Source organism: Oncorhynchus tshawytscha, linkage group LG07, assembly GCF_018296145.1.
Source record: "Oncorhynchus tshawytscha isolate Ot180627B linkage group LG07, Otsh_v2.0, whole genome shotgun sequence".
In the NCBI taxonomy this organism is placed as follows: domain Eukaryota; kingdom Metazoa; phylum Chordata; class Actinopteri; order Salmoniformes; family Salmonidae; genus Oncorhynchus; species Oncorhynchus tshawytscha.
The window spans coordinates 33,646,668-33,790,846 of NC_056435.1; the positions used below are offsets into that span (position 1 = coordinate 33,646,668).

The window sequence follows — 144,179 nt, forward strand, 5'->3', positions numbered from 1 at the left end:
ACATGCACTCACTCACTCACTCACTCACTCACTCACTCACTCACTCACTCACTCACTCACTCACTCACTCACCACTCACTCACTCACTCACTCACTCACTCACTCACTCACTCACACACACACACACACACACACACACACACACACACACACACACACACACACACACACACACACACACAGTATATACATTCATGCTACACACATCACAACTGCTGCTACCAGACTCTTATTATTATTGCTAAATACTGCACAATTTAAACACCTCTTCCCCAAAACATGTGTAAATATTGGACTATAAGTTGTCCCTTTCTGTATTATACTTATGCTTAAATGTTTATTCTATTCCACTGAGCCATTAACTTTATGTTCGTATTCAATATTTAATTATTTCTTAAGCATTTCATTTGACGGTGTGTACAGTATGTGTCCTGTACATATGGCTAATAAAACGTAAAACTATGAACCAGACAAGTTTGAGGGATGGGCTTGATAGCCTACCACAATAACTTATCTGGACTTTATGCATGGTTGAATATATCCAATATCCACTCTACCACATGCTTCTCTGACTTTGTATTAGCCTAATACCCTGACCTTACCGCTCGCATCGCAAAATAAATTTAGGAATATATGTTATTCAATTATTGCACCCACACTGCTCGCGCCGCCAACAAGCGTCTGTGTTGCCAAGGGCTAAAATAGAAGCATTCCTATTTCTGACGCAGATCGCGCTGCAAGTCCTGCCTCTCCCATCTCCTCATTGGTTTATAGAAGCAGGTATCTACGTGCCATCTCCTCATTGGTTATACCCACGTGGGTGATTGAAAGACAAACTGTTTTGCCGGTTGTTGTGGTAATACTATGAAAGTTTTGATGCCAAACACCATATAAGTTCAAAGATGAAAAAGCCTGGGAGGAGAGATGACTAGAAACAATTCGGTTGACCGTTTTATGTGTGGATTAATTGTCGGAGTAGAGGACCTTGTGCATTTCAGGTAAAATAACAACTCAATGTTTATATCCCAGGACCAATTAGCTAGCAACAGCAAGCTAGCTAAATAGGACAAATTAGCTATAAAGTGCAAGCTAGCTAGCTAAATTGTCATACATATGTAATACCTGTCCCCAAATTAATGTCATTGGTTCAGAGTTTGTTTTGATATTTTAACCTGCGTGTCGTGATTGCATTTGGTGTAGGGGAACAAAGTACATTTGTGCACGATAGCAGCCGGTTTGGGTTCCGTGTAAGAATCCTTTATCTTTTTTTGTTGAATTTTACCCCTTTTTCGTGGTATCCAATTGTTTTTAGTAGCTACTATCTTGTCTCATCGCTACAACTCCCATATGGGCTCGGGAGAGACGAAGGTTGAAAGTCATGCGTCCTCTGATACACAACCCAACCAAGCCGCACTGCTTCTTAACACAGCGCGCATCCAACCCGGAAGCCAGCCGCACCAATGTGTCGGAGGAAACACCGTGCACCTGGCAACCTTGATTTGCGCGCACTGCGCCCGGCCCGCCACAGGAGTCGCTGGTGCGCGATGAGACAAGGACATCCCTACCGGCCAAGCCCTCCCTAACCCGGAAGACGCGAGGCCAATTGTGTGTCGCCCTACGGACCTCCCGGTCGTGGCCTCACGACCGCAGACCACATGTAACTATGTCAGCCCAGGACTTCCACATCCGGGTTCTTCACCTGCGGGATTGTCGGAGACCAGCCACCCAAACAGCTGAAGAAACTGAGGAGTGTTTGTCTGTAATAAAGCATTGTTGAAAAAAAACTAATTCTGAATGGCTGGGCCTGGCTCCCCAGTGGATGGGCCTTTGCCCTCTCAGGCCCACCCATGATTGTGCCCCTGCTCAGTCATGTGAAATCCATATATAGGGCCTAAAGAATTTATTTCAATTGGCTGATTTTCTTATATGAACTCTAACTCAGTAAAATCATTAAAATTGTTGCAGGTTGCACTTTATATTTTTGTAAAGAATACATAATTCCCTTTAAACCACATGCATGTGAGGAAATGAACAGTCCACAGCTGAACTTATTGATACATTCCTAGCTCCTGGCACTGTGGCACACACGCTCAGTACTGTAAATCAAATAAACATAATGTCTCCAGGTGTATGGCTCATTGTAGATGTTAGGGGCATATAATTGTTGAATAGACCCACAAAATTGGAATTGATTCCTCTAAATGCCTTTAATACCATACAAACTATGTACAGACCAGACTGATGGCATTTCCAGGCAGTGAACACAAATTGGAACCAACATGGTATAATAAGGACATTTATATTCAACAGAATGGTTGTGCATGAAGGCCTCTATGATTTTCAATATGTGACATATCATTGAGTTATGTCATTCAGACATAATTGGAGAGCAATCAAGTAATAAAATGGCACGCAAGTCTTTATGTGGCAGCTGTGGACAAAGTGGATGTGCAGTGGGTTCATTATGAGTTTGAGTTTTCAAACGCAGCTCATTTCCCCCAACTTATTTATTCCAAGTAGGTCTACCCAACCGATACCTTTCTCAGTGGTTACCTTCTAACTATATCTCACCATTTCAAATATTTGTTTTCAGTTTGTGTTCTCTTCATCTACCCAACTTGTAATATCTCACTTCATTCTCATCCTCCTCCACTCTAATACCCACCATAGAGTCTGGCAGCCCGCCAGGCAGCAAATAATCGGATTTCTCTCCATCCTCAACATCTCATTGTTTCTCCTTTGTTCCCTCTCCAAAGCTGCAGTGTGTGTCAAAAATGTCTTTATGAGAGATTGTGTTAATCCTGTTTATGAGGAATTAGCTGTTAGCTGGTAAGGTTAGTGACATACAGATGTAGAATCGGGATGACTGTCATCTTTTTGACAGACTATTAGAATGGCTTATGTTGTAAAAAATAAAAATAAAAAGAGATTCAGATTCTCTCACAGTGTAAGATTGTGTGTGTGTGTTATCTTTAATTGTTTTTTTGTGTGCAAATTTGATGATTTGTGTTATTCACATATCCTCTCATTTCCATATTTATATTTTCTTACCTACTGAGTAAGTTTGGTGGCAGTTCTTTAACAGAACCAAGATTCAGATCAAGTAATTGAATGAGAATGGAGAGTGGAGGCATTGCAAATGGAATTGATGGTGTTGCGATGTTTTTACTGCAATGTTAACAAACATTATGACACCAGTCATATTTTGGGATGTGTTTTGCATGGCAAATGTGGATGGTTTATTAATTACTTCAGAATTCTGCTAGTTTTGTTGTAAATCCAATGATGGTTTGGATCTCAGAATGGTGTTGTATTTAGGTTAATTTCAGCTCACAGAGGTGACAGCTGAAAGAGATTAACTGGATGGGAGGGAGAGCTATAAACTATGTTTAAAGCTGCACGTATAGCCATCTATATTTGGCTGCTCATTTAATTAAGCTTGAAATGCAGAACACATTGAAATGTTAATTGACTTGTCAGTAATTTACTATGAAAAAGGAGTGACTAGTGTGGTGCCAGCCCACAGGCAATAAAACTGTTGTTTATAATGTGAAAAGATAGAGAAAGCAAAAAAGAAAATTCACCGGCAAACACAGCATTCCGACAGCAGTCAACGGGGAAATGCTACATGAAGTACATGCTCTTTTGTCCCTTTTGTTCCTGGAATACATTTTGTCTCTCAGTTCATCACATCCCCCAGCTATGAGGAGTCAAATACCAGCCAGGCAGGGTCCCAGAGGTCAGCTACCTGGCCAATGCCCCTACCTCTAATTGCTGCTGGCTCTCTAATTTACATAGCTTAATGGAGACTGGGATCACCAACGCAGGGTCAGAGAATCAGAGATCTCCCTGTCCCTATAGTCCTCAATGTTTGTGCAGGCAGGTCATACATTCATGTGTTGGGGGAGTGGGTGTCAGTCTCCATCTCGCTTTCTGTCTCCTCAGATGTCTCTTCCTAAGGATCCATTTCTCTGCTGTTTTCTTTACCTGTCCTGTCAGTGGCACTATCAAAGACTTTCTTTGTTTGTCTGTCCTCCCTGTTTGTACATTCATTCATCTATTACTCAACAGTCGGGCTTTGTTACTGCATTTCCCTATACTATATCCAGTATAAAGATAAGAGGGGAAATGGCTCTGTCTGTTCACTCTGGTCCCATTTTTTCATCTCTACTGTACAACACATCTCAACGCACCTATCTGGTGTATGCTACAAAAACATCTTGTTTATTATTATTTTGACTGTTGACTATCCATAGAGTAAAATGTGGTAAGGCCTATGGGTTTGAGCTGACTGGGTGGGTGGGTGGCCACATAATAATGTCTCCTGGCCTAACGGAGACAAGTGAAGACCATGGTTTTGTGGGCTGTGCTCGGGTGAGCACTGAGGTCAGAGTTCAATCATCCTGTTGAAATGTTTTAGTTAGTTCTGTGTGGGTATGGGTAACCATCGAAACATAGTAGATATGTGCTGCAGAGGGTCATAACACAGAGTTTTCAAACCGGCAACGTGTTGCGAAGCAGACTCAACACACCAGACCGGATTTGGGTGTTGAGCAAGTCAATGGGAAAAGTAAAAAATTAATCTTTAGTTGTTAATTTTCTCGAGTTCTAAAGGCAAAACCAAGATTCCAGTGAATGTCTTAAGTAACTGAAGATGCATAAATAATATTTACAAATGTTCTAATGACTTTTCCATATAAACCTTTGAAATGTCTGATAAATGCAATTAAAAACAGCAATAATGACATTAACTGCTAAGAATGTGACAGTAGGGTGACTCCCCTGGCAGCTCAGAAACCCAGGTCACCAGCAACATTAACAAAGTCTCTAACCACGTTACAAATAAGGGGTGTCTCTGGGGGCATGTGCTTATTTGGCGAGTATAGTTAGGCTCTGTCCAATAGCAACCATAACCCCTCCTCCCTAGGCACTTGGGTAACTCTGAAACAACTTGATAGGTGTAAGCAATAGGATGAATGAACTTAAGTACATCTCAGCTCTGTTAAAAGTACACTCTAAGAAAATAATTAATTGATCACAGTGATTCAGGAGTATCATTACAGCAGGTTAATACAGCGGCTTGCCAAAGAATTCACCGCACTTGGCATTTTTCCTATTTTGTTGTCGTACAACCTGGAATTAAAATTTATTTTGGGGGGGTTTGTATCATTTGATTTAGACAACATACCTACCACTTTGAAGAAGAAATAAGACAAAAAAAAAACAGAAAACTTGAGCGTACATAACTATTCACCCCGCCAAAGTCAATACTTTGTAGAGCCGCCTTTTGCAGCAATTACAGCTGCAAGTCTCTTGGGGTATGTCTCTATAAGCATGGCACAGCTAGCCACTGGGATTATTGCCCATTCTTCAAGTCAAAACTGCTCCAGTACCTTCAAGTTGGATGGGTTCCGCTGGTGTACAGCAATATTTAAGTCATACCACAGATTCTCAATTGGATTGAGGTCTGGGCTTTGACTAGGCCCTTCCAAGACTTTTAAATGTTTCCCCTTAAACCACTCAAGTGTTTCTTTAGCAGTATGCTTAGGGTCATTGTCCTGCTGGAAGGTGAACCTCCATCCCAGTCTCAAATCTCTGGAAGACTGAAACAGGTTTCCCTCAAGAATTTCCCTATATTTAGCACCATCCATCATTCCTTCAATTCTGAACAGTTTCCCAGTCCCTGCCGATGAAAAATGGATGGTGCTCTCAGGGTGATGAGAGGTGTTGGGTTTGTGCCAGACATAGTGTTTTCCTTGATAGCCATAAAGCTCAATTTTATTCTCATCTGACCAAAGTACCTTCTTCCATATGTTTGGGGAGTCTTCCACATGCCTTTTGGCGAACACCAAACGTGTTTGCTTATTTGTTTCTTTAAGACATTGCTTTTTTTCTGGCCACTCTTCCGTAAAAGCCCAGCTCTGTGGAATGTACGGCTTAAAGTGGCCCTATGGACAAATACTCCAATCTCCGCTGTGGAGCTTTGCAGCTCCTTCAGGGTTATCTTTAGTCTCTTTGTTGCCTCTCTGATTAATGCCCTCCTTGCCTGGTCCATGACTTTTGGTGGGTGGCCCTCTCTTGGCAGGTTTGTTGTGGTGACATATTCTTTCAATTTTTTAATAATGGATTTAATGGTGCTCCGTGGGATGTTCAAAGTTTCTGATATTTTTTTTGTAATCCAACCCTGATCTGTACTTCTCCACAACTTTGTCCCTGACCTGTTTGGAGAGCTCCTTGGTCTTCATAATGTCGCTTGCTTGGTGGTGCCCCTTGCTTAGTGGTGTTGCAGACTCTGGGGCCTTTCAGAACAGATGTATATATACTGAGATCATGTGACACTTAGAATGCACACAGGTGGACTTTATTTAATTAATTATGTGACTTCTGAAGGTAATTGGTTGTACCAGATCTTATTTAGGGGCTTCATAGCAAAGGGGGTGAATACATATGAGAACCCACCACTTTTCAGTTTTTTTTCATTTCACTTCACCAATTTCGACTATTTTGTTCATTACATGAAATCCAAATAAAATTCCATTTAAATTACAGGTTGTAATACAACAAAATATGTAAAACGCCAAGGTGGGTAAGTACTTTGGCAAGGCACTGTATGTCCCACCAACCTTACACAACTATACAGAAAGACCTTCAATTGCTGAAATAAAATCAATGATAAGTAAATCAAATCAATGATGAGAGAATAGTCAGAGTAACTGATACCTAACATAGACACGGTGGCATAGCTGGAAAATCAGAGTATCATGATTCTTCAAAAAAAATAATTACTCTGTAAGTTTTATATCATGTGTCAAGTTGTACAGTGTTTGAAGCCTGCGAACATTTCAGGCTTCAAACATAAATGTATTTTTTGTGAAGAATCAACAACAAGGACACAATCATGAAGTGGAACGACATTTATTGGATATTTCAAACAACAAATCAAAAACTGAAAAATTGCAAAATTATTCAGCCCCTTTACTTTCATGCAAACTCTCTCCAGAAGTTCAGTGAGGATCTCTGAAATGTTGACCTAAATGACTAATGATGATAGAACATTGTAATGTATGTAAATCTGATAGTCTCAGAGGTCCGTTAAAAGCGCAGAGAGCATCATAGAAACCATGTTTGGTGGGACAAAAAGATTTGATGGAATATGAAATACCACTGCAAATCTACCAAGACCTGGCCGTCCCTCTAAACTTTCAGCTCATACAAGGAGAAGACTGATCAGAGATGCAGCCAAGAGGCCCATGATCACTCTGGATGAACTGCAGAGATATACAGCTGAGGTGGGAGACTCTGTCCATAGGACAACAATCAGTCGTATATTGCACAAATCTGGCCTTTATGGAAGAGTGGCAAGAAGAAAGCCATTTCTTAAAGATATCCATAAAAAGTGTTGTTTAAAGTTTGCCACAAGCCACCTGGGAGACACACCAAACATGTGGAAGAAGGTGCTCTGGTCAGATGAAACCAAAATCGAACTTTTTGGCAACAATGCATTGTGTTTGGCGTAAAAGCAACACAGCTCATCTGAAAACATTAATCAAACATGGTGGTGGCAGCATATTCTGCTTTTCTTCAGAACAGGGAAGATGGTTAACCATTGTGGAAATGGATCCAATTTGGAAGAAAACCTGATGGAGTCTGCAAAAGAGAGACAACATTTTTTCCAACAAGACAATGATCCAAAACATAAAGCAAAATCTACAATGGAATGGTTCAATAAACATATCCAGGTGTTAGAATCCAGTCAAAGTCCAGACCTGAACCAATCGAGAATTTGTGGAAAGAACTGAAAATCAAACCTGAAATTTCAGGCAAAACTGCATACACTTACAGCTGGTATGGCGCTACAAAGTTCTAGAAATAATTTTGCAGCCCAATTTTTCAGTTTTTGATTTGAAAGTTTGAAAATCAATAAATGTACTTCATGATTATGTTGATTCTTCACAAAAAAATACAGTTTTATATCTTTATGTTTGAAGCCTGAAATGTGGCAAAAGGTCGCAAAGTTCAAGGGGGCCGAATACTTTCGCAAGGCACTGTAAATTGAAAACACTATGTTCCCATGAAATGTGTCTAGAACATTATTGTATGTTCTGAGTACATAGAAACCATGTTTGGTGGGACATTGATGGAATATTATCCTAGCTCTCAGAAAACTGGACACAGGAATGTTATTGCAACATTATCATGAGACGTGTCTAAAACATTAATAACTTATATTCTGAGAACATGGCAACCATTGTGGAAATGGTCCAATTTCTGAGGAGCAAGAGAACAACATTTTAGTCAAATGCAAAGGCAGCATCGATCTCTTCATCCAGAAACACCACATCAAACCTGAAAAGGCACAAAGGCACAAAGCTGGTAGCCAAAGTTCTAGAAATACAGGAAAGAAAAATCTATGTACATTATGGTAATAAATAAAGATTCGTAAATTATATTTCCAACCATGTTCTGTGTATGTTTGGTGGGACGTTGATGGAATATTCTCCTAACTCACTGAAAACTGGACTCAAGGTTTTTGCTTAGTTCCCATGAAACATGTCTTAAACATGAATATCCTGTTCTGAGAACATGGTAACCACATTCCCATGAAACATGTCTTAAACATGAATATCCTGTTCTGAGAACATGGTAACCACATTCCCATGAAACATGTCTTAAACATGAATATCCTGTTCTGAGAACATGGTAACCACATTCCCATGAAACATGTCTTAAACATGAATATCCTGTTCTGAGAACATGGTAACCACATTCCCATGAAACATGTCTTAAACATGAATATCCTGTTCTGAGAACATGGTAACCACGTTATTGGTAAGTTCTATTTGACATTAAGGAATTGTCTCTTGGAAACATTCCTTGCACAACATGGGAACATTCCTATGAAAACAGTAGTTAATGGCCTAATGAGACTCTTAAGGGAACTGTCTCGAAAGTTGTGGGAACATTTCAAATTAAATCAAATCAAATCTTATTTGTCACATACACATGGTTAGCAGATGTTTATGCGTTTGTAGCGAAATGCTTGTGCTTCTAGGTCCAACCATGCAGTAATATCTAACAAGTAATCTAACAATTTCACAACAACTACCTTATACACACAAGTGTAAAGGAATTAATAAGAATATGTACATAAAAATATATATGGATGAGCGATGGCCGAACGGCATAGCCAAGATGCAGTAGATGGTATAGAGTACAGTATATACATATGAGATGAGCAGTGTAGGGTATGTAAACATGATATGAAGTGGCATTGTTTAAAGTGGCTAGTGATACATTACATCAAGATGGCAAGATGCAGTAGATGGTATAGGGTACAGTATATACATATGAGATGAGTAGTGTAGGGTATGTAAACATTATATAAAGTGGCAGCATTTGTTGTTAGCTGGGTTTCTTTTGATGGCCTGTACATTACTATTTCTGCGCATGAGCTATGCTAGCTAACGTTTCCATGGCATCGCCTACAACTACAAGTGCGATCATGGATTTCTAATGGAGAAGCAGTTTTGGCATATCTTCATACTGTATTGTCTTTGTTCTTAGAGTCATATTTTCTTGGGGTGTTAATACAGTTTTATCGGTGGTGTCACTGAAAGCCTAGGTCGGTCACTAAAGTTCATGTGCATTCATTATCATCTAGCTTATGATACTTTAAACACTGCACTATAGTGAAACCCTACACCCTGAACCAGTGGACGTCACGGCAGGCAGGGAGTTAGTTCACTGAGGTGGGCTTCACCAACAACTAGAGATAGGTTTTCTCTGCATATCTGACCCTAACATAGTGTCAGTCGGGCCTGGTTTGAAGTGGATTTGTTAAGTTTGGTTTCATTTCCAAAGTTCTAGTTCAGGTCCAATAAAAGAAGGAATTGTCATTCTTACCCATTGGGCACAGATGTCAGTTCAACGTCTATTCCACATTGGTTTAATGTAATTTCATTGAAATGACGTGGAAACAACATTGTCTCGACCAATGTGTACCCAGTGGGTCGGGTTTGTTTTATAGTGGTCCATTGTCTCCTCTTGCAAGTGCTTCCTCTGTTCCTCTGTTACGTGAAGATGCCATTTCAATGAAATGCTCTTCCCTGGGGATGCCTGCATCACATATCTGAATTCAGTGTTTGCTCGCTTACCTACAGTATGTCCACATTTATGTGTATGTCTGTTTGCATCTATCTGTGTGTGTACTCTACATATATGTTTGTCTTTACGTGTGGGTGTAATGGATGGAAATTGCAGTGAGGTTCTTTGATCTGAGAGAATGAATGACACAGATTAAGCTATCAGGCCAGTGACTGATTGAGGCCAGATGAGGCAGGATGACAGACTAGGGCCACTGTGAAACACTTAGGCATACTACCAAAGTAATACTGCACTCTCTCACTCTCTCTCTCTCTCTCTCTCTCTCTCTCTCTTTCTGTGTGGGTTTGTTTGTGAATTCATAAGAAGAAAGAATGACTGGAATTTTTAAGAGAGGTTTTGATTGAAGAGGTTTCTGTTGATTGGCAGACTTATTTTACGAATGCAGCTGAAGCACTGCTGATCTTTCCAGCCACGTTAACAAACATATACTGAACAAAAATATAAACGCAACATGTAAAGTGTTGGTCCCATGTTTCATGAGCTGAAATACAAGATCCCATAAATGTTCCATAAGCACAAGAAACGTATTTCTCGTATGTCCCTGTTAGTGAGTATTACTTCCTTTGCCAAGATAATCCATCCACCTGGCAGGTGTGGCATATCAAGAAGCTGATTAAACAGCATGATTATTACACAGGTGCACCTTGTGCTGGGGCAATAAAAGTCCACTCTACAATGTGCAGTTTTCTCACACAACACAATGCCACAGATGTCTCATGTTTTGAGGGAGCGTGCAATTGGCATTCTGACTGCAGGAATGTCCACCAGAGCTTTTGCCAGAGAATTGATTGTTCATTTCTCTACCATAAGCCACTTCCAACATAATTTTAGAGAATTTGGCAGGACGTCAAACGAGCTTCTCAACAGCCGACCACATGTAAAAACGCTAGCCCAGGACCTCCACATCTGGCTTCTGCACCTGCAGGATCTTATGAGGCCAGTCACCCGGACAGCTGTTAAGCTGTGGGTTTGCACAACCGAAGAATATATGCACAAACTGTCAGAAACCGTCTCAGGGAAGCTCATCTGTGTGCTTGTTGTCCTCACTAGGGTCTTGACAGGACTGCAGTTTGGCATCGTAACCGACTTCAGTGGGAAAATCCTCATCTTCGATGGCTACTGTCACACTGGAGAAGTGTGGTCTTCACGGATGAAACCCGACTTCAACTGTACCGGGCAGATGGCGGACAGCATGTATGGCGTTGTGTGAGCGAGCGGTTTGCTGAGTGCCCCATGATGGTGGTGAGGTTATGGAATGGGAAGGCATAAGCTACGGAATATTGAACACAATTGCATTTTATCGATGGCAACTTGAAAGCACAGAGATACTGTGATGAGATCCTGAGGTCCATTGTTGTGCCATTCATCCGCCGCCATCACCTCATGTTTCAGCATGATAATGGCCTGCATACTCACCAGATGTCACCCATTGAGCATGTTTGGGATGCGCTGGATTTACGTGTACTACAGCGTGTTACAGTTCCCGCCAATATCCAGCAACTTCGCACAGCCATTGAAGAGGAGTGCGACATTTCACAGGCCACAATCAACAGCCTGATCAACTCTATGCGAAGGAGATGTGTTGCGCTGCATGAGACAAATGGTGGTCACACCTGATACTGACTGGTTTTCTGATCCACGCCCAACTTTTTTTATGTTATCTGTGACCAACAGATGCATATCTGTATTCCCAGTCATGTGAAATCCATAGATTAGGGCCTAATGAATTTATTTCAATTGATTGATTTCCTTATATGAACTGTAATTCTTTGAAATTGTTGCATGTTGAGTTTATATTTTTGTTCAGTATACATGTCTACTACATAGTACATGCACTGACTCTCTCACACACACACATAACCATGTTTCCAAACACAAACATATTCTGAGCTGTCTATTCTGAGCCTGATTGAGCATGATTTACTTTTTCTGCCCACACATGCTAACAAACACTATGCCTACAGTGCACACATTGACTTATGCATACATTTGTACACACACACACACACATCGATTTAGATACACTCTCTTATCCTGGCCTCTCAGAGCAATGAGTTTTTGTTCCAATGACTATAGGTTATCCAGGATATGAATGATTATGCATGGTCTGGTACATTATAGTCCACTATCCGAGTTGCTACCCCCCCTGGTTAACGTCTCTGTCCCGAAGCAAGCACCAGTGAGCCTGGAACTAGCCTTGTGCTAGGCCCAGCCTACGGCTAGCTTAAGAGGTCCATCAGCCACTCCTTGGGCTACAATACATATTTTGCCAATTGGCCTGGACCCCTTTTACTGCCGACATGGATCCCCGCCGATTCCACCACGACTGGTCAACCGACGTAATCCGCCGAGGGGTGTCAACAGGCTCCTCCGTCGCGACGCCCCCTGAAGGCCCATCCGCTAGCCTGCTTGCAGCATGCCACTAGCTGTTTAGAGCATATCGGACTGCTAGCTGAAGAGGACCATCAGCCAAATTCTTGGGCTACAATACCTATTTTGCCAATTGGTCTGGAACCTTTTACTGCCTACATGGAGCCCTGCCAATCCAACATGACTGGTCTTCCCCGGCCCGCTAGCTGTCTGAATCGCCGTGTCTCCAGCTCACCTAGCCTCCCACTGGTCTCTATGATCACTCGGCTACACATGCCTCTTCCTAATGTCAATATGTCTTGTCCATTGCTGTTTTGGTTAGTGAGTATTGTCCTATTTCACTGTAGAGACTCCAGCCCTGCTCAATATGCCTTAGCTAGCCCTTTTGTTTCACCTCCCACACATGCAGTTACCTCACCTAGTCTAAATGATGTCTCTAGAGACAAAACCTCTCGCATCAGCACGCAATGCCTAGGTTTACCTCCACTGTATTCACATTAGCATACTCTGCCAACCCGGATGTCCTAGCCCTGTCTGAATCCTGGCTTAGGAAGGCCACCAAAAATCCTGAAATTTCCATCCCTAACTATAACACTTTACGACAAAATAGAACTGCCAAAGGGGGCGGAGTTGCAATCTACTGCAGAGGCAGCCTGCAGAGTTCTGTCATACTATCCAGGTCTGTGCCCAAACAATTCGAGCTTCTACTTCTAAAAATCCACCTTTCCAGAAACAAGTCTCTCACCGTTGCAGCTTGCTATAGACCACCTTCTGCCCCAAGCTGTGCCCTGGACACCATATGTGAATTGATTGCCCCCCATCTATCTTCAGAGCTTGTACTGTTAGGTGACCTAAACTGGGACATGCTTAACACCCTGGCCATCCTACAATCTAAGCTAGATGCCCTCCATCTCACACAAATTATCAATGAACGTACCAGTTACAACCCCAAATCTGTAAACGCAGGCACCCTCATAGATATCATCCTGACCAACTTGCCCTCTAAATACACCTCTGCTGTCTTCAACCAGGATTTCAGCGATCACTGCTTCATTGCCTGCGTCCGTAATGGGTCTGCGGTCAAACGACCACTCCTCATCACTGTCAAAGGCTCCCTAAAACACTTCAGCGAGCAGGCCTTTCTAATCGACCATTTAGAATCTCACTGTACCTTCTCCGCTATGCAATCTGGTTTCCGAGCTGGTCATAGGTGCACCTCAGCCACGCTCAAGGTCCTAAATGATATCATAACCGCCATCGATAAAAGACAATGCTGTGCAGCCGTATTCATTGAACTGGCTAAGGCTTTCGACTCTGTCAATCACCACATTCTTATGGGCAGACTCAACAGCCTTGGTTTCTCAAACGACTGCCTCGTCGGGTTCACCAACTACTTCTCAGCCAGAGTTCAGTGTGTCAAATCGGAGGGCCTGTTGTCCGGACCTCTGGCAGTCTCTATGGGGGTGCCACAGGGTTCAATTCTCGGGCCGACTCTTTTCTCTGTATACATCAATAATGTTTATCTTGCTGATGGTGATTCTCTGATCCACCTCTACGCAGACGACACCATTCTGTATACCTCTGGCCCTTCTTTGGACACTGTGTTAACTAACCTCCAAACGAGCTTTAATGCCGTACAACTCTCCTTCCGTGGCCTCCAACTGCTCTTAAATCCAAGTAAAACTAAATGCATGCTCTTCAACCGATCGCTGCCCACACCTGCCCGCCGGTCCAGCATCACTACTTTGGATGGTTCTGACTTAGAATATGTGGACAATTACAAATACCTAGGTGTCTGGTTAGACTGTAAACTCTCCTTCCAGACTCACGTTAAGCATCTCCAATCCAAAATTAAATCTAGAATCAGCTCCCTATTTCGCAACAAAGCATCCTTCACTCATGCTGCCAAACATACCCTCTTAAAACTGACTATCCTACCGATCCTTGACTTCGGCGATTTCATTTATTAAATAGCCTCCAACACTCTACTCAGACTGCATCCAGTTTGCTAACACAGTGCCACCCGTTTTGTCACCAAAGCCCTTATACTACCCACCACTGCGACCTGTATGCTCTCGTTGGCTGGCCTTCGCTTCATATTCATCTCCAAACACACTGGCCCAGGTCATCTATAAGTCTTTGCTAGGTAAAGCTCCGCCTTATCTCAGCTCACTGGTCACCATAGCAGCAACCACCCATAGCACGCGCTCCAGCAGGTATATTTCATTGGTCACCCCCAAAGCCTATTCCTCATTTGGCCGCCTTTCCTTCCAGTTCTCTGCTGCCAATGACTGGAATGAATTGCAAAAATCACTGAAGCTGGAGACTCATATCTCCCTAACTTTAAGCATCAGCTGTCAGAGCAGCTCACAGATCACTACATCTGTACATAGCCCATCTGTAAATAGCCCATCCAACTACTGCGGCCCCATCCAAAGTTACTCCCAAGTTGGACGGGGCCAACCGGGCAGGATATAACACTACCAACTTCGCCAAAGTGTAACCCCCCCACCAACAAAGGGAAATCAATATACCACTAACTTACTACCTGAGACAAAGCAGAGTGTAGCCCACAAAGATCTCTGTCACCGAACGAGCCCAACGGGTGCAAAACCAGACAGGTAGATCACGTCAGTGGCTCAACCCACTCAAGATGAGTATAGCGAAAAAAGCATGGCATGACGTGATGGGCCCTAGGGGCGGCATTGGAGAGTGGGAGCGCGAGCAATCCAGTGACTCAGCCATCTCTGCTGAATGCTTCTGATCTTTGAGCTTTAACGTAACTTTGGTTCCCCCTAAAAGTCACAGTGAGAAATGGGGCAAATGAAGAGGAGAAACCAGACACAGCTGTTTTCGAACTAGGTGCAAGGTTTGGGAGATGCAAGGTTTGGGAGAAGCCCCGTTGCCACCCATTAAATGCTCTGGTTACGAGCATTTCAATCGTCCACCTGTGACCTGCCCCAACCGAAGGCATCCACTTCATGCCCCCAAGAGCCACGGAGGTCACATTTCACACCCCCTCACCAACCTGCCCGTTGTCAGTACCAACACTCCGTGGGACAACCTTTCTTAAATCCCACAGCCATAAAACACTGCAGTGACATTTGCTTCCCTAACGGTGTATCAATTTAATCTATTAAGTAACATATATGACATTCAGCTAGTGCATTTGGTGTTTTTGTTGTTGTTGTGTGCATGCCTCATAAAGACAAGAAATACTTTGAGAATGATGTGTTGCAATAGTTAAGATGTTGTAAAATCCAAGGTGTGACCATTTTCTAAAGTGTTTCCAGGTGTGGTATGCTCCCCCCAAGATAAGGGATCTCTATGATTAGTACTAAAGAACCCCTCCGCATTCAGTCTGTAAGTATGGAAGGTTTTTATATGCAAATGGTGCCTACAAACTGTCCACAATGTTCCCTTGACTGGAAATACAAACAGCATCGTTTAGGTCTGAATTTAAAACAACATGCATTAAAACAACATGGATACTATGTTATAAGATTACAAGAGGAACGACACTTAGAACTGGGAAACTATGCATGCTAGCATAATGTGCATCCACACACACAAGGGTGTGTCCACAGTTGTAGTTGGCATGTAGGTTTTATAAGGAAAAGAAGGTGTGGGTATGTGTGTAACTGAGACCACTCAGTTCTTATGGTTCCCCCAACAATGTGACACTGCTGAGGGGGGAGTCGGCAGTGTTTGATCACACCAGCCAACATCTGGTCATCAGGAGGAGCTAAAGTTAGCAGCGGCACATGCTGCTCTCATTACTGTAAAATGGGAGTCACATTCATGCAGGAATGACCCTCACTACAGCCCAGCGCTGTAAAAGCAGGAGAGAGGCAGAATAAAGCAGAGCGGGTGGAAGCCAAGGAGAGAGCCTGGGCGAAAGATGCAAGAGAAGGGGGCATCGTGGTTGATGGTAAGCCAGCTGGTTAATATGGGGATGGCCGCTGCGGCGCTGGACTGCAGGGAGAGAGGGACTGGGAGAAGGGCCGCTGGGTGGATCAAAGCCATGACAAGCTTGTTAGACTTTAATCAGCTCCACACACCGAGTGCTCCTAACTACACATCTGTCAGACAAAGCCGACACAGTGGTGGATTCTAGCTTCAGCTTTGACCACAGGGCCGCCCGCCAACCCTGGCAGGCAGCCATGTTTGAGGACCACCACCCCATCAGAGACTCTGGGGCTAATATGGTTTTCTTTGGATCCCTCTGGATAATCCTTCTCATTGATCTCCTGAGCATGATCAGCATCTGCTAATGAAAGGTTGTCAACATCAAACAGCTGAGGGCTCTGATAAAGACATCAGATGTGGGTTATTCCCTCATTGAGATCATTCACGGAGATCATTCAATAGACACGTTGTAGAAGAGTCAATGCTGTCAGAAGTTACAGTATGATGATTGTCACTATATCAAATCACATTGTATTTGTCACATGCGCCGAATACAACCTTACCGTGAAACGCTTACTTACAAGCCCTTAACCAACAATTCAGTTCAAGAAAGAGTTAAGAAAATATTTACTAAATAACCTAAAGTAAAAAATAATGAAAAGTAACACAATAAAATAACAATAACTAGGCTATATACAGGGGGTACCGGTACCGAGGTAAAGTGCGGGGGTACAGGTTAGTCGAGGTAATTTGTACATGTAGGTATGGGTAAAGTGACTATGCATAGATAGATGGCGCGTAGCAGCAGTGTAAAAGAAATGGAGGGGGTGGGGTGTCAATGTAAGTAGTTCTGGTGGCCATTTGATTAATTGTTCAGCAGTCATATGGCTTGGTGGTAGAAGCTGTTAAGGAGCCTTTTGGTCCTAGACTTGGTGATCCTGTACCTTTTCTGTTGTGTTCTTGAACTTTTCTGGATTGACTGACCTTCATGTCTTAAAGTAATGATGGACTCTCATTCCTTTTTGCCATAATATGAACTTGGTATTTTACCAAATAGGGCTTTCTTCTGTATACCAGCCCTACCTTGTCACAACACAACTGATTGACTTTTAACAAGGCACACCTGTTAATTGTAATGCATTCCAGGTGACCACCTCATGAAGCTGGTTGAGAGAATGCCAAGAGTGTGCAAAGCTGTCATCAAGGCAAAGGGTGGCTACTTTGAAGAAACTCAAATATAAAATATATTTTGATTTGTTTAACACTTTTTCAGTTACTACATGATTCCATATGTGTTATTTCATAGTTTTGATGTCTTCACTATTATTCTACAATGTAGAAAATAATAAAAAGAAAGAAAAACCCTGGAATGAGTAGGTGTGTCCAAATTTCTGACTGGTACTGTATATTTGGTAGCACTAAACAGTAAAGGCTGACAGAATGTTCTGTCAAGAGCCCTGTATTAGGCCTACAATACTCTCAGAGAGTAGTAAATAATCTTGTCCCAAATTAGCATTTAGTTCTCTTTCATCTCCTTAAATAGAACAAAGAAATGCTACTGTGTTCTTTCGACTGATGACATGGATGTCGATTACTGCAGCCCCCGCATCTCTGGGGTTGGGTTAAATGCGGAAGACACATTTCAGTTGAATGCATTCGGGTAGTACAGCTGACTAGGCATCCCCCTTTCACTTGTGTTAATTTCTTCCAATGTAAATGTGAATTTATCTATGCTGTAGGCTACTCACTCCTGCAGTAAATCATAATCACACGAGCTCTGGCACCCCCAGCTGTTTGATAGGAGAACACAACTGTTGCCGCGTCCTCTAGTAGCGCAGAAACAGAGATTTCAGTACATAGGGATGGAAGTTGAAGGTGAATTTGAAGTTAACCTGGAGGCGAAAGAAACGCTCAACCTGTTTAGGCGAGGTGCTGGCGAGCAGAGTAGAACACTTGAAAAAGAAAATGAGATTTGAAGTCAACAGCAAGTTGCCAGTTTTATATCTTAAAACTCATGGTATCCCTTAGATGTAAATGTTATTGAAAATGTAAGTTACAGCCATTTAGCAAGTGTCAAACTCTATCAGTACTTATTTATCATGTAGCCTAAATTGTTTCGCCAGCCAGCAACATTAGCTAACGATGTCAATTTAGTAGCCTGTGGTCAATGGCAGGCATTCATCTTGTATTCTGCTAGCAGCAAAAATAATGACGTCACAGTGGTATGGTAATGAGGAAACCTTCAAAATAAAAGGCCACTTTTAAAAACATTAACATCTGGATAACTCATTCAAATGATATTGACTTTAAATCAATGGCCACATTTATTGTGCCAACAAGAAAATACATTGAGTAATTTATGAAAACAGATTAATACTTTTTAGGACCAATAAATGAAAAATGTAATGTTGATACGGGTATATTGAGAATATTGGTATGTTGAGAATATTGGGCTGTAGAGAAAAAACTTTTACCTGTCTCAGCTAAAGTGGGGTGGAAATACTCAGTAGGGTCTCTACTAACCAAATATGGTTAGTTTTGGAGGAGAACTGTGTCACATGGCCAGCTGCTGGCTTTTCACTCCGTCCCCTCCATAGCCCCCAATGCAATTCATTGTAATAGACTGTTCATGCCGTCCCTGGAAGGGGTGCGTCACCTGAGTGGGTTGATTCACTGATGTGGTCATCCTGTCTGGGTTGGCACCCCCCCTTGGGTTGTGCCATGGCGGATATCTTTGTGGGCTATACTCAGCCTTGTCTCAGGATGGTAAGTTGGTGGTTGAAGATATCCCTCTAGTGGTGTGGGGGCTGTGCTTTGGCAAAGTGGGTGGGGTTATATCCTTCCTGTTTGGCCCTGTCCGGGGGTGTCCTCGGATGGGGCCACAGTGTCTCCTGACACCTCCTGTCTCAGCCTCCAGTATTTATGCTGCAGTAGTTTATGTGTCGGGGGCTAGGGTCAGTTTGTTATATCTGGAGTACTTCTCCTGTCCTATTCGGTGTCCTGTGTGAATCTAAGTGTGCGTTCTCTAATTCTCTCCTTCTCTCTTTCTTTCTCTCTCTCGGAGGACCTGAGCCCTAGGACCATGCCCCAGGACTACCTGACATGATGAATCCTTGCTGTCCCCAGTCCACCTGGCCATGCTGCTGCTCCAGTTTCAACTGTTCTGCCTTATTATTATTCGACCATGCTGGTCATTTATGAACATTTGAACATCTTGGCCATGTTCTGTTATAATCTCCACCCGGCACAGCCAGAAGAGGACTGGCCACCCCACATAGCCTGGTTCCTCTCTAGGTTTCTTCCTAGGTTTTGGCCTTTCTAGGGAGTTTTTCCTAGCCACCGTGCGTCTACACCTGCATTGCTTGCTGTTTGGGGTTTTAGGCTGGGTTTCTGTACAGCACTTTGAGATATCAGCTGATGTACGAAGGGCTATATAAATACATTTGATTTGATTTGATTTGGTCAGTGGCATTCGGTGACATTTATTAGAAGAGGGAGGACAAATGTTTTTATATGCATGGCCTTATTTCTATTACAGCATATTGGATTACTTTTATCCATATTCCATTCACCCAGCTCAATGTTACATTGATAGGTTTAGGCTACTACATGATACTCAAATTTTCCATATACTCATCATGAGGATCCTATACTGAGCAAAAATATAAATGCAACATGGAACAATTTCACCAATTTTACTGAGTTACAGTTCATATATGGAAATCAGTCAATTTAAATAAATGTATTATTCCCTAATCTATGGATTTTACAAAATCAAAATCAAATCAAATTTTATTTGTCACATACACATGGTTAGCAGATGTTAATGCGAGTGTAGCGAAATGCTTGTGCTTCTAGTTCCGACAATGCAGTAATAACCAACAAGTAATCTAACTAACAATTCCAAAACTACTGTCTTATACACGGTGTAAGGGGATAAAGAATATGTACATAAGGATATATGAATGAGTGATGGTACAGAGCAGCATAGGCAAGATACAGTAGCTGATATCGAGTACAGTATATACATATGAGATGAGTATGTAAACAAAGTGGCATAGTTAAAGTGGCTAGTGATACATGTATTACATAAGGATGCAGTCGATGATATAGAGTACAGTATATACGTATGCATATGAGATGAATAATGTAGGGTATGTAAACATTATATAAGGTAGCATTGTTTAAAGTGGCTAGTGACATATTTACATAATTTCCCATCAATTCCCATTATTAAAGTGGCTGGAGTTGAGTCAGTGTCAGTGTCAGTGTGTTGGCAGCAGCCACTCAATGTTAGTGGTGGCTGTTTAACAGTCTGATGGCCTTGAGATAGAAGCTGTTTTTCAGTCTCTCGGTCCCAGCTTTGATGCACCTGTACTGACCTCACCTTCTGGATGATAGCGGGGTGAACAGGCAGTGGCTCGGGTGGTTGATGTCCTTGATGATCTTTATGGCCTTCCTGTAACATCGGGTGGTGTAGGTGTCCTGGAGGGCAGGTAGTTTGCCCCGGTGATGCGTTGTGCAGACCTCACTACCCTCTGGAGAGCCTTACGGTTGAGGGCGGAGCAGTTGCCGTACCAGGCGGTGATACAGCCCGCCAGGATGCTCTCGATTGTGCATCTGTAGAAGTTTGTGAGTGCTTTTGGTGACAAGCCGAATTTCTTCAGCCTCCTGAGGTTGAAGAGGCACTGCTGCGCCTTCTTCACGATGCTGTCTGTGTGAGTGGACCAATTCAGTTTGTCTGGGATGTGTATGCCAAGGAACTTGAAACTTGCTACCCTCTCCACTACTGTTCCATCGATGTGGATAGGGGGGTGTTCCCTCTGCTGTTTCCTGAAGTCCACAATCATCTCCTTAGTTTTGTTGACGTTGAGTGTGAGGTTATTTTCCTGACACCACACTCCGAGGGCCCTCACCTCCTCCCTGTAGGCCGTCTCGTCGTTGTTGGTAATCAAGCCTACCACTACATGACTGGGCAGTGGCGCTGACCATGGGTGGGCCTGGGAGGGCTTAGGCCCACCCACTTGGGAGCCAAGCCCACCCACTGGGGAGCAAGGCCGAGGCAATCTGAAATGTTTTTTCCCCACTAAAGGACTTTATTACAGGCAGAAGTACTTCTCAGTTTCCTCAGCTGTCCAGGTGGCTGGTCTCAGAAGATCCTGCAGGTGAAGAAGCCGGATGTGGAGGTCCTGGGTTGGCGTGGTTACACCTGGTCTGCGGTTGTGAGGCCAGTTGGACTTACTGCCAAATTCTCTAAAATGACATTGGAGGTGGCTTATGGTAGATAAATGAACATTAAATTATCTGGAAACAGCTCTAGTGGATGTTCCTGCAGTCAGCATGCCAATTGCACGCTCCCTCAACTTTTGTGGCATTGTGTTGTGTGACAAAACTGCACATTTTAGAGTGGCCTTTTATTGTCCCCAGCACAAGGTGCACCTGTGTAATGATCATGCTGTTGAATCAGCTGTCTGATTGGATGGTGGATGGATTATCTTGACAAAGGAGGAATGCTCACTAACAGGGATGTAAACAAAGTTGCGCACAAAATTTGAGAGAAATAAGCTTTTTGTGCATATGGAATGAAACATGGGACCAATACTTTACATGTTGCGTTCATATTTTTGTTTGATATATATCCTAGCTTATGAATGAAAGTTTACAACAATTTTTTTTTATTACAGATAGGGACACATTCAATACCGCCTTGCACATGTACTCTTGCCTGCATCTAGATGATCTAGGGTGTAATCATTAGTCTAACAGTTGCAAATGAGCGTTTCTATTGGATTAATTCAGCATTGGACTAATTGGACTAAGTCATCGTTTTGTTCGTTCTGTTTGCTTCCGTTTAAGAAATGTTTTTCAACAAAATCAGCAGAATGAATACCCCCCTGATCACACGCAAACACAGTTCCCTTTCATAGCAGCCACATAGAAACAGCATGATAATTTTTGCTCGTTGTAAAATTCCTTTATGCATCTACGCGCTCTCCTCCTTTTACCTTTTACCTTTGTTTGTGGACTTCAGTGCACGACACATCAGTTGTCTGTGACCAGGTGGAAACAAACGTTCCAAGCCAAACCTTCATATCATAACCGCTAACCACTACACACCGCCTACATCGTTGTCACCATATTAGCTAACATCATAGTCAACATAGCTACTAGAACTAATGTGTTAGTAAACCGCTACAATCACGAAGTACAGTGTACAGTCAGCAAGCAGTTTAGCAGTTACCCCCGGTGAACCCTGGTTGCAATACATTAATTAAAACCTAAAGCTTACCTTGACTTGGAAGAGTTCCAGTGTTGGATAGCCATATCCAGCTAGCTAACATAGCAACCCTCTCTGTTTGAGTAGGCTAAACTAGCTAGCTGCATTCGCTAGCTAAGTGAAAGTGAAAAGTATAATACAATGAAATATAGCTAGCTGTCTTTCTCTTTCTTGCTTCTCCTAATTACATTTTTTCAAAACTGTTCAACTATTTTTCTCTCTCTAATGAGTCAACTACTCACCACATTGTATGCACTGCAGTGCTAGCTAGCTGCACCTTGTGCCTTCAGTACTAGATTCATTGTCTGATCCTTTGATTGGATGGACAACATGCCAGTTCATGCTGCAAGAGCTGTGATAGGTTTGAAGACGTCCTCTGGACGTTGTCTTAATTTCTGAGTAAGTCTATGGAACGGGGTGAGAACCATGAGCCTCGTAGGTTTTGTATTGAAGTCAATGTACGTAAACTAGCTGTCCACCGGCTACAACATGGTGCTACCCTACAGAGTGCTGTTGAGGCTACTGTAGACCTTCATTGCAAACCTGTGTTTTAATCAATCATTTGGTGACGTGAATATATTTAGTATAGTTCTATCTAAAAAATTATTACTTTTTTTATTGTTTCACAATTTGTATTTGTATGAAATTCACTGACGATGGTCCTCCCCTTCCTCTGAGGAGCCTACACTGCTGTACATTAGATACATATTGGCTTGTAAAAACCTTTGTACCTGTCTCAGCTAAAGTGGGGTGGGAATACTCAGTAGGGTCTCTACTAACCAGATAGCACTTCTTTCTCCACACCCTCCAGTGCGTGCTGGAATGCTTAGCTAGCTACCTACTAACTTTGGATGCTTATTTTGTAAGGCAGATATCTACAAAGGTGTCTGAAGATGGAAGAAAAGCAAGTGCACCAAAACCATCCCCATGGGTTTGGTGTAGACTATTTTTGCCACATACCCCAAGCAAACCTGCAGAACACAAGTTACCCCCACTGCAAGAGCAGAGGAGCAAACTCCCCCCATGTCAGAAAGTACCCTGGGCCTCATTTATAGCCGTTTCCTAAGTGTAACACTAAACATCTGCATGCACCATTTCTGAAAACACAAAAATATAGATTTATAAACTTGGAGCACGCTATACATACAGTATGCTTGTTTTTCCAGTCATGCTAGAAAGGATCAAGCTTTAGTCATATTAACGTCAAAAGTTCAAATGTTTAACATTTTAACCCTAACTTTTTTCCTAACCTTGTCCTAATTCTCCTAACCTGCTGCGTAGACTGTTACCCAGGGCCTCTGTTGGATAATGAACATAACACTGAAATACATCAGCTACTTTACATTTGTGTGTGTGTAAATATGTATTGGTATAGTCGGTCAATAACAATTCCTTTATTCTGTATTCTGTTGCTCAGTTGCCACCTTCTGGACTCCGTCTGACCTGCACAACCTGGTTAATAGGGACAAGTGTAGCACATGGATGTTTGAAACTTCAGGAGGCTGGTCACGTGTGCTAGCAAGGCAGAAGTCCCAAGTTCACGCTAGGTACGGGCCGAATCGGGAGGAAGTGGTACTCGCTAAGCAAAGCAGCGCAATGTCCTTTACACAAACATGGATCCAGCACCAGCAGAAACCTGAGTTGTCTGTCCAGCAGTGTAAATCTGTGAGACTCACAGCTAAATACACACATACACACACACACACACACACACAGCATGCGTGTAGTTAACAATCTGAAATGTGTTGTTTTTCCTCTCAGGCACAGACAGGAGTGCCTGCATCTGGACATTACACAGCTTCAGACAGAGCAAGGCGTAGACTCCAATCTCCTGATGCCTCAAAACCAGAGAATCCACTCCCACCTGAGACAAACTACATGCCTCTGGAGGTGAGATCCTCAAACATCATCATAGTTAAAACGTACAATTGAAGTTGGAAGTTTATATACACTTATATACACTTATATACAGTTTATATACACTTAGGTTGTAAGTCATTAAAGCTCGTTTTTCAACCACTCCACAAATTTCTTGTTAACAAACTATGGTTTTGGCAAGTCAGTTAGGACATCTACTTTGTGCATGACACATGTAATTTTTCCAGCAATTGTTCACAGACAGATTATTTGACTTATAATTCACTGTATCACAATTCCAGTGGGTCAGAAGTTTACATACACTAAGTTGACTGTGCCTTTAAACAGCTTGGAAAATTCCAGAAAACCATGTCATAGCTTTAGCAGCTTCTGATAGGCTAATTGACATAATTTAGGTCAATTGGAGGTGTACCTGTGGATGTATTCCAAAGCTTACCTTCAAACTCAGTGCCTCTTTGCTTGACATCATGGGAAAATCAAAAGAAATCAGCCAAGACCTCAGAAAAAAATTGAAGACCTCCACAAGTCTGGTTCATCCTTGGGAGCAATTTCCAAACGCCTGAAGGCACCACGTTCATCTGTACAAACAATAGTACGCAAGTATAAACACCATGGGACCACGCAGCCGTCATACTGCTCAGGAAGAGACGAGTTCTGTCTCCTAGAGATGAATGTACTTTGGTGCGAAAAGTTCAAATCAATCCCAGAACAACAGCAAAGGACCTTGTGATGATGCTGGAGGAAACAGGTACATAGTATCTACATCCACAGTAAAACGCGTCCTATATTGACATAACCTGAAAGGCCGCTCAGCAAGGAAAAAGCCACTGCTCCAAAACCGCCATAAAAAAGGCCAGAGTAGGGTTTGCAAATGCACATGGGGACAAAGATCATACTTTTTTGGAGAAATGTCCTTAGGTCTGATGGAACAAAAAAATAACTGTTTGGCTGTAATGAACATTGTTATGTTTGGAGGAAAAAGGAGGATGCTTGCAAGCCAAAGAACACCATCCCAACTGTGAAGCGCGGGTGTGCAGCATCATGTTGTGGGGGTGCTTTGCTGCAGGAGGGACTGGTGCACTTCACAAAATAGATGGCATCATGAGGGAGGAAAATGATGTCGATATATTGAAGCAACATCTCAATACATCAGTCAGGAAGTTAAAGCTTGGTCGCAAATGGGTCTTCCAAATGGACAAAGTTGTGGCAAAATGGCTTAAGGACAACAAGGTCATCGTACTAGAGTGGCCATCACAAAGCCCTGACCTCAATCCTATAGAATATTTGTGGGCAGAACTGAAAAAGCGTGTGCGAGCAAGGAGGCCTACAAACCTGACTCAGTTACACCAGCTCTGTCAGGAGGAATGGGCCAAAATTCACCCAACTTATTGTGGGAAGCTTGTGGAAGGCAACTTGAAACGTTTGACCCAAGATAATATAGATAATATACTATAGATAATAGATAATATACTATTTAAAGGCAATGCTACCAAATACTAATTGAGTGTATGTAAACTTCTGACCCACTGGGAATGTGATGAAAGAAATAAAAGCTGAAATTAATCATTCTCTTTACTATTATTCTGATATTTCACATTCTTAAAATAAAGTGGTGATCCTAACTGACCTAGGACAGGGAATTTTTACTAGGATTAAATGTCAGGAATTGTGAAAAACTGAGTTAAAATGTATTTGGCTAAGGTGTATGTGAACTTCCGACTTCAACTGTTCATCTTCCTCAAATAAAACACTTACAATGTGGTCCTTTTTTGACTCACTCTTATTTCTTGGTTTTTACTCCCAGCTGTTTGACAGTGAGGAGTTTGACTGTCAAACTCCTCAAGACTGGCTTGCCCTAAGCTATGTGAAAGAATTAACTGATCGCAAACCCACACCTGCCAAAGCTCTGCTGGCCTCCACTGACAAGATACCAACAGGTCGGTGCTTTGAGAACAGCTCTTAATTTAAACCGGTTGTTTAAAGAGGGATGTCCCAAATATAAATTATGGTAACCTAAAGGTTGTGTTTGTTGCAATGAACAATGTGCCAGATCATTCTTCAGAAAATAAAACATTGTTTGAGACAGTTCTCTCATCATCTCTGGTTCTGTAGAGGACACAAATAGCCCCAACCTGGAAAACAGTTGGCAGTTTGTTGATGTTCTTGACTACAACCAGGAGAAAGGGCTTTATCTGGTCCAGAAGGCTGACAGGAATGGCAGAGTAAGGGAGGCCAAGTGAAAGCCAGTCCTAAACAGAGGACAGAGAACTAAAGGCATTTCATAATTTACTACCACTTCTAGTGTGTCAATGCAGTGTGTTGTTGTCCAGCATACAACATACACAAAGTCTCACTCTTGCCCAGCTCTGCAGAGAGAGCACAGAGGCCCTGCTTGTGACATGGTGAGGTTGGAACCAGGTGTAGAGAAGAGACCAGACAAGGAATCAGTGGTTAAGGATAAACATAATACTTTACTAAGAAACGGTAGCCGCAGGATCACAGAAGGTCAGCGAGGTGAACAGGGAGGTGACCAAGAACCCAATGGTCACTCTGACAGAGCTCTAGAGTTCCTCTGTGGCAATGGGAGAACCTTCCAGAAGGACAACCATCTCTGCAGCATTCCACCAATCAGGCCTTTATGATGGAGTGGCCAGATGGTATCCACTCCTCAGTAAAAGGCACATGACAGCCCGCTTGGAGTTTGCCAAAACGTTATTTATTTTATTTTATTTCACCTTTATTTAACAAGTTAGGCAAGTTGAGAACAAGTTCTCATTTACACTTGTGACCTGGCCAAGATAAATCAAAGCAGTTCGACACATACAACGACACAGAGTTACACATGGAGTAAAACAAACATAAAGTCAATAATACAGTAGAAACAAGTCTATATACGATGTGAGCAAATGAGGTGAGAAGGGAGGTAAAGGCAAAAAAAGGCCATGGTGGCAAAGTAAATCAAATATAGCAAGTAAAACACTGGAATGGTAGATTTGCAGTTGAAGAATGTGCAAAATAGAAATCAAAAAAATAATGGGGTGCAAAGGAACAAAATAAAAAAGCACCTAAAGTCTCTCAGACCCTGAGAAACAAGATTCTGTGGTATGATGAAAGCAAGATTGAACTCTTTGGCCTGAATGCCAAGCATCATGTCTGGAGGAAACCTGGCACCATCCCTACGGTGAAGCATTGGGGTGGCAGCATCATGCTGTGGGGATGTTTTTCAGCGGCAGGGACTGGGAGACTAGTCAGGATCGATGGAAAGATGAACGGAGCAAAGTATAGAGAGATCCTTGATGAAAACCTGCACCAGAGCGCTCAGGACCTCAGACTGGGGCACCATCCAACAGGACAGCAACCCTAAGCACACAGCCAAGACAACGCAGGAGTGGCTTCAGGACAAGTCTTTGAATGTCCTTGATTGGCCCAGCCAGAACTCAGACTTGAACCCGATCGAACATCTCTGGAGAGACCTGAAAATAGCTGTGCAGCAACGCTCCCCATCCAACCTGACAGAGCTTGAGAGGATCTGCAGAGAAGAATGGGAGAAACTCCCCAAATACAGGTGTGCCAAGCTTGAAGCGTCATACCCAAGAAGACTCAATGCCGTAATCGCTGCCCAAGGTGTGTCATGACTGTCCTGATCAGGTCAGGTTACAGGAGACCACAACCCTACAGATTATCTCTCAACCCCAACAGAGGAGGAGAGATCTAGGTCTGAAGATGTGGGGTTTTTATGACCTCTCACTCCCATAGTAAATCTTAGGCCACAGACAAATTCCTTTTGTCCTGTTACTATGGAGAACCAGCCTCAGAACATTAAACATGAAATAAAGGGACTTTGGAACAATGGTTTCCGTCAGCCACAATGGTGGTCATGACGATAGATGGAATATGAAAATGTATGTCATCTTTGTTTTGTTATTAAAGGTTAATAGATGATGTTATTACGAAAACATTGTAACGTCAACAGTTTACCTAGTATATGTCTGATGTTTATACATTGTACGTTGTATGGAAAATGTCCAAATCAAAGAGAATCTTTTGGTAAAGATGAAATGTGAAGTTAGTTGTCTAAAATTGGATTTGAGTCAAATCTAGACCTTGCTCTTAACTTGGTACACCCAGAGAATTGCCCTAAAGCCGGTTACGCCCACTTCAGACCCGAGGGTATAAAACCTGTGAGTGAAGAATTTACAGATAAGACTAAGTATATCTCACTGGTCACCCCCAAAGCCAATTCCTCCTTTAGTCGCCTTTCCTTCCAGTTCTCTGCTGCCACTGACTGGAACGAACTGCAAAAATCACTGAAGCTGGAGATTCCCATCTCCCTCACTAGCTTTTAGAACCAGCTGTCAGAGCAGCTCACAGATCACTGCACCTGTACATAGCCCATCTGTATACAGCCCATCTATCTATCTCATTCCCATACTGTAATTATTTATTTTGCTCCTTTTGCACCACAGTATCTCTACTTGCATATTCATCTTTTGCACATTTACCATTCCAGTGTTTAATTGCCATATTGTAATTACTTCGCCACCAACTCCCTTATTTGACCTTATTTGCACTCACTGTATATAGACTTTGTTTTCTTTTTTGACTGTATGTTTTGTTCATTCCATGTGTAACTCTGTGTTGTTGTATGTGTCGAACTGCTTTGCTTTATCTTGTCCAGGTCGCAGTTGCAAATGAGAACTTGTTCTCAACTAGTTTACCTGGTTAAATAAAGGTGAAAAAAAGTGACCCAAGCTGCAGCCGAGGTCTAAAAAGTCAACGAACCCAAACGCAACACAAGTTTGAAGACAAAGAAATCTTTTTCTACCCAAGCTACAGATGAGTAGCTGTGTCTAAGCGGGTGAATTCAAGTCGAACCACCTAGCCTCCACTCCCCATCGAATCATGGTATCTACACTGTTTCATTCCTACGTTGTGAGCTCTGAGCTACAGAGCTGTCTGTCCTCAGAAGTGCCCTTCCAGAGAAAGGGCGAGAGAACAGACTCCTAAGCCAAAAGGACACTGACATCATGTGGACAACCAAAGAGTTGCGCCGGAGAAGTGCGTAATTGAGCAGCCTGAACGGTCCACGCGGAGAATCCACGGAGACCTTCCCCACGTAATTACATCATTATATTCTGCAGTTTGGGACAAGGCTAGGGTTAGAATAAGCATAGCTGACAAATTCACCCAAATGTATATTTCTCTCGTGTACTTTCTCTTTTTCTCTCTCTTTTAAATCCACATTTTGGGTAACACGCACCATAGTGTGTTGGCCCGTTATACTAAGTTCTAATCAATAGCCTAGAATGTGTTTTTGTGTATGTCTATCTTTTATCATAATTTTAGCTTTCTAGTAAATAAATATTCAACTAAGATTGGTGTGGTACGAACTCATTGGTGAGACCCGGGTCCATGCAGATTCCCGGATTATGCAACGTTCAGAACGAGTCTGTAGAGGTAACTGATTAATTAGCGGCTGTTGTAAAATTGATATTCTGATATTCTTTGAGTTAATTTAGGAAATAGAAACTCAATAAAACAACTTTTCCCATGGTGCCCCAGGTTAATTAGTTAATAATTGCTTGATTCAGTTAATCACGCAATTAGAAACCTTTAATCATTCGATGAGCAACAGTCGTCACATTAACTAATACAACGTCACGACAAGTGCTTCAACAAAGTACTGAGTAAAGGGTCTGAATACTTATGTAAATGTGACATTTCAGTTTTTCACATTTTAATAAATTAGCAAACATTTGTAAAAACCTGTTCTTGCTTTGTCATTATAGGGTATTGTGTGTAGATTGATGAGGACTTTTAAAATCCATTTTAGAATAAATCTGTAACGTAACAAAATGTGAAAAAAGTAAAGGGGTCTGAATACTTCTGAAGGCACTGTATATCCAACGCCCTGATACACTCTTAATAACCTGCTCCCAATTGCATTGTGTTGGCCCTGTGTGTCCCTCCCAGACACGGTGGAGTAGAGGTTCATCAGCAGTGACTTCTTCAACTTAAGCCTGTACAGCAAAGCGTGCCGCTCTCTGTTTGAGAAGCGCAAGCTCATGTTTGTCTTCCTGCTGTGCACTTGATGAACAAAAACAAGAGCGACATGGTCAGAGGAGGAACTGATGGTGTTTGGTCTGTATTGTTGTGAGAACAGTGTATCTATGCTCATACTCTGTCTGTGTCCCACCCTGCCAGTCTGAGTGGCGATACGTGCTGGCAGGGGAAGGGCCCAAGCAGCAACTGGCCAACCCTGTAATGAGCAATCATACATTTCTCATAGACACAATTAGGGTTGTCACGATACCAGTATTGCGATACCTGATTTTCCATGGCAAAAATGAAAACACCAAGCAGACTAAACTTTATGGTCCTCTTAGAACTTGCTTTATGGAAAAGAAACAAATATAAATCTTAGTGACAAGATAAGGACTGTTTCCTCTGGAAATTTAGTCTGCTTCATGATTTGTTTCCCTGCCACGATACTTCTGAGAATCGTGACACTGGTGTCGTGACAACCCTAGACAACACATTCCATGTCAATGGATGATGTGTGTGTGTGTGTGTGTGTGTGTGTGTGTGTGTGTGTGTGTGTGTGTGTGTGTGTGTGTGTGTGTGTGTGTGTGTGTGTGTGTGTGTGTGTGTGTGTGTGTGTGTGTGTGTGTGTGTGTGCGTGTGCGTGTGTGTGTGTTGAGAGCAGGTCCCAGGGGAATGAATACCCAACTGAACTCTTTCCAGAAGCTGTTGATCCCGCACTGCCTGAGGGCTGATCACATGACTCACAACCTGCAGGTCTTTGTGTCTGCTCAGCTGGGTCAGCGCTTTATAAAGCCACAGGTGCTGTACCAGCACTGTTTCACGTTTGCCTTTCCGGACAGTGAAGATATCGAAGTTGCATTTTCCTCATTGCCACTGTCAATGCCATCTAAGGTTAAAATTTGGTTTGGCCTGTATCCATCTCAGTGTAAACACTTTGCTACCAGGTTTATTCTAAAGCCATTTGGTTTAAATATTTACAATCACTGCAGAGCTCATCAGATTTTCTTTCTACAATGTAGCTCACCTCATTGTTTATTTGATGTTTCTCAAACACCCTTCTGTACTGTACCTCTCTCCTCCCTCCCTCCCTACCCTCCCTCTTTCCTTCCTTCCATCTCCTCCTCAGGCTTCAGATATGTCTGCATCTCCCCTGGTACTGACCTAGCCTCTGACCTCTTAAATTTGCTGACGTCATGAAGTTCTACAAGATGAGTGCCATCTCCCTGGGCCAGGGGCAGGTCAGCCGGGCCTGGGGAATGCCTGGGAAAACTCACTATTCACACCCAAGGGACAGCCCACTATAAATCAGTCCTCCCAATGAGAACTCTCATTTGTCATGCTAAGAATAGCTTAGTCTCCCCACCTCAGTGTGAATTACCAGTCTATTTCTAACCAGAGGACTACTCTGTTCCCTGTATCCCCAACCAAAGAAATGCTAGGTTCTTCTTCCAGAATTGCCACCTGGCACCCAGCTGGTTGCCCTTCGTGGAGAAACTGATTGACAACATTGACCCAGATAAGGTGGGCTCACCTAGAAGAACACACACACACAAAGCTGAAGATATACAGCACCAGTCAAAAGTTTGGACACACCTACTCATTCAAGTGTTTGTATTTATTTTATTTTTTTCCATTTTCTACATTGTAGAATAATAGTGACGACATCAAAACTATAAAATAACACATATGGAATCATGTAGTAACCAAAAAAGTGTTAAACTAATCTAAATACATTGTATATTTGAGATTCTTCAAATAGCCACCCTTTGCCTTGATGACAGCTTTGCACACTCTTAGCATTCTCTCAACCAGCTTCATGAAGTAGTCACCTGGATGCATTTCAATTAACAGGTGTGTCTTCTTAAAAGTTCTGTAACGTTTGTCTGAAGAAGTAGGCCAAGGTGCAGCGTGGTAAGTGTTCATGATCTTTAATACTCAGAACACCAACAAAAACAACAAAAGGAATAACGAACGTCACGTTCTGCCGGCTTCACAGAGCTAACAAAAAAGAAGATCCCACAATATAGGTGGGAAAACAGGCTACCTAAGTATGATTCCCAATCGGAGACAACGATAGACAGCTGCCCCTGATTGGGAACCACACTCGGCCAAAACCAAAGAAATACAAAACATAGAATTCCCACCCCAAATCACACCCTGACCTCACCAAATAGAGAAATAAAATGTCTCTCTAAGGTCAGGGCGTGGCAGTACCCCCCCCAAAGGTGCGGACTCCCGGCCACAAACCTCAACCTATAGGGGAGGGTCCGGGTGGGCATCGACCCTTGGCGGCGGTATGATTCCCAATCAGAGACAACGATAGACAGCTACCTCTGATTGGGAACCACACTCAGACAAAACCAAAGAAATACAAAACATAGAATGCCCACCCCACATCACAACATGAAGACATGAAGGTCAGTCAATACTGAAACTTTGAAAGTTTCTTCAAGTACAGTCGCCAAAACCATCAAGCGCTGTGATGAAACTGGCTCTCATGAGGACCGCCACAGGAATGGAAGACCCAGAGTTGCCCCTGCTGCAGAGGATAAGTTCATTAGAGTTACCAGCCTCAGAAATTGCAGCCCAAATAAATGCTTCACAGAGTTCAAGTAAAAGACACATCTCAACATCAACTGTTCAGAGGAGACTTTGTGAATCAGGCCTTCATGGTCAAATTGCTGCAAAGAAACCACTACAAAAGGACACCAAAAAAGAAGAGACTTGCTTGTGCCAAAAAACACGAGCAATGGACATTAGACTGGTGTAAATTTGTCCTTTGGTCTGGAGTCCAAATTCTTTGTGAGACGTGGTGTGGGTGAACAGATGCACGGAGGAGGAGGTGTCATGGTTTGGGGTGCTTTGCTGATGACACTGTCTGTGATTTATTTGGAATTCAAGACACACTTAACCAGCATGTGTACCACAGCATTCTGCAGCGATACACCAGCCCATCTGGTTTGGGCTTAGTGGGACTATCATTTGTTTTTCAACAGGACAATGACCCAACACACCTCCGGGCTGTGTAAGGGCTATTTTACCAAGAAGGGGAGTGAGGGAGTGCTGCATCAGATGACCTGGCCTCCACAATCATCTGACCCCCACAATCCCCTGACCTCAACCAAATTGAGATGGTTTTGAATGAGTCGGACCGCGGAGTAAAGGAAAATCCTCCAACAAGTGCTCAGCATATGAGGGAACTCCTTCAAGACTGTTGGAAAAGCATTTCAGGTGAAGTTGGTTGAGAGAATGCCAAGAGTGTGCAAAGCTGTCATGAAGGCAAAGGGTGGCTATTTGAAGAATTGTAATTGTAAAATATATTTTGATTTGTTTAACACTTTTTTGGTTACTACATGATTCCATATGTGTTATTTCATAGTTTTGATGTCTCACTATTATTCCACAATGTAGAAAATATTGAAAAATAAAGAAAAACCCTTGAATGAGTTGGCGTTCTAAAACTTTTGACCGGTAGTGTATTTCATGGAAAGAACAGGTGCTCATAATGTTTTCTACACTCAGTAAAGCAAGATGTAAAACCCTTTGTCACTCTTAAACCTGCCAACACCTCTTCAGGTACACCAGGATTTTCTGGGGGGCTCACCAGCCTGCCCAGCAGCACGTTCCCAGTGTCTATCCTCCAGAATGACTATAAGATGACCATAGAACCTCCCAGAGGCATCAAGGCTAACCTGTTGAAAACCTCCCTGAGCCTGAATGATGACTTCATCACTACCTGCACCAAGGTCTGGCTCCTCCCACTTTCATACTATACTGTGCATTGTATTGTGTAATTCAAGTGGAAAACATCATATCCAGACACCTCACCTAACACTGTCCCCTGCTCCTCCTCTTCTCTCCTATCCAGGCTGCAGAGCTTAAGTCCCTGTTCGTGTTTCTGCCTGTTCCACGGTAATGCCATTGAGCTCAGCAAGTTCGGCGCACTGGGGTTGAACATCCCAGATGAGTTCATTGACGGTGACCTGTGCATCTGTATCAGCTCAAGATGTTCCTGGAGGTGTACCAGGACAAAGGTGTTGAAGTCTATCTCTTGCTCTCGCTCTCTTTTCTTCTCACTTTTCCTTTGGTATTTCTCTTTTCATCTCACCTCTCCTTCTTTCTCTTTTGTCTACTCTCATGTCTTACCCTTTTATCTCTGGTCCTTTTGTGCTAACTATTTTCCACTGTCCACTATTTATACACTTCTCTCCTGTCTACAGTTCTGTAACTTATCTCTCTTCTCTCCCTGTAACGCTTTACACATCCTTGTCCTCTGTCTGACATTCACTGCACATATTCCAAATTGGTTCCTATTGTCATTGAAATGTCATTCTTATGACATACATTTGAACTATCAGCTGAAACAAATACCTCTAGCAAGAGTATGCATTTTTCTATGGTTCAGAGACTCCTTACTTATGCTTATGTGTGTGTGTGTGTGTGTGTGTGTGTGTGTGTGTGTGTGTGTGTGTGTGTGTGTGTGTGTGTGTGTGTGTGTGTGTGTGTGTGTGTGTGTGTGTGTGTGTGTGTGTGTGTGTGTGTGTGTGTGTGTGTGCGTGTGTCCTCTCTCACTGAAACTCTACTCCAGCAAGAAACCGGTTTTGAACTTGTTTTACTTATATTTGATGCTTATTTAGCTCTTACTGTAGTCTGTTTTAGATGTTATACTTTGCAAAGACCAACAGATTTGAGTTGAAGCTTAACAGAGAATATTTGTTACATTCTTCTTGTTAACAAAAGCTCGTAGGAAATGCTCAGGATACCATTCTGTTGACATGCTAACATACCTTATTAACTAATCAGTTCGGTACATATCCCAAAACAAGGTCACGGCCCCACCAGCCGCCACGGGGGGATGGGGATTTTGAGTTATTGTGTGTTGTAAGTTTGAATTAATTAAGGCTGGGCTAGTAATGCATCTTGTTTGTCCCCTATCAGTTTTCAGGATGTGATGACCAAGTACCCAGTCCTGTATGAGGAGTCCATGAACACAGTCCTAATCCAGGAGGTCATCAGGTAACCTAGCCCTGTCATTAATCACTGCTGAAGTCCCTAATGTCTTGTCAGTGCCACATCTTCTTCTCCCACCATTAACCTCAAGCCAGTTCCAGTTACCATCCTAATCCTCTGTATCAGAGAGCGCTTCTATAGTAATATTATATTTTTTCTCATGATAGCTGTAGTGAAATGTGTTGTTTTAAGGGGTCAGACGTAGTAGTACGGCACCCCTGGAACAAATTGGGGTTAAGTGCCTTGCTCAAGGGCACATTGACACATTTTTGCTTTTCGGCTCGGTTATTCAAACGAGCGACCTTTCGGTTACTGGCCCATATTCACCATTCTCCTTAGTAGCTCTCTTTAATTCTCATCCATCCAACCTTCTCTCTCTCAGGTATAACCCGGTTGTTAGCGGTCGTGTCCCAGAGCCTCAGTGATATAGTGAAGGCTCGAAAGTGCTTAGTGGCGAGGTCATCAGAACTGCCGCTTATGGCCAACAGCTTGTTCGTCAAAAAGTACTTGACATGTGGCAGGCCAAGGTACTCACAGGAACGCATACACTACATGACCAGAATATGTGGACACGTGCTTGTCGAACATCTCGTTACAAAATCATGGGCATTAATATAGACTTGGTCCCCCCTTTGCTTCTATAACAGCCTACACTCTTCTGGCAAGGCTTTCACTAGATGTTGGAACATTGCTGCGGGGACTATCTTCCATTCAGCCACAAGAGCATTGGTGAGGTCGGGCACTGATATTGGGCGATTAGGCCTGGCTCGCAGTCGGCATTCCAATTCATCCCAAGGGTGTTCGATGGGTTTGAGGTCAGGGCTCTATGCAGGCCAGTCAAGTTCTTCCACACCGATCTCAACAAACTATTTCTGCATGGATCTCACTTTGTGCACAGGGGCATTGTCATGCTGAAACAGGAAAGGGCCTTCCCCAAACTGTTGCCACAAAGTTGGAAGCACAGAATCATCTAGAACAGGGGTACTCAAGTACTATTTGAGAAGGTCCGGTCACGCAAATTTCTGAGGTGGCAAAGGTCCGGATGGATAATGTAATTTATCGACGTAATAACAAACCCCGCAGCTCACAACCCATGCGACCCCAAACTGTTCACACCCCTCTTGTTTGCGGATATTTTTTGCTGTTTTTTGCTGTTTTAAAGCTAATTTCCTTCAATTCTATGCATTCTTCCATGTCTTGTGTGTGTTTATATGATACAAGGGGTCGAAGCCCGAAACATGTCAAATTGCAGGTCTTAGGGTGTCATCGCCGAAGTCGATGCCTCTCCTTGTTCGGGCGGTGTTCGGCGGTCGACGTCGCCGGTCTTCTAGCCATCGCCGATCCATTTTTCATTTTCCATTTATTTTGTCTCGTTTTCCCACACACCTGGCTCTCATTTCCCTCATTATGTGTTGTGTATTTAACCCTCTGTTTCCCCCATGACTTTGTGTGGTATTGTTTATCTGTTTTTATGTATGCGCACGTTAGGCTGGTTGCGCTGGGTTATGTTCAACCCGTATTTGTATTTGGTGTTAGTTTGGGCCGTGTGCTTTTGGTTGGCCAAATTAAAGGCTCCGTTTTGCTACCAAATATCTGCTCTCCTGTGCCTGACTTCCAACAGCCCTTCACACAGACCATGACATAGGGTCCTGTGGTCTAGAATGTAATTGTATGCTGTATCTTTAAGATTTCCTTTCACTAGAACTAATGGTCCTAGCCCGAACCATGAAAAACAGCCCCAGACCATTATTCCTCCTCCACCAAACTTTACAGTTGGCACTATGCATTCAGGCAGGTAGCGTTCTCCTGGCATCCGCCAAACCCAGATTCATCCATTGGACTGCCAGATGGTGAAGCATGATACGTCACTCCAGCCCACACTTGGCACACTTCACACTTGACACTTGGTTGGCCAGGGAAACCCATTTCCTGAAGCTCCATATGAACAGTTCTTGTGCTGTCGTTGCTATCAGAGTCAGTTTGGAACTCGGTAGTGAGTGTTGCAACCAAGGACAGACGATTGTTACGTGCTTTGTGCTTCAGCACTTGGAGGTCCCATTCGGTGAGCTTGTGAACTGATGAAGACAGCTTGTCTATCGAAATGTTGGATATTAGGTTATTCAATTATTGCATCTGAGTTCCTATAGAGCTCTCCTTTTCTTTTTCAAGTCTTCTACTCCGCTAGCCGGCACATCACCTAAACAGGTATGCATTTCTTTCACCTCCAGATTAGCTTGTGTGGCCTACCACTTTGCTACTGAGCCATTGTTGCTCCTAGACATTTCCACTTCACAATAACAGCACTTGCAATTGACCGGGGCAGCTCCAGCAGGGCAGAAATTTGGCGAACTGGCGATGCCTGACGGTGCCACGTTGAAAGTCACTGAGCTCTTCAGTAAGGCCATTCTACTGCCAGTGTTTGTGTATGGAGATTGCATGGCTGTGTGCTTGATTTTAATACAGCTTCCAGCAATGAGTGTGGCTGAAATAGCCAAATCCACTCATTTGAATGGGTGGAAAAACTTTTGGTCATGTACTTTTGGTCATGTAGTGTAAAGAGAGGGATGGATATCCTTGAAAACTGAAGCAGGCATCGCCTGCTTAGCTAATACTGGCAGTCATTTTAAACACGTAATCTAACATATACAGTAATCTGACATCTGTGGATAGTATGTATTGCATAGAAACCATCCTACTTGTTGTTAGTCTTCAGGGGAAACATTTTGATTTGATTCCAATTCAACTCAACCCTACCCTGACTACCAGTTATTTGTCAACTGTACTGCTCCTTTAAAAGACAGCCGCTAGAGAAATATGACTTGAGTAGAGGGTAATGTTTCCGCAAGCTCCTCAGTCAGTAGCCGGTGTGAATGTAACGAAAGGACGTTGGAAAGTGACGAGGCCAGTTTAACCGAAGTCATTCTACTATAGCCTACTCAGATGTGGACATGTTTTAGTGAAACAAATATTACACTGTGGATATACAGGATTATTGAATTAAACGTGAATAGAATAATTTAAGTTATAGAAAACTTTTAGTTTCAAACTTTTTTAATAGTGGGACTATTTAAACATCCCAAGGCACACAGGAACTGGCCGAGAGAAAGTGACTACCGAATGCGCGCCCTTTTCAGTGTCTGGGAGTCATTTCTGCTTGGTGTAAATAACGGACAAGCGCGTCATTTCACTTGCGAATCATATTAGCCTATTGAGGTCGTTTTTTTCATCCTGGGGGACCACTCACAGAGACACAGCATCTGTGGGACCATGCTACAAAATGGTATTGGTAAGGAGAAACCTTCGGAACTGCCGAAGGCTGAGCCAGAACCAGACTTCCCATCAGAACCTTCAACCCAGCCAGCCCCCATTGACAGCGCAGTGCGAACGGCACAGGACACGGATTCCACGCACTTCCCCCTGCCGGAGTTCCCCAAATTGGAGATAAAGCGTAACGCGGTGACAGACGATTATAAGATATCTAGTCAGGTCCTTGGGTTTGGGATCAATGGGAAGGTTCTGGAATGCACAAATAAGAAGACGGGGGAGAAGTGCGCACTGAAGGTAATATCACCTACCAATGGAAATAGGCTGTTGCTCACTCGGAGTGTGAGTCCTGATTCCATTTGGTCATATTGGGATCTTGCATATTCCCTAGTGAAGATCAAATCAACTAGAAAAACTAACTTAGGAACTTTGATCGGAGTTTCTTTTCAGATTTATCTCTGCCTATACACTTAGAAAAAAAGATGATGTCTATAAAAGGGTTATTCGACTGTCCCCATAGGAGAACCCTTTAAATAACACTTGTTGTTTCATGGTAGAAGCCTTTTGGGGTTATACATGGCACCCAAAAGGGTTATACCTGGAACTAAAACAGGTTCACCTATGGGGACAGCTGAAAACCATTGGAACCATGTTTTCTAACAGTATACAAACCCATTCACCATGTGCCAAGTACTAGCATGAAATTGTAAATAACTATTCTATTGAGGAAAAGCCACGGTGGTGTAATAACACGGTAATTAACATGGGCAACTAGTGTATACCGGTATCCATGTGTGTGTCATGCATATTCTATGTGTGTACGTGATGGCTGGCAGGGGCATCACCAGAGCTTCATAACATTCAGGGCTCAACTCATAGTGGATACGCTATGAGTTGGAATTATAGCCCACCAACTTTACAGTGGCACTCACTCATCTTTGTATTTATATTGCGAAAGGCCTTTTAGCTACTGCCTACTGTTCATTGACAGCCACGTCGACAGCCACAACTCAACAATCAGCTAAGTTCTGACTGTAGCCTAGGCCTATGCGCTCCTGATGTGACAAAAAACAATCGACAACGATTTTTTTTAAAGAAGCTACTGATCCTATGTGGCTAAATTATGCTCTCTGGTGTAGTATTTTCAATGATTTAATTCATTTCTATACAGACAACAGTAGGCTAATTATATCTGCAGCACTTCCAGCACCCCTTCCATGTACTGTGCTCTCCCCAAGGCCATATAATCAACACTTCTTATTATTAATTCAACGGATTGTAGTCAGTAACCCCATATGAGGTTATTGCATAGTTAGGCCTACTGTTACAATAATATTTAAAGTAATATATCAGCCAGTAGCCTGTAGAATAATTCCATTAAGTCAATGAACAAGTGTTTCGATCTAATCACGTATTTTCTCATGGTTACCCAATTTAGTTAACATTTCCCAACCTAATTGTAATCTAATATCCAAACTGAGATTCAGTGAAAACAAAAAGACAATGTACCATGCTTGGCTTAAAGCAGCGCGTTAGTGTTACATTTATTATAGGCAAACAAGTGGTGTCGTGATATATTTTGCCTACCGGAGCACAATTTTTAAAATTATTATTACATACTATTTTCTGATTTAAAGTTGGTAGACTACCTAAATGTAGGCCGATTGTATAATATAATTTTAGAATATAGGCCTACATACAATGCCTCATCCAAATTGCACGATTGCATATGCCTACACATAGGCCTAGTGGCTCAAAGAAAATGTTCTATTTTTTTCATCCTAAAACAAAAAATGGGGCCTACCTTATTATAAATTAGGCCATCATCATTGTCAATCGTGAATGAAAATTATTAACGTTTTACTGGATCCGCATCTAGTCATTTGCATGCCAACAACCTGCATGACAATAATTTGATCCCAATCCCTTTGGGAATATGCATTTTGATCTTGTTAAATGATTTAAGTAGCCTAACTAATGTTTAATCAAATGTTAGAGCAGATGGAGTTAAACAGAGCCACCTGTATTTTGTTTCAATCAAAGCATATTTAGCCTATGGCGCACGCTGTTGAGTTTTATTTTTATTTTTTTACATTTCAGCACAATCATCCTAAATTGCCATAAGAAATGACGTGGTGTTTTTGGTCTAACAGTAGCCTAACATCATATATGCTATTATATTCGCTTTGTTATCTAGAGAACGAATGAATCATTAATTGATTGTGTGAGACACAGCACCATACTGAGAAGTGGCGAAGCATCGCTCCGCTGCCCAACAGCATCACTATACCGCTGATTATAAAGTGTGGATGAGTTCAGGAGTTTCAAGTAACCACAGCTCTATGAACTAAGCGGCATATTCAGTTGATAATTTTGTTTTACACCATCCCAGCAGCTCTACATATTCGGGGATGACCCAAAATCATTCGGGGCTAAAGCTAAAGCCCCTTCTGGCTGGCTGGCTGTGTCATTGACCTTCAACTAGCCTATCAGTTAAAGGATCATTCCACCGAAAAACGTTATTTTGGTATTTGTTTCATTAGTCCATTGTCTAGATTGTCTCAAAATGTTTTTCATGTTAGCAATCAAGTTTTCAAGATATATAACTTCCGAAATATAGAAATACAGCCAACATAATACATTTTTTTTAGTTACACAGTACCAGTCAAAAGTTTGGACACACCTATTAATCAAGGGTTTTTCGTATTTTTTAAAACTATTTTCTACATTGTAGAATAATAGTGAAGACATCAGTACTATGAAATAACACATGGAATCATGTAGCAACCAAAACAGTGTTAAACAAATCCAAATATATTTAATAATTTAGATTATTCAAAGTAGCCACCCTTTGCCTCGATGACAGCTTTGCACACTCTTGGCATTCTCTCAACCAGCTTCATGAGGAATGCTTTTCCAACAGTCCTGAAGGAGTTCCCACATATGCTGAGCACTAGTTGGAGGCTTTTCCTTTGCTCTGCGGTCCAACTCATCTCAATTAGGTTAAGGTCGGGTGATTGTGGAGGCCAGGTCATCTGATGCAGCACTCCACGACTCTCCTTTGTGGTCAAATAGCCCTTACACAGCCTGGAGGTGTGTTGGGTCAATGTCCTGTTGAAAAACAAATGATAGTCCCACTAAGTGCAAACCCACTAAGTGTCACCAGCAAAGCACCCCCACACCATCACACCTCCTCCTCCATGCTTCACAGTGGGAACCACACATGTGGAGATCATCCGTTCACCTACCCTGTGTCTCACAAAGACACAGCGGTTGGAACCAAAATCTCACATTTGGACTCATTAGACCAAAGGACAGATTTCCACCGGTCTAATGTCCATTGCTCGTGTTTCTTTGCACAAGGACGTCTCTTTGCAGCAATTCAGCCATGAAGGCCTGATTCACGCAATATCCTTTGAACACTTGTGGTTGAGATGTGTCTGTTACTTGAACTCTGCGAAGCATTTATTTGGGGTGCAATTTCGGAGGCTGGTAACTCTAATGAACTTATCCTCTTCAGCAGAGAAAGCTGTGGGTCTTCCTTTCCTGTGGCGGTCCTCATGAGAGCCAGTTTCATCATAGCGCTTGATGGTTTTTGCGACTGCACTTGAAGAAATTTTCCGTATTGACTGACCTTCATGTCTTAAAGTAATGATGGACTGTGGTTTCTCTTTGCTTATTTGAGCTGTTCTTGCCATACTATGGACTTGGTCTTTAACCAAATAGGGCTGTCTTCTGTATAACACCCCTGCCTTGTCACAACTGATTGACTCAAAGAAGGAAAGAAATTCCACAAATGAACTTTTAACAAGGCACACCTGTTAATTGAAATGCATTCCAGGTTACTACATCATGAAGCTGGTTGAGAGAATGCCAAGAGTGTGCAAAGATGTCATCAAAGCAAAGGGTGGCTACTTTTGAAGAATCTCAAATATAAAATATATTTTGATTTATTTAACACATTGTTGGTTACTACATGATCCCATACAGTGGGGCAAAAAAAGTATTTAGTCAGCCACTAATTGTGCAAGTTCTCCCACTTAAAAAGATGAGAGAGGCCTGTAATTTTCATCATAGGTACACTTCAACTATGACAGACAAAATGAGAAAAAAAATCCAGAAAATCACATTGTAGGATTTTTAATGAATTTATTTGCAGATTATGGTGGAAAATAAGTATTTGGTCACCTACAAACAAGCAAGATTTCTGGCTCTCCCAGACCTGTAACTTCTTCTTTAAGAGGCTCCTCTGTCCTCCACTCGTTACCTGTATTAATGGCACCTGTTTGAACTTGTTATCAGTATAAAAGACACCTGTCCACAACCTCAAACAGTCACACTACAAACTCCACTATGGCCAAGACCAAAGAGCTGTCAAAGGACACAGAAACAAAATTGTAGACCTGCACCAGGCTGGGAAGACTGAATCTGCAATAGGCAAGCAGCTTGGTTTGAAGAAATCAACTGTGGGAGCAATTATTAGGAAATGGAAGACATACAAGACCACTGATAATCTCCCTCGATCTGGGGCTCCACGCAAGATCTCACCCCGTGGGGTCAAAATGATCACAAGAACAGTGAGCAAAAATCCCAGAACCACACAGGGGGACCTAGTGAATGACCTGCAGAGAGCTGGGACCAAAGTAACAAAGCCTACCATCAGTAACACACTACGCCGCCATGGACTCAAATCCTGCAATGCCAGACGTGTCCCCCTGCTTAAGCCAGTACATGTCCAGGCCCGTCTGAAGTTTGCTAGAGAGCATTTGGATGATCCAGAAGAAGATTGGGAGAATGTCATATGGTCAGATGAAACCAAAATATAACTTTTTGGTAAAAACTCAACTCGTCGTGTTTGGAGGACAAAGAATGCAGAGTTGCATCCAAAGAACACCATACCTACTGTGAAGCATGGGGGTGGAAACATTGTGCTTTGGGGCTGTTTTTCTGCAAAGGGACCAGGACGACTGATCCGTGTAAAGGAAAGAATGAATGGGATCATGTATCGTGAGATTTTGAGTGAAAACCTTTTTCCATCAGCAAGGGCATTGAAGATGAAACGTGGCTGGGTCTTTCAGCATGACAATGATCCCAAACACACCGCAACGAAGGAGTGGCTTCGTAAGAAGCATTTCAAGGTCCTGGAGTGGCCTAGCCCGTCTCCAGATCTCAACCCCATAGAAAATCTTTGGAGGGAGTTCTGCATGGAGGAATGGGCCAAAATACCAGCAACAGTGTGTGAAGACCTTGTGAAGACTTACAGAAAATGTTTGACCTCTGTCATTGTCAACAAAGGGTATATAACAAAGTATTGAGAAACTTTTGTTATTGACCAAATACTTATTTTCCACCATAATTTGCAAATAAATTCATTAAAATCCTACAATGTGATTTTCTGGATTTTTTTTCTCATTTTGTCTGTCATAGTTGAAGTGTACCTACGTTGAAAATTACAGGCCTCTCTCATCTTTTTAAGTGGGAGAACTGGCACAATTGGTGGCTGACTAAACTTTTTTTTAAACTTTTTTGCCCCACTGTATGTGTTATTTCATAGTTCTGATGTCTTCACTATTATTCTACATTGTAGAAAATAGTCAAATTAAAGAAAAACCCTTGAATGAGTAGCTGTCCAAACTTTTGACTGGTACTGTATATCTTGAAAACTTGATTGATGACATGGAAAACATTTTAGGACTGTATCAACAATGGACGTATGAAACAAATACCAAAACACAGGTTTTTGGTGGAGTTTTCCTTTAAGGTGCTGACTCTGCTCCTGGGGTTGGGTTCCTGGAAGACAGGCAGGGGGGATCGTGAGATAGGCTGAGGCTCAGAACAAATGTGTTACACTGGTTTTGATTTACACGTGTGCATAGGTTGGAACCAAAATTATTTTCCAATCGTTTAATTCTGATCAGAACCATTATTTTTTTAGTGTCGTTCCACTGTTCCAACCAGCAAAATAAAGTTCTGAACCGGTTCGAACAAAAAAAGTCATGATTTATATCACTCCTTTCTGTTCCATTTTAAACCTTTGAAATATATATTATTTTTTACATTAGCTCGACATTAAATTACTTCAGCAATGGATAGAGCAGCTTACTATGGTGCGGGCAAGCTACGCACATGCATTGGGCAGACAAGTGGGCATCTTGTTGTTATGACATGCATTATCTGAATTAGGCCCACAGAATTATACCTACGGAGGAGCAGCTTCTATGAAAGAACTTTGAATGTCTTTGAACTTCAGAGAGTTGGTTTAACTAACATTGGACCAGAGATAGCCCTTGATCATGACTCTCCGTTTCATTACATTACACATAATGCCGCCTCGAGTTTTCAAGAGTTAGACCAGCTAGCTAGCTAACAAGTGTGTGCAGAGTGGCATCAGAATTAAAATAAAAACATGTCTTACCTTTTTGTAACACAGCAGGGTAGTTAACACCGTAATAACCATAGTATCCTTAATTAGCTTTGAAAAAGTTAATCCATTGTTCTCTAATGAAAAATCTCTCTCCCTAATTTCTGAATCACGCTTGTAATGTCTGTAGCTACAGCAGACTGTGCATGCTTCGGTGGGAGGGGGAGAGGCAGGCAGTCTACACACACACTGGGAAAGATTATCAGCTGGCAGGCAGACACTGGAATACGTTTTTGAGTGAGTGAGGGCGTTGCATACTGTAGGTGCTTTGTTTAGTTTTTTGTGGGACTGGGGAAAAAAATGCCCAGAACGTTAAATAACGTTATTAACCAGTTCCCATGCTTTTAAAATAATGGTTCTGGTCCGGAACAGTATAGATCACTTTTGTTCTCGGTTTTGGTTCTGGTTCTGTTCCTTGAAAAATGTAATCGTTTTTGGTTCTGTTCTCTGAACTGGTTCCAACACCTGCAAGAGTTTGCTTTGCATGTTACTATTCTGGTTGAGCGGCAACAACCTTGTGTGTGATCTGACCATATAGTATTTAGCACATTGGCATGATGCAAGACACTGTTAACTTGTGCTTTAGCTCAGTAGGTTTTCTCATCACACACCACACACACGACACACAACTCACGTTGTTCTGGCCAATGGAAAGCTGTCACCTATCAGTACAGGGCTACAGAGGCAGCGGTTTACTGCCTACAGCAGGGGTACTCAAATACTATTTGAAAAGGTCTGGTCAGAGACATTTCCTCTGTGACAAAGGTCCAGATGGATAATGTTATTTATCGGCGTAGTGTCAAACCCCCACCTGCGCAACCCTTTCAATCCCAAACTGTTCACATCCATCTTGTTGGCAGAGAAAACAAATACAGTTTTTAAGCTAATTTCCTGCAATTCTACACTTTTGCCATGGAAAGAAGGGAAAATGTAGCAGTTTTAAAGCTCTTTTCTGGCAATTCTACACATTTTCTATGTTTTATGGGTGTTCATATGATACCAGGAGTTGAATTCCGACTGAATTCATAATAAATAAGTATATATATTTTGTTTTTGTAGTCTGGGCCCGTGGTCCGTATTGACCTTGTTCTGGGTCCGGATCCTCCTTTTTACATATGGTTGTCCTACAGTAATCCAGCCGGATCAGAATCTCCTAACCAGGAGCATATAGTCACACACAAAGGACGAGGGGGGCGTGGGTCAGGATAAAAAATATTGGATACAGTACAGAATCGGAAGAGAGAGAGATAGGAGAAGGGAAGAGAGTAGGTCATTTTACAGGGGATGGCAGAAAAAAGAATAATATGTGTCTGGAATTGTCCTGAATTCAAATCTATGGTGTCATTCACATTCAATTATTAGAGGTTATTTAAACGTACATTTTTTCAATTTAAATGACTATAAAAAATTATTGCAACCAATAGAATGTTATATATATATAACATTCTATTGGTTGCAATAATTTTTAGGCTAGACACAGACTCTTAAAGCTTGCAGCCAGGCAAGTCTAAGATGAGAGAACCCTGATAGCTGTAATTGAATCAGATTAAAAGTGTGGCTTCTCTTCAGGTCTAGTAGAGTGGATTAAAACTATACCCATCCATTACCCCATATATATATGGGGGGTACAACCATCCCAGCTCTGCAGATTTTGCTGCGAAGAGAGAATCATTCGATCATTTGTTTTGGTATTGTTCATATATAGCTTGTTTTTGGTAACAGGTTCAGGAATGGCTGAGGAATTGCACCATTTACCTGGAGCTAACTCTGCAGATAGCACTGCTGGGTGATTTTGAAAATCATAGTCAATCGATCAATAATATAATAATAGTCTTAGCAAAAAAATTTATCTTTAATTTACAATCTGTAGAAACTATTAGAATAGAAAGGTTCAGAACTTTTGTGAAACATCACAGCACAGTTGAAAAATATATGGCAAATAGAAATCAAAACTGGATGATCTTCAGAGATAGATGGGAGGGGTTGAGGGTAGCTGAAGGATGAGACTAAAAACAAACAAAAGATAACTATTGTAAAATATACCGTGTCCCTAAAATGTATATAGTATGTATAAGCTGGAAGTAGAAGCCTAAGTGTTGTTGTCCATTAGTTTACTCCAGTTAGGGGTGGGGTGGTAGGGTTAGGGGAAAATAATAAAGGAAAATCCATTTTAAAAATATATAAATTATATATATATATTTACAAAAAAATATATGGGGGATTGGAAATGATGCAGACAATTACATTGATGGAAGCCACAATCTATCTACAATATTAAATCTGATCTACCCACCAAATAAATCTTTTTACAATAATAATAATTATTAGAGGTTATTTTCAGTGTTTGGGACAACATACAGCAGAGTGCAATCAGTCAGGAAAACACCATTTGGCAAACGGATGCTGTGGATAATTAGGGTACAAGTACTGACGGATGCTGTGGATAAGTAATGAGCATTTTAAATTGGAGGACTGAAAGTTGGCCTGCTGACTGACATTGTCTGGTATAGTTGCCTATTATAGGTAAGAAGCTGTGTTACGCATTTTAATTGCAATCACAACTGGGTGTCTCACCAGGTGCCTGATCATAACTCCCACTGTCAGAGAGGACCCAGAGCAGGTCACAGCAAAGATGATCTACTATATTGACAAGATGGTCGACTGACCGCTCTACTAATGGAAATACATGTCCGCAAAGGCGAGATCAGGTGGGAATGTCCTAGCTAGCCATTGATCTTTTGTAGAAAACATGTCAATATACTCGTAGAAAATGTAAGCATTATGAAACTTCTGTTTGCTCAAATAAGCCTCACCTATCAAAATAGCAATTCACTTTTATCTTTACCAAATGAACACTCTCTCATTGCCCCCATGCAAAAACTCCTCACTTGGTCTGCTTAACCCTATAATTGTTAAGCAGACCAAGTCTGCTTAATCTGTGAGGACATATTTTGGGCTGAGTCGACCCTCTCGCTTCGCCTAGTCCTCTCTGGTCACAGTGACCAGGAACTACCCATGGAGCCACAGGGCAAAGCTGTCCTACAAGGGCTCTCACTCAGATCCAATTTATGAGCTTGGAGAATGTGACCAGTGGAAAGCATTTCAATATTGACTGCAGGGAATGGACACCACCCACTGTATGCCAAATAAAATACAAAGTGTGAAATGTGGATTGGAAAATATTCTGTCAGGGGTGTGGTGGTGTTTCAGAGTTTGCTTTTGTGTTTTTGTGATCATACAGAAGCCAGCCTCTGTTTGTATAAGCCTGGGTGAGCCTTGTGCATAAAGTATAAAATTGACACATTTACGACTCGATTTGTCCTTTGTTTTTAACCACAAGACAAACAGCCATAGACAGAACGAGTCATAGGGATGAACAGCTGTCCAGCTCCATCACTTTATAATTAAGTCCACTCCTAAGCGCTAAGGGTAATGGATGGGTATAGTTTTAATCCACTCTACTAGACCTGAAGAGAAGCCATCCTTTTAATCTGATTCAATTACAGCGATCAGGGTTCTCGTCTTAGACTTGTCAAGCTGCAAGCTCTAAGAGTCTGAGTATAGCCTAAAAAGACCCAGTGATCTTCCAAGAAGGAAATCCTGAGATTCCATTCACTGTATATTCCATTAGAACCTTTATTTGGCTGGGGAATGTTTCATTCTGGGACTCTAATTCACTCTCTTCATAGCCAAGCTCTTCTTCTTTCAAAGAGTTTTTTGATTAATCTCGTTTCATGGATTTGCATCTATGTAGTTTTAGCTTCCTCGGCTTCTGTTTATGTTTGTGGTTGTTGTTATTATATTATAAACCACTGGCATGGCTTATACAACTTTTTGGCATGGTTGGCAGGATTGTGGTCCATCTGTGCTTCCGTTGAGGCCCACTTAGAATACTATGGTTTCGTTTCACATGAAAGTGATTTGAGAGACTGTAGTGGCAGTCAGCCTAGAGGCAGGTAGCCTAGTGGTTAAGAGCATTGGGCCAGTAACCGAAGAGTTGCTGGTTCGAATCCCTGTGCCGACTAGGTGAAAAATCTGCCAATGTGTGTCTGGCTAAAAATGTACCGTGTGGCAGAGTTAATCTGAACTCTGAGCCCAGCCTTAGAAAAGTTGGTTATGAGAATTTAACCAGTTAATCAGTCAGAGAAGAATGGTGTGATGATAAGCTTTATAGTAAAAACATGTTCTGTTCAGGTTAATATATATTTCAGGATTATACCTGGCTACATACCACAAATCGGTATTACTACTATATTAGTACAATGTCTGCCTGTGTAGCCTATATGTAAATACTATAGATGTAGTTTCAAGTGGAATCTTATTATCTATTGAGCATCAGATAAGGTTCCTAATCTAATATCAGTAGTATCTCTTAACGTTCATCTGTTCTTCCATAACTACTCATGATATATCCTGCACTCTCACGCCTATCTCTCAGCTCTATGTACTACATTTTATGACCTCCGCTTTGTTGGCTGGAAACAATTATAAAGGGAAAGGTAGGGTAAACAAGCTCTGTTACTGAGACACACACATCAATATCCAGACTGCCCTCAACCTTGAACAGTCTCTAAACGTCCTCATCTGCAGCAGCGTGTAAAGCTATTGATGCTGCATGTGCCAGTGTGCGTGAGAAGGTCTGTGGAGCTATATGAAGGAAAATATTTCCTAGGTGGCTACCAGAACACAATGCTATGTTAGAAGGGGCTGAGAAGGATCTGATTGGTTTTGAGGAAGATGGGGGGGGGGCTGTTGATTTTCTCACCGATGTGGTTGCTAGATGGATTGACTGCATTCAAAGGTTCAGAGTGTCTGCTAAATGTAAAAAAACATGTTGTCTGTAGCAGAGTTAACCTACTAACCTGAACTCTGGAAAGTCTGTTTTGAGAATGTGTGTGTGTGTGTGTGTGTGTGTGTGTGTGTGTGTGTGTGTGTGTGTGTGTGTGTGTGTGTGTGTGTGTGTGTGTGTGTGTGTGTGTGTGTGTGTGTGTGCGTGTGCGTGTGTGCGTGTGTGCGTGTGTGTGTGTGTGTGTTTCTGAGTCTATGTGTTTGCCCACATTGAATTTCTCAGAATTTCTCCCCTATGTGGAAGCTAGATGGATTGCAACAGTACTAGGCTGCATTCAAAGCAAGTCTTCCGCCTCCACCACATCCCATTTCCCTGTAACATGGCAGAGACTCGTGCTTGAGCCTTTTACTTTTGGCAGTGGTGTAAAGTACTTAAGTAAAAATACTTTAAAGTATTAAGTTGTTTTTTGGGGGGTATCAATACTTTACTTCACTACTTATATTTTTGTCAACTTCTTCTTTTACTTCACTACATTCCTAAAGAAAATAATGTACTTTTTACTCCATACATTTTCCTTGACACCCAAAAGTACTCGTTACATTTTGAATGTTTAGCAGGACAGGAAAATGGTCCAATTAACACGCTTCTCAAGAGAACATCACTGGTCATCCCTACTGCCTCTGATCTGGCAGACTCACTAAACACAAATGCTTGGTTTGTAAATGATGTCTAAGTGTTGGAGTGTGCCCCTGGCTATCCATACATCTAAAAAACAAGAAAAGCTGCCATCTGGTTTGCTTAATATAAGGAATTTGAAATGATTTATACTTTTACATTTACTTTTGATACTTATATTCAACATTTTGTATATTCAGACTTTTTCTCAAGTTGTATTTTACTGGGTAACTTTCACTTTTACTTGAGTCATTTTGAGATAGTTTGAGTCATTCAAAAAATTTTCATTATTCTTTATCATTATTTTTACTCAAGGATGATTGGGTACTTTTTCCACCACTGACAAGCTTCAAATAGCTGTAAAAAATAAAAAATTGCTGTGAAAAGCTATTGCAGAAATTGAATGAACAGTATAGAATTCTATCAAGCAGGAAATGAGATTTCTACATTGGCCGCTTGCCCCGGTTTCCACCAGATATCACAGCCGCAAAATCAAAACAGCTATCCCATTTTGACAACAGAAGCCGACCCAGCGGTAGAAATCAAGAGGTGAATATCACGGCAAATCAACACATCATTCCACTATTACTGCAGATATATTATGGACATTTTCTGAAATGACAGAAATGTCAGAAGAAAAAAAAAATCTTCTCAAAAATCCCATTTGTAGCACCTTAAATCCCCTTTGTTCCTGGAGGAACTTAGGACTTGTACTAAAGTTTTCCAACGTTTCCAGTTTTGCCTACATTACATTTACATTTGAATCATTTAGCAGACGCTCTTATCCACTGTCCAGGAAATGAAGCACGGGGCCCTAAGCTATCTGTATCTTCATATGAGAACCCATAAAACACAATAAAGTAGCAAAGACTCTTTCTCACAGATACTGGACAGAAATGAAGACAACTCTTTTATCGTGAACCTGGGTACTGTGGGTTGTGAGATTAAGTTTAAACACACATCAGTTAAAGAGGCCAACGGAAGTCCTTCGCACCACTTCCACTTTCACCACACATCCATCCTTCCTCTTTAGAGAAAGACTATCACTATAGGCATAGATATAAAAAATACCCTCACTCGCTAATTCATGCCAAAGAAAACACAACTAAGCACATGTGTACGATAAACACACACATAAATACACACTCATTCACAATATAAATACTCAAAGATGAAGAATCCCTCATTTTGTGTGAAGTTGATATGAAACCTAGTTCCTATGGTAACATTGTAAATCTTAAAAAAGGGTTTATGATTGTTCAGGTTGAAGTTTCACCTGTGTCTTTTAATTAGCTGCTCTTTACAGCATGTGCCTGAGCATGAGCATGTACGATGAAAGCAAGTCTCTTAGGGCCAAATCCAAACTTTTGCATACTTTCCCTGTGTTCAAGAAACTATCTCATTCATTGTTAAGTGAGGGACTCAGGTTCTCCGGTTATGACTTCTATAATCGAATGAGAGCATACAATTCTGTTTATTGCCAGTCATTCTGAAACCACAACTTTCTCGATGAAACTCCTTCTCCAAGTGCAAGAGAAATGTATGTACAGGAGCTTCCACATTTCTCTCACCATCCATGTTGTCATATAATTGAAGCTGTAAAAAGTGAGGTAAAGCGTGTGTAAGGTTGTGGCAAAAGGATGAGTGGTGGCCAGACTGTCTGTGTTGTGTTCTGTTCTCAGCTGCAGCTCTGTGACTGGGCCGGCATGGTATCCAGCAGGAGCCCACTCTGTAACTGTCAGCACCCAAAAATACCCTCTGATGGAATGGAAGACGGGTGCTATGTCAAGGCCTGCCAGCTATCTACTGTGTGTGTGTTCGTGTGTGTGTGTGTGAAATGACTTAACAGGCCCACTGTGGTAGGGAACTGAGGAGGGAAAAGATAATATTGAAGTTCTGTTACGGACAGGTCAGGCAGATCAGGGGAGTTGTTAAGTGCCATCATGATTAATACTTTGACATTTAAATGGATCAGGTTTGGCTGCGTGGCTAACCAGCCTATTTTGTCATGATTGATCAATTCCCTTCAGGACAGAACGAGTGCCTGGTTGGAATGCCAATTGTTTCGCTTAAATGAAGTAATTCAATCTCACTCTCTGCCCTTCACTCCACTCCTTCCCCACACTTCACTCCAACACAGATCCTCTATGACAGTCCCAAGGCGAGGCAGGAGGTTGAGCTTCACTGGCGGGTGTCGGGGGGGCCTTACATCGTTGGTATTCTCAGTCTGTACGAGAACATGCATCATGGGAAGAAGTGCCTTCTCATCATCATGGAATGGTAGGATCTTGTCCTGTCAGCTCTTTGACTACATTGCCCAGAATCCTCTGCTATGTGTGAATACAAGTCCCATTTATCTGTCTTCAGCAGCTAGCCATAAACTATTGACATAGTGCCAATCCCTCATAGCTTCTCTCTGATACCATTAGGCTTGATGGAAAGGTCAGTCACTTGGCCTTGGTATGTCTATGCAGGCCAAGTATGTGGGCAGGCCTGGGCCACAGCTGGGGCTCCACCTGTGCCTCACAGATCACCACAGGTTCTCCTCAGTACTCAGAGATGACAAAGACGCTCTTGATATACTGTAGTATTCTCTCGTAGTCATGTTTTAAGGAAATAAAGAACACATGGTTGGAGCAGTGAGAATGCATTAACTCAAGTGTGTATGTGGAATTTTTAGATACTGACATTGATTTCCAATGAGCTACATTTCTAAAGAAATGGGAGTATAGTGTACTGGCAAGTCATAGACAGTGAGTGTGATGATTCAGAGCTGGGGGTGTATGTGACGTGTGTTGCTCCCTGTAAAGTAATCTGTCTTTGTGGTCAGCTCTTTCCTGTCTCAGAGAGGTTGAGAGGAGGGCAGCTAAACTCAGCTAAGCTCAGCTAGTTTAATGAAGGAGAATATTCTATAACTGAGTTTGACTTGGATCAATCTCTCTTACTCACTTCCTCCTTACTCTCTCGCTCACTCTCTCTATCTCTCACATGCATACACACACGCACACTCAAAAGAGCATATAAACAATTCTTTCCACTTAACAGAAGGTGATTCACTGTGTTTTTCGAAAGACAAAGATCATTGAGGAGGATAGAGGAGTCCCAGTCTGTATGGATGTTTATGTGTATAATGACAAAATGGAAAGACAGAGGGGCAGATGAAGTGCTTGTGCATAGCAGACTGTTCTGTTCCCAGTCTAATGTTATCCCATGAAACATCAACCTCATCTAAATGGTTCCTGTTTTCACTATTGTTTTAGGGCTTTTTATTCAAGTAGCAGAGTTCATCTTTTTGAAAAATGTCTAATGTGGGAGAGTTATAGGCAGTGTTATGTTTCGAATGATAACTCCATGACAGCATCTCAATATTAACTCAATGTATGTGTTTCTCTTGTTCCAGTATGCAAGGGGGAGAACTGTTCAGCCGGATCCAGGCCAGAGGAGACCAAGCTTTCACTGAGAGAGGTGAAGGGGCACAGAGTGGAGGGGGCCAAGGAAAAAGGATTGAGTCTGTTTCTGGGAATGGACATACTATACTGTATATGTGTAATGTTACTGACAGTGTTGTCCTGAGACTGTGTAACTCTGCTCTCATCTAGAGGGCTCAGAGATAATGCGGGATATTGGCACGGCCATCGAGTTTCTCCACAACATGAACATTGCACACAGAGACATCAAGGTGAGCAATGTGACACTGACACACAGATAAAGATAACAGCAGCAGATAATGACAGAGTTGCCATACATTTAGTAATAATATGCGTACAGTTAATGACAGATACGTTTCACTTCCCCTCCCTCAGCCTGAGAACCTGCTGTACACTCATCAGAAGAGCAACGGTACTCTCAAACTGACAGACTTTGGCTTCGCTAAGGAGACCACTCTACACAACCTCCTGCAGACCCCCTGCTACACCCCTTACTATGTGGGTAAGTTCCCAGCTAACATATTTGATTCCTTGGAAGTTGTGGGAACGTACATCTTTGGTTTTCCATTGGTTCTGGGAATGAAGCCATATGTTCTTTTAAGCGTTTAGGAGAACGGAAGTGAACATTTCGCCTGTTCTGGGAACGTTCATTTTTAGGTTGCAAGGAAGTTCTGAGAACATCTGTATGATGCAAAACACATCATACAGGCCAGATTACTGTATTTTGAAAGTTACATATCTTGAAAACTTCATTGCTGACATACAATAAATTTGGAACAATATCAACAATGCACGAATGAAACAAATAACAAAAGATAGTTTTTGGGTAGAGTTTTTCTTTAATGTTCTTTGTAATATTTGAGAACATTCCCAATGTCACACCAATTGGAGAACGTTCCTAGAACATTACCAACATTTAAATGACATTTTACCATGATTGAACTTTTAGGAAACGTTCTGTTAAATTAATTAAATACCAAGAAATTAATGTAATTTTGTCAAGTTCCTTAAATGTGTGTAGAATGTTCCAAAGCCAAGCAACTGTCCTGCACCATTCCCAGAATGTTGTGGGAAGGTTGTATGCAAAGTGAACATAGAACAACCACACTCTCACCAAGCTCTAAGAAACATATGGTTCTCAGAACGTCATGTGCGAGCTGGGTGACAATACTAAACTACTGTAGGAATATGTGTAACAATCAGATTTACAGAGCCTTCGGAAAGTATTAAGACCTCTTGACTTTTTCAACATTTTGTTATATTACAGCCTTGTTCTAAACTTGATTAAATAAAAAATGTTACTCAGCAATCTACACACAATACCCCATAATGACAAAGCGAAAAAATGTTTTTAGAAATACCTTATCTACATAAGTATTCAGACTGTTTGCTATAAGACTCGAAATTGAGCTCAGGTGCATCCTGTTTCCATTAATCATCTATGAGATGTTTCTACAACTTGGAGTCCACCTGTGGTAAATTCTATTGATTGGACATGATTTGGAAAGGCACACACTATATAAGGTCCCATGGTTGACAGTGCATGTCAGAGCAAAAACCAAGCCATGAGGTCAAAGGAATTGTCCGTAGAGCTCTGAGACAGGATTGTGTCGAAGCACTGATCTGGGCAAGGGTACCAAAACATTTCCCAGCATTGAAGGTCCCCAAGACCACAGTGGCCTCCATCATTCTTAAATGGAAGAAATTTGGAACTACCAAGACTCTTCCTAGATCTGGTCTCCCGGCCAAACTGAGCAATCGGGGGAGACGGGCCTTGGTCAGCGAAGTAAACAAGAACACGATGGTCACTCTGACAGAGCTCCAGAGTTCCTCTGTGGAACCTTCCAGATGGACAACCACCTCTGCAGCACTCCACAAATCAGGCCTTTATGGTAGAGTGGCCAGACGGAAACCACTCCTCAGTAAAGGACTCTCAGACCATGAGAAACAAGATTCTCTGGTCTGATGAAACCAAGATTGAACTCTTTGGCCTGAATGCCAAGAGTCACGTCTGGAGGAAACCTGACACCATCCCTATGGTGTAGCATGGTGTTGGCAGCCTCATGCTGTGGGGATGTTTTTCAGTGGCAGGGACTGGGAGACTAGTCAGGATCGAGGCAAAGATGAACGGAGCAAACTACAAAGAGATCCTTGATGGAAATCTGCTCCAGAGCGCTCAGGACCTCAGACTGGGGTGAATGTTCACCTTCCAACAGGACAACGACCCTAAGCACACAGCCAAGACAACGAGTGACTTCGGGACAAGTCTCTGAATGTCCTTGAGGGGCCCAGCCAGAGCCCGGACTCGAACCCGATTGAACATCTCTGTAGAGACCTGAAAATAGCTGTGCAGCAACACTCCCCATCCAACCTGACGGAGCTTGAGAGGATCTGTAGAGAAGAATGGGAGAAACTCCCCAAATACAGGTGTGCCAAGCTTGTAGCATCATAACCAAGAAGACTTCAGGCTGTAATCGCTGCCAAAGGTGCTTCAACACAGGCAGGGATCAGTAATCCAGATATGTGGGGCAAAGGTACAGGATGGTAGGCAGGCTCAGGGTCAGGGTAGGCAGAGGTCAGTAATCCAGATAGCTGGGGCAAAGGTACAGGATGGCAGGCAGGGTCAGGGCAGGTAGAAAAGGTAAAAACTGGGAAAACTAGAAAACAGGAACAATCAAGAGACAGGAACAGAGGGAAAAACACTGGTAGGCTTGATGAAAGAAAACAAACTGGCAACAGACAAACAGAGAACACAGGTATAAATACACAGGGGATAATGAGGAAGATGGGTGACACCTGGAGGGAGGTGGAGACAATCACAAAGACAGGTGAAACAGATCAGGGTGTGACCGTAACGTAACAAAATGTGAAAGTCAAGGGGTCTGAATACTTTCCGAATGCACTGTCCGTCACTATATTCTGCTTATAATATTGGAATTGTATTTTCCATCTGTCTGTTTTTCTGTTTATAAGCTCCTGAGGTTTTGGGCCCGGAGAAATATGACAAGTCATGTGACATGTGGTCTCTGGGCGTCATCATGTATATCCTGTGAGTAGTGTGTGTGTGTGCATATACAGTGCATGCATACTATATAATCGTTTGATAGTCAGTGCAACCTAACAACTATCAACATCTACGCATTTGTCTTCTGTTTAGGCTGTGTGGTTTCCCACCGTTCTACTCTAACACGGGCCAGGCCATCTCTCCAGGGATGAAACGGAGGATCAGGATGGGCCAGTACGAGTTCCCCAAACCTGAGTGGGCTGAGGTGTCAGAGGAAGGTGAGACTGGGTTGGGCCATCCTTCCACTAGACAATGGTTCCCCAATTGGTGGCCTGCGGGTGTTTTTATTTGGCCCCCCAAGTTTTCTAATGATGCATTTTCTTTGTTGGACATAAAATACGGTAAAAATACCAGCTCCAAGTTATTTTAATTTTGGAAATCTTTTCCCAAGTATTCCCGGGCATAATAGAGAGATGTGGTTGTATTCAAATGTAAGCAAGGTTTTACATTATTATGCTTTAGTCAAATATGTTATCTGTTTGGGCTTCTTGCGGTCAATTTGCAATCTGCAAATGATTTGTAATTATGTTCCGGCCCCCCGACCATCCACTCAAGAACAAAATTGGTCTGCGGGGGAATCTAGTTGATGATCCCTGCACTAGACAATTAGCCCTGGCTTTTGTTTATTTGTTAGTATAGCTCTGCATTCCCTCCAATGTTGTCACTCCCAGAAATCCCTTTCATTCAGACAAACATAAGCAAACTTCTAAATAGTCCGTTTTATAGCAAAACACCCATCCACAAGCACACCCAAACATAGACAAGGCACATAAACTCAGATTAGCAGCTCTTAAATGCCAGGGATAGTATGGCTAAATCTCTGAATTCACACTGGTAGGACTTCCTGCTCATGTGGACCAACTGGTGCCTTATTCCAAAACAACACCTTGGCTGGGGCCTGGTGTGTGTCTGTGTGTGTTTTGACCTCTATCCTCTTATTGATTTCTCTCAGCCAAACAGTTGATCCATCAGCTGCTAAAGACAGACCCCAACGACAGAATGACCATCACACAGTTTATGAACCACCCCTGGATCAATGTGAGTGTGTGTGTGTGTGTGTGTGTGTGTGTGTGTGTGTGTGTGTGTGCGCGCATTTACAGTGCATGCATACTATATATTCGTGTCTGTGTTTTGTCATTGCAGCAGTCCATGGTTGTTCCCTCCACACCGCTCCACACCACACGGGTCCTGACTGAGGACAGAGAGATGTGGGACGACGTGAAGGTCAGAATCAGACTAACACTGACACCTCTGGTCATCCAGGAACTTCCCAGGATCAACAGAATCATAGAATGTATAGACTTTACATCCAGACAATATTTTAAATACAGTTGAAACAATGAAAATGACACGTTTTCCCACATAGATATCTCAAAATGTGAGTGGAGTTTCAGTGCTTTTGTGGTGTGAAAATATGGAAATGGAATTGCTCCCAGACCAGATGACCCTGGAGTGGTTTACCTTCCACAAGGGGGAGGCAAACATCAGAGTCTGGTCTGAAGCCATTTTTAGAAACAGAGGGCTTATTGTCTCCTCTCATATTTATTATGCTGTAGGCTATATTCAGAGCAGAGCTTTATCTTCTGTCTATCTATCTATCATTAAATAAACCCGCCCTCACTTTGATTCTTCTTCTCTCTCTCTTCTCTATTTCCCACCCTCCTTTTCTCCCTAACCCTTTCCTCTCTGTGTGCTGTAGGAGGAGATGACCAGTGCTCTGGCCACCATGCGTGTGGACTACGACCAGGTGAAGATCAAAGACCTGGACACCTCCAGCAACCCACTGCTCAACAAGAGACGCAAGAAGGCCGCTGCCGGGGGCAAATTGGGAGGCAGCGTCTGCAACAGCCAGTGAAAGACTGGAGGTGGGAGGGAAGCCACAGCCAGAACAGAAAGGGAAGCCCAGAGGACACACCTGGAACAGCTGGGAGGGGAAAAGGCTGTGGGAGGTCTGGGCAGAAACATGCAGAAGAGATTTATCAGGGGGAGTGTGTTCATACTTAAATCAGCAGAGGGAGAAGAGGGGAGGCATAAAGGAGGGAGGGGGTACTGTTAGGAAACAGCAGTGAAATGTTATTTGGAGATTCTCAGCAATCAGTCAAATTGAAGGACACATGAAGTGATGACAATGTATGAAACACTTATCAGCCAAGATCAGCAGGCCTTCATACTGTAGGCCTTCCATAAGTTTTTAATTTGATTGTGTGTTAGTGTGTGTGTTATTTTGAAAGGTCATTCAGGATCTGCTCTTTATAAGTTCCTGTATGTTTGTTGTGTGTGTGCCTGTGTGTTTATGTGTGTTGTAACCAATGTTCCCTCTAAAAATGCTCAGCACTGAGCAAATTTCAGGTCTGCTGAACACAAACTTGAACGTTGTGAAAATTCTGTGCAATTTCCAGTGTGTGTTTACTGTGAACACTTGGGCTGTACCCGCTTTCATTTACAGTTAAGTGGCCAAGTCATCTACTGTGGCTATTTGATCATAATGTAGGCCTACCAGAGTGGCCTACCATCAAAAACACTGGAGAAAATGCATCCCAAAACATTTTAACATGGAAATAGCTGTTCTATCATTCAGCCTGCAGTAGCAGCCAATGTGTGGTGTTCAATGTACGCCAACATTCCATGAGACTTTTGAAAACAAACATACAGGGCCTGACATTAACCTGTTTATCCACTTGTTCTTCAGACAAGGAGGTGACTGAAAATGTTGTGTTGTTCGATGCAAGAAACTGCTTTACAAAATAAAATGTATTATTATTCCCATACCATTATTACAGAGAATCAGACAAATTATACTAACCTCTGCCTATTGGCTACTTAGCTTATTCAAGCCTGTCTCAAAATACAACACTGCCCCTTCAAGACAAAAAAAAAGCTCTTTACCTGACTGGCTTTTCAAAGATGTCTCGAAATGTACACAATTTGTGCTCTTGTAGGAAGTAAATACTCCCCTATTGCTTACTACAAAGTATCTATAACTGGGCTAATAACCGAGCTCAGAACCACTCATGCTGTAAACACAGTCCAGTTCAAAGTAAATGGCACAGATCCATATATGGCAATGTTCTATTTGCATATAGGCCTACTGCAGCTCTAATTGGTTAAGCCTAACTGGTCTGTGTAGAGCAAGGGCTGGTTGGTACATGTCAATGCAATAGAATCCTACTCCGATGCATTCTGCCTACAAGAAAATCTCTTGCATAGTTAATTTTGTTTTGATATGTTGCATTGAAAGTGGCTAATATTGCGTTGATTCGATCAAATTTGCCACAGTAAAGGCAAAACATTGTGTTAACAGGGAAAACTCTAGAACAGTGGTCACCAACCTTTGAGTTAAAATCACTGAGTCAAAATGCAAGCAGAGATCTACCGCTTAGACTTTTTTTTACATTACTTAAAAAAACATAAGCCTATGCAACATTAACCAATTAAAAACAGTACTGTAGCAATGAGGTTTGTTCAGTAAGCTATAAGCCCAATATATTTTCATTGCATATAGGCTTTTCTTCAATTGCCCTGCCAATGCATTGTTGTTTGGGAATTCGAGGTAGGATACTGTATATGATCACACCGGTAATAGATCCGTTGTTGTATTACTTATGCGGCACAGCTGAGTGAGCATACATTTAAATAATTTGCTTTTATTTTATTGGGTCAATGGTACCTGATTCTATGGTCAGTCTCAGCGGAGGGAGAGAGCAGCATCCATCCGCTCTCCCTTTCCTCCACTGACACGGACCAAAAAGGGAAACAGTCTTCCAGCTGATGGCGAAAACTTGAATTGCACCACATTATTTCTGCCTCATGTACAAATTCATGTTCCTCCTCCTATGAACAGAGAAAGTGAAATATTCCTCTATATTAAAAAGCCTCTAATAATAAAGCAAAAGTCCCCTCTCCTACCTTACCTACTACTTATCTATTCTTAATACCACCTGGCACACTAACCAAAATACAGGGGGTGGTCTGCCCAGGTCTTACCTAGTGTGCATAGACAGAGTACATACTACGGGTATATGTATGCCCGCAGGCCTCTTGCCTAAGCACTCCCAAGGTGCCTTCCCCCCTGGGAACAAAAACAGAATAATTACTAATGTAAGTGAACAATTTCAATCATCAAAAACACAGTCAATTTGACATCCATATATGTCTGCAGGACCGGCTACAAACTACTTCACAACAATTAAACAGAAAACCAACAAAACACAGGACAAACCAAGAAGCTCTCTCTCCTAACAAAGGAACACTGGCTTTTAAAGCTGCAGCAGGAGTCGGTAATTGCAGACAGCTGTATCCCCTGATGAGAGGGCGGGATCAGAGCTCCAATCTGCTGGGGCCGACCAATCAGCTGCTTGGGGGAATTCAGGAAGCCATTTCCTGAAATGCACACAGACATATGAACAAACAAACCCAAAACACAGAAACTGGGGAACATAACATCAAGCCTATCGATACACTTTCCCACTCAATCATTACTGCTGCAGTGCTTGTTGTAGCGCTCAGTGGAAATAGGAAGAACACACATTTTATGGCTTATAAAAGTGTTGAATACAAAGAGTAAGAACTTCAACATGAACTCATAAAAACAGCATATCTTTGCTCTATTCGTCTCTCTCTCATGGTTTTAAACGTTTTGAAATCTCACAGTATCAACTTTGTTGTAGCTTTCTTTTGTGTCTGCTACGTTACTGCAGACATGGTAATCTGAGCCATCTGATTGGCCAGCGGTAGGCCTATAGTGCACTTGATTTGCTCTCTCGGCCAGCGGGAAGGCAGAGTTTGTACCTTCAGACAAATTAAATAGTTCAAAATGGCAACAGTTCGCCTACCCGCCACACAGGGTAGCTGAATCGGGTGCACTGGGCGCCAACATCCCGGGATGAATAAAACAAATAGGAACACAAGGCTTAATCATTGTTTTTTTTACAGAAGTGTTTGGCGACCGACTTGGAATGTGATTGCGATCGACCGGTTGGTGACTAATGCTCTAGAAAGTTGAGTGAAGTTCAATCTCGTGCTTCTCGCTGTGGGCTGATATTCTTTCTGTGTGGCTGTCCTTAGGGAACTGCGCAGGAGTCTCGGGCCTACTGCGTGCCTCCACATATCACAGATCATACACCTTCTCAACATTTTGGTGCATGATGGAAATGATGATGAGGAAACTAGACAGACCAACCATGGACTGTCTGAAACCAGCACATTCTGGTGGTGAATTTCTACCTGAGACTTATCTCAGGAAGAAACTTACCTCATGCTCAAACTTTTGTTTTTTACTTCCAAGGCACGGCTCCAGTGTCTCACTGGATCATGGCTTCAGCGAACCTGCTCTGACTTGGGGCCAAGTTCAGGCCACTGGTACTTTTCAGCCTGCATTTACATAAATGGGTTAACTCCTTCTATGGTTAACACCTGCTTACTAAGCAACTGTCTTGATTACGCAGACTTTGATTCTGCTTGCTCCAAGTTTGATTCTGCTTGCTCCAAGTTTGATTCTGCTTGCTCCAAGTTTGATTCTGCTTGCTCCAAGTTTGATTCTGCTTGCTCCACACACTGGTGTGGGGTAAGTCTCAGGTGGAAATGCCCCATAAGTTATCCGTGCTGTTTTATTACAACGTCTTAGTCCTTTATTCAGGGATTAAAACAACCTTTGAAAGACTTTGTCCTGTTAATTACTTAGGACTAAAAGAGATGAATTCTAATGTACACAAACTCAGAGTCAGGGCAGTCTCACTAACACAGAATTGGCTCAGAGGCATCAAACTCAACACAGGCAACTCCAATTGTCTGACAAGTTTCCTCAAATAAGTCTTCTTCCCAACTAACCCGGATGTCATTAAATGCTGGCTAGGAATTATAGTTTAAAACAGGTACTTCTACAGGCTTTCCTGCACACTTTACTACAATGTCTGTTTTTTTCAAGGTCCTTCATGCAGACCAGGGTAATCTCTGGGTAATATTACCCTGATAGATACTGTAGAACAACAGTCTCTGTCCTGTTTGAGAGATCAGGGCAGCCTTATGTAACCGGATGGTGGCTCAATGTTGTGATGTGGAAAGCGGACTTGTGTCAGCCTTGAGAAATGACTTCTTTGTTTTTGTTTGGGTTTAGTGGGTTTAGGACTACCTCAGTAGAGCCTAGAGCCTTCGGCGCCTCTCTACTCTATCTTTTTTGTTATGTTTAATTTTATTTTATTTTAATGTAACCTTCATTTAACTAGGCATCCATATAAGGTCACTGAAAGGTGCTTGGGACTGTCTACAGATTTGATCAAAATTGTATTTTTAGGTTATGGAGAGAATATAGTCTACTTGGTGTACCTGTCAACCAAGAAATAAGACATTGTCCTTTATTGATCTCCAAATTGTAAAACCAGAGTAATGATCATACCAAGGACATAACTGACTGTTCCTTGTGAACAAGGATTCTTAATGAAGCTTTGTGAGGTAGTTATAAATAGGAGAAATGGAGCTGTTATTTGGAACATAGCCATTTGACTCTCAGAGTTCTTCTCTGGAAGGTCATCCTTGTATGTTTAGAATATACCACAATAAAGCACCTTTCCCCTACTTCCAACTCACACGGTTGTTGCCCTCTGGTGTTTGGGGAATGGGATGGGAAAGTTAGTTGTTAAAATAGTTTTGGGCTTTACTGTTGTCAATATGGGATATTGGCCATGCTTATACGTGGCTCAAACAGATCATGACCTCACAACTGTTGTTTTGTTCTGATGGATATTTTCACAGACAGATTCTCAGATATGGCTTTCTACACCAGAGGAATTAGGGCATAAAAGGAAGGTTTTGAGTGACAGTTCACAGATAGTATGCCACTTAATTTAGCCCTACTTCAAAGCCTGTGTTTTACCCTTTACATTTTGTTGGATGAAACAAAAATACATTTTCTTTTAAAGAAAAAAAAAGAGAGAAGTATTTTTCCTCTCTGAGAGTCATTTCCTCCTCAGGTGTGACATGGAGGTCTTTCAAAATCACTACTGCAAATGTACTCTGTCACAATGGATGATGAAACCTGGGACTTTCTCTTTCAAAACTGTTGTGGGTAAAAGAACAACGTGTGTGACCAGAATACCTTAGCCTAACTAACCCTAAACCAAACTCTTTTATAAAGCATTTGTTAGTTGTTATTTCACTTCAAAGCAGCTCCTCCACAACTCCCCCATAAACACTCTCTAGCATACTCAATACAGTCATGGCAGCAGATACATGAGAGCAGGAGGCTGGTATGGATGGTATTTATGGTGCCTCCAGCAGTGATTGGATTGGACACAGCGTGTTTAGCCAGCCCTGGACACAACATGCTGCCAGAGGCTAGAGTTTGGGAGGGGGTTAGAGGGGATACAGTATCTGGAACGGAGTAAGAGGGGGACCGATGAGGGGGAAAGGGGATGCTTATCACTATGGTCTTTAGGAAAGAATGTGGTGAGGAACAGGAGTCAAGCCATTCTAATGCACAGTGATCTTTATTTCTCTCTCTCTCTGTATGTTGTTCTTTCCTCTTCTAACTTTCTCACTCTCTTCCTATCGGCCTTTTACTCTAGCTTTCTTTACCTCTCTGGCATTATGATGACCCCCTAATTTATCCACCCCTCTATCTTGTGCTCACATACCAGCCATAGACTAGGCATAAAATAATAAACATAAATCCGGGGCACTGAAATTAGTATGGTATGTTACATTTGGTGTGGTTACGTGAGACTAGGGCTGTCCCCGACTAAACATAATCTTGGTCGACCGAGAGTCGCCTGTTCTTTCAACCAATCTATTGGTCGAAATATTAAAAGGTGTATTTTTCACCACAGTATATAGACACACCCTAGGTATTTTAATAAAATCAACAGGCCTATACTGTATATAGGCTAATTAGCTTGTTTTAGGCTTTAAGCACACTGTGATTAATAGCATTATTATGACACACAAATGACTCAAGAGAGAGCCAGAGATCAACATACCCTCATAGCCTAACCTGAAGAAAAAAACATGTTCCCTATCCTCCCCCTTGCTGATGACCTTAGCTCCTGAAGTTGCCGGTAATAGTCTACACCACTGATCGGCAACCTTTTCAATTTGGAGTGTCAATTTATCTTACCATTTCTACCAATCTGCATGCCAGTTATGATTTTCAAATTTGCAACAGTTTAATTTAATTTATAATAAAATCTTTGTATCTCAATATCATTATCATGTGGTTAATCAAAATTCCAAAAGTAACTTCTATTGTCATATCCAACTATGTAGGATAAACATAGCATACATAAAGCCAACAAATAAAAACATTGCAGCCTGCAGGTAGAAAATGTCTTAATCAAAATAAATATCCTATAAATCACATTAGCTACACATGGCCTGTCTGCAAGAAACTTGAAACATTGTATTGTGAACATCTAGCTTTATCATTTTATCAACTTTGCAACTACTTACTACGCTTTAGCTACTTTGTAACTACTAAGCATGTTAACTAACCCTAACCTTAACACTTTGACCTAACTCCTAACCTTAACCCTAATCTTAACCCTAACCCCAAGCCTAACTAATGTTAACCATCTAGCTAATGTTGGCATTAGCCACCTAGCTAAAGTTAGCCACAACAAATTGGAATTCCTAAAATATCATACGGTTTGCAAATTTGTAACATATTGTACGAATTGGAATTCGTAACATTTTACGATTTGCAATTTGTAACATATCATACGAATTGTAATTCATAACATATCATACAAAATCGATGATGGACATCCACAAATTAATACATACCATACTAAACGTAACATATACCATACTATTTGGAGTGTCACACATTTACGTTTACTATCTTACGTCTACCCCTGAGTCCAGGTTGCACATACATAACCAGCAATTCTGTCTCTCTCGCTCTTTCTCATCACATCTTTCTCATCACATTTTCCTCCCCAACACTGGTTTCATTTAACTGTCTTTATCTTTCCCTCATCCCTTTCTCTTCATTTGTCACAATGCATTTACTCCAATATTATTGTTGAGTAGAGACAAGACACAACATCCTGTGCTTGACAATTAGTGCCATTATCAAGGCAGTGCTGATAAGGGTATGATTAGAACAACTGAAATAGCTTTCAGTCCACATAGACGGGTCACATGCTGCACTGTTATCTCTGCTGGGCAACTGGGTCACATTGTTAGGTGTGTGTGTGTGTGCGTGTGCGTGTGTCCACTTAACCCATATAGCTCAGTTAGGGTCGCTACTAAATCAATGGGCCATGTAAATCACAAAGCAGTTCAGATTAGGTTTACAGCAGTTTAACTTTCAGTTTTACTGCACTGAGAATATTTTAATTCAGATTCCTACTGTGGTAAACTAAATCTCCCAGGGGAAACTTCAATAAATGTATTCTTGGACTCCCTTGAAGTCCTTAGCCTATATCTCAGTCTATATATAGTCTGCAACATGTACACAATATATACAGAAGTATGTGGACACCGTTTAAAATTAGTGGATTCGGCTATTTAAGCCACAAGCGTTACCGACAGGTGTATAAACTTGAGCACACAGCCATGCAATCTCCATATAAAACATTGGCAGTAGAAAGGCCTTACTGAAGAGCTCTGTGAATTTCAACTTGGCACCGGTTTTGGCGGATGCCAGGAGAACGCTACCTGCCTCAATGTATAGTGCCAACTGTCAAGTTTGGTGGAGAAAGAATAATGGTCTTGGGCTATTTTTCCTGGTTCGGTCTAGGCCCCTTAGTTCCAGTGAAGGGAAATCTTAACGCTACAGCATTCAATGGCATTCTAGACGATTTTGCGCTTCCAACTTTGTGGCAACAGTTTGGGGAAGGCCCTTTCCTGTTTAAGCATGACAATGGCCCCGTTCACAAAGCGAGTTCTATACCGAAATGGTTTGTCGAGATAAGTGTGGAAGAGCTTGACTGCCTGCACAGAGCCCTGACCTCAACCCCATCAAACACCTTTGGGATGAATTGGAGAGCCGATTGCGAGCCAGGCCTAATCGCCCAACATCAGTGCCCGACCTCACTAATGCTCTTGTGGCTGAATGGAAGCAAGTCCCTGCAGCACTGTTCCAACATCTAGTGAAAAGCCTTCCCAGAAGAGTGGCTGCTGTTATATGGGACCAACTCCATATTATTGCCCATGATTTTGGAATGAGATGTTCCACAAGTGTCCACATACTTTTGGTCATGTATGTTGAGTAGGCTACACAGCATCAGTGACCTGTCTTAGACTCATACCTGACTGTCTGTGATCTCATTTGAAATCGTGGCATAAACTGAAACACAATAGTGAAAAGTAAGTATCAACATGTTAGTTGTCTTTCTTGAGAAACTGAATGGTCAGCCTTGCAATCACCCTGAAGTAATTCAGCAGAAGTGGGTGTGTGCATAAATAGTCAACATGCATCTCAGCAAATTCATCACACAGCTCTAGACCTCAACTGGCTGCACCATGTTTCATTCAGTGTGATTGCCCCGCACTCATCAGACGCACACACACCACAACCAACCTCTGAGCTTCAACGTAGGCTACATCAGAACTAAACACGGAGGATGAGAGGCTGCAGTCGTTCCAAAAGCACGCAGAATCTGGATCAGACGGGTAAGGAATTTGGACTAGATATTAAGTTTCAAAATATGAATGCATCCATTCGACCAAAACTGGGCTGTGAATAACGAAGTGTCGGCTCTGCGGAAGACGTTAACAAGTGCCAATGTCACAGGCGGTGTGTTGTTTTGACGCTGAAGAAATACCTTCGAGTGACGATGATACAATCTATCTGTTTTGAAGACTGACATCCACGAGAGATTATCACACTGACAAATGTTATTTATTGCCCATAAGCAGCTATTTAATTCGAAGCTGACCTACAACAGATGCGTAGCCTACACGTCCATTTATTCAACACAAAACGCGGTAGGTTCATAGGATGCAGTGTAAATGTAGCTTGCAATATATAGTCAAAGCTTGACAATTCATTTCTATAGCCTAACAGGATTAGGCTACTGGTGGTTCCCTGAGGAAGGGTATAATGTAATATCATGCATGAGGTTATTGTGGCCGATTTGAAATGACCGTGCTGAATTTAGGCAAAATAGTTTATACATTTTAACCACACACTTTGGAATCTGTTTCATGAAAAGCAATGTAAACTGAATTTTGAGGAACGGCTATGATCAATATATTCTATGGCAACGATAGACATGCTAGGATACTGATACCCATTGTCATTTGTAGGCTAGTGAGTTTCCCCATGTTATTACGTCATGTGGCTGCTACACTGAGTGTACAAAACATTAAGGACACCTGCTCTTTCCATGACATAGCTTTCACCTGGTCAGTCAATGATCCTTGATATATGCCACTTGTTAATTCCAGTTCAATCCGTGTAGATGAAGGAGAGGACACAGGTTAAAGAAGGATTGTTAAACCTTGAGACTATTGAGACATGGATTGTGTATGTGTGCTATTCAGAGGGTGAATGAATGGGCTAGACAAAATATGTAAGTGCCTTTGAACCAGGTAGGTGCCAGGCGCATGCATTGGTTTGGGTCAAGAACTGCAATGCTACTGGGTTTTTCATGGGGGTTGTTACTCAATATTAGGAAAGTGTTCCTAATGTTTGGTATACTCAGTGTGTATCACAGCTGAGATGTGGGAAGGGTTGTGTTAGACCCACTTTCAGTTCATGATACAATGTAGTGTAGAAGGTCCTTGCATTATATCCTCACAGATGTCCTGGAAAACCGCCTCACTGTGGAGTTCCAACTGCACCAAATGCAAGACTGTCAACTTTGTACAAATTGTGTTTTCACTGTTTCCGTTTCTCATAGGGCACTGCTAAGCCAATGGTTTGACTCTGATTATGAATGACAGGTGGGCTTGCCAGGAAGCCTACCTGGCAGGTTGAAACATCAAGGAATTTACGTAGTGGCTAAAGCTTACTGTTGAAAGTCAAAACCTGTTCTAAACCAGATTGATGTTGACAAATAAGATTTATCAGGTTGGACTGGTTAGATAATGTAAATACGACAGCATGCACACACACACAATCATTCTAAAATGGCAAAAGTCTTTCAGGGCAGGTTTGAATGTCATTTGCTCAACAAGGGTAGCAGAGCTGCATTTAGTGTGTGTAAGGCACATGCAGTATCCATAAGAAGGCCATGGAAAAACCTCCACAGTGTTTATTTGTTGTCATAGTGGACAGTCTGAGTAGCAACCTGTCTCATGCTTGGACATGGCAAGTTAGTTGTTTACAGGGATGCCGTAGTCTTTATTTTTTTAGGACAGTCATTCTTTTGAAATCTGAAATGCTTCCTCCCCACTAACCATGGTCTATTGCATAATCAGAAGGCATGTATTCTAAACGTACCTATCACAGCCAGTCAGGGCATTTGAGAGAAGATGCCTGTAATGCTTAAACACATTTGAGTGAATGTGTTCACCTAAAAGGAGCCACAACTTGCTTTGCTCAAAATAGATTTCTTCTTTGACTTAGAAATGGTTAAAACATTGTCAATATATACAATGGGAAGAACAAGTATTTGATAACCTGCAAAATCGGCAGTGTTTCCTACTTAAAGCATGTAGAGGTCTGTAATTTTTATAATAGGTACACAGGTCAACTGTGAAAGATTGAATCTAAAACAAAAATCCAGAAAGTCACATTGTATGATTAAGTAATTCATTTGCATGACATAAGTATTTGATACATCAGAAAAGCAGAACTTAATATTTGTAAACATGGTTACCATAGCACAATACAAGGTCATTGCAATACCAGAGAATGTGGTCAGAAAATGCAACATGAGCAGGTTTAAATGGAAAAGGAACATGCCGTTTTTGAAATTGAAGAAGTATGGACTTTTCGAGAAGTTGCTTGATCCTGCGGTTGGTTGTTGTGGCACTGCCTACCTCAATCCTATTCATCACTGTTATGACCCTTGGGTGCCAGTTATAATCACTGAGGTGTATCCACTATGTGTCCACTTCTGAACATTGTGCACGCATTGGTTATTGTGTATTATTATCACCAAGTTTTCTGATCCACCATCCAGTTTAATGTATTATTAATGCTTCAAAGGCTTAAGCCTAGCTAGCCCAATGCTGCCATCTTATGAACATGAAAAACACTACCTGTATTGCAGAGGGGTGCCACAGATTAAAGGGTATACTAATCTTTGGGTGCATCCTTTTTGTTTGGAACTGAGATCAAAGTTCTTCACAATTACTGAATTTGTTGGTATCCTGAGGTCATGCAAGCATTACAATTTACATATCAGTGCATTAATAATTCTCTCCATTGTGATTAGAACAGTGTTTTGGGAAAAAATGTGTTTATATCTCTTTCTGACCAACATGGTGCCCCCATATTTGTTTTCCACCCTAATATCTATGTATTTTAGAGCCCTTGTATATCGTGGTAGCATCTCAACCTTCCTTTACTGAGACTCTAGGCTACTACAGACAATCTCATAGAAATAGACCACCCATACATAGAATCCATGGATTCTATCTGTTTGTTAATCCAGGTCTTGGGGACCAAAGGGGTGCACGTTTTTGCCATAGCACTACACACCTGCTTAAACCCCTCACTGCAAACCGAGATAGACAGTTTCAAGTTGGATATTCTACAGATATTCACGCTTTCAAACCGCTTGCGCCACAGACTCTAAATAAGCCACGATTTGGACATTAATTCACTTTCCAAAGCTAATAAACATGTGGAAATGTGAGCTGCATGTTGTATTCCTAGTTGAATTAGTTATGGAGCGTAAACAAAGTACAAACTTTTTTAACATTTGAATTTCAATAGCTCTTTGGTCATGTGACCTACTTGACTCAAACAAGGTTCAGAATGTCCACTGACTGCCCTTCTATATTTCACACCCTTTGGTTTGTTAATGTTCATCTCACGTTTTTACATTAATTTTTCAAACTTTCTCATTTCAATAGCTCCTTGGTCATATGGCTTCAAACAAGGTGCAGAATGTACACGGACCACCCTTATGTATTGCACACCCTTTAGTTTGTCCATTTTCATATCACTCGATTTTACATTCATTTTTCAGAATTTAAAACTTCAATAGCTCATTGGTCATGTGACTTGCTGGACTCAAACAAACTTCAGAATGTTCACAGACTAGCCTTATATATTGCACACTCTTGTTTGTACTGTAAAATCACGCAGTGTAACGTACATTTTTCATAGTTTTACATTTCAATAGCTCCTTGGTCATGTCAATTACACACCTAAGCATGCAGTGGATATACACCCATATTACATAACCTCTAGTCATGTATCTTCTATATTGTTGTACATTAATATTACTTTGACAATTTAGGGGGTTCAGTCCAGTGTTGTTAACCCTTTTCTTTAATATTTATCTATAATAATTGGTAGTTCTAAGTACATATTTTTCCTTTTTTTAAAAACTTTATTTAACAGTGGTACACACTAGGAGAAAGGAGATATTATCGGTCTCTCATCGTTAATATCAACCATAAAGGGCAAAGTACGAGAGTCATGTTTTATTAATTGTCCAAAGCCGGGATGGAGAGTAAGGTGGTGTTTGCTTGTCAATACAAATATTGAACATGTAATGGTGGCCAGAAAATCAATGAAGAAAAATGGGATATTGACAAATTAAACAGAAGTTGGAAAAGATTAAAAGTCTACAATATGTCAGACACTTTACTTCAAATAAGTACAAAACATTTCGGTGTTAACTGTCTCTCTATCCCTGGTTGATGTACATTTCTGAGACTCTTCAGTGTGGATGGGGTATAGCATACATTTTCAACAACAAAGACATCACTTCCAGTTTGTGTTCTTCACTCTGAACTCTTGTCTTCATTCCTAGACACAGCACATGGAACCACCATTGTCATGCATAACATTCAATCTAAAACAAAACGTAACACGTTATAATATCAATGCAGTATGACATTGGCCATCCTTTGTTATATCATAAATTGTCTTACATGCCGTCACTTGTCAAAATATTATAAACAGGTTAAATAAAGTTACTAACCCAGTCAGTCTTTGGGCCTCATCCAGGTTCTTTATCAGTGGCACACATGAAGCAGTTGTTGGCCTTGTTGAACTCTGAAATCATAGGCATGAACTAAACATAAGGCTGTCCTACACAACTACATAAAAATAAAGCATTTACATTTACTTTGAATTAAATGTCATTACATACCAGACTTTTTTTGTATATCCTCAGCCATTTCTTTTCGCAGTTGTTCCATGTGTTTTTGTGAGGGTTCTATCTATATCAATATTTCTCAAATGTTTGCCTCGCCTGGTTCACCAACTACTTCTCTGATAGAGTTCAGTGTGTCAAATCAGAGGGTCTGTTCTCCGGACCACTGTCAGTCTCTATGGAGGTGCCACAGGGTTCAATTCTTGGGCCGACTCTCTTCTCTGTATACATCAATGATGTCGCTCTTGCTGCTGGTGATTCTCTGATCCACCTCTATGCAGACGACAGCATTCTGTAAACCCAGTGTCCAAAGAAGGGCCAGAGGTAAACTAACCTCCAGACGAGCTTCGATGCCATACAACTCTCCTTCTGTGGCCTCCCAACTGTTCTTAAATGCAAGTAAAACTAAATGCACAACAGCTAACCATTCATTCAACCGATTTGCTGGACGGCCGGGCAGCATCACTACTGGAAGGTTCTGACTTAGAATATGTGGACAACTACAAATACCTAGGTGTCTGGTTAGACTGTAAACTCTCCTTCCAGACTCACATTAAACATCTCCAATCCAAAATTAAATCTAGAATCGGCTTCCTATTTCGCAACAAAGCATCCTTCACTCATGCTGCCAAACATACCCTCGTAAAACTGACCATCCTACCAATCCTCAACTTCGGCGATATCATTTACAAAATAGACTCCAACACTACTCAACAAATTGGATGCAGTCTATCACAGTGCCATTAATTTTGTCACCAAAGCCCCATATACTACCCATCACTGCGACCTGTACGCTCTCGTTGGCTGGCCCTCGCTTCATACTCATCGCCAAACCCACTGGCTCCAGGTCATCTACAAGTCTCTGCTAGGTAAAGCCCCGCCAGGTATCTCACTGGTCACCCCAAGCCAATTCTTCCTTTGGCTGCCTTCCCTTCCAGTTCTCTGCTGCCAATGACTGGAACGAACTGCAAAAATCACTGAAGCTGGAGACGCATATCTCCCTCACTAGCTTTAAGCACCAGCTGTCAGAGCATCTCACCGATCACTGCACCTGTACATAGCCCATCTGTAAATAGCCCATACTGTATTTATTTATCTTGCTCCTTTGTACCCCAGTATCTCTACTTGCACATTCATCTTCTGCACATCTACCATTCCAGTGTTTAATTGCTATATTGTAATTACTTTGCCACCATGGCCTATTTATTGCTTTACCTCCCTTATCCTACCTCATTTGCACATACTGTATATAGACTTTTTCTACTGTATTATTGACTGTTTTTTTTCCATGTGTAACTCTGTATGTGTCGAACTGCTTTGATTTATTTTGGCCAGGTTGCAAATGAGAACTTGTTCTCAACTAGTGTACCTGGTTAAATAAAGGTTAAATTAGAAAAATTTGGGAGGGGATTTTTGGGGAAGTTCTGTACAACTTCCTTGGCCATCTACACCCCCCCAAAACAAAATCGTTTTTGACCAAATTGTCACAACAGCTAACCATTCATTATTGAAAATCTAACTATCAAACCTGCATTACAAAGACCCCGCAGCTGAAGGTGTCCTGCTGCATGGTGTGTTATTTCCCCTCCTTTCCACTTTATGTCCACCCAGTTGTCTTCCATAGCAGGATCATCTCATTTTGAAGTATACTCTTTTTTTAAAATATAAACCTAATGGAATTCTGATCTAGTTATAGGCAAATGAATACATAGGCCAAAACTGAATGCTGATTTCCTTATCACTATAATCTAGTATAGGTAATTTCCTTTTATGCCCTATTCTACACACAGCCTAAATTATAGGCACTGAACCATTTACAGGAGAAAAACAGCATATAGGATCCAACCCTATCACAGAGTGAATAAATGTAGAGCGTTTTGGTATATAAAATATTTGTTCCCATAAATACAAAGGAGGATGTCTCCCCTCATACCTCTGGCACTTTAGTCAGACTGTGTAAGAACTTTATGATGGGGCCGGCAATGGAGTTCCCATTGGTCTCCGTTGTGCTTAGTCAATCAGGAGAGAATGCATACAGGTCAAGGGTGCAACTTGGAAGTCAAGTGGTGTGTGTGCCTTTTTGGAATACTCTCTCTTTACAGAGAGAGGTTCAAGTCAAGAGCTACCCATCCCCTTTCAGTCTGCTATGTGCATGTCTGAAAGTGACAGAGCCAGCAGCCAAGAGTTTCACAGTATGTCATAAATTATTATACATATGAATGTAAAATGTTTATGTATTAGCTCCAGTACAATGGAATAACTATAGTCCACTGACTACATAAGGGTAGTCAGAGCATATTCTGAACCTTGTTTGAAGACAGTAGGTCATATGACCAAAGAGCTATTGAAAGGTAAATCATTTAAAAGGGTGCAAGATGTAAATCGACAAAAAAAAAGTGTGCAATGTGTTTCTATGCCATTGGGTTAGCTACAACCAGTGTTTAACGTTTTAGGAGTAATGATTGAAGAGCTATTGACATTTGAAAAATTAGATTTGTAAATATGTTGACGGTCCCTAACTGCTGTTGGTGGATGTAAGGAAAACTACAGGCGAATATCCAACCTGAAGCTGTCTTTACCCCAGTTCTCCGCGGGGACCACGACGTTGCACATTTTTGTGTTCGTGCTAAACTGGCACACCTGATTCAATTAGTCAAGGGGTTGATGACAATGATGGGTTATTCTAAACGGTATATGATGTTTTATGCGTCAACTCAACTGAATACTTGAGTAGTCCGAATAATAAAGGGATATTGGTGTGCATGTAAATGTGAAACGTCTGGTGGTCCCAGAGGAGAGGGTTGGGGTATTTAAGGTTGCTTTACGTTGTAGTCTGTTTACCGTAATAACTACATATCAGTTTATAAAAATGTAAATAAATAACAGGCCTACACGGATAGGTTGTTTTTACAGGCTCAATTAATTATTCATTGTCCGTGCTTGTAGCTTGATACAATAATACCATCGATGCATAGGGGAATAATGACGTTGAGTAGTGCGCCATTAATCCCAGTATAAACTTGGAAGTTGGAAAATGTAATTGCATTTTGTAAATGGCAACTCTGATGCTTACTGCAACAGCGTTACTTCATTATTTCAGAGCAAATATGTGCGCGTATTTTTGAGAGATTATGGTAGGCACATACCATAATGTTTCCTCAGTCCATTATGCCAACCACCAACAGACCTCATCAAACAGCACTGACGCGAGACAGATCTCCTGTAACGCTCCAACAGAAGAAAGGCTCCGCGCCACAGTAGCAGAGGCCACCATGTCCTCCGTGGTAGTCGGAATGGAAGCAAGACCATCAAACGCTGCAACGCCGCGGGAACTAACTCAAAACCCGCTCAAGAAAATCTGGATGCCATTGCCTTGTAAAAATGGCCTTCCTGATGAACGCATTTGTCAAAGAATGGGTGCGTATAACGATTACCGACGTGTTTAGACAGCAAGCCGGTTGACTCGCGCATTCTAATTTGTGAAATTGCATTTTATTAATCGCTAGCTAAATCCTCTTATGTCATTGTGTCGTAATCCACTTCCGTGCTTTCTGAAAGACGTGGAGAAAATGTATTTATGGCGTGACCTTAAGTCTTGGCAATCGATTATTTATGATCGTTGATGCCTGCGTCTGATTACTGACTGGTCATGGCTAGAAGGTATTCTGTTTTTGTCAAATTAAGGTTATTTTACGTTTCGTAGCAGGTTAGGAGAATTTACACAGGAAGTTATGAGAATTAACGTAACGGGTTAGTTGAATTATGTTAAGGTCCATGACCCTACTGACTCTGTTCTAACAGCCCCTTGAACCATAGAGCTATAAAATAACGTACTGGCTCCCCTCTCCAGGCCAGAGCATCGTTATTTGCTTCTCAATTTATCTGGAATACTGTGTCTGTCTTCTCCCGACTTGTAAAAGAATCAGATCCCACAATATCAACCCGAGGGGTTGAACATTCGGGTTATTTCAAGACAACTGGAAATAACCTGGGGGGGCGGAACAAGGTCACATCATGACATAAGTGATCATCTGGTTGGAAAGACAGTCTAGAAAGATGCCCATGTTTCCGAGTTGGATTTTTCGCAGTCGGAGCTCGTTTTTTCCCCAAGTTCCCAGTCGTTTTAACCGCACCGAAGTCGGGCATTTCCAAGTTCCCAGTTGTTTTGAACGAGGCATTTAGTGGCAAACTAGGTCACTTGTCTGCTTGATCAGGATATAATACACAATTAAATACAGCCTGAAGCATTTGTGTGTAAATGTTCCTTACAACCCAGAATGTTGAATAAAAATACATTTGAATTTGCTCCACCGGTTTGTCCTTAATTAAGCTGCTCGAAATTTGAGACAAAATATCCACTGGTTTTGTTAGGCACTAGGGTAAAGTCCGTTTTTAAAAAATGTGAATAGTAGTTTTATCTCGTGAATAGCTAGGCTATTGAACCAAGCATGCCATGAAAATGATATATTCTGAATCAGGAGGATGGAGAACCATTCAAATCAAATCAAATCAAATTTATTTATATAGCCCTTCGTACATCAGCTGATATCTCAAAGTGCTGTACAGAAACCCAGCCTAAAACCCCAAACAGCAAGCAATGCAGGTGTAGAAGCACGGTGGCTAGGAAAAACTCCCTTGAAAGGCCAAAACCTAGGAAGAAACCTAGAGAGGAACCAGGCTATGTGGGGTGGCCAGTCCTCTTCTGGCTGTGCCGGGTGGAGATTATAACAGAACATGGCCAAGATGTTCAAATGTTCATAAATGACCAGCATGGTCGAATAATAATAAGGCAGAACAGTTGAAACTGGAGCAGCAGCACAGTCAGGTGGAAGTTGAAACTGGAGCAGCAGCATGGCCAGGTGGACTGGGGACAGCAAGGAGTCATCATGTCAGGTAGTCCTGGAGCTCAGGTCCTAGGGCTCAGGTCAGTTGAAACTGGAACAGCAGCATGGCCAGGTGGACTGGGGACAGCAAGGAGTCATCATGTCAGGTAGTCCTGGAGCTCAGGTCCTAGGGCTCAGGTCCTCCGAGAGAAAGAAAGAGAGAAGGAGAGAATTAGATTCACACAGGACACCGAATAGGACAGGAGAAGTACTCCAGATATAACAAACTGACCCCAGCCCCCCGACACAAACTACTGCAGCATAAATACTGGAGGCTGAGACAGGAGGGGTCAGGAGACACTGTGGCCCCATCCGAGGTCACCCCCGGACAGGGCCAAACAGGAAGGATATAACTCCACCCACTTTGCCAAAGCACAGCCCCCACACCACTAGAGGGATATCTTCAACCACCAACTTACCATCCTGAGACAAGGCCGAGTATAGCCCACAAAGATCTCCGCCACGGCACAACCCAAGGGGGGGGGCGCCAACCCAGACAGGATGACCACAACAGTGAATCAACCCACTCAGGTGACGCACCCCTCCAGGGACGGCATGAGAGAGCCCCAGTAAGCCAGTGACCCAGCCCCTGTAATAGGGTTAGAGGCAGAGAATCCCAGTGGAAAGAGGGGAACCGGCCAGGCAGAGACAGCAAGGGCGGTTCGTTGCTCCAGAGCCTTTCCGTTCACCTTCCCACTCCTGGGCCAGACTACACTCAATCATATGACCCACTGAAGAGATGAGTCTTCAGTAAAGACTTAAAGGTTGAGACCGAGTTTGCGTCTCTGACATGGGTAGGCAGACCGTTCCATAAAAATGGAGCTCTATAGGAGAAAGCCCTGCCTCCAGCTGTTTGCTTAGAAATTCTAGGGACAATTAGGAGGCCTGCGTCTTGTGACCGTAGCGTACGTGTAGGTATGTACGGCAGGACCAAATCAGAGAGATAGGTAGGAGCAAGCCCATGTAATGCTTTGTAGGTTAGCAGTAAAACCTTGAAATCAGCCCTTGCTTTGACAGGAAGCCAGTGTAGAGAGGCTAGCACTGGAGTAATATGATCAAATTTTTTGGTTCTAGTCAGGATTCTAGCAGCCGTATTTAGCACTAACTGAAGTTTTATTTAGTGCTTTATCCGGGTAGCTGGAAAATAGAGCATTGCAGTAGTCTAACCTAGAAGTGACAAAAGCATGGATTAATTTTTCTGCATCGTTTTTGGACAAAGTTTCTGATTTTTGCAATGTTACGTAGATGGAAAAAAAATGTCCTTGAAATGGTCTTGATATGTTCTTCAAAAGAGAGATCAGGGTCCAGAGTAACGCAGAGGTCCTTCAGTTTTATTTGAGACGACTGTACAACCATTAAGATTAATTGTCAGATTCAACAGAAGATCTCTTTGTTTCTTGGGACCTAGAACAAGCATCTCTGTTTTGTCCGAGTTTAAAAGTAGAAAGTTTGCAGCCATCCACTTCCTTATGTCTGAAACACATGCTTCTAGCGAGGGCAATTTTGGGGCTTCACCATCCACTTGTTTTGTTTGAAGATGTGAAATCCTAAAGAGGTGTGGATTGTTCTCCATCCTCCCCTGATTCAGAATATAGATATTTTATTGTCATGGCATGATTGGTTCAATAACTATTGACGAGAGAAACTAATATGAAACTTTACCTTGGTACTGAACCATATACTGTACCTAGCAGCTCTCTAAAAAGTTGGTAAGCAATACTTTCCTGTGGATATTGTGTCATTGTGAGCAGCTGAAGGACAAGCTGCACAGACAACCGGTAGAGTATGTTCAAATTTTATTTTATTCAACATTCTGGCTTGTAAGGAAAATGTACACAATTTTGCCAAATGTTTTCAGGCTGTATATAGCCTACCAATTGTTTTACGGCCTGATTTAATCAAACTAGTTCACTTGCAGGACACTAGCTATGTTTCCATTAACTTGTCAAGTGATTTTAGTCTATATAGAAAATAAATGTGACAACTTGCACGCCTGTAGATATGAAATAACGGGGGCTGGTGAAACCTTTGCATCCAGCCAAACAAAAGCAAGGCGAAACAATTCAGGCATTCTTGAAAGTCAAGACAATCCTTGTCTTGCAAATAAAAAAATTCTAGTTGAAAAAAAAAAAAAGTGGTATAGAGCTTTGTAGTCCGGCTATATGATGACATCACGTGCCCGTGTACCTCATAATTTATTCGAAAAACAATTTCGGCAACATTTGTTGCAAGAAAGATAAATCCACCTGTCAGTTGAATAAAAATGTGGATCTTTAGAAAATGTCTCCAATATCTGTCATTTCAGTTAAATGTGTCACTAAGATTTTATTTTGCGACATTGCTTTTGTAGAATAAAGCTTGTTCATTGGACACCTGCCTAGTGTCACAATGGAATTGCTCAAATGGTCCTAAAAGTAATCCAAGCCCTTCCCTGCCACAGCCTGCACTGTTTGTTCATGCTTATGCTTCAGTGGCAGTCTCTGTCCAAGTAGAATAATTATAATAACCTGTAGAATCATTCTATTCTCCCCCATCTCCTCTCTTCCATGTGCAGTATGTATGACCAACTGTCCCACCCTGATAGTGACGGTGGGCCTCCCGGCCAGAGGAAAGACCTACATCTCCAAGAAGCTCACCCGCTATCTCAACTGGATCGGCGTGCCAACCAAAGGTACCAACTTATACCTGAAATTCCATTTCCGTAATCCAATCCACTCACACACACACACACACACACTGACATGTAAGAATGCCGCTGAACAGTCAATAGTATCTAGAAAAGTAAAGCATGCAACTATCTCTTTCTTTCCACCATTTTTAGAATTCAATGTTGGGCAGTACCGGCGGGAGTGTCTGAAGATCTACAAGTCCTTTGAGTTCTTCCGTCCAGACAATGAGGAGGGCCTGAAAATCAGACAGTAAGAAACATTTCCAGTGCTTTGCTCCTCCGCTGTGGAAACACTGATCAGATCCTCTTGTCCTTGAATGCCCCAAATTGCCTAACAATATCATATTGTTATGTACCTGTTTTTAACCAGCGTCTGTGAGTTGTCTTTGCTAACCCATTAGTGGCTCTTGTCACTGCTGCCTCTGACTCAGTTTCCCCACTCTTCTTTGCAGGCAGTGTGCGTCAACAGCACTGAATGATGTCAGACAGTACCTCGCTGATGGTGGCCATGTTGCTGTGTGTACAATCCCTCTTTTGAAGAAAAATATCACATTTGAAACTCTAATGTAGCCAGATTATGTGCACATTAACATTGGGATGGGATATCCCGTCATGAAGTACTTTGATATCGCAATGCGTATTTGAATATGGATTACAGTGCAGGTTCTCAGTCTGAACTGCGACTGATGGTGTGTGTTCTGTTATTTCTCCAGGTGTTTGATGCGACTAACACCACTAGAGAGAGGAGAGAGACAATCACTGCGTTTGCTGAGCAGAATGGCTTCAAGGTAATGTTGGTGTCGTTGGTAGAGATCATGCTTGTGGGTTGACAATGTCACAACAAAAATGTGGGCGTAAGGTAAAAGATTGTTTTCATCCTGATCGGTCAGATGGTTAGCAACAATGACTAGAAGCTGCTGTGTGGTGAATCCTAGATGGCTTGTTTCAGCTAGTTGTAATTTGTTCTTGATGCCATCTCTTGTTTTGACTCTTGTCATGCCTATGCTAACATGGCTAGGATAATCAACAACTGTAACAATGTATTTGAAAGGGAACAAATGCTTATTCTCCAAATGTATACATATTTCTAAAAGACATTTGCAGATGAAATGTAGGGTTTTGGAAAGTATTCACACCTTGACTTTTTTCAAATGTTATGCCTGAATATTTTTTTAATTGAATTTCAACATGAGGCCAATGGTGACTTTAATATAGTTGGAGTTTAATGGCTGTGATGGGTGAAAATTCAGGATGGATCAACAACATTGTAGTTAGTCCACAATACTAACATAAATAAAACAGTGAAAAGAAGGAAGCCTGTACAGAATAAAAAATATTCCAAAACATGCATCCTGTTTGCAAATCAAATTTTATTGGTCACATAGGTGTTTAGCAGATGCTATTGCGGGGTGTAGTGAAATGCTGGGCTTCTAGCGCCGACAGCGCAGTAATATCTAACAATTTCACACACATACACACAAACCTAAGGAATGGAATTAAGAATATATACATATATGGACGAGCGATGTCAGAGCGGCATGGACTAAGATACAGTAGAATAGTGTATGAGATGAGTAATGCAAGATATGTAAACATTAGTAAAGTGACTAGTGTTCCATTTCTTAATGTAGCCAGTGATTTCTATTCTGTCTATAGGCAGAAGCCTCAAATGTGCTAGTGATGGCTGTTTAACAGTCTGATGGCCTTTTAGATTGAAAAACAGCTTCTATCTCTTGATCCTAGCTTTGATGCATCTGTACTGACGACTTCTGGATGATAGCGGGGTGAACAGGCAGTGGCTCAGGTGGTTGATCTTTTTGGTGTTTCTGTGACATCGGGTACTGTAGGTGTCCTGGAGGGTGGGGTAGTTTGTCCCCGGTAATGTGTTGGGCAGATCGCACCACCCTCTGGAGAGCCTTGTGGTTGTGGGCGGTGCAGTTGCCGTACCAGGCGGTGGTACAGCCCGACAGGATGATCTCAATTGTGCATCTGTATAAGCCAAATTTATTCAGCCTCCTGAGGGTTGAAGAGGCTCTTGCGCCTTCACCACACTGTCTGTGGGTGGTCCAGTTCAGTTTGTGACGTGTACTCCAAGGAACTTGAAGCTTTCCACCAACAAGTCACAAAACTAATACTGCAAAAAATGTGGCAAGAACTGAATATTTTGACCTGAATGCAAATACAACACATTACTGAGTACCACTCTCCATATTTTCAAGCATAGTGGTGGCTGCATCATGTTATGGGTATGCTTTTTCAAGATAAAAAAAAAGAAACGGAACAGAGCTAAGCACAGGAAAAATGCTGAAAAACCTGGTTGTCTGCTTTCCACCAGACACTGGGAGATGAATTCCCCTTTTCAGCAGGACAATAACCTAAAACACAAGGCCAAATCTACAGTGGATGTGCTTACCAAGAAGACAGTGACTGTTCCTGAGTGGCTGAGTTAAAGTTTTGACTTACATCTGCTTGAAAATATATGGCAAGCCTTAAAGCTTGTAGAATTTTTTAAAGAATAATGGGCAAATGTTGTACAATCCAGGTGTGGAAAGCTCTTAGAGACTTACCACAAAAGACTTACTCACAAAAGACTCTGAGTGCCTAATTTCAGTTTGTGAAAAAACAAGCAAACTTAGAATTTTAGCAACCAGGAAATAGCAGAGTGATTGTGTATTGTGCCTTTTTTTTAATCCACTTTGTAACACAACAAAATCTGGAGAAAGTCAAGGTGTGTGAGTACTCTCTGAAGGCACTCTAGGTCGTTTCAGGAAACTAGGCGTATGTCGCCTGTCACGATTTCAGAGGCATTTCATTTTTATCAAATGTGTTTTTTTGCAGAATGTGAACTTTCATGTGTCTCTTAAGCTTGTATGCCATCTGTAAATTCGAATAAAATTGTGACATTTACGAGCTTAGTTGGTTTAGCCACAAAAAAGACAGACAGGAACCTTCCCGCTAGCCTTCATTGGGTGAGATAATAGATGGGCTGGACATGCCGAACGATGAGTTCGGATTGGTCTGCCATGTAGTACGCTTCTGTCAATAACATGAGCTGCTTAGTATGTGTAGGTAATCCTTGGTAACACAGATAAAACTTTATATAAATATCACGTAGAACTGCGTAAGTGTTACTAATGCGCTCCAATTTCTGGAGGACCAAGTTTTGAAATCGGTGGAATGCCTGTGGAAGCGTAGTATGATCGCTAAGGAGATGGAGGAAATTCTGGCGTTTGATTGCAATTCATGCGGAGGGAGTCAAAGAGAACACACAGAAGGCTGTTGTAATTGTAATCAGAGACAGGTGTTTTATACATCTTCAAAATAAGGGTAACCGTGGTATAGAGAGGGAGAAGCATACATGTATACGGGTAAGTGAGTCTGGCCAGCTACATTTTCAGATATTATAGGTTTCTAATTTTACGAAAGTCGTTTTTATTGCCAATTTAAAGCGTACTGTTAGTTAGCTAGCGTTAGCTGGCTGGCTCGCTAGCTAATGTTACGTGTATGAATAATCCTACATAATCATATCTCCGAGCTGTTTCCATTGCTAGTTATAGCCTAATGCTAGTTAGATGGCTAACATTGAACCTAGCTAGTTGGTTAGCTTTAGCTACCTGCAGATTCATGCAGGGTAGTAACATTATGAGTTGGGATTCTGGTTCATTATTTAGCTAGCTACGTGTCTAAACATGACTCCACTATGCAATTAACCATTTCACTGTGCCGTTTACACATTGTGTCCTGTGCATGTGTCAGAAACTTAGATTTGATTGAATATAGTGTGTTTACTAGACTGTAATGTGAAGAACCACATGACCTGCACCAAAGTCAAATTAGGATATAACGTTAGGCCAATGAGACAGCATTTTAGAGCTTGGACACTATGGTAGAATGCCCTGCTTTTTAATTTTGTCACTCACAACTGTAAGCTATTTTCTGTAATTAGCTCGCCATTAACTTGTAAATAAGGATTTTGTTGTGATTCAAATTAGCTAAAGTTAAGAACTGGATAGTTAACAAGCTAGAAACTAACACAAACATTGGTTAGGAAGTTGCTTTTAGTTTGCTAGATTTACGTGTTTTAAAATATACCAGTTATGCTAGTTTGGACCACCAGGCTGCTAATGTCATGCAGCCTGTCGTTTTTTGTGTTCATACTTTTTCATAATGACAATGTTCATGATGTCCCTGCGACAACTGTCTACAGACATGTCGATAGACGTAGCATTAACCAGCCTTAAGTCTTAATCTTTGGTTGTTTAGTACACTACTGTGCTCTGTTTAGCACATGGCCTCCCATGTGAATCCTTAAAGAGATGTGTGGGGGCTTAAGAGGGTGTGAACAATGCTGAATGGGTGTAGACAAAGAAGAGCTCCCAAGTAGGTGTACCAAAAAGTTGAAGGGCCCTTTTCTCAAAAATGGGGTTAAGTTTATCAACTTTCAAAGCATAATTACTTACACTATAGTTGAGGAACAAAGGGAATGATACATTTGTATATCTGAGTCTCTATTTTTATCCATTTAGTAAATGTTTCTACATAAGATTGAACTGGTTGGTCACTGTCAATGGTGTGAACCAACCCTATTTTTGTTTTTAGACTTGTGCTTGCGTATGCATAGGTTTTGTTGAACACCCCACCCGTCAACGTCAAATAACATTTTATTTGTCACATGCTTTGTAAACGGGTGTAGATTAACAGGGAAATGCTTACTTACAGGCCCTTCCCGACAATGCAGAGAGAAAAGAGGAATAACTACACAATGAGTAAAGATAACTTCGCTATATACACATGGTACCAGTACTGAGTCGATGTGAAGGGGCACGAGGTAGATATGTACATATAGGTAGGGATAAAGTGACTAGGCAAGAGGGTAGATAAAATGTAGCAGCAGCGTATGTGATGAGTCAAGAGTTTGCTATTGGTTAACTACTTAACTCACTATTTAGCAGTGTTATGGCGTCGAGGTTAAAGCTGTTAAGGGTCCTGTTGGTTCCAGACGTACTGCTTGCTGTGCAGTAGCAGAGCGAGCAGTCTGACTTGGAGGGCTGGAGTTTTTGGCAATTTTTAGGGCTGCCTTCTGACACCACCTGGTATAGAAGGCCTGGATGGTAGGGAGCTCAGCCCCAGTAATGTACTGGGCCATATGCACTACCCCCTGTCGCTTTGTGGTTGGGTGACAATCAGTTGCCATACCAAGCAGTGATGCAGACAGTCAAGATGCTCTCAATGGTGCAGCTGTAGAATACTTTTGAGGATCTGAGGGCCCATGCCAAATCTTTTCAACCTGCTGAGAGGGAAGAGGCATTGTTGTGCCTTCTTCATGACCGTGTGGACCATGACAATTCCATAGTGATGTGGACACCAAGGATCGACCCACCCCACTACAGCCCCGCCGATGGGGGCGTACTCGGCCCTCAGTTACCTGTAGTCCCTGATCAGCTCCTTTGTCTTGCTGACATTGAGGGAGAGGTTGTTGTCCTGGAGCAACACTGCCAGGTCACTGACCTTCTCCCTATAGGCTGTTTCATTGTCTGTGATCAGGCAAACCACCATTGTGTTGTCAGCCAACTTAGTGTTGGAGTCTTGCGCGGCTATATACACACGCAGTTGTGGGTGAATAGTGAATACAGGAGCACGCACACCTGAGTGGCCTCCATGTTGAGGGTCAGCGTGGTGGTGCCTACTCTCACCACCTGGGGGTGGCCCGTCAGGAAATTCACGATCCAGTTGCAGAGGGAGGTGTTCAGTCCCAGGATCCTAAGCTTAGTAATGAGTTTGAAGGGCACTATGGTGTTGAATGCTGAGCTGTAGTCAATGAACAGTATTAAGGATTTCACATGTAGGTGTTCCTCTTGTCCAGGTGGGAGAGGGCAGTGTGGAGTGCAATAGAGTGCGTCATCTGTGGATCTATTGGGGCGGTATGCAAATTGGAGTGGGTCCAGAGTGTCTGGGATGTTGTTGCTGTGAGCCATGACCAGCCTTTCAAAGCATTTCATTGCTACAGATGTGAGTGCTACGGGGCGATAGTCATTTAGACAGGTTACCTTAGTGTTGTTGGGCACAGGGACTATGGTGGTCTGCTTGAAACATGTAGGTATTACAGACTGGGTCAGGGAGAGGTTGAAAATGTCAGTGAAAACACTTGCCAGCTAGTCAGTGCATGCGCTGAGTAAGCGTCCTGGTAATCTGTCTGGCCCCCGCAGCCTTGTGTATGTTAACCTGTTTAAAGCTCTTACTCTCATCGGCTATGGAGAGCAAGATCACTGTCTGAAACAGCTGGTGCTCTCATGCGTGGTTCAGTGTTGCTTGCCTCGATGTGAGAATAGAAGGAACTTAGCTCGTCTGGTAGTCTTGCATCACTTGGCAGCTTGCGGCTGGGTTTTGACGAGCCTCCAAGCCAGCGTAGTAGGATTTGTTCTGTATTGACACCGCACATGCTTTGCGTACACGTCCTGATAAACCGTCTGGCCCAGCGACTTTGAATGTTGACCTGTTTTAAAGGTATTGTTCACATCGGCTACCGAGAGGGTTATCACACAGTTATCTAGAACAGCTGCTCTCGTAAATGCTTCAGTGTTGCTTGCCTTGAAGCGAGCATAAAATGCATTTAGCTCATCTGGTAGGCTTGCGTCTGGGTTTCACTTTGTAGCCCGTACTAGTTTAATCCCTGCCACATCTGACGAGCGTCAGAGCCGGTGTAGTAGGATTCAATCTTATTCCTGTATTGACGCTTTGCCTGTTTTGATGATTCGTCTGAGGGCATAGGATTTCTTATAAGCTTCTGGGTTAGTCTTTCGCTCCTTGAATGTAGCCGCTCTAGCCTTTAGCTCGATGCAGCTGTTGCCTGTAATCCATTGCTTCTGGTTGGAATATGTACGTGCATCGACAACGTCGTCCCCACACTTATTGATGAAGCTGATGACAGAAGTGGTGTACTCCTCAATGCCATTGGATGAATTCCGGAACATATTCCAGTCTGTGCTATCAAAATAGTCCTGTAGTGTTGCTTGCCTCGATGTGAGAATAGAAGGAACTTAGCTCGTCTGGTAGTCTTGCATCACTTGGCAGCTTGCGGCTGGGTTTTGACGAGCCTCCAAGCCAGCGTAGTAGGATTTGTTCTGTATTGACACCGCACATGCTTTGCGTACACGTCCTGATAAACCGTCTGGCCCAGCGACTTTGAATGTTGACCTGTTTTAAAGGTATTGTTCACATCGGCTACCGAGAGGGTTATCACACAGTTATCTAGAACAGCTGCTCTCGTAAATGCTTCAGTGTTGCTTGCCTTGAAGCGAGCATAAAATGCATTTAGCTCATCTGGTAGGCTTGCGTCTGGGTTTCACTTTGTAGCCCGTACTAGTTTAATCCCTGCCACATCTGACGAGCGTCAGAGCCGGTGTAGTAGGATTCAATCTTATTCCTGTATTGACGCTTTGCCTGTTTTGATGATTCGTCTGAGGGCATAGGATTTCTTATAAGCTTCTGGGTTAGTCTTTCGCTCCTTGAATGTAGCCGCTCTAGCCTTTAGCTCGATGCAGCTGTTGCCTGTAATCCATTGCTTCTGGTTGGAATATGTACGTGCATCGACAACGTCGTCCCCACACTTATTGATGAAGCTGATGACAGAAGTGGTGTACTCCTCAATGCCATTGGATGAATTCCGGAACATATTCCAGTCTGTGCTATCAAAATAGTCCTGTAGTGTAGCGTCCGTCATCTGACCACTTCCGTATTGAGCGAGTCACTGGTACTTCCTGCTTTACTTTTTGCTTGTAAGCAGGAATCAGGAGGATATAATTATGGTCAGATTTGCCAAATGGAGGGTGGGGGAGAGCTTTGTATGCATCCCTGTGTGGTCTAGAATGTTTTTTCTTTACTCTGGTTTACATGCTGGTAGAAATCTGGTAAAACTGATTTAAGGTTGCCTGCATTAAAGTCCCCTGCCACTAGGAGCGCCGCTTCTGGGTGAACCTAAATGTTATCTGATGAATCCCGGAACATTTTCCAGTCTGTGCTAGCAAAACTGTCCTGTAGCTTAGGATCTGCTTTATCTGACCACTTCTGGTAATCCCAGTTTGAGTTTTTGCTTGTAAACCCAAATCAGCAGGATATAATTATGGTCAGATTTTCCAACTGGATGGAGAGCTTTGTATGCATGGAGTAAAGGTGATCTAGAGTTTCCCTGCATCAAATCACTGGCCACTAGGTGCACTGCCTCTAGATGTGCATTTTCTTTATTTGGCCTTGTACAGCTTGTTGGGTGTGGTCTTACTGCCAGCATTGGTTTGTGGCAGCAAATAGACAGCCACAAAAAAATATAGATGACAACTGGGAACTTGATGTCTTGTCTATCCTGGGGGTTTACGGTCTTCCCTTTTCTCCTAGGTGTTCTTTGTAGAGTCTGTTTGTGAAGACCCTGAAGTCATTGCAGAGAACATTGTGGTGAGTGCTCTTCCACAGTTCCTGTAGGTAACTCTTTGGAGATAACCAATGAGTCTTATCTTGCCTCTCTTTCTCTGTTCAGCAAGTGAAGCTGGGCAGCCCTGACTACACCAACTGCAACACAGAGGAGGCTATGGAGGACTTCAAGAAGAGGATCAAGTGTTATGAGAACTCCTATGAGACCCTGGATGAGGTTCTGGACAGGTGAGCAACTTATCTCACTGAGGAACAAAGAGTTCTCTCCTATTTGTTTAGCAAGTGGTTGTTTTTACAGTTGTAACAGGAATTTACAGGTTAACAAAAAGGAGTGCAGTTGTTAAATCCCATCAAAATTAATCTAGTTTATTACAAGAATTCTGCGAGAACACCACCAGAGCAGAAGCAAAGAAAATGTCTAATGGGCCCTTGTATATTAGTCACACCGCACCGAATGTTGTGTAAACACCAACCCAAGAGGCTTGTAGGAAGTCAGAACATAAACTGTGACAGAATCACACACTGTCATAGATACATTATGACTGTGTCCTCAAATTCAGTCTTTAAGACTGGCAGACATTTTATGCTGGCAGTTAAACGGGTCAAAAGTAAGAACATCAGTACTTCATTACAACAGAACTATATTGAACAAAAATATAAATATTTGACTGAGTTACAGTTCATAGAAGGAAATCAGTCAATTGAAATAAATAAATTGGGCCCTAATCTATGAATTCCTCCTGACTGGGCAGGGGTGCAGGCATGGGTGGGCCTGGAAAGGCATAGGCCCACTCATTGGGGAGTCAGGCCCAACTAATCATATATTTTTTTGCCACAAATGGGCTTTATTGCAGACAAATAGCTTCTTGATAAACCACACTGGTCAGGTGGATGGATTATCCTTCCAAGGAAGAAATGCTCACGGATTTCAAACAAATTTGTGCACCAAATTTGAGATTTTTGTGCATATGAAACATTTCTGGGATATTTTATTTCAGCTCATGAAAAATGTGACCAACACTTTACATGTTGCATTTTTATATTTTTATTCCGTATACTTAAAGATCGCTCTGTCATTTCCTGGTTGCAAAAATTATAATAGGTTGCCTAATTTCAGTTTGACAAATAAGCAAGCAAAGTGTAGAGTCATTGTAGCATCTAAACTGCTGTGAACTATATTTTCTAGAACCAAATATATTTTATTTTCATCTGTTTGAAGCTGGTGTCAAACAGAAAGTTAGATTCCATGTGTGCCATTTCTATGCTTCCAGTTCTTAAGTTTCTTTTTTGAGTCTATCTGCTGCTTCTTAGACTTTCTCATAATCTGAAAGAAATATGAGTTATAGATCTGTCAATGTGAATTTGGTCAAGTCGCCCAAGAATTTACATATTGCAGCTTTAAGTAAATATGTTACTTAAACATGCATGGTTAACTCCTGTTTCCCTTCCCACATACAATCATGTTTATTACATATCAGTCCATATCCACAGTAAATCAAATAGTAATTCATCAAATGTCCCATTTACAACAGTCAATGACATGTTGCTTGTCCTTTTAAACCCTGAATCATTTTAAAGCTGGTTTCAATGCATGTTGTATCTACGAGGTTTCTCTCTTTTTTATAAAGTAAGGGATTCCTAAAGCTCTCTGACATGTATCTCCCAGGCATCTGTCCTACATTAAGATCATGGATGTGGGCCGGAGGTACCTGGTGAACCAGGTCCAGGACCACATCCAGAGCAGGATTGTCTACTACCTCATGAACATCCACATCACGCCACGCTCCATCTACCTGTGTCGCCATGGAGAGAGTGACCTCAACGTCAAGGGCTGCATTGGAGGAGACTCTGGGCTCTCACCCAGGGGCAAGGAGGTACGGCTAACTATCCTTAGATTCCATCTCTACCTTACGAGTTCTACTTTTTGTTTCTTCACGATTGAATAGATTTCCATATTTTGGAATAGATTGCATTTAATTTTGTAAAAATGTTACCCCTTTTTCTCCCCAATTTTCGTGGTATCCAATTGTTAGTAGCTACTATCTTGTCTCATCGCTACAACTCCCGTACGGGCTCTTTCAACAAAGGTTGAAAGTCATCCAATACCCAACCAAGCCGCACTGCTTCTTAACTTCTTGCGTCGAGCAATCCAGGAGTGTAATCATAGCCTCAAGCTCATTACCATAACGCAACGTTAACTATTCATGAAAATCGCAAATGAAATGAAAGAAATATATTCACTCACAAGCTTAGCCTTTTGTTAACAACACTGTCATCTCAGATTTTCAAAATATGCTTTTCAACCATAGCTACACAAGCATTTGTGTAAGAGTATTGATAGCTAGCATAGCATTAAGCCTAGCATTCAGCAGGCAACATTTTCACAAAAACAAGAAAAGCATTCAAATAAAATCATTTACCTCTGAAGAACTTCGTATGTTTTCAATGAGACTCTCAGTTAGATAGCAAATGTTCAGTTTTTCCAAAAATATTATTTGTGTAGGAGAAATCGCTCCGTTTTGTTCATCACGTTTGGCTAAGAAAAAACCCCGAAAATTCAGTCATTACAACGCCAAACTTTTTTCTAAATTAACTCCATAATATCGACAGAAACATGGCAAAAGTTGTTTAGAATCAATCCTCAAGGTGTTTTTCACGTATCTATTCGATGATAAATCATTCGTGGCAGTGTGGTTTCTCCTCTGAAGCAAATGGAAAAATACACGCAGCTGGAGATTACGCAATAATTTTGACGGAGGACACCAAGCGAGCACCTGGTAAATGTAGTCTCTTATGGTCAATCTTCCAATGATATGCCTACAAATACGTCACAATGCTGCAGACACCTTGGGGAAACGACAGAAAGTGTAACCTCATTCCTGGCGCATTCACAGCCATATAAGGAGACATTGGAACACAGCGCCTTCAAAATCTGGGGCATTTCCTGTTTGAAATTTCATCTTGGTTTCACCTGTAGCATCAGTTCTGTGGCACTCACAGATATCTTTGCAGTTTTGGAAATGTCAGTGTTTTCTTTCCAAAGCTGTCAATTATATGCATAGTCAAGCATCTTTTCGTGACAAAACATCTTGTTTAAATGGGAATGTTTTTTTTTATCCAAAAATTAAAATATCGAAGAAGTTAACACAGCGCGCATCCAACCCGGAAGCCAGCCGCACCAATGTGTCGGAGGAAACACTGCACCTGGAAACATTGGCTAGTGTGCACTGCGCCCGGCCCGCCACAGGAGTCGCTGGTGCGCGATGAGACGAGGATATCCCTACCGGCCAAACCCTCCCTAACCTGGACGACGCCAGGCCAATTGTGTGTTGTCCCACGGACCTCTCAGTCGCAGCCGGTTTACGACAGGGCCTGGGCGTGAACCTCAGTCTCTGATGGCGCTGCAGTACAGCGCCCTTAACCACTGCGCCACCCGGGAGGCCCCTAGGTTTCCATATTTTGAGGATGTTTTCTTTTCTCTTGTGTTGATTGTTCCCTGGGCAGTTTGCCAAGTATCTGCACCAGTTCATCCAGTCTCAGGAGATCAGCGATCTGAAGGTGTGGACCAGCCAGATGAAGAGGACCATCCAGACAGCTGAGGCTGTGTCTGTGCCCTACGAGCAGTGGAAGGCTCTCAACGAGATAGACGCGGTGAGAACTCGAATCGCCTACTCGGCTCAGCAATGCCACCTGTGTGACTGTATGTCGGTGATCCTCAAACACACCCCATACAGTTTGTATATCTGAAGTGGTGTGTTCTGTGCTATCCTCAGGGTGTGTGTGAGGAGATGATGTATGAGGAGATCCAGCAGCACTACCCTCTGGAGTTTGCAATGAGGGACCAAGATAAATACCGCTACCGTTACCCCAAGGGAGAGGTGAGTGTGAGGAGAGCAATTCTCTAATGCCTCATTTAATCATATTGGAAGTTTACATGCACCTTAGCCAAATACATTTAAACTCAGTTTTCCTCAATTCCTGACATTTAATCCTAGTAAAAATTCCCAGTCTTAGGTCAGTTAGGATCACCACTTTATTTTAAGAATGTGAAATGTCAGAATAATAGTAGAGATTTATTTCATCACATTCTCAGTGGGTCAGAAGTTTACATACACTCAATTTGGTAGCATTGCCTTTTAAATTGTTTAACTTGGGTCAAACCTTTTGGGTAGCCTCCCACAAGCTTCCCACAATAAGTTGGGTGAATTTTGGCCCATTCCTCCTGACAGAGCTGGTGTAACAGTCAGGTTTGTAGGCCTCCTTGCTCTGACGTGTTTTTTCAGTTCTGCCCACAAATTTTCTATATGATTGAGGTCAGGGCTTTGAGATGGCCACTCCAATACCTTGACTTTGTTGTCCTTAAGCCATTTTGCCACAACTTTGGAAGTATGCTTGGGGTTATTGTCCATTTGGAAGGCCATTTGTGACCAAGCTTTAACTTCCTGACTGATGTCATCTCTAGGAGACAGAATGCATCTCCTTCCTGAGCGGTATGACGGCTGCGTGGTCCCATGGTGTTTATACTTGCGTACTATTGTTTGTATAGATGAACGTGGTACCTTCAGGCGTTTGGAAATTGCTCCCAAGGATGAACCAGACTTGTGGAGGTCTACAATTCTTTTTACATTTTTTAAAGTCTTGGCTGATTTCTTTAGATTTTTCCATCATGCAAAGAGGCACTGAGTTTGAAGGTAGGCCTTGAAATACATCCACAGGTACACCACCAAATAACTCAAATGATGTCAGTTAGCCTATCAGAAGCTTCTCAAGCCATGACATAATTTTCTGGAATTTTCCAAGCTGTTTAAAGGCACAGTCAACTTAGTGTAGGTAAACTTCTAACCCACTGGAATTGTGATACTATGAATTATAAGTGAAATAATCTGTCTGTAAACAATTGCTGAGAAAATGACTTGTGTCATGCACAAAGTAGATGTCCTAATCGACATGCCAAAACCATAGTTTGTTAACAAGAATCTTGTGGAGTGGTTGAAAAACAAGCTTTGACTCCAACCTAAGTGTTTGTAAACTTCTGACTTCAACTGTATTTATTATGAAAGAGCTCTACCAACCTGGATACTTTTATGTGTGCCAAGAGATGTGTGTGAGAACTTGCTTCTGCTCCACTGTAGTTCTTCACAATGACAATTTGCATCAAAATAGATGAGAAACTAAGTGAATGTTTTGCTCATGCGGTCCAAATGTAGTTTAATTTGGCACTGTGACATTAAACCACATCCAGGTGGCTAATGGCCATGTACACCTTGCTAATGAGCCGTAGTAAATAAAGCCCCCTTCCTCCCCTGTCTGTCTGTGCTCCAGGCTCTGGGTACAGGCTGTTTTTCAGTTGGCATGAACAATCAGTGGTGTGTTCTCACTTTTAGTCCATCCCATTGCTGCCACTTAGAGAGATGGAGGTGGTGATCAGCGAGGCTGTCTCTCCCACTCAGTAGTGGGGGAGAGCATCGTTGTCTAAGACCCTTTACTACAGTATAATGGCTTATCGTTATGTGGCTAATGGCTTATCGTGACATTAGAATTAAGTGTTCTACCTTGTTTTTCCCACTGTAGACCCATTACTGAAGATAATTTCTCCTGTTGCAGTTTTTGTCTGTGCTCTTGTTTTTAATTTATTTTTACCTTAAAGTTTTTGTGTGTGAGACTCTATTGTGACCCTACCCTTTTGGGTGAGTTAGTATCTTGTTTTGTCTATCGGTGTATCTGACAGTTACCCTGTCCCCTTAGTCCTATGAGGACCTGGTGCAGAGGTTAGAGCCGGTCATCATGGAGCTGGAGAGGCAGGAGCATGTCCTGGTCATCTGTCATCAGGCTGTCATGCGCTGCCTGCTGGCCTACTTCCTTGATAAGACAGCAGGTCAGTCTGGTTGTATTTCCTGGATAACAGTGATGGACGGAAGGTGTTTCTTTTCGCACTTTGTAGATCTCTTTTATAGTAGATTTCTTAGTCGTGTGTGTTGTTTCTCAGAGGAGCTGCCCTACCTGAAGTGCCCACTGCACACCGTGCTGAAGCTTACACCTGTTGCTTATGGTAAGACTGGCCTTCCACTGCTACCCAGTCCAGTCTGCATCTGTGTTAATACCAATTGCAAAATAGCATAAATATTTTAGTATTGGATTTAGTGGTTTATAATGCAAAAATGCACCTTTCTGGGCTCTGTCTTCAGGCTGTAAGGTGGAGTCCATGTACCTAAATGTGGATGCAGTGAACACTCACAGAGAACGCCCAGAGGTTGGTATATCTACATACATACATGCATGCATGCATGCATACGTACATTAATTAATTTGATGGATAAGTTGGAATATGTGCTATGCTTGACGGCTAACTCTCAACTCAGCAACCTGTTGTTTAGGAGCATTTGAATGCAGCTGTAGTGCTTTTCAACAGTCCCGGTTGCCATGGCTTCACAATCAGAAGAGCGTTTAATAGTAGGGGTTAGAGTGGATTCTTTATTGTAGATGTGTGTGTAAAGATTGTGATAGTGACCTTTGTCCATCGCCTTTTCACCCCCTCTACCTGAATATACCTGTAAGAGGATTGTGGGATAGAACGCTATGATTCATGATATGTCATTAGGAATCATGCTCATGCCATTTCTTTATTGTATACATGGAGAAGAATTTGGGGAGTGTAACTATGAGAATCAACTTGGGTAATTAAATAATGTACTGTGCATCTTTATCACATCCTGTCTTTCCCACCCATCCTCCCATTCTATCCATTTTGTTCCCCTGATGTTTGACCGCAACCTTTTTGTTTCATTACTGAACAGAACGTAGAGGTGTCACGGATGGCAGAGGAGGCTTTGCTAACAGTACCAGCTCACCAGTGAGATAGTGTCCCTCACTCGCTCTATCCCTCACACTCCCTTCTTTCCACTCCTCCCACTGGCCCTGCCTCCATATTTGCTCCTTCAATCAGGCAGTTCTCAATTACTCCATTCCCTCTACTTCCTGACATCAAAAGCACTCTGATTGTTCTACTCAGATTGAGTCAAAGTATCCAATTAAAGTAATGATAATTAACTGGAATCCAGTTCATTTGAATATCCTTACTATAAGTAAGGGTCTGGTGTCCTTTTTTTTTTTTTTTGTCTGTTTATTGAAATGATATTTTTCTCTCAATTGACATGGTTTTGCAAATCAATGTTGTATTTCCAAACCAGAGCACATTTTCATTTCAAATGTTTATTTTAATTTTAGGATAGTCTTTTTCATTTAGTCTCATGGAAGGGATCCTAATAAAATACATATTCAGGAAGCTCAGTATTTGGAATATTTGTCAGTCATGTGTGGCTGTTGATGTGAATCGATGTCTTAATTAGTTTAAAAGTTGAATGTGTGTCTGTCAATGTTCATTGCGTTGCACAGATGTCTACTTGATTTGAGGTAGTGTTTTGCACCTGGACTCAGTCTTAAACTCTTAGTACTAATTTAATAATTTTTTAAAATTCAGGTTAGTATATATTTTTTTATTTGATCACGTAAGATTAAATGTTTGTTTATAATCATGTATGAAGAAGGCCCAGAGAAACATGTATTTTTTAATAAAAATGTGAAGGTCTGCTCCATATGGAATATGACCGGGAGTAATTTCCACATCACTGTTTACTGACTGCTAATAAAATCTACTTGACCAGTCCTGCTGTATTTTATGTATCGATGCATCAAATCTCATGTTTTTGTTCTACAAATGTCTTGATAAACCACTGTGCTACGCAAATAAATAGCATTTGTTCTTCAACCTTATTCGTATGCAAAGGCTGGATTGGAAATAATTTCCTCTGAATGAACGCCTATTCCTCACTCTGTACAAACGCCTGTTGGTAGAACACTGCTTGTCCGTCTGCCTGGGACGTTAACCATTGCCATAGCAGTAACTCTCTTCATCCACAAAGCATACTGCAGAACATGCCCCCCCCCCCACCTCCACTAATTTACTTTTCCTAGATTAGGGATGGGAAATTGACAGCCCCCCTTCTGTAGGTTAATTGGTATCCCCAGCACATCTCCCTTGTTCTGAAATACCATTGACAGATTTGGTTAGTCAGCCTTGTATGTTCCTCTTTCAGAACGTCAACATTCATCGCACCACAGAAGATGCCTTGCAGACAGTCCCAGCTCACCTCTGAAATCAAAGCCAATCGGGTTGAAGTTGGGCCTCTGTCTCCCAGATTTGTCACTACATGTGTCATTACTTGTGGCCCTAGTGGTACAGTCTGGATGTGATCTGTTCAACAACCCACTCAGCTGATATGTTTTTTTTTTTGTGGGGTGATGTTTTCCACTTTTTCTGCCTCTCTGAGCACAACCTCATCTGCTTTTGGTGTCTGTGTTCAGAGCAATGTGACCTGGAGGATCCAGAGCCTTTTGGCATCTCAATTGGCCTGTACTCCGGTCTTTCATAAGTATAATTCTCAGTCTACAGCCCATTCAGTCCAATTGTTAGAGGTCAGAATAGAAAGGTGAATACAATTAACCGTTCTGCTTGCATTGTAGGGTTTGGGGGTATGCATTCACAGAATTACTCTGACCTATTACTGCTCCAATCTCATGGTAGGAAGAGGCACAATTCCTTGGTACTAGTTTGGTTTGTGTGTTAATGCTTTATGTACAGCTGACAGACTTGTCTAGGAGAGAAGGGGACTGAAATGTATTTTAAAGTATGAATCCCTCAGTATCTGTTTCCATTAACTTTAGTTTTTTTTAATCCGTTTTTTTTCGACATTTGGAAAATAGATTAGACAATTGCCCGCTGCATAGTGTGTGTCCATTGACTATTCTAGTGTCAACTTTAAAAATAGCAGGATGTACTGTCACACCAACAAAACAAACTAGTATTGAATAGAAATAGTGGTTGAAGTGTTTGTATTACCCATTTAGGCAAATTGTACACCCATTAATTGGAGACAGCCTGTATGCTCTCCCACCTATCGGTTTCATGTCTCAGGTAGCCCGCAAAAGTCAGCATTGATAGAATGCAAGAATTTACCTATATTTGCCATATTCTATTAATTATCATGTGTCAACATATCGCCTTGGTCTGTGCTGTAAAAAAATAAAAAACATGATAGCAAAATGTGTAGAATAGCAAGAAATTTGCTTAACTGCCAAATTTTCTCTCAGCCTCATGGCATAATGTGAACAAAAGCATGAGATGAGCTATAAAACAGTTTTTTTTTTTCTTTCTGTGCCCTGTGGCAAAAAGTGTAGAATTCCAAAAGGGGGGTAGGGTTAGAAATTTGCACTCCTGTAGATCTGAAAAAATTGGATGGTGGAACTTGCATCCAGCCAAACAGAAAAGCAAGGCATAGAAATGCAGCCTTCTTGAAAGTAAGGATGAGGATCCTGCAAAGAAATATTTTTATAGTTGAAAAATGGATTTAGTAGACATTTAGAATTAAATGTGGAGTGGTACTTCATAGTTGTGTTGACATCAAGTGCCCTGCGTACTTAAATTATTCGGCAATCATAATTTATTACAAAAACATTTTCCACCATTTGTCGCAATATAACAAGTTTGACAAAAGAGTACACCCGTCTTAACAGATTATTTATTTTTTGATCTTTCAAAAATGTCTCCATTATCTGCCATTTCCATTACGTCACAAATATTTTTTATGCGGCGTTGCTTTTGTCGAATAAACCTGGGTCAATGGAAACCTGTCTACTGTTACTCTTTAGAAAGTATTGATTGTGTGGTTCACTTGTCTAATTTGAACCTCAGAAGTGTTACTGTGTTGTCTTTTCATGTCAATGTGTTATGTAATCTACAGGTAACTGTCAAATAAATGAGGGATACAAAGTATTTTGAAAGCAGGTGCTTCCACACAGGTGTGGTTCCTGAGTTAATTAAGCAATTAATATCCCATCATGCTTAGGGTTATCAAAGATGGTCTACTAATTATATTGACAAGACAGTTGATTGACTGCTTTAGCAATGTTAATGCATGTCCTCGAAGATGGAACGAAGTCTGGCGAGAGGCGAAATCAGTTGGGAGACCATTCTAGCCAGTGTGAGGGCAGATTGCTTGTGAACACCAGCCCATAGAGCTAGATAGAGGACTAATCTTTATCTTTGCCATTATAGCGTCTGTGAAAGCATGGGCAGCGCCTTCAATTTAAAGTATTACATTTTCTTCATTGGCTCATTGCTCCCAACTCAGGAATCCCCACCCAGTTGACTACTTTAAAATGGTGGAAGCCCTCAATGGGAAATGTCCATGTTAACGCTGGTAATATCTACAAAACATTTATTCGATCAAATAAGCCATACGTAACAAATGAGCAATTACATTTTTTGTGGATCAAATTCAACACTCATTGAGCTCCATAAAAATATATATATGTATTTTTCGTGGACAGATTTTGGGTGGAGTAAAACCGCTTGCTTCGCCTCTTCCTCTCTGGGGTCATGTTTAAAAATACTGGGCAGGCCATTATTTTGAATACCATGGCTATGCCCCCATCTACAGGGCACGAATGAAAATTATGTAACAATATGCCATTGCCATCTCAGTCACCAGATCTCAACCCAATTTAACACTTATGGAAAATTCTGTAGCAGAGCCGGAGACAGCATTTTCCACCAACACCATAAATTTAAAAAATAATGATGGAATTTCTTGTGGAAGAATGGTGTCACATCCCTCCAATAGAGTTAGACACTTGTAGAATCTATGCCAAGGAACATTGAAGATGTTTTGGTTCATGGTGGCCCAACGCCCTATTAAAACACTTTATGTTGGTGTTTCCTTTATTTTGACAGTTACCTGTATTTATAATATTATTATACTCAACAAAAATATAAACGCAACATGCAACAATTTCAAAGATTTTACTGAGTACAGTTCATATAAGGAAATCAGTCAATTGTAATAAATTCATTAGGGCCTAATCTATGGATTTCACAGAACTGGGCAGGGGCACAGCTCTGGGGGGGCATAGGCCCACTTGTAAGCCAGGCAAACCCACTGGGGAGCCAGGCCCAGCCAATTCCCCACATAAGGGCTTTATTACAGAAGAAATACTCCTCAGTTTCACCAGCTGTCCAGGTGGCTGGTCTCAGACATCCCGCAGGTGAAGAAGCCGGATGTGGAGGTCCTGGGCTGGTGTGGTTAGGGTTGCAAAGGGTCGGAAACTTTCTGGTAAATTTCCCAAATTTTTCAGAAATTTTTCCATGGGAAGTTAACCCCAGGAATATTGGGACTTTTGCTTAAATTCATCCAAAAAGTTAGCTTTTAACAGTGAACCTTTTTTTAATGGGATACACATAAGGCAATTCTAGGTATTGTGACATATTTGGGTTAAACTATCTCCAATTCAATGGAATTGTAACCATCTGCATGCACAGTGCATTATTCCATCACATGTACAGCTGCTTCTCAAGATCTTGCACACTAATGAGATGCTATTGAGTCCACACAACTACACTGTCTGCGCCAAGGACTACATGCTTTCTGGTAAGTTTTGATTACAATACTGGGTGGGGTGAATATATTTTTTACGACATACATTATTTTTTGTTAACTAGTAAATAGTAGCCTACAGCAAAGTGTGTAGGTGTGTACCTATTTTTTCTAATCTTTACAGGAAAATGCCACGGGCAATATCTGATGTGTGGAGACATTTCACTAAAGCTAATGTAGAAGGAAAAGCTGTGTACATTTGCATATACTGTGCCAAATCACATGTGAAAAATGCAGCAAAGATGCAGAATCATCTGGTCATGTGCATAAAGTTCCCTCAGCGCTCACAACAAGCGACCTCTGACAAAAGTCCCTCTACTTCTATTCGAGGTGAAAATGATGAATCAGACACCTTATCGATAGCAACAGCTCATGGTCCTCCTGGAATCAGAAGTTTTTTGACTCAATGGAGGAACGTAGTCAGAGAAATGCTGATAAAAGTCTTGCTCGAGCTGTGTATGCAACTGGTTCACCTCTGATGCTCACAGGCAATGTGTATTGGAAGAGATTTCTGAATGTTCTTCGCCCAGCATACACCCCTCCAACCAGACATGCTATATCTACTAATTTGATGGATGCAGAGTTCAACAGAGTTCAAGTGAAGGTCAAGCAAATCATAGGGAAAGCAGACTGTATTGCAATCATCTCTGATGGGTTGTCAAATGTTTGTGGGCAAGGAATAATTAACTACATCATCTTCACCCCTCAACCAGTATTCTACAAGAGCCCAGACACCAGGGACAACAGACACACATACATAACAGATGAGCTGAAGGCAGTCATCAATGACCTTGGACTAGCGGTCGACTGATTAATCAGAATTGCCGATTAATTAGGGCTGATTTACACCTTTATTTAATCTTTATTTAACTAGGCAAGTCAGTTAAGAACACATTCTTACATTCTTATTTTCAATGACGGCCTAGCAACGGTGGGTTAACTGCCTTGTTCAGGGGCAGAATGACAGATTTTTACCTTGGCAGCTCAGGGATTCAATCTTGCAACTTTAGGGTTAACTAGTCCAATGCTCTAACCACCTGCCTCATGAGGAACCTGTCTGTTATGCGAATGCAGTAAGAAGCCAAGGTAAGTTGCTAGCTAGCATTAAACTTAATCAATCATAATCACTAGTTATAACTACACATGGTTGATGATATTACTAGTTTATCTAGCGTGTCCTGCGTTGCATATAATCGATGCAGTGCGCATTTGCGAAAAAGGACTGTCGTTGCTCCGTGTACCTAACCATAAACATCAATGCCTTTCTTAAAATCAATACACAGAAGTATATATTTTTAAACCTGCATATTTAGCTAAAAGAAATCCAGGTGAGCAGGCAATATTAACCAGGTGAAATTGTGTCACTTCTCTTGCGTTCATTGCACGCAGAGTCAGGGTATATGCAACAGTTTGGGCCGCCTGGCTCGTTGCGAACTAATTTGCCAGAATTTTACGTAATTATGACATAACATTGAAGGTTGTGGAATGCTTAGACTGATGGATGTCACCCGTTAGATAAAATACAGAATGGTTCCGTATTTCACTGAAAGAATAAGTGTTTTGTTTTCGAGATTATAGTTTCCGGATTCGACCATATTAATGACCTACGGCTTGTATTTCTGTGTGTTATTATGTTATAATTAAGTCTATGATTTGATAGAGCAGTCTGACTGAGCGATGGTAGGCACTAGCAGGCTCATAAGCATTCATTCAAACAGCACTTTTGAGCGTTTTGCCAGCAACTCCCGAGATTAGGCTGGTGTAACGATTTGATGTGAAATGGCTAGCTAGTTAGCAGGATGCATTTCAAACATCACTCGCTCTGAGACTTGGAGTAGTTGTTCCCCTTGCTCTGCATGTGTAATGCTGTTTCGAGGGTGGCTGTTGTCGATGTGTTCCTGGTTCGAGCCAGGATAGGAGCGAGGAGAGGGACGGAAGCTATACAGTTACACTGGCAATACTAAAGTGCCTATAAGAACATCCAATAGTCAAAGGTATATGAAATACAAATGGTATAGAAAGAAATAGTCCTATAATTCCTATAATAACTACAACTTCTTACCTGGGAATATTGAAGACTCATGTTTAAAGGAACCACCAGCTTTCATGTTCTCATGTTTTGACCAAGGAACTTAAAATGTAGCTTTCTTACATGGCACATATTGCACTTTTACTTTCTTCTCCGTCACTTAGTTTTTTCATTATTTAAACCAAATTGAACATGTTTCATTATTTATTTCAGGCTAAATTGATTTTATTGATGTATTATATAAAGTTAAAATAAGTGTTCATTCAGTATTGTTGTAATTGTCATTATTACAAATAATTTCTAAAAATCGGCCGATTAATTGGTATCGGCCATTTTGTCCTCCAATAATCGGCATCGGCGTTGAAAAATCATAATCGGTCGACCTCTACCTTGGACCACAGAAGGTATTTGCACTGGTGACAGACAATGCTGCGAACATGAAGGCTGCTTGGTCTAAAGTGGAGGAGTCCTACCCTCACATCACACTCATTGGCTGTGCTGCTCATGCATTGAACCTGCTCCTCAAGGACATCATGGCGCTAAAAACAATGGATACACTCTACAAGAGAGCCAAGGAAATGGTTAGGTATGTGAAGGGTCATCAAGTTATAGCAGCAATCTACCTCACCAAGCAAAGTGAGAAGAATAAGAGCACCACATTGAAGCTGCCCAGCAACACCCGTTGGGGTAGTGTTGTCATCATGTTTGACAGTCTCCTGGAAGGGAAGGAGTCCGGAGTGTGGGGAAATGGCCATATCACAGTCCGCCAATATGGACAGCCCCATCAAGAGGATCCTCCTGGATGATGTATTTTGGGAGAGAGTGGTAAGCAACCTGAAACCAAAAGCTGTAGCCATTGCAGATTGAGGGAGACAATGCCATCCTGTCTGATGTTCAGACTCTGCTTGCAGATGTAAGAGAAGAAATATGTGCTGCTCTGCCCACTTTACTGTTGCTCCAAGCAGAGGAAACTGCAGTGCTGAAATATATCAAAAAGCGTGAAGACTTCTGCCTGAAGTCCATACACGCCGCAGCGTATATGTTGGACCCCAAGTCTATGGTGTCATCACTGCCGTGTCTCGCCACCTTGGCCTGGATGAGGGCAAGGTTCTTGCCGGTCTGGCGAAGTACACTTCCAAGCAAAGGCTTTGGGATGGAGATGCAATATGGCAGTCGTGCCAACATGTCTCATCAGCCACCTGGTGGAAGGTACTTTGTGGATCTGAGGCTCTTTCTCCTGTTGCCTCCATCATCCTCCAAATCCCACCAACATCAGCTGCCTCAGAGTGCAACTGGTCCTTGTTTGGGAACACACACACACCAAAGCACGCAACAGGCTGATCAATACAAGGGTTGAAAAATTGGTGGCCATCCGGGCAAAATTGAGGCTTTTTGAGCCTGACAACGAGCCAATCTCAACAAGGTTGGAAAGTGATAGTGAAGAGGAGGCGTCAGAGTCTGATGTTCAAGAGGTGGACATTGAGCAGGTCCAGGGAGAAGACACAGATGCCTGAGAGGAAAACAACCACAGCTTTAGTTTCTTGACTATCATTTTACAGATGTTAAATGTTTTTGGGAGATGCTATAGATCATTGGGGATCATTCAATATTCCCTTTCTTTTGTTGTTCAGTGAAATCATCCCATGAAGAGTCAACTCATTTAAAGTTAAATTCGTAACTAAAAATGGTTTATTTCCATTGGAAGGATTTAATAATTTGCAATGTCTACTTAGGGTAAAAGGTTTGTTCTGTCTCCATCTGATATAGTAAATATATCCAATGCAAAAAAAACATTACATTTAAATGGTATTATTAATTTGCATATATTCCCACTGAAAGTTTCTGCCTCTGAATATTTCCCAAAATGTGCAACCCTAGGCGTGGTTACACATGGTTTGCGGCTGTGAGGCTGCTTGGACTTACTGTCAAATTCTCTAAAACAACATTGGAGGCAGCTTATGGTAAAGAAATTGACATTGATGCCGTCAGCATGCTAATTGCACGTTCCCTGAAAAATTTGAGACATCTGTGGCATTGTGTTACGTGACAAAACTGCACATTTTAGAGTGGCCTTTTGTCCCTAGCACAATGTCCACCTGTGTAATTATCATGCTGTTTAATCAGCTTGTTGATAAGACACACCTGTCAGGTGGGTGGATTATCTTGGCAAAGGAGAAACGCTCACTAAACAGTGATATAAACCAATTTGAGCACACAAGTTAAGCTTTTTGTGAATATGGAACATTTCTGGGATCTTATTTCAGCTCATGAAACCAATACTTTAGATGTTGCATTTATATTTTGTTCAGTATATTTCTATGGTTTGGCTACACAATCAGCAGGTGCATATGTGGGCAAATCTAATTGTTAGTGCTTATGTAGGCTGCTATTGGATCCAAATGTTTGCTCATTGTTTTCAAAATGTCAAGAATCCTCCACTTACAGCGTCAATAAAGATGTGGTATTTTTATACAGATGCCTCAGATTCATAACAGAGGTCATCTATTACAATTGACCGCAGTTGTCTTTCTCTGGAAATTTGGATTTTTCTCAATCAGCCAAGCACATAATTGCATACAACTTACCAAAGAGCACTAGTGTTGAATGAATATGCTGGAAAAAAGTGTTATGAAAATAAACTTAAGAAAATAATTGGCTATAATGCAATACGCGTTGGCAGTAGGCTTACGAAAGAAGGGAAAAATCACCTTCAACATAAATACTCCAACCACAGTCTGAGCTAGAGGCCCACACGACCAGGAAGCATGCAAGATCTGACTCACTCATACTAGGGCCAGCAAACACATTCACTTCCCCTGTCTCACAACTGAAATAACACAGAGTCCTTTACGAACAGAAACAGCTGATCTTAGCAGAGACTAGTCTCAACCAACACAGCTAGTGCCACAGAAATAGACAACGTGCATATCAAAATGGTATGCACACTCAACCGCATGACTGAGGATGTGGACAAAAAGGAGAGAATTTATGAGAAACACACAAGCACCATTACTCAAAAGTACAAACAAGCTGTCATGAGTTTTATTTGATTATATCATTCATCATTACGTATCGTATGACAGCTTAATAAATCTGTGATGAGTCTTGTACTAAAATGTAACCATACATCTTGTTTTTCCTCTCTCCATGATGAGCGTACTGAACAGGTTAATATTTTGTAACAAAAAGGAGAAAAAGAAAAAAACAAGTGTACATAAAGAATGTATAAAAACAATACAGCCTGTTTCAGTTGCAACACATTCTCATTGTCCCCGTCATGAATATCCACCTGGTTAATACTTAAGGACCCGCCTTGGTTTTGAGATTTGCTCTAAGAGGCAGAAAATGAAACATTTAATTATATACAGTCATCAATATTTATGATTACAGTACATACTTGGGAGACGCAGTTGGGTGCCACACACCCACACTGGATTGGTCACTTTTCTATAGTCTTCGCCATGGATTGGTTGTTCACTCACAGTACGCGTCACCACCCTCTTCCTGCTATCGGGCCCTTGAGCCTGCCCTTTCTCTCACAGATCCATGGTCATGGCCAAGTCATGTGATAAGTGAGAGGGATGCGATGACACCGCCTCAGAACTGCAACAGAAGCCATTGACAAACAATTGTTTCATTATTCCCAGTGATTTGACCACATTTCTATAAATGCATTAGAATCTAGATTTTTTTCTTCTTCTAAAAACATTGCGGTCTTACATTCTTGAGGAACTCCTCCGCAACGATACGGGCACGGGCATTGACAGACAGCTTCATCTCACTGATCTCCTTGTCAATCTCCTCCATGAAGGTAATGACGAAGTCCACTAGCTTGTGCTTGTACATCTGCTCCGTGTGGAAGTTGGTGATGAGGAAACTAATGTCATAGCCCTAGATGACAGGATGGAGAGATTGAGGAAGAGAGGTCTTACAACATCTGAAGCAAACCTAACACCAACTGGATCGTGACCGGTTGTCTTGACTCCGCTCTCACCTCAACGGATTTCCTCCTGAGAATGAAGAAGTTCTCTGCTCTCATCATCATGAAGCGCATGAACTTGTGGCACAGGATCTTCTCAATCTCATCAGCCTGATGGAGCCAGAGCACCAGTAAGCATTTCCCTTGAACACACTTTTTTATTAATTGGCAGACAAAGGAGTTTAAAACATTCCTAATATTGAGTTTCCCCCCAGAACAGCCTCAATTTGTTGGGGCATGGACTCTACAAGGTGTCAAAAGCATTCCACATGGATGCTGGCCCATGTTGACTCCAATGTTTCCCACAGTTGTGTCAAGTCTTGATTTACACAGGAAACTGTTGTGTGAAAAACACAGTGTTGCAGTTCTTGACACAAACTGGTGCGCCTGGCACCTACCACCATACCCCGTTCAAAGGCATTTCAATATTTTGTATAACCTGTCTCCTCCCCTTCATCTACACTGATTGAAGTGGATTGAACAAGTAACATCAATAAGTGATCACAGCTTTCATCTGGATTTACCTGGTCAGTCTGTCATGGAAAGAGCAGGTGTTCTTAAAGTTGTTGTTTTTGTGTGTGTTTTTTACACTCAGTGTATGAGAAAGACTCTACTTAACACACAACATCAAGATAATGGAAAGGTGACATTGAAAGCGAGAAGGAGGGTCATAACCCCTGACCTGCTTCACAGCAATGCTGACTCGCACAGAGTTGATGGAGCCCTCGATTAGGACCTTCTCCTTGTCATTGCGGCTGATTACCACAGGCTGTAGTAAGAGCTCTTTACTACTCCTGGAATGACAAAAGACAGTGTGTCACAAATAACACTAATGATATCATTATGAGAAGAGAGCACGAGAGAGCTCACTCACCTGACCTCCACCTCTGGCTTGTTGTGGCGCTCCACCACCTGAGAGGAGAAGTTCTCCAGGCAGAGGGCGGCCTGCAGTGTGGCACGCACAGCATTCAGGTATGGGCGTAGTGTCGCTGTCTGAGGGAGGGGGTGACGACATTAACTTTGAAACACTACTATTACAGATCAATGATTACGACAATCCCCCCATTCTCAGGACACACAACTGAGACTTTACCTTTACGTCTCAGACAGACTGCTGTCCAGACCTCTAAAGAGTAAGTACCATGTTACTACAAGCATATTTAGCCTCCTTGTTCTTCTGCATAGTATTGAACAACCAATGAATGTTGTGGTGGTGTCAGCGCGTTCTAGATGTAATATAATCAAAGGGATCGGATCAGACAAGTATACAAGTCCAACTGGTTTGATAACAGCTTTGATCCAGATTTTTTTTTAGAGCGCACCGTCCCGCCCACATTAATCTGCAACTATCAAACCACCAGAATAAAGATACTGTTTTAACCTAGGAATTTGAAAACAGAGATTTGCATCGGTATTTATGATTAAAGTTACTCACCATTTCTCTGTTGTTCTGGGTTTGAAGGCGGAAGTTATAGTGCCACGCCTGCATCCAACATCTCTTCCGCAAATTTTACACTTCTTATATCACAACGAACAGAGCCAGAGAAGAAGAGGCAAAGCGAGAGGGTCGACTCCGCCCAAAATCTGTCTGCGCAGATTAAGCAGAGTTTTTTTTAAATATGTGAGGCTTATTTGATCGAATAAAAGTTTCATAATGCTTAGGTTGTTAAGAGTTTTTTAAATATGTTTTCTACAAAAGATCATTGGCTAGCTAGAATGTTCCCACTTTATCTGGCCTCTTCACACCTTCCTAGCCAGCAGATCAGACCCGCATGCTTACAGCTGCACTAGGATCAGACAGCATTTCTGTGTAATTATTAAGACAACGGAGCAGGCAAGAGATACGCAGTGGTGGAAAAAGTACTTGAGTAAAAGTAAAGATACCTTCATAGAAAAGTCCCCCAGAAAAATACTACTTGAATAAAAGTCTAAAAGTAGAATATCAAAAGTAAAAGTATATATAATTTCAAATTGTTTATAATAAGATGATCAGATGGCACAATTTTATATATTTGTATAACTTCCACCTTTTTTATTTAAAACGTTCCTGTCCTGCTAAGCATTGAAAATGTAACAAGTACTTGTGGATGCCAGGGAAAATGCATGGAGTAAAAAGTACATTATTTCTTTAGGAATGCAGTGAAGTAAAATTAAAAGTCATCAAAAATGTAAATATTAAAGTAAAGTACAGATACCTAAAATAAATCAAAATGTATTTATCACATACGCAGAATTCAACAAGTGTAGACTTTACCGTGAAATGCTTACTTACAAGCCCTTTCCCAACAATTCAGAGTTAAAAAGTAAGAAAATAGTAACTCAATAGATAACAGTAAGGGATGGATCAAAGATGAGGGGTGGCATCAGGCACACATCATTTTATAGCCTAATAAGCAACTAATTCTAAAACAGGCTATTTAGAGTGGTCTCAGTCAAATGATCCATAGCCTATAGGCTAGAAAGTCTTGACCTGCTCCACAACAGCCCAGTCCATGTGGATGGAGGTGTGCTCAGCCCTCCGTTTCCTGTAGTCCACAATCAACTCCTTTGTCTTGCTGATGTTGAGGGAAGGGTTGTTGTCCTCCCTGTAGGCTGTCTCATCTTTGTCGGTGATCAGGCCTACCAACGTCGTGTCGTCTGCAAACTTAATGATGGTGTTGAAGTTGTGCGCTGCCACGCAGTCGTGGGTGAACAAGGAGTATAGGAGGGGACTAAGCACACCCCCCTGAGGGGACCCATGTTGGGGGTCAGCATGACAGATGTAGTGTTGCCTACACTCACCACCTGGGGGCGGCCCATCAGGAAGTCCAGGACCAGATGCAGGGGAGATGTTGAATCCCAGGGTCCTTAGCTTAGTGATGAGCTTGGAGGGCACAATAGTGTTGAACACTGAGCTGTAGTCAATAAATAGCATTGTCATGTAGGTGTTCCTTTTGTCCAGGTGGGAAAGGGCAGTGTGGAGTGCAATAGAGATAGTTTCATCTGTGGATCTGTTAGGGAGGTATTTTAACTGGAGTGGGCCATGGGTGTCTGGGATGATGGTGTTGATGTGAGCCATGGACAGCCTTTCAAAGCATTTCATGACTATTGTCACGCCTGCTCCCTCCCTCCGGTGCTCGACGTTGACGGTTTACTAACCACCGATCCTGGCAACCATCATTGCACACACCTGGACTTGATCACCACCCTGATTACTCTCCCTTCATATAGCCCTCAGTAAGACTTAGTCTTCAGGCAGTATTGGTTTTGGTTACGTCCAGTACACTGCTCCAGTTTTGTATTTTATTCATGTTTATTATTATTAAACTCACCTTCTGCACCTGCTTCCTAACTCCCTGCGTATAAGTTAAAGCTACAGATGTGTGTGCAACGGGGCGATAGCCATTTAGACAGGTTACCCTGGAGTTCTTGGGCACAGGGACTATGACGGTTTGCTTGAAAAAAGTAGGTATTACAGACTGAGTCACGGCGACGTTAAATAATGCGTACTGAACGTAACCAAAGGAGTGAAGACACTTGCCAGCTGGTCAGGGCATGCTCGGAGTATGCTTTCTGGCAATCCATCTGGCCTGCGACCTTGTGAATGTTAACCTGTTTTAAGGTCTTACTCCCATCGCCTACGGAGAGCGAGATCCTACAGTCATCCATAACAGCTGGTGCTCTCTTGCATGGTTCAGTGTTGCTTGCTTTGAAGCGAGCATAGAAGGTATTTAGCTCATCTGGTAGGCTCGCGTCACTGGGAAGTTCACGGCTGGGTTCTCCTTTGTAATCTCTGATATTTTGTAAGCCCTGCCACATCCGATGAGTGTCAGAGCCGGCGTAGTAGGATTCGATCTTAGCCCTGTATTGACATTTTTCCTGTTTGATGGCTCATTGGAGGTCGTAGTGGGATTTACTGTAAGCATCACGATTAGTGTCCTGCTCCTAGAAAGCTGCAGCTCTAGTCTTTATCTCAGTGTGGAAGTTGCCTGTAACCCATGGCTTCTGGTTGGGATATGTATTGACCCCATCACTGTGGGGATGATGTCGATGTACTTATTCATTTAGCTGATGACTGATGTAAACTCCTCAATACTCCATCAGTGGAGAGCAGGCGCAGCAATGGATCCCCCACAGAGGAGGGCTGTGCCCAAGCAGAGGAGAGAAGGCATGACATCAAACGGTTCCCCAACTGAGGCAGGCAAGTCCTGGAGCAGGCCCCGGTGGTAGATCCAGAGCCAAGCCAGATCAGGAGGCAGTGTTGTTGAGTCCAGGGCAGATGGTGGACCAGGTCTGACCCCAGGTGCAGAAATAGGTAGTGCCACTGGGACAGGTCACTGGGGGGCAAGGTCTGGGTGGTCACCCCAGATGAAGTCTGGCGTATCCTCCACAGTCACGTCGGGGGTTGTGTCCTGTGCACGCTGGTCAGGGTCATCCTGGATACCCCGAACAGGACCCAGGGCTGTTGCTGTGTCCCGTGACGGGCCCATGTCAAGTCTAAACTGGTGGGGGGGGGGATCGAAAATTACATCTGGTGTGGGTGTAGCAGTGTGATGTTGTTCCCCTAGATTATGCACCAAGTTGCACACAAGGACCAATTCAAATAGGCCAGGTCAAGAGGGGATGTTAATAATTTGATAATAATAATTGTTACGGTTTTCTTGTGGTGAAGGAGAGTCGGACCAAAATGCAGCATCGTATTCTTGATACATGTTTAATGACAATGAAAAAAACGAACAATACAAAAACAACAAACGTAACGTGAAAACCTATACAGCCTATCTGGTGCAAACAAACACAGAGACAGGAACAATCACCCACGAAACACTCAAAGAATATGGCTGCCTAAATATGGTTCCCAATCAGAGACAACGATAATCACCTGCCTCTGATTGAGAACCACTTCAGGCAACCATAGACTTTACTAGATAACCCTACTAAGCCACAATCCCAATACCTACTAAAACCCCAAGACAAAACACACCACATAATAAACCCATGTCACACCCTGGCCTGACCAAAATAATAAAGAAAACACAAAATACTAAGACCAGGGCGTGACTGCTCCATACAGACTGGCAGCTCCATGCAGACTGGCTGCTCTGGCTGCTCCATGCAGACTGGCAGCTCTGGCTGCTCCATGCAGACCGGCAGCAGACTCCAGCAGCGCTGTAGAGGAGGAAGGCTCTGGCAGTGCTAAACAGGCGGGAGACTCCGGCAGTGCTGGAGAGGAGGAAGGCTCTGACAGCGCTAGACAGGCGAGGCACACTGTAGGCCTGATGCGTGGTACTGGCACTGGTGGTACTGGGCCAAGAACACGCACAGGAAGCCTGGTGCGGGGAGCTGCCACCAGAGGGCTGGTGCGTGAAGGTGGTACTGGATAGACCGGACCGTGCAGGCGCACTGGAGCTCTTGAGCACCGAGCCTGTCCAACCTTACCTGGCTCGATGCCCACTCTAGCCCGGCCGATACGAGGAGCTGGTATGTACCGCACCGGGCTATGCACCCGCACTGGAGACACCGTGCACACCACAGCATAACACGGTGCCAGCCCGGTCTCTCTAGCCCCCCGGTAAGCACAGGAAGTTGGCGTAGGTCTCCTACCTGGCGTCACCATACTCCCTGTGAGCCCACCCCCCAAGACATTTTTGGGGCTGACTCCCGGGCTTCCTTCCACACCGCCGTGTTCGTTTCTCCAACTCCATTCTCCTATAACCTTCCTCGCACTGCTCCAGCGAATCCCAGGCGGGCTCCGGCACTCTCCCTGGGTCGACCGCCCACCTGTCTATTTCCTCCCAAGTAGTATAGTCCATATTCTTGCCGTCCAAAACGTCCCCCCCACGTCCATTCCTCTTTTCGCTGCTCCAGCCTTTCACCACGCCGCTTGGTCCTGTTGTGGTGGGTGATTCTGTTACGGTTTTCTTGTGGTGAAGGAGAGTCGGACCAAAATGCAGCGTGGTATTCTTGATACTTGTTTAATGACGATGAAAAAATGAACAATACAAAAACAACAAACGTAACATGAAAACCTATACAGCCTATTTTTTTATTTTTTTAATAAAAAATAATTTATTACCTTCAATACCATTCATTCTTTACAACTCAATTTTCAAACATACTCCAATAATGATATTTTAATTTAACTAAACAAAAACCCCAAACAAAACCTCAGGGGAGCATCTTCCCTCCCCGTCACCCTACAAACTACCTTTCCCTATCTCCCCGTCCCTAATCTATCCCCTTACCAATCTAAATGACACCCAGCCCTAAACCCCCCTTCCACCTCTCCCGAGCAGCATGCTGCCCCCACTTCCTCTCCTCCCTCTTCATCCTCCCCTCAAATCTCCTTCCACCCTCCTCACTATCCCTTCCACCCCCAATCTCTCCCTGTCTTCACCATGTTCTGCCTGGCTTCCCACAGCCCCCGTTTAAAGAGACTCATGAGAAGCCAGAGCAGAAACCTGTCCCTATCCGTCCCTCTCGCTCTCCCTACACCTCTCTCTAACCTGGCCCACGTCAACACAAAATCCCCCCTTACCAAACCTAACCACACCCGTGCCCTAGCCCATACTACTCCGGCAAAGGCACAGTCCCAAAAGACATGGCGCATAGTCTTCTCCCTGCCACAAGAGGATCTTGGACAGGTGGGGGATTGCACCAAACTATACCGGTACATGATGGAACGTACCGGCAAGCACTTATGGAGGCTCAACCAATTCAGGTCCTTGAGCCTGTTGTCCAGACCCCGCGCCTGCACTCCCTCCCAGACCACTTCCGAGATGCCCACTACAGGTGCCAGACTCCCTGCCTTTCTGACCTCCTCGTACAGGTGCCTGTGATCTAAACCTACTCGGGCAACTTCAACCTCAGGGTGCGCAAGCAGCCACTTGGCCGCATGACCAAAGTGCCACGGCAGCTGTTCTGCCCGAGGACCCGTGTTAGACCACACCATTACGCTTCTCGCCTGATACGAGAAGAACACCCGCAGGAGGTACCCGGACGGGTGTATCACTGGATGAGCAAGCTCCGTTAACAAGAAAGAAACAAAAATTGCGTCCAGCTTGAGGGGGAAATGTGGTACCCCCCTACCTCCCTCCCCGATGGGACAGAGCATGCGTGCCCTGGCGACCCACTCGCACCTGCCACTCCACATGAACTGAAACACAAGCCTCACTAGAGGCCTCCTCAGACAAGCCGGCAATGGGTAGATGTACGCCAAATACAAAAGAGACAGCAACACATCCACCTTTAGGACCAGAACTTTGCCCATAAAAGGCAAACACCTAGCCTTCCACATTGCTAGCTTCCTCTGTACCACTGCGATACGCATGTTCCAGTTTAGCGTTGCTGAGCCGTAGGTCTCAAAATGGACCCGAGAATCCTCAGGGCCCCCTCACAGAGAGATAACCCCCCCGGGCACATTCGTTCTACCGCGCCATCTTCCGAAAAACTTGACGGAAGACTTTGCCTCCATCACTTCTCTAATGTCCTCCGGCAACCGCCTGGACAAGTGTTCTAAAAACACATTTCCCTGCTCTACATCTATTTCCCTTTCCTTAAATAAACCTTGGAAATGATCAGTTGTCACCCTGACCATATCCTCTGGTTCTCTAACTATACTACCATTTTCTTCCCTAACGCCATGCATTACCTTCCTACTCTGTCTGGCCCTAACCGACTTAAAGAACATAGCAGAACAAGTCTCATTGTGTTCTAGAAAGCCACTATGCGCACGCTCCAGGAAAGCTCGAGCCTTCCGCTCCTGCAACTCCCTGAGCTGCGCCTTTAGGGTAGCGGATCTCTCCCAGTCAAACGACCCGCCGAGGTTGCCTGCCTCGTACTCGAGTTCAATTAACCTTTGGATACAATCCACCTCCCTCCTCTCCTCCCTTTTTTTCCTCTTGCAATACCCTATTATAAAAGCCCTAATCCTCACCTTAACTAATTCCCACCACTCTAACACCCCCTCGCACATGGACCAGAGGCCTTCAAGCCTCCAAAAGAAACCAAAAAACCTGTCAACAAAAGCCTGCTCCTCCAGCACATCCCGATCTAACTTCCAGTACCCCCTACCAAAGAGGCAGACTGGCGACCCCACCTGCAGGAGCACCCCGTCGTGATCCGAAAAGAAAACAGGCAACAGCCGCCCAGACAACTTACCCAAAGACCTGGGTACAAAAATATAGTCGAGCCTCTGCTCAACCCCCCTGGAGTTGCGCCATGTAGGACCGGCCATTTTCGGAGTAGTGTGCAGGCCACCATCAACCAGACCATGGCAAGCCATTAGCCCGGTGATGGCGCCTGCACTGCTATCCCCCCCTATTCCTAAATCTGTATTAAAATCCCCCCCTATCACTATTTTCCTATTTGTGACACACAGGGGCATCAGACAGTCCACCATCTCCCTCCTGTCTGCCACCACCTGTGGCCCATACACCACCACTAATCTAAATTTACAATCCCTTATCGTGACATCCACCCCTATAACCCTCCCTGCATCACCACAAAAGAACCCTCCACTGATACCTCCCTGTGCCCACACAAAATCCCTACCCCCGATGAGTGCACCCCCCCAATACCCCAAACAGACTCCCCTTGTCCCACTCCCTCTTAAACCTACTAACATCCCCTCCATCCCTCAGGTGAACCTCCTGTAAAAAACAAAAATCAAACCCCACACCCTCCAAATAAGTAAAAACCGCCCTCCTCTTAACAAAATCCCTTAAATTTAAACTAACAAAAGTAAAATTAGACCCCATGAAAGAATAAAATAAAAACATGCAATACACTCAAATACTAAACCCAGACAGAAAAAAACAAAAACAGGAGACTCACCCGATGCTCCCCTGCTCCATATCTACCTGTGAAAACACCATCCGTACTCCCGACATCCCCCCCTCTTCCTCCATCTCACCAACCCAGGATGCAGGAATATTGTTTGGCTCTGGGGTGCCCTGCACCCTGGGTCTACCCCCACACTCCTCCCAATCCCCAGTGCTGCAGCTGGCTGGTTTGGAAAAAAATAGGGGAGGCTGAGTCCCCAAACAAAAAACTCCCCACCTCCTCCTGTACCCAGTCCTGAGTCTTGTTAGGTGTGTCCCCACCCAACAGAAGTTGAGGGCCTGGTGAAACCAGCAGCAACCCAGAGGTTTCTCCCACCCCCATCACTCTCTTGACCATCCCCTCCCTCTCACTGTCGGCCAATCGCACCCTCCTCTTCATTCTCTTCTTTGGTGATGGCGGCAGTGGAGAGATACCACACCACCCCCCGCCAGTTCCTCCACCATACCCCTCATCTCTTCCACCAGGGCACTTTCCCCCACTCCACTTGCTCTTCCACCGTCTCCTTCTCCACCACTCCTCCCTCGCTTTCTTCTCTCTCATGCTCCTCCACTCGCTTGCCTTCTTCCGCCGCTTTTCCTGGTTCTCCTACTCCCGTGCCTTCCGTTTCGTTCTCTCTTCCATCTGCCGCTTCTTGCTCCTCCTCCTTCCTTGCGACCCTCCCCTCTGGACCTGTACTCTGGTCATGAGGCATTCTTCCTTCCCCTCCTCTTCTTCCGCCATCCCCCGCTCCTGCTCCCCCCCCAGCCACAGACGCGTATGACCTCTGACGAGCCGGGCACCCCCGCCACAAGTGTGCTGACGAGCCACACCCGTGGCACGCCTTAGGCTCGTCACAATCCTTCGCCTCGTGCTCCCCAGATCCACAAAATCTGCATTTTCTTGCGCTGCACGAGGCGAAGATGTGGCCATAGGCCATACAGCGCCTGCAAAATGGAGGCTGGCGTGCATAAAACAACGTCCCCCTGTCAGCCCCCAGGGAGAACATAGCAGGAGGATGGAGGTAGCCACCATGTCCCTTTGGGTCCTCCCTGAGGAGGGCCTGGAAACCTCTCCTCCCATTCCAAAACCCAAGGGAGTCTTTGAGGTGCCTTGCTGAGGAGACGTTATCCATGTATCTCCCCAGAAAGGCCATCACCTCTTCGTCCTTAACGTATGGGTTGTAAATGTTGACAGTTACAACCCTAAAGTTGTTCTTCGCCAGGCTTGTTATTTCATAGTGGCTCATCGGCCTCTCACCTCCCACTGCTCTTGCCCTTCTCAGGATATCATCGTGTTTCTCCTCTGTATATAGTGCCACGTCGTATGCTCCCTCCAACGAGTTGCCTTGGAAACAAAACACGTCCTTCACCGTCAGCTTTAGAATCCCCATCAATATTATCCTTCCAAAAGTTTCCCGTCCTAAAGGCTCCAACTCCTTTTCCTTCCAAGCAAACCGAATCGTGTTGGCCAGCCCAATCCCAGGGACCGACCGTGTTGATGGATTTAGCACCATCTCTGCAAGGAGAATGGCGCACCCGGCTCACGTTCTCTTCTCTTCCAAAACAATGAAAAAATAAAAACCAAAGTGACTGAGCCTATCTGGTGCAAACAAACACAGAGACAGGAACAATCACCCCACGAAACACTCAAAGAAAATGGCTGCCTAAATATGGTTCCCAATCAGAGACAACGATAATCACCTGCCTCTGATTGAGAACCACTTCAGGCAACCATAGACTTTACTAGATAACTGACTAAGCCACAATCCCAATACCTACTAAAACCCCAAGACAAAACACACCATATAATAAACCCATGTCACACCCTGGCCTGACCAAAATAATAAAGAAAACACAAAATACTAAGACCAGGGCGTGACAATAATAATAATTCAGTGTATTTAATTTTTTTTAAATTACAGCTACTTAGCTAATGTTTTTCTTTGGTGTACAAACACTTATTCATATCAATATTGTACATACATGTGATTGTAAAAGTTTTGTATATTTTGGTTTGGCACATGGCGGGTTATCTGTATTTCCGTACCCCCTTATTGTTCTCTTTTCCCTGACCTTCGGCTAGCAAGGTATGTTGTCCTTGGCTCCAAAATTGTTTAATATAAAACCGTCATAATGTTACACAATGTACTGTTATGCTACCAAACGTTTGTTACAATGTGGATAATATAAAGATTTATGTTAACAAGTTTCACAAAGCTCGCTAACTAGGGTATCTATTGTAACTTGTGAGTACTTGGGACAGTGTTTGAGTGAGTGTCTATGTGCTTGCGCAGGTGCCTGAGAGCTAGGACTGCGCCAAGGGTTAACATAATGTGTGTTGTCTCTTCGTGTGCAGGTATGTCTTTTATTTTGTCTGAATTATGTTCTGTATCATTTTACTTGTATTGTATGGTGTGCTGTTGTGCATTGAATGTGTGCACGCAGCACCTGTTATTTCCTTTTGGCGCTCTTTTGCCTGACCTTCGGCTAGCAAGGTACCTGAGAGCTAGGACTGCGCCAAGGGTTAACATAATGTGTGTTGTGTCTTCGTGGGAAGGGCAAATAAAAATAATTCCACTAGCAGACCTTCAGTTGTGGCAGCATCCTAATTAAAAGTACACAACGCAGAAAGAACCACGCTACATGGGCTTAGTCTCCATAGCAGGCAGCTCCAGATGACCAGTCGCAGGACAGGACGTGTCCATGCCCGGTCTCAGTTGCAGCCATGCTGTGGCCGAAGAGGCAGAATAGTCACACCCTACAGTCAGTCGTAGTCGGTAATGTTGCTGAGGCTGCTGAAGCGGCGTCCTTCTGCTGAACTCCATACGACTGTCTCATGTCCTCCACTGCAGACGGTCGGAGAGGGCGCCCCTGACCGGAGGAATCCCAGGATCTGGTTTGCTGTTTCAAGATGCGAAGAAGACATGGTATACTCTGCTCCAAACGAATCATACGTGTTTCCTATTCTCCACTGGAAAAAAAACGGAAAACTATTTGACGGATGCAGCGATGTGACTGCCTGGTAGCCCACACATTGGGGTGTTACTGCAGCCCCACCTGGTGCTGAGTAATATCCCACAGGTGGAGAAGAGGGGCCATAGGGTTCATGCTGCACGGTCAGCAGGCATAGGGCTCCCAATGGCTCCAGAGAGGAGGTATAATCCACATGGCAGTAGTCCACTGGATACCCCAGAGCCATACTCCACTGGACCGCAGATGGGCGCCATACTGTAGTGGTGTCAGCAAAGTCACAAATCCGGCGAGACAATGAAAAGAGAGAAAACAGGGTCTATGTATTCTACTGGTTTGTGACTCACTGACACCGCTCCCGGTTAGAGGGGAATAAAGCAGTCCAAGAGTTGACACACACAGGGAACTTTATTTACACACACTGATGAAGATGTGCATGGGGATGTACATGACAATAGTTCTGTAAAGGTACAGAGACAAATAGATAATGAATATGCTACACAGGAAATAAATATACTGCATAGGTATGTGCAGAGTGCAATAGAATGAGATAAACTATGCATTAAGGAATGCTAATGGTTAGAACTGGAGCAAAGGACTGTATCTAATAACCATTTATTACATAGTATCACAAGAAGCACTCATGCTAACAATAAACATGTTACCTAATAACATCCAATGATCATAGGACTGTTGCAGTGACCGTATTACCGCCACACCAGCAGTCACAAGTCATGACTGCATTCAAATTCCCTTTGACAGTTCATGGTAATCCCATCCAAAACTGTGCAAATTAGTGGCGTGGATGGTGGTCTACGGCCCTCACTAATGGCATGGTACTTAGCGCTCTATTGTCCTTCTAATCACTCTCTAAACACTTCATGATTGAATTTGAATAATCTGAATGATGAGGACGAATGGTGCGGGGCGGATCAACAGGCTACCGGCCGCCTTTGGCCTCTATTTCCATTGTTTGAGCGGTCAATCGAACATTTTGTCAATAAAATAGATAATCTTTGACAGAGCGTTTTCATTGGATTTCGGTCTGGTCGTCACTAGTTACCACCGCCACAAAGTCATAAACCCCGCCTTTTTCTAAAATGTCTCTTCTTAAAATCTGATTTTAAATCTAACCACCCTGCTAACTTCATGACTAATCCTAACCTTAAATTATGACCAAACAGCAAATGTATGTTTTCATGAATTTTACTATAGCCAATTTTGACTTTGTAGCTGCAGTAACTAGTGGACACCTTGTGGTCGCTGCGACCATCTTTCTGGGCTCTGAACGTCTTTGGACGCATCCATTTGTTGGCCTCACTGTGGGGGAGTTAAATAAAATAAGAATTTAGGCCAAGTGATATTTTTTAATAATAATTGTATTAAGAACTATTGTATTATTACACATAGAACTTCATAAACATGAGTGACAAATACAAATATTTAGATCCTTAATATTCGTTTGATTCCCATTACCGTAAATACACATCCCCAAATATGATATATATTTTTAAATATATGTTTTTACCGGAGATACCATTCTACAATTTAGTGTCTCTGACATTCTTTATTCTTTACTTGGTTATTAGTGAAACAAAAATATTAGTAACAATTGAAGATAATTTAACACTCAGAAAAACGATTTACAAGTTTTCAAAATTGAACACAAATCTCTGTTCCAGAAAATTCTTACCCCCTTTCTTCCGTAGATGGTTCAGTCAATGATGGATGCCAGTCTACGGGTCAGAGGTAAGTTAAATAGTGTTGTGTTAATATTCAAAATTAAGCCAATTTACATGGTGCATTTATAATCAAACCACTGTCTAGTCCAGCTGCATTGGGGGTTCTGATTGATATTGTGAATGGTCAGTTTCGTTTCTGACGCACCGGTCATTCAGCCCATACTGTGTTAAAGCCAGCAAGCTAGCTAACGTTCACGTTATCTTCAATGGAAATCACCCACGTTGTTCCCCGTTCTTGAAACTAATATGAGGAGCCTTTCCAGAGCAGTGGTCCAAGGTTGCTTTATTGACGGATTAGTTTTCTTCTAATCCTGCCACTCCTGGTTCTGAGGGGACCCACAGGATGTGCAGACTTTAGTTCCAGCGCAGTGCCACCCACCTGATTCAACCAGCCCTGACTTTAATAGTTGAATCAAGTGTGAGAGTGAGAGAGAATTGACTTTGTTTCATGATGTCTGTTCATTTTTGTATGACCAATGGTGCACTTGATCTCTCCTCCACATAGACATAGCCCACTCTAACCATCAAGATGAGTGAGTTGAAGGACTGCCCCCCTCTAAAGTACTATGACTTTAAGCCAGTAGAGCATGTCAAGGTGTGCCCCCGCTACACTGCCGTGCTTGGGCGCTCAGAGGACGATGGCATCGGTATTGAAGAGCTGGACACACTGCAGCTGGAGCTGGAGACTCTCCTGTCCTCTGCTAGCCGCCGTCTCAGAGCTCTGGAAGAACAGAGGCAGGTAAGGCAGGAGTCAGTGAGCACATCTCAAATGTTGTCATTAAACAGTTGAGCAGCTTTTATGTCATTGGACAGCCTGAGTTGCCTCCTTACTCTACCTGCTGCTGCTACACCCCCATCTGTAATGTTGGACAGGCAAGATATTTTGCTGCCATAGTGTTTCTGGCACTACAAGTGATACTTGTGTCATCCTTATTTGATAATTACGTTTTGTTGGTGACTGGTACCTATTTTTCTCAGATCCTCACAGACTGGCAGGATAAGAAAGGAGATAAGCGCTTTCTGAAGCTGGGAAAGGACGCAGACCTCTCAGCCTCATCACGTCACAAACCGAAGAAGCAGAAACTCGATGGAAAGGGCAGTCACGGGCCTGGGCCTGGTCCTGGACGACCTAAATCCAAAAATCTGCAGCCCAAAGTCCAGGAGTACGAGTTAAGTGAGGATCCACAGGACATTCCCCGTAATCCTAAGAATGATGCCCCCAACAGGTCGGTGACAATCACATCTCACACAAACAGTGCTCTAAGGCAGTGTTTCACAACCCTGGTCCTCATATCCTCAACAGTAGACATTTTTGTTGTAGCCCTGGACAAACAGCTCATTGAGGGCTGCTTCTTCTTCTTTAAAGTGTTATGGCAAACTACACCTATTGGTGTATTGCCGCCACCTACTGTTTTGGCTGTATATCAGCCCAAATAATTAACAAAATAAAACTGAACAAAATAAACAACACAATGTACACCTTTATTCAGATTCAACTGCCAAAACCCAACCCTACAGGCTCTGGGGCCTGGGAAGGAAGAGCATAGTTGGACAGTATTCTTTGCAATGTTTCGGCAGTGAAATCCTGGAACCCCAAAACCTTTCAGCCGCAGTTTCTTGGACTTTTTCATTTATGCAGTGCAATTAATCAAATGCCCGATAAACACCATACCTGCTAAAAGCTGCTCAACCTTCTTCACAATCAGCATATCAGTTTCCCTCAACTGTTGAACAGCACTGAATCTCCACAGTCTGCGGAGCATCCACCACTATATCTTCAGCTCCCTTCGCGCCTTCAACTATTTCACGTGCCTCCGTGTAGGAGACCTTCTGAATAGCCCTGACCCTTGCCACATCATACTCCTTTACCCTAACCAGGCACTCTGGGGAATTTGGAAGATGGTTGCCATCACAATAACTTCGTACACTCTCAGATTCTTCAACAACATTCCTTTGACACACACTTGATACATGTCCATACCTTTCGCAATTCTGGCAAAACACCAGCTTGGACACAAAAGCTCTCACCGTGTATCTAACATATACCATCTTCACATTTGAAGGGAGATACTCTTCCTCAAACACTAATAATACTGAAAGGCTTTCTTCTTTAATCCCCATCCACTGCATGGTTCAGCCGGCGTGTTCCAACTACTCCTGGTATGCTCCTCGTAAACCACAAGGCCTCCACATCCAATACGACGCCAGAGATGACACCTTTAAAAGGTACTCTGCTACAAAAATCAAAACTCTCCACTTCATAAGTCGATAGTTTGTCGATCCTTAATGCCCTTTCCTTCTGCTCTTTCGACACACAAGAAATCAAAACAAAACCACTTCTGGTCCCTCTGACTGACTCCACCTTTCCCAATGCATCCCTTACCATCATTGATACTTCAAACGGATCCCGCAAAAAGCATCATTGTTAGTGAACCCTACTCCAACCAAAAACCTATACTCATGAACAACTTTAGTCCTTTTTTGTTCGTTTCCTTTATCACAGTCTTTCACTCTTCAGCCAAACTGCAAGTATCCACTCTCCACCAATCTCACTCCCACTGGACCAGAATCATCCTTTACATCTTTGGAACGAGGCCCGAACTCCGCAGTCTCCACCACGGGTACTTCAGGTTCCAAGCTAGAGCATGTATCCCTCTTTTTATACTTGTCGCCAACCTCCTCTACCACCCCGCTTCCCTCTACTCAACTCATTCTCAGCTGTCATCACTACACCTGCCACCGCAATTGATTCACCCTCACTCTTGTCGTGTTCAATTCCTTCTGTAGCTCTTCTAGAAGTTCTGTCCGATCCTCCATTCCATATTCACTCAGGACATATTTCACGTTTCTTCTGTTTCCCTTGTCCACCATCTTCTCCTTCAACAATCCTTCAGAAGGTTTGTACAATCTCCCACTCCATATTTATTCATAATGTTTGTTTCTTCCTTTTTCCATTGTCTGCCATCTTCTTGAACCCATCAGCTTAAGATGTTTTTGGGAAACCGGCTCATTCAGGGCTTGATGATTAGTTGACAAGTTGAATTAGGTGTGCTTGTCCAGGGTCACAATAGAAATGTGTACTGTTGGTGGTACTCAAGGACCAGGGTTGGGAAACACTGCTCTAATGTCACTGACGGTGTTTGGCTGTTTTTCATTGTTCCACATGCAAGATTTTCCAGTGTAATTGTGTCTTGTGTTTTCCAGATTTTGGGCATCAGTAGAGCCATACTGTGCTGACATCACAAATGAAGAAATCCGGGTTCTGGAAGAACTCCTGAAGCCCCCGGATGATGAGGCTGAATACTACAAGGTACAATATTGAATCCTACCCCTTAATGCAATGAGCATAACACGACAAAACTTATAGTAGCTGGCCTCTCAGGTCCCAAGCACTACTAGCCTATCTGATAGAAGGTATTCTGTGACTCATCCTCTGTTACACATTGCCCCAAGGAGAGAACATAGATAAATAATATTGTATTGATTATATTGTGTAGATTCCGGCATTGGGGAAACACTACTCTCAGCGATGGGCTCAGGAGGATCTGCTGGAGGAACAGCGGGAAGGGGCTCGAGCCAACGACAAGAAGAAAAGCCTCATGGGACCACTGTCTGAACTAGATGCCAAAGGTGAGGGCATGCTAGGAGATGGGGATAACAACATACAGCATGTATTGAGTGGATGAGCCTTCACGAATGAGTTGTGTTTTGTCTTCCTCTAGCATCATCAATGAAATAAAATCATGTTTAATTATGTCTGACACAAGGGATTTTATTTTCTTAGATGTGGATGCCCTGTTAAAAAAGTCAGAGTCCCAGCACGACCCACCAGATGATGGTTGTCCTTTTGGTCCTCTTACACAGCGGCTCCTTCAGGCTCTTGTCGAGGTCGCATATTTCAGGCTTTGTTGTTTACGCATACAATTCTAAATGACTTAAACACATCCCTGCAAATAACTAGTTGATTTGAATACTTTAGAATTAAACTGTAGAGCTGAAATTCTTTAAGTATTGTTTCTTTCTTGCAGGAGAATATCATATCACCCATGGAGGATTCTCCAATCCCTGACATATCTGGGAAGGATGGAGGGAACGAGGGGGCTGGGACCTCACCTCGCAGCCAGGGCAAAGCTTTTAGGTAAAGGCATATCCTCCATAAACTAAAATCACTCCGTTATCACCTTGTAGGATACACTCTACAGATACCCTGTAGGAAAATGCTAAATAGCAACAAAGGCTTTGTAGATTACACCAATATATTCCAATCACTGATTGCTTCTTCTGCCACTCAGTCACTTACCAATCAGTCAACTAGATCTTTCTTTCTGCTGACTTTCCCACTCTCCCTATTTCCTAGTGTTCCTCACACGCGCTCTCTCGAGGCACGGATTAAGGAGGAGCTGATGTCTCAGGGGCTGCTGGATTCTGAGGAGCGACCCGGAGCAGGCGGAGACTCCGAGGATGAGGTGCTCGCTGAGCTCCACAAGAGACAGGCTGAACTCAAAGCCCTGAGTGCCCACAACAGATCCCGTAAGCAGGAGTTACTCCGGTGAGAGAACGAGAGAAAAGTGTAGGGGAGAAATGTAAAATGTACATGAGCAATAAGGTTGATTTAAGGTCCTAAAGAACTGTCTGATGACTAAGAAATGTGTCAAACTCATTCCACGGAGGGCCGAGTGTCTGCGGGTTTTCACTCCTCCCTTGGACTTGATTGATGAATTAAGGACACTGATTAGTAAGGAACTCACCTCACCTGGTTGTCTAGGTCTTAATTGAAAGGAAAATCCCCAAAACCAGCAGGCACTTTTGACACCCCTGGTTTAAGACCTAAAAGGAGGGATGTTCTTACATTGATGATAATGAGTTGCACTTATAGAAGGCCCAGTTGCTTCACCTCATCACATGTGCAGTACCTGAACACTCATCAAAAACTAGTACTGGATTTGGCTATTATTCACAACACGCCTCATAGACTTTAACCGTCCCTTCACCGTCCTCCTTTACAGCCTGGCAAAGGAGGAGATGCGGAAGCAGGAGTTGCGGCAGAGGGTCCGGGTGTCTGATAATGAGGTCATGGAGGGCTTCCGTCGCATTATGGCTGCCAGGCAGAAGAAACGCACACCGACAAAGAAGGAGAAGGATCAGGCATGGAAAGCACTGAAGGAAAGAGACAGCATCCTCAAGCTGTTGGATGGGTAGAGGGACAATCATTTAGGGTGGGTGTGGGAAGGGGTAGTTTCAGTCTGCCAATGAGTATATACTGTTGTATATGTGTGTGTGTGTGTGTGTGTCTGGTCATATGCTTCCATGCTCTAGTGGCCATAAGCATTTTATCACGTTTTCTTACTCTATATAACTATCCAATGGAAGTACAGTGAATACCTGCAATGATGTAGCATGATTGTCATAGTTGTTGAAAATGGAGGCATGCATTTTTTGATAATTTGTGTATTCTTGTATGAGTATGTTAACTCAACTTTCAGTGCACTGTATTCACTGTTTGACCAACCTCACCAGAGGAGCTTATGATGATTTCATGTGGTACTCTGTGTGCATTAATGGCATTTGTTTTCTGAGACTAACTAGTATTGTTTTCCACTGGCATTTTCCAAGTTCTGTTGTTGATTTTGTTTACATTTTATTTAATGTTTATAGTGTATCTCTAGTATGGAAACTAGACTAAACTAACTAAAACGTAATGTGTGAAAAAATAAATATCAGGAAAAGGGTTGTGAGGGAATATCAATGTGATGTGCAATTTACTTTCACACTACATAACGTTGCAAAACATTTAACCAACTCAACTGGTCGGGATGAAATGGAGAGAAGGTTGGAGAAGCAACAGATGTGCTGGAATGCGAACGATATGAGTGTTGGTTCTGATGGTATGGAGTGGGAAGATGAGGGTCAAGGAGCGGAATGGTCAGTAGTGGAAAGACAGAGATTATGATACAGAAAGCAGTAGAGTGTATAGTAAAGAAAGTATATAGAGGATCAAGGTAGGAAGCAAGAGTAATGTGTTGGAATGGAAAGTGGTGATGGTGTTTGAGACCACAGGTCCTCATTTACATCTGACTAACCAATGCTGTAGAGAAAGAGGTGGGTGAAGTCAAATTAGCTCCGTTCATTGGAAATGGTAGATTGTTCATATTTTGTGGTAGCCAGGGTCAGCAAGAGAAGATTCTGAAAATGCTTAATTTTTAATTGGAATAATATGAAAAGCCATGTCCCAGGTGCTTATTCTAGGTTGAGGGGAGTCATCACTGGGGTCCCAATATATGTCCATAGATGATATTTAAGAAATGTGAAGGGAGGAAGAGTCATTGAGGCCAAAAGGTTGATCAGTAGGAAAGAGGGTCAAATAAGTGAAAGCTTATCAGTGCTGCTGAGGTTAGAAGGTTTTGCCTGGAAAAGTAAAGATTCCTTAGTTTAAATGTCAGATAATTTGTCCCATCCCCATTGCGGTGTATTAAATGCCAAATAATTTAACATGTAGCTAGCTGTACAATGTAAAAGAAGGAAAAGATGTACCCAGATCATGATTGATCGTATATTCCATCACAGTAGGTAGCGACATGCACAACGTTTGTTTGCGTAACCGACACGATATCAGAAGAAGAATAACCATCTGAACGCGCCCTCTGACTTATGCTGCAGTGACTGGCAAATCGAGACGAAGTCCAGTCCGAAACAACAGAAATTTCACAAACAACGGTAAATCACCACTATGTAAATACTTATATTTGGTTCTCCCATTTTTACCATGCATCGAAAGATTTGTCAGCTATCTGAAGTTGAACCGTGGCTTCCTAGGCAGTTAGCTGAAAATAAAGTTACATGGTTGACTTGGTAGCTAGCAAGCTAAGCTAACAGATAGTTCACGTTACTGGTAGATCGATATAGCTAGCTATTAGCTAATGCTTCTTGAGTCACCTTGGAAAATGTTTAGTTTGTCAGTTCGCATACCCAATGCTTTCCAGAAGATACCGAATCTACTGTTACATTTGTTTACACCGAGCTGCACTGTCATTGGGGTCGGAACTAGCCAGCAGATCCAACCCACTTGCTTACAGCTGTACTAGGGTCTGACAGCCTTCCTGTGTAGATTAATGCCATATGTCCACCAGATACATGCATTTTGCCATATGTTGTTTTTGCCAGATGTCTAGCCCACATTTTCTGTACATCATGACCCTTGCAAGATTGCAGAACAGTTTGCAGCATAGAGAAGACCATTTTCGCTCAGATGAACAGATGAAAGTTATTATCCTGTTGACCTAATGGTTTCATAGGATGGCAGAGCTACCAAGAGACTGGTGCGCACAACGGCATATTACAACAATGAATCTAGTTTGTTTCTATTCTTTCCACTCATCTCTAGCAACATCAACAAATTGAACTGGTTGTTCCCATATAGAGTACTGATTTCAAATCACTAGCTTGCTCTGCGTGATGGCATGCTAAATTACACACTGAAAAGTGCTGTGTGTATTAATTCTGTACTGTGTTCTGTTGGCTACCCAAGTATAGTAATGATGAATTGTCTGTGTCATTCTTACCAGAGATTAATTTCCAGTCATTCATCCAGTATCTTCTCCTCTCTAACTACACAATTGTCATCATAATTTGGCCTCAGTATGGTGCAACCCCCGCCATGGGACACGCATAATGAACTTCCATTTGTACCACTGCACGATAATGCAACTCCCGAGTTGAAAATATTGAATGCATGCGGTACACAGAACGCACCGCAGCCTAGTGCGGCATCCCAAATGTAGCATTGCGGACTGTTCCATTAACAATTAATAACTTCCGCCAGAGAGTGAATAGTTTGTATCTGATGGACATGAAGCTAAATAGGAATAACCCCCTTTTTTTTCTAAATTCGCCTAAAATGACACCCAAATCTAACTGCCTGAAGCAAGGATATGCATATTCTTGGTACTATTTGAAAGAAAACACTTTGAAGTTTGTGGAAATGTGAAAGGAATGTAGGAGAATATAACACAATAGATCTGGTAGATGAAAATACATCACCATCTTTGAAATGCAACAGCAAGGTCCCAAATCTAGCCAAATCGTAACTCCTCCATATTTTTGTCCAAATGAAAAAGGCTTGCTGTCGCACAAGGTTAGCAGTAACATTTTGCGACATATACTGGGTTTCTGCATACTCCCGTAAAGCCCAGATCATTAGCTTTGTTTGACCCCGATTGGTGCTTATTTGACAGTGACAGTCAAATCAAGTGAAGACCGCCCACGTCATCGGCGTGCCATGAAGGCGTGGCTCTCTGACCAAATTTGGTGTCCTATAGGATATACTACACTCCTAATGATATAGTGAAGTCTGGTTACGTTTTAGGATCGCTGAGGAATAAATACGAATGTTATTTAGGGTTATGTTTTCACGGATTCCTTTCTTTGCAAATTGAACGAGTGGAAATACAAAATCGGATCGTGCTATATGGACCTTTTTTAGGATTTGAAAAATGATTTTTATCGAACAAAACAACACTTCATGTTATCTCTGGGACCCTTTGGATGATAAATCAGAGCAAGATTTCAGAATGTAAGTACACATTCCACCTTCGGAGGCGAATTTATCAAACCTACCGCTGTGAAAAAAGTGTTTTGTTGTTAGGAGCTCTCCTCAAACAATAGCATGGCATTTTTTATCCGCAGTAATAGCTACTGTAAATTGGACAGAGCAGTTTAGGCTAACAAGAATTTAGGCTTTCAGCTGATATAAGACTTGTATGTACCGACATTTGTTGTTTCTCTAAAATCTGCGATCGTGACACACGGTGCTAAATTATTTACAACTGTCCAGTTGACGGGACGCCTATCCCTATGAAGTTTAAGACACTGTGGAGCCGGAGCAAGATATGGCTTGGAAAACGTACCACAATCCAGGGGTAAGAAATGCGTTGTACTATGAATTGTTACATTAACCCAACTGTTAAACCGAGAAGATTGAACGACTGCTGTTTTTTAGCAGTCGTTCAATCTTCCCTGTGTAACAGCTGGGTTAATAGTACAATTTGGAGTATAATGCATTTATCATCCCTGGATTAAGGTACGTTTTCCGAGCCACATCTCGAGCCAGCTCTGCGGTGTCTTAACCTATACATGAAGCCTGTCCAACCCTAGTGCATCTGTAAGCAAGCAGGTCGGATCTGCTGGCTAGGTTCAGAAAGCAATCATGGTTACATTAAGACAGGTAGAGCCAGCACAAGATATTGGTCGGAAAACGTACCTGGGATGTCACTGTACTGCAAATTGTACCTCTATCCACACTACTCTATCGAGATTGATATACTGCTAGTTTTCCTGGGAAACTGCCCATTCCGTCCTCATACTAGCTAGCAATAGCCACAGCAGAACAACAAAAAAACTGATTGGCTGACACTGCCATTCCATAATGGCCACGGTGGCTACTGCTAGCTAGCATGTTTTCTGGGAAAACAAGCAGCTTTTAAATCTTCTCGATGTATCGTTGTGACTTGCCTAGTTAAATAAAATTGTGGAAATTGGTCAAATTTGGAGTACAGTGGCATATCTCATCCCTGCATTGAGGTTCATTTTCCGACCCATATCTCGCACTGACAAGATAATGTTACCATGATTGCGTTCCGACCCCAGTTCAGCTCAGTGTAAACAAGCGCAATGGTAGGGTCGGTATCTACTGGCAAACCCAATGCATGCATTTCATGACTGCATGTTGTTGTTATTCCATCAGACTGCACTGGGACTACTGGGCTGAGGATGTGCGGGAGGACTGCATGCACCCTGGCGGCAGATGAAGTCAGCCGCGCCTCCCAGTACAGAGACCGAGGAGGGCAGCGTCGACAGCCAAGGTGGAAAGACGGAGATTCTGATAAGTACCGACCTTCCTACAACAAGAGCCCCCAGTCTTTGAGCCCAGTCTTGTTGTCCCAAAGACATTTTGTTAAGGTAAGTATAGTTGTGCAACTGAAGCAGATCAACTGATCCTGGCCAGGAGGGCTGGATGTTTCTTTTGGGGGGCGTCATTTGCGCCTTGCCTGGAGGAAAAGATTTGTGTATTAACCAGATGGTCCCCATCCAACCCTTTTCTCTCAGAATGCCCCAGTGGATGAATGTGTGCTGGCAGTGATGCGTTGGGGCCTGGTGCCTGCCTGGTTCAAGGAGAATGACCCAAACAAGATGCAGTATAGCACCAACAACTGTCGCAGTGAGACCCTGCTAGAGAAGAAGTCCTACAAGGTGTGGAGTGAGTTTGATTAATCTCCACATGAAATGCACATAACTCATTGTCAACAGGGACAACGTGCATCCTCAAACGGTTTCCATGTGTATTAGTGAATGTTTGTGTACTATTTCATTTCAGGATCCGCTGTTGAAAGGACAGCGCTGTGTCATCCTGGCTGATGGCTTTTATGAATGGAGGAGGCAGGAGAAAGACAAGCAGCCCTTCTTCATCTATTTCCCCCAGACTCAAGGACCCGTTCATGTGAAAACAGAGGACCAGGATGAGGGAACACCCTGTAAGGAGGATCTACAGACATGCAGTTCTGAGGAAGGCTCTGTAGACCAGAAAGAGGTGAGCTGCTGACACACATGGACCATGCATCACTGAGCAAACACAGAAAACTGACAACATTCAGAGTAAGATGCTTGAGTCTGATTATACTGATGATATCCCCCATCCGCTGCCCTTTCTCTCCCCCCCTCAAAAACACCCTTTTTGACTCCATTCAGACCCATTTGTGATCTTTCTCTGTTTTTAGTCTGCAGAAATGAAATAATTTGAGCATTGCCTTTTGAGCATATATACCTTGCCTATTTGTGTGTCTCTTGTGTAGGAGGACAAAGAAGACCATGAGTGGAGAGGATGGCGGTTGCTGACCATTGCAGGACTGTTTGACTGCTGGACTCCCCCTAGTGGTGGAGATCCCCTCTACACCTACACTGTGATCACTATGGATGCATCCCCTAATCTTCAAGGCATCCATGACCGGTAAGGGCCTCAGTCTCAAGCATTACTCTCTCTTTGAGTAAATTGAGTATGTTCTGTGTATATGAGAGTTTGTGTATGATGTAGACTTACCAATGATTGTGATTGACATACAGGATGCCAGCGATTCTCGATGGGGAAGAGGAGGTCAGAAGATGGCTGGATTTTGGTGAGGTCAAGTCATTAGATGCCCTTAAATTGCTTCAGTCCAAAAATACACTGACCTTTCACCCTGTCTCCTCATTTGTCAACAACTCTCGAAACAACTCCCCTGAGTGCCTGCAGCCAGTGGATCTTCAAGCTAAGGTACAACAGCTTGGCCTCACTACATACCCATATTTGAGATGTCTGATGATGTGTTCCAACCATTGAATTTCTCATGATCATTAGAAAGGTGGGCCCAGACTGAACATTTCACATATTTACTAAAAATCTAGATTTAAAACCTAAAGAGAAAATGTATAATTGGCTCCATACAATACTACTTGTTCCTCCCTGCCTCCACTTACCCCCTCATCACCTTCCCCAGGAGACCAAGCCTTCAGCCAGCAGTAAGATGATGATGGGCTGGCTGAAGAGCAGCACGCACCCAAAGAGGAAAGAGTCAGACACTGGGGAAGTCAAACAGGAGGGGCACACAAGAGAGACCAGGCCTGAGAAGCAGCTGAAGACTGCAGGGCCTCTCCAACAGTGGCTGCAGGGAGCCAATAAGAAACCCAGGACCAACTGAGTGGGACAGAAACATTGACTGACTGAAGAGAGAAGGGAACAAAAAAAATTTTTAGACCTCATTGTCTTGATATTGCGGTGTGTTGATTGATGTGGAAAAGAGGAAATGGTTTCTGATTATTGTTATGTCTGTCTGGTAATGGTTAAAGATAGTTATTAAACATTTTTCAGATTTTGATGGTTCTGTCATGTGTCTGCCTTCGAAAGTGACCAATTTTGACATTTTATGTACGAGCAGTAAACCGAAGAATAGAAATACAGAGTGCCCCCATGCAAAACTAAAACTGTCAATGTATTCCCAAGAGTATACTATTGATTATATACTGAACAAACATAAACCCAACATGCAACCATTTCAAAGATTCTACTGAGTTACAGATCATAGAAGGAAATCAGTCCATTTAAATTAATTAATTAGGTGCTAATCTATGGATTTCACATGACTGGGTAGGGGCACAGCCCTGGATGGGCTGGAAAGGTTTAGGTCCACCCAATCAGAAGGAGCATTTCCCCACAAAAGGGACTTATTACAGACAGAAATACTCTTCAGCACCCCCCTCAGATGATCAGGCAGGTGAAGAAGCTGGAAGTGGCGGTCCTGGGCTGGTGTGGTTTCACTTGGTCTGTGGTTGTGAGGCCAGTTGGATGTACTGTCAAGTTCTCTAAAATGACATTTATGGTGGCTTATGGTAGAGAAACTAAAATGTCAATCTCTGGCAACAGCTCTGTTGGACATTCCTGCAGTCAGCATGCCAATTGCACGCACTCAACTTGAGACATCTGACATTGTGTGAAAAATCTGCATATTTTTGTGGCCTTTTATTGTCCCCAGCACAATGTGCACCTGTGTAATGATCATGCTGTTTAATCAGCTTCTTTATATGCCACACCTGTCAGGTGGATGGATTAGCCAGGCTGTTTCACATCCGGCCGTGATGGGGAGTCCTGTAGGGCGGCGCACAATTGGCCCAGCATCGTCCAGATTTGGCCATTTTAAATAATTTGTGAACCGATTTGCCTGGTTAAATGAAATAATCTTGGCAAAGGAGAAATGCTCACTAACAGGGATGAAAACAAATTTGTGTACAACAATTGAGAGAAATAAGCTTTTTCTGCATATGGAAAATTTCTGGGATCTTTTATTTCAGCTCATTAAACATTGGACCAACAATTTACATGTTACGTTTATATTTTTGTTCAGTATGAGCCTTGATAGTCACCTATGCTTTACATGTTCTACTTGCAGAAACACACACGTTCTTTATTCAATGACTTATCAGTTCCTTGAAATCCAAAACCATTTTCAAACAATGTAGATGAAGCCATTTCATTAATATGATTAATGCTAACAGATTTCCCCCGTATTTTTTGTATAATTTAAATAAAAAGTTGTGTTCTCGGTCCTCTAATGCAATTCAAATTCTAAACATAGTAATAACAATATACAGACAGATCTGACCAGTTAAAAGAAATATCAAGCACCTGAGCTATCAGCAGACATGGAAACTGACAACATGCATGGTTTTTGCCTACGCAAAACAATTGACAGACTTAAAGATTTGCACACAAAGTCTTGCAACAGTTGCCAGTGTAAAAATGAGGCAATAACTAATAACGACTCATATTTATATGCTTGAAAAATATCTGTCCCCTCCCCCAGCTGTATCCGATAGGACGTCCTCCCTTTGATTCTCTACCCCTTGTGTCAGGTCGCAGAATGTTGACAATTTGCTGCTCGACTTTTCCAATTGAGAAACAAAGCATGTGTCGAGCTGTTAGGGGACAGTAGAGTTAAAATCCACACTGCCTCTTCAGCCTCGACTTAAAATGTTTGTTTTTTATTGTGGCTCCAAAATGAGGTGTCAAACAGGATTTTAATAAGTCTACATGACAAAGTGCAAAGAAAATGCCTTGAACAACACACTCGTATGTTGGACTTGCTAGTTCACTTCCAAGACAATTAACACATGTATCTTTGGGCAGTACATTGGCATGACACACACACACATATATATATATAAATTCATCATTCTGATCCTTCACAACCTCCTTTACCACTGGAACTAACCCCCCCTTTAAAATGTCATAGGATTTTATTTCTGTATGTATGCATGTGTGTGAGGTTGGGTGGTGCCATGGAAACAATGGTGTCTATAAAAAAAGGTATTTGCGTCATGAGACAGTTAAGGGGGAAATACTAAGCAGATATCGGGTTAATAAATGCTCTAATATCCATCTGGGTGTTCTTTGGGCTTGGAGACTTATCTTGAGAGTAAGTGTGTTATGTGTACACTGGGGTGTGAGTGCAGCATGTGTATAAAGTACTTTTCGAGCGGAACTCGCATCTACGAAGGCCAGTGATAATATTGGGCAAAGGGGAGCACACAGTGAGGCATAGGGGTTAGACAAGGCAAGACAGGGTAGCAGGGCCGACAGTAAGTCTGCTAGGACCTCAGCAGCTGCAGGCCTCCGCTGATGGCTTGGAACGTTCGTTCCTGTCCAGCTTTATCGGTTCAGGGAACTCATTGTACAACTCCACCTCTGTCTCCTAAAAGGGAGAAAAAGACGAGATGACGTGAAGCTTTTTGTGTGGCTTCCAACGTGCATGGAAATCAAGACGTCAATACAACAACTTGGGGAGTAACAAAAAAACTATTTCAAATCTACTTGGGTATTCAATCCTCAAAGAAACATTCTACAAACTGTATTAAAAAGAAATGGGAGGAACTTTACATTGAAATAACTGATGAAACATGGTTGAACATATTAGAGACTCAACAAAGCTCCACCAACTCAAGGTCATGGAGAGAATTCTGTTGGATGAATGTTATACGTTTCTTCATAACACCTAAACTGAAGTCAAAATAGACTGGCTCCCGACATCCTTGTTGGAGAGAATGCGGTCTATTGAGGGTGGATCACTCATATCTTTTGGACCTGCCCCGCAATCTAAACTTACTGTGGAGAAATAAGATCTAACATTGGAAAAATAACAGGATTTGACATAGAACAAACATTCACTTCTTTGTACTTGGGTGAAATACCTGATAACTTACACAATAGAGAAAAGTACCTCTTGAAGGTCCTACTGTCACTAGGAAATGGCTACAAAAAGACCCTCCCACAGTGACACAATGGATAGACATTGTAAAAGAAATACACCACATGGAGCGTATGACCTTTGCTTTAAGAACACAAGAGGAGAGAGGTCAGGAATACTGGGAAAAATGGGTTTTGTAGGTCTAATTCAAAGACGTCAATGTAACTAATATGATGAAGGTATGATGTTCACTGTAACTGCCAGTTATTTTTTGTTGTTCTTTTATTTTACTTTATTGGTACTGTGTTCCTCAATAAAAACAAAGTATAAAAATACTGTCAATACACACACGGCATTCAGCTAAGCTCTCATAAGCTCCCTTCTGACCCCCTACCTGTTTAAGAGCATTGCGTGCAATAGTCTGGAAAGCCTGTTCAACGTTGATGGCCTCCTTTGCGCTGGTCTCGAAGTAGGGGATGTTGTTCTTGCTCTGACACCAGGCCTGTGCTCGTTTAGTCGTCACCTGTCAGATACAGACAAAAAACAGCCGTCATTCTCTGAAGGGACACACAAGCTACTTACTGTCAGATGCTCTGGTCTCAAACGCTACAATCTGGATCCACCTGTCTGTTCTCCAGGTCAATCTTGTTGCCTAGCACCACGAAGGGGAAGTTCTCGGGGTCTCGGGGGCTGGCCTGTATGAGGAACTCGTCCCTCCAGCTGTCTAGGGTCTTGAAGGTGTTGGGGGCGGTCACGTCAAACACCAGCACGCAACAGTCTGCCCCGCGGTAAAATGCCACGCCCAGAGACTGGAACCTCTCCTGCCCCGCTGTGTCCCAGATCTGTGACAGAGCACAGGGGAGGGGCATACATGTTTATGAAGAACAATACAATACAGGCCTACCCATTGACCTGTACTTCAGCACAGCACTTGTGATGCAACTTGATAGTACCCCTTCCCCAGTACCTGCATGGTGACAAGCCTGTCGTCCACCATCACTTCTTTCGTCAGGAAATCAGCTCCAATTGTGGCTTTGTACTGGTTACTGAACTTCTTATTCACATACTGGTTCATCAGAGAGGTCTTCCCAACTCTGACGAGATAGATTCAGGTCAGCAACAGATATGACAGAATGACTGGTAAACACATATATTTTGTAACCTTCTATGATAACAGAGAAGAAGTGTAAGTGGCTGTGCAAGGTACAGGACACTCACCCAGAGTCTCCCAGGATGATGACTTTAAGTAGTACTTTCTTCCTAGACGTCATTGTGCCACAGCTGGGGAAATATAAGGCGCACTCAATTAGAATGGTGGACTGACCATGTGGCATGGCTAACATGGTCATCCTCATTGTTAGCATGATAAACACAGTATAAAAGCAGCCTATAAACACAGGCCTTTGCTGCTGCTGCCTGCCCCCTCCTACTGCAAATACTATAACACATCTTCGTGCCATGGACTACTTGACCAGCTGCCAGCTCACCGTAGTCATGTGGTCCAAAGCTAGTTGTCCAGTCGTGGGGATTATGGCACACAAGACACTGGCATGACCGCACACAGAGACATTCAGGAACACATGTAGGCTATACGCATCAACACACATAACAGCAGACCAAAAGGTCAAACGTTATACCACCTGTCTGTCAATCAAATGTGAAACCACGGCCCATTAAAAAGTTGCGATTGGCATCTGGCACAGTGTGTGTTGAAATGCTCGGAGTAGGAACAGTTCTGGGAATGTAACCAAGTACAGTTTGTCCCTCACTAAATAAGAAACAACAAACAGACTAGTTTTTAAAACTCTGCCTTCCCCTCAAACATGTTCCTCTATTTTCACTTGTATAGGACTCCGGTTTGGGAGAGGAATGTAGGCTTAACGTAAACCAGAAAACGTTTCAACATGTGAAGGCCAGTTATGAGACTTGATCCACAGACAGCGAGAGTGGAATACACTATTCTTCTTGATAAAGCATATCTTGCTCTCACTGACCAACATTCTCTTAACAGCATCACCAGATCTACCCCAAATAACAAATTCACAACATTTAGGCTCAGTAAGGCTGCCGTGCAGAGCCACCATTAGCACTGCTTCTTTCTGTCAAGGAGCCTCACCTTTAATGGTTACACTAGCATTGAAACGAAGCAACCTTCATTTCAACTTAAATTTATTTCAAGCAACACAACGTGACAATGAGGGCCCTCTTAAGAATTCTGCATTGACGGTAATATAATGTGCCGTTCAGAGGGCGGAACATCAACTGTAAGGAAAGATCAGACTAGACAGAAGCAGCATACAGGAGCTCATAAAACGTGACTTTATTCTCAGAAAGCAAAAACCATCTTAAATCAGTTCACGTAACAGACACCAATTTATAGGAACTTGTCAGGCATTACTAATCAATCATTAAGATTGCTAAACTTTATAAATACTGCACCCTCAACTTCAAAACTCCTTTGCTAGTTGTACAATCATGTAATTAAGAAAATTGCTGGAAAGAAACAAATGATTGTTTTATTGAATAGGATATCATTACTACTTAACGTGGATCCAAGTTCAGTTTTGAGATCCACTGGCGTCGAAAACGTAGTGATTTTGCCAACAAAGCCAGCTGAGTACACAGTCTTGTACCCTTAACCTTCCTAAATCTGACTTTATTTATGAGTAATCAAGCAGAGTCACAAGTTAATTGACATGAGAAAACTCAAGAAAAAAAGCAACTCTACAGAGTGCAATGACCACAATGAATGGCTAAATTACTTCTGGACACGAAGGGTCCACGGAACTCCTCCTCATCACTATATTCCGATCCTTAAAAGCAACGACATACAGTATCAGTTCCATTATTGGTTTCACAGTAAAATGGTGTTGGTTCCAAAAAAATCTGCAGACAAGCATGGAAAACACCAGGATAGTATTGATTCCCTACGACTGACTGGTCGATAAAGATCATGGAATAAGGAAACAAGCTATCAGGCGGGGTCAGAAACATGATGACATAGGCAGCCTAAATTTCAAAACAAGCCAGACATTTTCATTGCTGCAGTTCTTGCACAAGCAGTTAGTTACTCAGTGTCTCATACTATCCTCAATAGAAACAAAAGGTTGCACCTTTAAAAGACAGTCAACGTCCACTACCTCTGCTCTTTCATTTCAATCAGGGGCTACTGAAAGCAAAGGGAGCCAACACTGGACCATGCAGTTTGCATTAGGCTAAGCTTTGAGTACTGAATCTTACATTTGCTTAGAGCACACAAACAAATACTGCAGTATGTCAGACAATTAAATTCTAATGTGAATATTTTCCTGAGCACAGTATTAACACAGACTAAAATGGGTATAATAAGGTTATTTGGTGTAATACAGTACAGCAAAGTCAAACTGAACTAGTTTTTATATTTGTCAGTAAATTGCACCACAGGGCCTTGCATCTAGGAACCCAGACCTGGGATGTAGACCTACACAAATTATCCATTAGACCACTCGATTATGAGGGTGGAAGATGGATACATGGTGGCAAAATAGGAATAACCTCAGTCTGAATCATTAAATGAAGCATTACATTTTTAAAAATTCAATTTCTAACATTTATAGGGCAGTTCTCTGACTGTGGTCTGGCTGGCTGCAACCCATGACATTCGTGCGAGTTGGGTCACATGGTTATCTAAAAAAACAACACTAAGAATGATGTATTGCTTTAGTGCTACCCGAATCCTTGGGACAGCCATACCCTTACCTAACCCTTAACCATTTTAAAATGTCAACTTCATTGGGGTGACGTCCCAAGGATCCCGTTTAGAATATTCATTGGTCGGATTGCGTAGCAAAACATTTGGTCTGTTGCAAAACGGAAACAGTTTACTTCAAATGGAAAACGTTTTGCAACAAAAACTATTTATATTGGACAAATTCCGATAGGTCCCTCCCCGTTTCGTTCACACGATATTCTCCAAACACCCCACAGGGCAGACATCCCAATTATTCGCAAAAGAAAACGACGCAGAGGAAGAAGAGACGGATGCCTCGTCCGGACCCGCAGAAAGCAACTAGGAAAGCTGCAGTTACCGTCAATATTACTCGCCAACGTGCAATCATTGCTAGCACAGTCATAGTACTAGGCTAGCTATCTAGCTACCTACCTACCTACCTAATGATTACAGATGAGCACATCATAAAACACTAACGTTAGCTATTTTACCAACCAGGTTAGCTAAATTGACCAGCATGACAGCTCTAGCTAAACTCTGGATAAACTGTCTGCTTGTTTGCTAATGTTCACTATTATATTACATAGCCGGTATCATATAATTAGAATACTCCAATTTAATAGGATCTCTATAGACGGGTTGGTGGTTTAACAAAACTGACACGTTCCCAACTATTGGACAAAACAGAAAGGGTTGGCTTAGATTGTTGACAACATGTAAACTAGTTTACTCTCAAAATGTTTATTGAAAACAAATACATTTGCACAATGAGCGCCTGTCTCAAATGTACAGTTGTTAACTAGCTAGCGAAAGTCAAACACCTAAAAACAAAACATGGTATCAATCAGAAGATACAATGGGACAGCTTTTTCATTGTTGACAGCTATCTGAATCAGCTACACTTCAGCATCATAAACACAATTTCCGGCCACATCGATGCGCGCGCATGATGTTTTCAACCAACCGGAGTTGAGTAAGTTTAGTCAGCTAACTTCACCCCTGAAGGGCCTAGCTAGTAAGTTACCTGGCTAATATTAGTCATTGCTAGCTAGAACATAGCTTAGCTATCTATACGTGTACAAAGCCATGAATTTAGAAACGTAATACTAAACAGTTACATGGCTCTGGACGCATACTGTTAACGCAGACATTAGCCAACTAGCTAGCAACGCCATTTGACATGTAACTTAACGTTAGCTTACTGGCTAACTGCACAGTGAATTGGGACAGAACTACAGCTTGAGTGACACACAGAGTAGAGAACCATTCTTACCTAGCTGACTTTAAACAGTGCACAGTGAGTGGCTAACTTTAGTGCCCAACGCGGGGACAATCGACCCGTTAGCTAGCTCAGTACTTGGTCTCGTCTTACTAGCAGGCTAATTGGTAAACATTAAAAAAATATGACTGCACAAAAATAATATCGGCCACAATTCTTACCTTGATCAACCAGAACCAATGGATGGTATATTAAAGAATGTCAAAATGGGCCTTTTGTCGCGCTGGATGAAAAACAGATGAATTCAATTGCGTCTGTCTGCCCCCCAACCTAGGCTAGCTGGATAGCTAGCTAGTTGCCGAGATTGGACGGAAACTGGCTGGTGCCACCAGTGGTGGTTAGTTGCAGTCAGAACGCACGTCTCTTTAATTATAACGCAATATATTTTCAATACTACTAGGTGGCCACTTGTGTTTCCAAAGTAAGAGCAATTATTAAGCGAAAGGAATCCCTGCTTGTTTACTTGAAGAGGGCCTATTTCTTTCGTTTTCAGTCTCTTGTCACTTCCTCCAAAACAACTGTGTCAGCGATCTTTGACATCAGATGTTCGTGAAGACACGCCCTAAACCCGGCCCTCTTTGTATTCTGGTTTATTTTCAGGTCCGTGCAATTAGGTATCATTGGGACGTCCCTACCCTCATTGAAGTTGAAATTTAAAATGGTTAGGGTAGAGGTTGGATTAGGGACGTTCCAAGGATCTCGGATAGCTCTGACCATTATTTTCATCAACAACAACATTTGTTCAGACAGCTAGCTATAGGCATTATGCAAGTTATTAAAATTAGAATTTGATCATGTTGTGTACTGAAGGCATCTGCCAAGAGGTCTGTATCTTTATGCCACTGCCTGCCTGGTTCTAGCAATGCACTAGATCTGTCCCCTCAATCTTTGTCAGAAATGGGATCATCCTGCATTCTCTTGGGCTTTTGATGGAAGTGGGCATCTGTTCATAGTGGGGTTTATGCATGGTCCGCCTCTCAAGAGAGGGGGATATTGTTTTCTCTGTCACTCCCTGTATTCATTGTTCTGGAACTTTATGGCACAAGAGATCTGCTGGGCTTCTACTCTGATTGATATCCCTTCGTGGTTCAAAGTCCACTCCAACACTATTCTCAATGGAAGCTTCACTGAAAGTGTTTTGTTCTAAGAGTCATATGTAGGCTTAATTTGCATCTGGGAAATTGGCTGGCCCATGTGTCTAAACTAGAAAGTCAGCTAACTCATGGATTGACTTTCTTCAGTCGTATTTTTTGTTATTCACCTCTATGAAAACATAGCATAACGACTCACACTAAAGTATTCTGCTGCTCTGTCATTGGCAACATACTTTACTTGTATACATACTTTAAATTGCAGAGAAGAAACTAAAGTCAATGGGTGGTGCGTTGCGTTTCGCAAGGATTCTGGGTAGCCAGGCAAATGAAAATCCTCTGGCCGATTTAAACATGGTCAATAAAGCTTGAGAGATAATCCATCTCTATTCTGGTCGTCTTAAACTAAAGTTAGTTGTAGCTAGCTACACACAGACCTAAAAGGTAAATCTGTCATAACTAAATGTGTCATGTGCTAGGTGTTTTAACATTTAAAAAAATGTACACCATTTTTATTTATGTATTAATATTTAATCAGTCGTCTTCCTCAAATCAAGGGGATGATGCCACAATCTTTGTGAGAGGGAGGGTATCTGATTTCATTGGTACTCGTGGCACTTCATTCAGGATAAATGGAGTTAGCCTGCTCCAGAGCAGGTTAGTTCTGAAGGATTCATTACCATAGAAATGTACCTGGCTAAAAGGTGACCCACTTTTATATGACCAGTTACCTTTACACTGTAAGGTATGACAGCAGCCCGATGCTTTGGTTTTGGTCGAGTCATGTGTCCTCCGAAACATGACCCGCCAAACCGCGCTTCTTGACACCCGTCTGCTTAACCTGGAAGCCAGCTGCACCAATGTGTCAGAGGAAACACCGTTCAACTGATGACCGAAGTCAGCCTGCAGGCACCCAGCCTGCCACAAGGAGTCGCTAGAGCGCGATGAGCCAATGGGACATCGGTCATGACCGGTTATGACACCGCCTGGTATCGAACCCAGGTCTGTAGCAAGCAACGCTGAACAGCAATCAATGAAACATGCATGAGAGTACCAGCTGTTCCAGACCACCGTGTGATCACACTCTCTGTAGCCGATGTGAGTAAGACCTTTAAACAGGTCAACATTCACAAGGCCGCGGTGCCAGACGGATTACCAGGATGTGTACTCAGAGCATGTGTGGACAAACTGGTAAGTGTCTTCACTGACATTTTCAACCTCTCCCTGACCGAGTCTGTATTACCTACATGTTTCAAGCAGACCACCATAGTCCCTGTGCCCAAGAAAGCGAGGGTAACCTGCCTAAATGACTACCGTCCTGTAGTCTGTCCTGTAAGAAGCTGTTAATAAGCCTTTTGGACCTAGACTTGGCACTCTGGAACCGCTTGCCGTGCTGTAGAGAGTACAGTCTGTGACTTGGGTGGCTGGAGTCTTTGACAAATTTTAGGGCCTTCCTCAGACACCGCCTGGTATAGAGGTCCTGGATGGCAGGAAGCTTGGCCCCAGTGATGTACTGGGCCGTACACACTACCCTCTGTAGTGCCTTGAAGTCGGAGGCCGAGCAGTTGCCAAACCAGGCAGTGATGCAACTCTCGATGATACAGCTGTAGAACCTTTTGAGGATCTGAGGACCCTTGCCAAATATTTTCAGTCTCCTGAGGGGGAATAGGCTTTGACGTACCCTCTTCACGACTGTCTTAGTGTGTTTGGACCATGATAGTTTGTTGGTGATGTGGACACCAAGGAACTTGAAGCTCTCAACCTGCTCCACTACAGCCCCGTCAATGAGAATGGGGGCATGCTTGGTCCTCCTTTTCCTGTAGTCCACAATCATGTCCTTTGTCTTAATCACGTTGAGCGAGAGGTTGTTGTCCTGGCACCACATAACCAGGTCTCTGACCTCCCTGTAGGCTGTCTCATCGTTGTAGGTGATCAGGTCTACCACTGTTGTGTCATCGGCAAACTAGATGATGGTGCTGGAGTCGTGCCTGGCCATGCAGTCATAAGTGAACAGGGAGTACAGGAGGGGACAGAGCACACACCTCTGAGGGGCCCCTGTGTTGAGGATCAGCGTGGCAGATGTGTTGTTACCTACCCTTACTACCTGGGGGCAGCCGGTCAGGAAGTCCAGGATCCAGTTGCAGAGGGAGGTGTTTAATCTCAGGGTCCTTAGCGTAGTGATGAGCTTTGAGGACACTATGGTGTTGAACGCTGAGCTGTAGTCAATGTACAGCATTCTCACATACGTAGGTGTTCCTTTTGTCCAGGTGGGAAAGGGCCGTGTTGAGTGCAATAGAGATTGCATCATTTGTGGATCTATTGGGGTGGTATGCAAATTGGAGTGGGTCTAGGGTTTCATGGATAATAGTGTTGATGTGAGCCATGACCAGCCTTTCAAAGCACTTCATAGCAACAGATGTGAGTGCTATAGGTCAGTAGTCATTTAGGCAGATTACCTTAGTGTTTTGGGGCACAGGAACTATTGAGTGCGGTCTTAGTGCCAGCATCGGTTTGTGGTGGTAAATAGACAGCTACGAAGATTATAGATGAAAACTCTCTTGGTTAACAGTGTGGTCTACAGCTTATCATGAGATACTCTACCTTAGGCGAGCAAAACCTTGAGATTTCCTTAGATTTCGTGCACCAGCTGTTGTTTACAAATATACATAGACCGCCACCCCTTGTATGACCAGAAGCCTCTGTTCTTATCCTGCCGAAAAAGTGTAAAACCCGCCAGCTGTATGTTATTCATGTCGTCGTTCAGCCACGACTCGATGAAACATTAGATATTATAGTTTTTAATATCCCATGGGTAAGATATACGTGATCGTAGTTCGTCTATTTTATTATCCATTGATTGTATGTTGGCTAATAGGACTTACAAGTTACCCAGACCTTCATCCCCGATATCTCCGTCTCCGTATTTTTGCGTATCTGTACATTACTATCTAATTTTTTTTACAACTTTTTTTACATACATTTTCCCTGACACCCGAAAGTACTCGTTACATTTTGAATGCTTAGCGGGACAGGAAAATTGTCAAATTGACACACTTATCAAGAGAACATCCCTGGTCATCCTTACTGCCTCTGATCTGGTTGACTCAACACAAATGTTTCATTTGTAAATGATGGCTGAGTGTTGGAGTGTGATCTGGCTATCCGTAAAAAAGAAAAGAAAATCGTGTGGTCTGATTTGGTTAATATAAGGAATTTGACATTATTTATAATTTTACTTTTGATATTTAAGTATATTTTAGGAATTACACTTACTTTTGATACTTAAGTATTTTTAAAAACAAATACTTTTACTCAAGTGGTATTTACCTGGTGACTTTTACTTTAGTTATTTTATATTAAGGTATCTTCACTTTCACTCAAGTATGACAATTGAGTACTTTTTCCACCACTTCCACAATACAACACCTTCTGTCAGTGGCGAAATTACACGTATGTTCTGAGAGGGTTGCTACTTCTGTGTCTGATCTACACAGCTCCTTTTGTGTGCAAGATTTTGAATTGCCAAGGACCTTTATTAGTTTTGATAACAGGGTAGAGACGTCTCCCTCTGCCGTATTTGTTCGGAACAGCATGACGTCAGTACGTGAGGACTGAACGAAACGTCATCCTTACGGCTGCAGCTTTGGTCCTGAAGTGGTGCGTGGCCTTTCTTCCTCTCTAGCTTCAACCTAACAATTAAGCAAATTATCTTTAAGTTTAATTTTATAACCATGGCGCGAAACATCCCCTTCTTCGCCGCACCCATTTATCTGCTCCTTATCACTGTACTGTGTTATCGAGTCGCTGCGGACGGGCTGGTGAACGAGGAGGTGAAACGAAC

The 144,179-nt window shown here is 42.6% G+C and overlaps 7 protein-coding genes and 1 long non-coding RNA gene across 15 annotated transcripts in view; 5 read left to right on the top strand and 3 right to left on the bottom strand.

The window, feature by feature from the left end:
• The first annotated feature begins 38,497 nt into the window (after positions 1-38,497).
• LOC112254407 (MAP kinase-activated protein kinase 2) lies at positions 38,498-59,858 on the top strand. The gene is made up of 10 exons (XM_024426973.2): positions 38,498-39,214; positions 52,943-53,082; positions 54,203-54,267; positions 54,402-54,481; positions 54,606-54,732; positions 57,204-57,279; positions 57,388-57,512; positions 58,247-58,332; positions 58,438-58,518; positions 58,994-59,858. Exons 1-10 carry the CDS (start codon positions 38,921-38,923, stop codon positions 59,147-59,149), a joined length of 1,230 nt encoding a protein of 409 aa, XP_024282741.1. The 5' UTR covers positions 38,498-38,920; the 3' UTR covers positions 59,150-59,858.
• A 7,854-nt stretch (positions 59,859-67,712) lies between these two features.
• Positions 67,713-98,167, top strand: LOC112254409 (6-phosphofructo-2-kinase/fructose-2,6-bisphosphatase 4). Of its 5 annotated transcripts, none has more exons than XM_024426979.2 (14): positions 67,713-67,902; positions 79,950-80,066; positions 80,217-80,313; positions 80,516-80,579; positions 80,777-80,851; positions 88,452-88,508; positions 88,591-88,712; positions 90,151-90,358; positions 91,989-92,135; positions 92,258-92,362; positions 94,230-94,359; positions 94,471-94,533; positions 94,670-94,734; positions 96,578-98,167. In XM_024426979.2, exons 1-14 carry the CDS (start codon positions 67,854-67,856, stop codon positions 96,635-96,637), a joined length of 1,359 nt encoding a protein of 452 aa, XP_024282747.1. In that variant the 5' UTR covers positions 67,713-67,853; the 3' UTR covers positions 96,638-98,167. The 5 variants fall into 5 exon arrangements, with proteins under 5 accessions (XP_024282747.1, XP_024282746.1, XP_024282745.1 ...); XM_024426978.2 differs by lacking the exon at positions 96,578-98,167 and adding an exon at positions 94,859-95,272; XM_024426977.2 differs by lacking the exon at positions 67,713-67,902 and adding an exon at positions 75,684-75,929.
• LOC112254410 lies at positions 69,511-75,740 on the bottom strand. Of its 2 annotated transcripts, none has more exons than XR_002954150.2 (3): positions 72,510-72,759; positions 72,339-72,412; positions 69,511-72,163 (listed from the first exon to the last, which is right to left on the bottom strand). It is a non-coding gene; the product is annotated as an uncharacterized LOC112254410 (long non-coding RNA). The 2 variants fall into 2 exon arrangements; XR_002954151.2 differs by lacking the exon at positions 72,510-72,759 and adding an exon at positions 75,659-75,740 and having other exon boundaries at positions 69,977-72,163.
• Positions 98,168-105,022: 6,855 nt separating the features above from the next.
• On the bottom strand, positions 105,023-107,556 carry LOC112254411 (actin-related protein 2/3 complex subunit 4). The gene is made up of 6 exons (XM_024426980.2): positions 107,417-107,556; positions 106,856-106,974; positions 106,664-106,775; positions 105,997-106,092; positions 105,723-105,893; positions 105,023-105,605 (listed from the first exon to the last, which is right to left on the bottom strand). Exons 1-6 carry the CDS (start codon positions 107,468-107,470, stop codon positions 105,600-105,602), a joined length of 558 nt encoding a protein of 185 aa, XP_024282748.1. The 5' UTR covers positions 107,471-107,556; the 3' UTR covers positions 105,023-105,599.
• Positions 107,557-119,350: 11,794 nt separating this feature from the next.
• LOC112254412 (transcriptional adapter 3) lies at positions 119,351-125,234 on the top strand. 2 transcript variants are annotated; one of them, XM_024426981.2, is made up of 9 exons: positions 119,351-119,501; positions 120,000-120,233; positions 120,473-120,720; positions 122,699-122,804; positions 122,992-123,124; positions 123,279-123,382; positions 123,523-123,632; positions 123,852-124,043; positions 124,501-125,234. In XM_024426981.2, exons 2-9 carry the CDS (start codon positions 120,024-120,026, stop codon positions 124,691-124,693), a joined length of 1,296 nt encoding a protein of 431 aa, XP_024282749.1. In that variant the 5' UTR covers positions 119,351-119,501; positions 120,000-120,023; the 3' UTR covers positions 124,694-125,234. The 2 variants fall into 2 exon arrangements, with proteins under 2 accessions (XP_024282749.1, XP_024282751.1); XM_024426983.2 differs by lacking the exon at positions 119,351-119,501 and adding an exon at positions 119,594-119,617.
• Positions 125,235-126,049: 815 nt separating this feature from the next.
• hmces (5-hydroxymethylcytosine binding, ES cell specific) lies at positions 126,050-131,397 on the top strand. The gene is made up of 7 exons (XM_024426985.2): positions 126,050-126,208; positions 129,234-129,448; positions 129,596-129,739; positions 129,864-130,076; positions 130,339-130,493; positions 130,607-130,796; positions 131,020-131,397. The coding sequence occupies exons 2-7, from the start codon at positions 129,260-129,262 to the stop codon at positions 131,218-131,220; spliced, it is 1,092 nt and encodes a 363-aa protein (XP_024282753.1). The 5' UTR covers positions 126,050-126,208; positions 129,234-129,259; the 3' UTR covers positions 131,221-131,397.
• Positions 131,398-132,918: 1,521 nt separating this feature from the next.
• LOC112254414 (ras-related protein rab7) lies at positions 132,919-139,795 on the bottom strand. Of its 2 annotated transcripts, none has more exons than XM_024426986.2 (6): positions 139,409-139,795; positions 135,478-135,540; positions 135,227-135,353; positions 134,883-135,101; positions 134,654-134,782; positions 132,919-133,767 (listed from the first exon to the last, which is right to left on the bottom strand). In XM_024426986.2, exons 2-6 carry the CDS (start codon positions 135,528-135,530, stop codon positions 133,672-133,674), a joined length of 624 nt encoding a protein of 207 aa, XP_024282754.1. In that variant the 5' UTR covers positions 135,531-135,540; positions 139,409-139,795; the 3' UTR covers positions 132,919-133,671. The 2 variants fall into 2 exon arrangements, with proteins under 2 accessions (XP_024282754.1, XP_024282755.1); XM_024426987.2 differs by lacking the exon at positions 139,409-139,795 and adding an exon at positions 135,747-135,768.
• Positions 139,796-143,950: 4,155 nt separating this feature from the next.
• The window catches only part of LOC112254415 (dolichyl-diphosphooligosaccharide--protein glycosyltransferase subunit 1), a 4,908-nt gene continuing 4,679 nt past the window's right edge, over positions 143,951-144,179 (top strand). The window contains exon 1 of the mRNA XM_024426988.2: positions 143,951-144,179. This exon is cut by the window's right edge and continues 136 nt beyond it. Within this exon, the coding sequence (XP_024282756.1) occupies positions 144,070-144,179 (110 nt within the window). The 5' untranslated portion in view covers positions 143,951-144,069.

Coding starts and splice junctions, on each gene's coding strand:
- LOC112254407 (XM_024426973.2), top strand. CDS start 38,921: ATGCTACAAAATGGTATTGGTAAGGAGAAACCTTCGGAACTGCCGAAG. Junction 54,268..54,401: donor CCAAGCTTTCACTGAGAGAG/GTGAAGGGGCAC, acceptor GCTCTCATCTAG/AGGGCTCAGAGATAATGCGG. Junction 58,519..58,993: donor AGATGTGGGACGACGTGAAG/GTCAGAATCAGA, acceptor TGTGTGCTGTAG/GAGGAGATGACCAGTGCTCT.
- LOC112254409 (XM_024426975.1), top strand. CDS start 75,785: ATGTCCTCCGTGGTAGTCGGAATGGAAGCAAGACCATCAAACGCTGCA. Junction 80,314..80,515: donor GAGGGCCTGAAAATCAGACA/GTAAGAAACATT, acceptor TCTTCTTTGCAG/GCAGTGTGCGTCAACAGCAC. Junction 80,852..88,451: donor CTGAGCAGAATGGCTTCAAG/GTAATGTTGGTG, acceptor CTTTTCTCCTAG/GTGTTCTTTGTAGAGTCTGT.
- LOC112254411 (XM_024426980.2), bottom strand. CDS start 107,470: ATGCAGGCGTGGCACTATAACTTCCGCCTTCAAACCCAGAACAACAGA. Junction 106,975..107,416: donor CCCAGAACAACAGAGAAATG/GTGAGTAACTTT, acceptor CCCCTCCCTCAG/ACAGCGACACTACGCCCATA. Junction 106,776..106,855: donor AAGCCAGAGGTGGAGGTCAG/GTGAGTGAGCTC, acceptor TTGTCATTCCAG/GAGTAGTAAAGAGCTCTTAC.
- LOC112254412 (XM_024426981.2), top strand. CDS start 120,024: ATGAGTGAGTTGAAGGACTGCCCCCCTCTAAAGTACTATGACTTTAAG. Junction 120,234..120,472: donor CTCTGGAAGAACAGAGGCAG/GTAAGGCAGGAG, acceptor TATTTTTCTCAG/ATCCTCACAGACTGGCAGGA. Junction 123,633..123,851: donor AGCCAGGGCAAAGCTTTTAG/GTAAAGGCATAT, acceptor CCTATTTCCTAG/TGTTCCTCACACGCGCTCTC.
- hmces (XM_024426985.2), top strand. CDS start 129,260: ATGTGCGGGAGGACTGCATGCACCCTGGCGGCAGATGAAGTCAGCCGC. Junction 130,077..130,338: donor GCTCTGTAGACCAGAAAGAG/GTGAGCTGCTGA, acceptor TCTCTTGTGTAG/GAGGACAAAGAAGACCATGA. Junction 130,494..130,606: donor CTTCAAGGCATCCATGACCG/GTAAGGGCCTCA, acceptor ATTGACATACAG/GATGCCAGCGATTCTCGATG.
- LOC112254414 (XM_024426986.2), bottom strand. CDS start 135,530: ATGACGTCTAGGAAGAAAGTACTACTTAAAGTCATCATCCTGGGAGAC. Junction 135,354..135,477: donor ATCATCCTGGGAGACTCTGG/GTGAGTGTCCTG, acceptor CTATCTCGTCAG/AGTTGGGAAGACCTCTCTGA. Junction 133,768..134,653: donor CACGCAATGCTCTTAAACAG/GTAGGGGGTCAG, acceptor TCTCCCTTTTAG/GAGACAGAGGTGGAGTTGTA.